The 138,723-nt window shown below is 53.1% G+C and overlaps 3 protein-coding genes across 12 annotated transcripts; 1 reads left to right on the top strand and 2 right to left on the bottom strand.

Moving 5' to 3' along the window:
• The first annotated feature begins 23,528 nt into the window (after positions 1-23,528).
• On the top strand, positions 23,529-113,777 carry LOC100729353 (SPNS lysolipid transporter 2, sphingosine-1-phosphate). Of its 9 annotated transcripts, XM_063251006.1 has the most exons (22): positions 23,529-23,742; positions 28,468-28,533; positions 34,106-34,242; positions 34,785-34,936; positions 35,547-35,613; positions 36,736-36,884; positions 37,539-37,691; positions 40,843-41,032; positions 61,293-61,358; positions 67,431-67,529; positions 67,608-67,779; positions 92,681-92,746; positions 101,743-101,879; positions 105,874-106,025; positions 106,237-106,303; positions 107,585-107,727; positions 107,989-108,141; positions 108,253-108,442; positions 108,793-108,858; positions 110,874-110,972; positions 111,734-111,780; positions 112,227-113,777. In XM_063251006.1, the coding sequence occupies exons 1-22, from the start codon at positions 23,544-23,546 to the stop codon at positions 112,717-112,719; spliced, it is 3,063 nt and encodes a 1,020-aa protein (XP_063107076.1). In that variant the 5' UTR covers positions 23,529-23,543; the 3' UTR covers positions 112,720-113,777. The 9 variants fall into 9 exon arrangements, 7 of the variants coding, with proteins under 7 accessions (XP_063107076.1, XP_023420779.1, XP_063107074.1 ...); XR_010048197.1 differs by lacking the exons at positions 23,529-23,742; positions 28,468-28,533 and adding an exon at positions 111,069-111,232 and having other exon boundaries at positions 33,390-34,242; positions 111,620-111,780; positions 112,227-112,309; XM_063251003.1 differs by lacking the exons at positions 23,529-23,742; positions 28,468-28,533 and adding an exon at positions 111,069-111,232 and having other exon boundaries at positions 33,391-34,242; positions 112,227-112,401.
• Positions 113,645-127,007, bottom strand: Mybbp1a (MYB binding protein 1a). Its single transcript, XM_013152121.3, has 26 exons — positions 126,775-127,007; positions 126,518-126,613; positions 125,538-125,621; positions 125,376-125,450; positions 125,175-125,282; positions 124,327-124,502; positions 124,071-124,238; positions 123,856-123,973; positions 122,778-123,073; positions 122,438-122,548; positions 121,718-121,843; positions 121,375-121,542; positions 121,187-121,286; positions 119,665-119,761; positions 119,389-119,540; positions 119,011-119,097; positions 118,769-118,915; positions 118,521-118,688; positions 118,274-118,434; positions 116,833-117,085; positions 116,629-116,754; positions 116,475-116,543; positions 115,994-116,107; positions 115,728-115,829; positions 114,679-114,827; positions 113,645-114,488 (listed from the first exon to the last, which is right to left on the bottom strand). Exons 1-26 carry the CDS (start codon positions 126,964-126,966, stop codon positions 113,912-113,914), a joined length of 4,020 nt encoding a protein of 1,339 aa, XP_013007575.1. The 5' UTR covers positions 126,967-127,007; the 3' UTR covers positions 113,645-113,911.
• Positions 127,008-128,762: 1,755 nt separating this feature from the next.
• Ggt6 (gamma-glutamyltransferase 6) lies at positions 128,763-131,958 on the bottom strand. Of its 2 annotated transcripts, XM_003469644.4 has the most exons (4): positions 131,599-131,958; positions 130,892-131,094; positions 130,702-130,815; positions 128,763-130,244 (listed from the first exon to the last, which is right to left on the bottom strand). In XM_003469644.4, the coding sequence occupies exons 1-4, from the start codon at positions 131,904-131,906 to the stop codon at positions 129,205-129,207; spliced, it is 1,665 nt and encodes a 554-aa protein (XP_003469692.2). In that variant the 5' UTR covers positions 131,907-131,958; the 3' UTR covers positions 128,763-129,204. The 2 variants fall into 2 exon arrangements, with proteins under 2 accessions (XP_003469692.2, XP_003469693.2); XM_003469645.3 differs by lacking the exon at positions 130,702-130,815.
• Between the last annotated feature and the right edge of the window lie 6,765 nt (positions 131,959-138,723).

The following is a 138,723-nucleotide window of genomic DNA, read 5'->3' as shown; positions in this document are numbered from 1 at the left end:
CACCTCCTAGGTCTGCTAGAAGCGGTCTCACCCCTTCTACTCTGCGCCAGCCGGCAAAGACGTTTCCGGCCAGGGACCTGCCGCTCTGATCACTGCTGGGCTTGTATGAAGTCCGGGGGCATAGAGCTTTGTCCATTGCTTGGGGCCAGACCCTGGGCCTGGGCGCAGGCAGCCTTGGGTGTGGGCAGCAGGAGCGGCCAGGTCTGAGCGGCTCCTCCCCAAGCCTTTGGCTCTGCCCCTGGGCCCCATGGCCACTGCCCCTCGCCTGACTCCTGCTGACTGCCTGCCCTGCGCCCCCTGTCTTTCGCGCTCTCACTTCCCCGAGGATCTGTTGTCTCCTGTAAGCCTCCGCCCTGCCCAGGTCACCCTTAGGAGCTGGTTTACCAGTTTGTCTCAGGCCATGACAGGACTCAGGTTGGAAACAATTCCTGGACAGAGTCAGGGAAGGGGTTGGAGGAGCTGAGTCAGAGAGAGGACACAACCGTGGGCATAATTAACATACAGGCACTTTACCTTGTTAAAGAATCACTTATTTTGCACTGGACATGTTGGTACAGGTCTGTAATTCCAGCATTTGGGAAGCTGAGGCAGGAGGATTGCCTTGAGTTTAAGACCAATCTGTGCTACATAGTGAGAGCTTGTTTCACAAGACAAAGACAAAAAAACAAAAATCATATTTTAAAGCAATCACTATGGTTATCCTGTAAGGTGGCGTACTATGGGAGGCTGAGGCAGGAGGAGTACAAGTCTGAGCCCAGCCTGGGCAATTTAGCAATTTAGAGAACCGCTTTTTTTTTTCCTTTTTAAAGGGCTCGATGTTGTGGCACACCTGTAATCCCACCACTCAGAAGACTGAGGTGGGAGGATTGTCACAAGTTCCAGGCCAGTTTGGGTTACATAGCGAGTTTAAGGCCAGCCTGAAGTATGTAGTGAAACCCTGTCTCAAAACAAACACAAAAACGAACAAAAAACAGCCAAAACAAAACCCAAAAAGAACAACAAATAGCACAGAACTGAAAGCTTGGCTTGTTGTCTCTGATTCACTAAGCAAGCTGTCTCGTTCAGCCTCAGTTTCCCTAGCTGTACCTCTGTGCCCCTCCATGCAGGGTGGAGATTGCTAAAGCCAAATGGAGGAGGAAGGAGAAAAGGAAGAAGGGAAAGAAATGTCTGAGCACTCTAGGGTCACAGAGTCCCTGGAAGGAATTCTCAACTCCTCTCTCTCTCTCTCTCTCTCACTCTCTCTCTTTTGAGATGGGGTCTCACTGTTTATTCTAGGCTGGCCTTGAACTTATTACATAGTCAAAACTGATCTCAAACCCAGCAATCCTCCTGCCTCAGCCTCCTGAGTGCTGGCATTACAGGCATGTATCACTGGTTCACCTGCCTGGTTTCTTCCTAGCTTTTGAGAGCTGATTGATGTAAATCTTTTCAACTGTTTGTATCCCTGCTGACAGTTTGCTCTTGGTGTGAGTATTTATGGTGATGGCCACAAAGCCTCTTTCCCTGTGGGGGGCTGTTAAGCGCTTCACTGTGCACTGCTGCTGCGGCATATATGTCTCGTGGATCGCTGCTGACCCCTCAGCCCTGCCCTACTGTGCAGGGTGCAGGGCCAGGAGAGAGATTTCTGCGTGGAAGTGTGCGGATAAAGGCCACGTGGGTGTGTGGATGAGGAACAAGCTCTTCTGGGATCCTGGGAGTGCTGGGTTGTGTGGCTTGGGACCTGTCCCCTTCACCTCTGCACACAAGTGAGACTGTGGCCTCCGCTTGGACACCCTTTGCCTTCTCTTCCTGTCATGATCTGGCCTCCCAGGAGTCCCCACACGCAGCACAGATGCCTGTCGGGCCCTGCCTCTCTGCAGCCATGGGGCTTTTGTAACTGAACTGTGCAGAGCCTTGGTCCCTTCTCTGGAAGGCAGGAGTGATGACATTTATGTCAACACAGCATGATCCCCGAGGGAGGACACCTCTGTCCCCTCGCACAGCAGGGCTGCACAAAGCGGACACTTGGCAAATGGCAGTTTGTGTGTCCCTCCCACTCCACCCCATGGCGCCCTGCAGATGCCGCTGGTTCACCTGCCAGGATTGTGGTAAATGTACCAGTCTGGCCAGATTAGACTTGTGAAGAAAAAATCTAGATGCGCATTGTTTTTAGAAGGCGCAACTCAAAAAAAGACACGGATGGCTAAAAGTAAGCGGCTGGAAAACACCCACGAGAAAGCTAGTGTTTCTGTACGAATATCCAACAGTACAGTACTTAGCAAATATTCTGCCTTCTTTTTTGGGGGGTGGTGGTATGCTGGGCTGGGACCCAGGGCTTTCCACATGATAAGCAAATGCCCCACTACTGAGTTCTATCCACCGACCCAGCGCAAAGTACTTAGGAGAGAAAAGAATCATGATCACAGGCCTAGCCCACAAAGATGGAAACATTCTCAGTTGTGTTACCTAATAATGTACCTTCAGCACATGCAAAATAAACATCAAATGAAAAGAAGACCTTCAGGGAGCTGAGCATGGTGGTGCACACCTGTAATCCTAGCACTTAGGAGGCTGAGGCAGGAGGACCACTGTGTTCTAGGCTGGCCGTGGCTGCATAGTGAGTTCAAGGCCAATCTGGGCTACATAGTAAGTAAAAAAGTAAGATTTTGTATAATTCCATGGATATGAAATGTCTAGAAGAGAGAAACCTAGCAATACAAAGCAGATCTGTGGTGATAAGGCCCTGGGGAGGATGGGTTGACTGGGTGTAACTGCTAATGGGGAAAAGGTGTTATGTGTTGTTTCGTTTTTTGAGATACCATTACTGATTCACACCTATGTATACCATAGATACAAACACAAGAATCCGTAGGTGATAGTCAATGTTTTGAGGGTTCAATTATGACTTTTTGAGATTATATGGCTCACAAGCAGTAGATTCTCAGAAACCATACTCTGAGTATGGTTTCAGGACTTTGAGCATTGAGTTTTGATCTTTTGGGGGCCAATGAGGTGCTGTCAGCACTTCTTTCCTGGTGCTGGGCAGCTGTGGAATCCCGAGGGGAAGCAGGCACTGCACCATGCTGGGCCCGGAGGTGGATGTGTGCAGTGCGGTTTCTACTGCCATCTGCCGTCTGCCACCTGCCGTGAGCTCATCAGGAATCTTACCAGGAGCTGAGGAACACCTGTGTGGACACATGTGCACATACATTGTGTGTGTATGCATACACATTTACATGCACATGTGTGTGTGTGTGTGTGTGTGTGTGTGTGTGTGTGTGTGTGTGTGTGTTTGCCTGGGATTTTCGAGTCTGTTCTATTCTCTCAAAATGCCCAGCCTTGTGGCTGAGGCTGTCGTGGGAAGAAGCCCTTTTACTTCCTGTGCTCAGGTATGTGACAAGGACCCAAGGCCCATAAGGTTGTGCTTTTGAAGTGTGCCTTAGGCTGGACTAAGGCAGGTGTCTCTGACAGGTGCCCTCTCTGCCTCACTCTCTCCTGGGGACTGAACCTGAGGCCTTTGCAGTGAGCTACAGTCCCAGCCCTTTGTCACGATCTGGCTAAGTTACTAAGTTGCCCAATTGCATGTCTATCATCCTGGCTCAGCCTCCAGAGTGCTGAGATTGCACATGTGCACCGCCATGCCTGGTCAGGCCTCTTCCGTTTAGGGCTGGTGGCCTCAGGACTTGGCTAGGGCTCTGGCCTAACTCATCTGCTTGATCCATTTTGACCATTTTTTGGGTGTAGTAAAATTCATTCTTACTGAAGATGGGGGTTCTGGGCTCTTGGAACCAAAGAGACTCTTCTCTTAGACTCAGGCCCGGGGTATGTTGGCTATGGTGTGTGTGTGCGTGTGTGCGCGTGCACATACCCACATGTTTTCCTGTGAAGGAAGAAAAATGAGTGGAGGGCCGTTATGCTTAATTCCATCTCTTCCCAGCAGTCATAATTAGGCCCCATAGAGTTTTCTCTATGTCAGGGGCCTATACTCCCAAAGTTGTTATATAGATTTAATGTAATTTAGATCAAAATTCCAACAGCATATCTCATAGAACTAGAGAAAAAAAATCAGTCCTGCAGTTCATTTGGAACCAGAAGAGGCCTAGAATGGCAAAAGTAATGTTGGGCACCAAAAGCAAGGTAGAGAGCATCACAAGCCCTGACTTGAAACTATACTACAAAACTACAGTGATAAAAACAGCATGGTACTAGCAAAAAGCATAAAACAAACAAATACCAGACTTGATCAGTGGAACAGATTAGAAGGTGAGGAAACAACTCCAGAGACACTCAGTGAACTCATTTCTGACAAAGGGGCCAAGCATGTTCACTGGAAGCAAGACAGCCTCTTTACTGTGCTGGGAAAACTGGCTTTCCACATGCTGCACATTAAACCTAGACCCACATCTCTTACCACGCACCATTTAAACTAAGATTGAAATGGATCAAAGATCTAAATGTTAAAACAGAAACACTAAATCTTCTGGAAGAGAGAATAGGTAGAACTGTTGAAGACATTGGTGTAGGCAAAGACTTTATGAACCAAACAGATCACATTGGAACTATTACAAAGAATCAACAACTGGGCTTCCATTTTGTTAAAAAGCTTTTGCATAGCAAAAGAAATCACCAACAAAGTAAAAAGAGAACCCACAGAGTGGGAAAAATTTTCTGTGAATTATTCCTCAAAGGACTAATATCTAGATCATATAAAGAACTGAAAAAAAAGATCCCCCCAAATTGAAAGATCCAACCCAAAAATAGGCTTGAATAGACACTTCTCAGATGAAGAAATACAAACAGCAAATAAATATATGAAAAATGCTCAATATGACTGATCACGTGAGAGATGCAAATTAAAACAACACTGAGATTCCATCAGCACTGATGGCTATCATAAAGAAGTCAACCAAGAACAAATACCTGGGGGTGTGGGGAAAAGGGAACCCTACTCCTCTGTTGGTGTGAATGCAGACTGGTGCAACCACTGTGGAAATCAGTGTGGAGACTCCTCAAAACACTAGGGTTGGAGGTCCCATTTGACCCAGCTATTCCCCTTCTTAGCATCTTCCCAGAAGAATTAGAAGCATCACACCACAGCAATGTATGTGCACCCCTGTTACAGCAGCACAGTTTGTAATAGTCAAATCTCGGAAAAACCCAAATGCCCAGCAACTGATGAATGGATAAGAAGAATTTTTATCGTAGTCCTAAGCCTACAGGATGAACTTGAGACATTTGTCCCTAAATGGATGAAGATGAGCCCAGACTCTTCAGTGAAATAAACTGGATGCACACATGTAAATACCACATTGTTTCTCTGGAGGGAGAACCTGAAAGTGTAAATAAGAATCAAAATATGTGATAGAAATTGTGAAATAGGACGAGATTGTTCAAGAGGAAAGAGGAAGTGGGGGTGGAGGGGAAAAGGAAGGAAGGGAAAAGAACAAACAGAAAAGAAGGATAAAATGGGGACAAAGATTTGCAGATCAGGAGGGGAAGAGGGCTGAAGGGAGGAGAGGGGAACTGGAAGAAGAAGAGGCCCCAAGGCATCCCGTACAGGTATGAAAGCCCTGTGATGGATGTGATCATTGCATACATCTCAGTCGTACTAAGGAACTTCATAAAAAAGCTACCTCATAACTAACTTGAAGGTAGTAATAAAAAGAAACCATTAGGGGCCTTCAAGCTCTGGCCTGCGGGCAGCGTGGACAGTGGTCTCTTTTGCTCGACTCTGAGCTAATCATAGTTCTGCTGGTTTGTTTGGGAAAATGCTCCCCCTCCTCTTCCCGCTGCCCCCTGAGCCCTGTGAGGTGAATTCTGAGGGGCAGGACTGCTTACTCCACTGCAGGCCACCGGGCTGCCACGCCCTGGCTGGCACGGGCACCTAGAGCAGACCCAGGGCTCCCCGCTCCAGGAGAGGCCCTCTGAGAGCAGGAGAGGGAGGACGGGCACCTCATCCCCTCCCCCTGCTCCTTCCTTTCACCCTGACTCTGCTGTAAGAAGGCTCCAGGTGAGAGGAGCCTGGACAACGAAGGAACACCCCAGGGACTAATGGGCAGACGGAGGCCCAGAGGCAGCTGCGGGCCCTGGCTCTGCACCTGGAGAGCCCCCAATTCAGGACTGTCCCCCAGAAGGCGCATGCTAATTCCAATTCCTGAGCTCTCTAGTAGTGGTGAGCTGATCCTCTAGACAGTTCAGGCTCACAACAAAAACCAGTTCAGTGACATTTCCCCGTGGTCTTTGGCGACACCTGGTAGCCACGGGTGACCTTCACTTGGACTCTCTGTAAAGGCAGTTCCTCAGGAGCTAAGGGTGACCTCACTTCAGCACTTCTGGCTTCACAGAGGATGAGAGAGCGGTGCTGATCTGTCTGAAAGTTCCTCTTTCTCTTTACTGCAGTTTCTCTTTCTCTTTACTCCTTCTTTTGGTGTGCATGGTGCTGAGAATGGAACCCGGGGCCTCTTGGATGCCAGGCAAGGGCTCTTCTGCTGAGCTGTAACTCAGTTCTCCTTTATTTGTTTATTTTTTTCAGTATTTATTTTTGAGTCAGGGTCTTGCTTTGTGCTGCAGGCTGGCCTCAAACTTACTAGGCCAGCTGGGTCTTGAACTCAAGCGATCCTCCTGCCTCAGCCTTCTGAGTGCTGGGATTATAAGGGTGTGCCACTGAACCCAGCTCAGTGCAAAGTTCTTGAGAATCTGGGTTTCAGGCAGAGGGGGCACTGGTGGCTCTGAACAGCTTCCATGTTTGGGACAGACAAAGCTGCATGTTGGAAACAGTGGAAACTGACTATTTAAGAGGTGTGGGGCTGGGTGGCAGGGTAAATTCTGAGATCTGAAGCCAGAGGAAGGGATTTGCTTTTACTCCACCAGGCTATAAAGCCTTTGGAAAGCCTTCTTCCTGGTCTGGGTGTGGGGCTCAGGGGTACAGAGCTTGGCTGGCGTGTGCCAGGCCCTGGGTTCCATTCCTATCATGGAAGGAAAAAAGAAAAGAAAAGAAAAGAAAAGAAAAGAAAAGAAAAGAAAAGAAAAGAAAAGAGCAAACCCCTTACTATATTATCTCTCCCTCTCTGTCTCTTTCTGTCCCTCTCTGTCTTTGTCTGTCTGTCTCTGTCCCTCTCTGTCTCTCTCTGTTTTTCTCTGTCTCTGTGTCTGTCTGTCTGTCTGTCTGTCTGTCTGTCTCTCTCTCTCTCTTTCTCTGATTCTGAGGATTGAGCCCAGGGTCTTCACACTGAGCTACATTTCTTTTTTTTTTTTATTTAAGGAGAAAAAGAAAAAAAAAAAAACAGAAAAGGGGTACAAGTTATACAGAATTTCAGAAAGAATAAACAGTAGGGAATCACCACTTAATAGATTACATATTGTTATCCTAGAAATAGTTGTTCAACTTACAAAATTAAAGCATATAAAGTGGACTTTGAAACAGTGAGACTGCAAACAGTTTTGTTCAATGATCCAACAAAACTCAGTAATATAGTTATCTATCTTATACACTTAAATATACATGCAGTTATATCCTTTAGAGCACGTTCTTTTACTCTCTTTTGTACAACGACAATTACACATTTTGGGTTTTATTACTCCCTTTTTATTACTTTTTTTTGAAGAGAGCAAAACCAAATGTGACATAACAGAACAGAGTTAGTCAAACCAAAAGGATGGACATAGTACATAATATGAAAACAGAATGCAAGGTGATCAACAATGGTTACCATAATGCCTCTTGCTATCTTAAAAAGAATTGCCTATATCATCAGTTATAATAAAATTGAACAAAACGGTAAAGAATAAAATCAAAACATTGGAGACATTACAAGACTCCAAAAGAAGATAATAGTCAACCAGAATGGGTGTCATAATGAATCTTACTGTCTTCACAGTTGTTGCCTATAGTTTCGAACTTGGTACTATCAAGCAAAGCAGAATAGGGGAAAATCAGTCAAAACAAGATGGTGAGGGCAATACAGGGTTTCAAATCAAGTTAATAGGAAATCAAAGTGGGTTACTATAATGTATCCTGCTATTTTTTATTTTTCCCTTAATTAAAAAGATAAAAATAAAAAAGTAAATAATTAAAAAAGGAGATTGAGATAAAAGAGGGCATAACAACAAAACAGCACAGGTCAAAGCATAACCATTTAAGCAAAATAGTGTTTTACCACAAGATATCCTGACATAAAAGTAGTTACCATAGTGTCTCTTTCCTTGAAATCTTTGGGTATAACTTTGTATACTGTAGCACCAAACATATCAAAACAATGTAAAACCATTCAAGAGAATGACAGCATTACAGGGTATTTAGAACCAGCTATCAGAAAATGAACAATGGTTTTTGTATAATCTCCTTGTCTATAAAAGTTTTTGCTTATATTATCACATATAATAAAATCCAATAAGATACAACCTGTTAAGACTGATGGAGACAGAAGAATAAAAGCTTGATGGGACTTCAAAGCAAGATGATACTAAATCAGCACTAGCTATTATGATGTCTTGTTTTCTCCAAAATAGCTGTTCCTACCATCCAATCTTCTCTGCCTCATTTCTGTTGAGATCTTTTTCTGTCATTTGTTGTCAGTTTGTCTTCTTCATTTTGCTTTCTGCTCCATTCATTGTGGCCTCTCTGCCACTGTTTCTGGAATCTTGGTATTTTTCTTTTTTAGAATATCCTGCAGTATTCTCTGTAGAGTTGAATTGGTGGTTGCAAATTCCCCTAGTTCCTCTTTATCCTGGAAGCATCTTGTTTTTCCATCAATTTCTAGGGACAGTTGTGCAGGATATATCAATCTTGGCTGGAGGTTATTATCTTTCAAAGCTTGAATTATTTCCCCCCACACTCTTCGTGATTTGATGGTTTGTGCCGAGAAATCTGCTGTAATTCTGATGGGTGTTCCCTTGTAAGTGGTCTGTTTCTTGTCTCTGACAGCTTTTAATATTCTGTTCTTGTATTGAATTTCTGGAATTTTGATTATTATATGCCTGGGTGTAGCTCTGTTTGTGTTGTAGGTGGCTGGGGTCCTGTATGCCTCATACATCTGAGTATCTTTACCTTTTGCTAAATTAGGGAAATTCTCTTGGATTATTTCTGTGAATAGCTTTTGTAGTCCATTTGTTTGTGTCTCTACTTCTTTTATGTTCTTTATTCTTGGGTTATAGATCCTCTTATCATCGTCTAGCCTTTGTATTATTGCTGTTTTTTTTGTTATTTTTAAGATGTTTTTCATTTCATGCTCCTACATTACAAATCTGCTCTCCAGTTCAGATAATCTATCCTTAGTTTCTTTCAAGCTGTTATGCCAGCTTTCGATAGAGTTTTTAGTTTCCTGGTAATCTCTTTGAACCTGCTTCACGTATTCTATGTTTTCTCTATTTTCTCCATTAAACAATTCTCCCCATTTTTTTGTTCTTCCAGTCCACCATCTGTTTTTTCTTGGGTGGTGCTTAGCATTTCTCTAACTATTCTACTTATATCTTGCTTTACTTCATTAAATACTTCACTTTTGAACTCGTCTATGAAGCTCTGGAGATATTGCTTTATATCTCTTGGTGCCGTGTTTGCTATTGCGTGTTTTCTGTCCTCATTCTGCTTTGCATTCACCTTTCCTGGATCAGTGTTCTCAGGACTGGGGGCCGAGGACCCTTTCTTGTTGCTCCTTCTTCCCATATTTTTTGTTCCTTCCATACAGGCATATATAGGAGGCCCAGTTTCTTTTTTTGTCGGTTACAGTTTGAATCACACTGGCTAGGTGTTCCCGCCCACTGCAGTGTACTAGGGAGACACAGACCTGGGCAGCCTCTGCTGGGCCCACCCCTCCAGGTCAACCTACCTGAAGGCTTCACTGCTAGGGTGCACCGCCAGGCGCTGGGACCTGGTTTGGGCTAGCTTACTGGGTCTTAGTCAGTGGCTTCACTCTGGCCAGGCACTCCCCACCAGTCCCACTTGAGAGGGGAACATGCGACTAAAGTCACTGCAGCATCCTGTTCCGGCAAGTCTGCCCAGTCCCAGTATGTTCTTTGCTGAAGCCTCCTACTCTACGGAAGGGTCCCCGTTCCGCTCACTCACCGCAGGTCGTTGCAGGACTCCCTGCCAGTCCCACTCTCAACTCCGTTCACCAGTTCCCACTCTCAGAGTTTTCATGAGTCTCTTTCCCTGCTGTGCTGATTCAGATGCAGCAGTGGCAGCAAGAAATTCAATCGCGGCTTCCAGAGGCGCGGGTTCCAGCTTCTGCACTGAGATTTTATCTGTTCCTGTTATAGCACCGGGATTGTGTTTCCAGTTGGTTTCTCTTAGCTTAGTTCGTTCCTGGGTCGGCAGGGTACATCTACCCCTGCTTAGGACTCCTCGCACTGCACCATTCCTGGACTCTAAGTGAGGCATCTCAGAGAGCCTCCATAGCTGCTGCTATCTATCCACCATATTCTCCTGGAAGTCTACATTTCTAGCCCTTTTAATTTTTTATTTTGGGGCAGGGTCCACTACATTGCTCATGCTGGGACTGAAATCGGGGTTCTCTTCTCTCAGCTCCCCAGAGCACGGGGTTTCGGGTGTGTGCCTCCACATCTGCTTTGCTCTGGTCATAAAGCAGGGAAGTGACCTGATGACCATGAACTGAGGAACCAATGTCCAATTGGCTACTGTACTTGTGGCCTGGTGGGAGGGAGATGGGGGAAGCAGAGGGGGCGGTTGGTATCCCAGGACGGTGCTCCAGGAAAGGGATGGTGGTTGCCTGGACCAGGCTGCTATGAGGGACAGGAGAGTTGCAGAGTGTGTTTTAGAGGCAGTCGACAGGGCAGGTGAAGGCTGGATGGGGGAGGGGGGAGAGGCTTTTTACATGAGTGGGTGGCAGTGCACTAACAGGTTTGAAAAGAGGGAGGGAGGAGGAAGCCAGGAGCCAGGAGGTGGCGCCAAGTCCTCAGATGCCTGCAGGACTTCAGCAGATGCCAAGGAGATGGAGGACATACAAGTTTGAGGCTTGGGGGAGGACCAAGCCTGGGGATTCAGATTTGGGATGCCACGGTGTGAGAGAAGGGTGTGTGTGTGTGTTGTGTGTGAGACAGAGAGAGAGAGAGAGAGAGAGAGAGAGAGAGAGAGGGCTTAAGGCCGCTCTAGGGTCTACTTACAACCACAGTGGAGGGTGACAGTCCAGTTCCTCAGACCTGGCAGGAGGAGCTTGTGGGCATGAGGGAACCAGGCGAGGGCTGGGGTGGGGCCAGGGAGAGAGGGCTCCAGGCAGGGTGAAGTCAGCTATGCCCATACTGCTCAGGGTCGAGCCATGAGGAGGGGCAGAGAGACTGGGGCCATTGGTGGGCTGCAAGGAGGGCACTTGGAGTCCCCAACCTGCCAAAGCCCCGAGTGCTGAGCACACACTGGAGAGCAGAGCACTGGGTGAAGACAGGGGGACTGTGATTTGGGGTGAGGTTGAGAAGGCGGCAGAGTGATGCTTGGTGATGAAGCGTGTAAGCTGGGGAACGCTGATAAAGAATGGAGCACAATGCCTTGTGACCCTGCACTTGGGCCGATCTGGTGGGAGAGAGCTCACGGAGGTGAGCGATGGGCAATGAGAGGACACCGCTGCCGAGGCAGGAGGAACTCCAAGAGGTCGCGGCCACCGGGGGCTACACAGAGAGTTCAAGACCTTCACAGTGAGACCCTGTCTCAAAAAGGAAAAACAAACTCATGGAGCAGTGGGAGCTGGGAAGGGGGAGTTGGAAGCGCTCTCCTCCTCTTTTGTGGGTGTGTGCGTGCATGTTTGAGGCAGGACCTCACTACAGAGTCCAGGCTGGCCTTGAACGGCTCTCTATGCAACCCAGGCCTGCTTTAAACGTGCAGTCCCCTGCCTCAGCCCCGCAAGTCCTGGGCTCAGGGGTGGTTCTCCTTTCCCGGGCTCCTCTTTCTCATCTTTCTCTGGTCACTTCTTTGCCTTTTTTCCCTTCCCTTATTTCTCTTTTCTCATCTTCCCTCTGCTCTGGCAGCCTCCCCTCTTCTGACCTCTTTCTGTGTCCTTTGCTTGCCAGATCCTCTTAACTGTGGGCCTTGTATTTCTAGATTCCAGCGGGAAGGGGAAATGTGGAAACTGGAAGGAGAGTCCAGTAGAGAGGAGGGCTGGACTTTGCAGGAACAAATCCTGACCTTCCGGGCGTGGTTACACATGGCGGCCCCGCCGTCCAACCCTGGCCCCCAGGGGTGCCACACTGACAGACGACTACTGGGGTTCCTCTCAGAGCTTTTTCTGATTATTGAAGTTTGAAGTTTTTCTGATTATTGAAGCTATACACGCCACAGTTGATCTTTTTATTATTATTGTATAAGAAATGCAGTATATGCAAATAAGGAAGGGAATCATACAGCAAAAAGGAGCAGAGTTCAAAGTCACACAGGGCGGCAACCTAGCTCCTTTGAGCATCAGTTTCCTCATCTAAAAATAGGTATAATTGTCACACCCAGTTAGCGGTGCTTGGTAGATTGTTAGTGTTTTTATTATTATTATTATTATTGGCAAGTGAAGAAAGGAGAAAGAAAGCCAAAAAAATTGTCTAATCCTATGAGCCTGAGATAAACACTCTTAATTGTTCAGGATAAGCATGCCTTTTAGACAGAACCTTCCACATTTTGGGGGGCTCTCACTATGCAGTTCAGGCTGGCCTTAAACTCACGATACAGCCTAGACTGGCCTTGAACTTGAGGCAACACTCCTGCCTCAGTGTCCCTGGTGCTGAGATTGCAGGCACGCACCGCCATGTCCAGCTGTCCACATTTTTGCTATGTGCATATATCATATAAAGAATGGCAGATTCCTTAACTTGGTGTGCAATATGGTCACAACTCTTATGTTCCTAACTGATGGCTCATGATTGCTCATTTTATTGGCAGGAAACAAAAGTCTGAGAATGTTCTGAAAGAGCCAGAAACCTTTGGAGTTTACACCTGCGATTACGCGCTGTGACCACATGGTGTCGCTATTGAAGCCTGGTACTCAGCAGTCCGCAGGATTGGCCGGTGAATTTACCTGGCGGCAGCGTCCAGGCTTGAGATTCCAAGCTCGTGGTCATCGGTGACCAGCAGCCCTTCTTCCTGCGTACTTTCCACTGCCCGGGAAAGCCCGCTCGCTTCGGGATCACTGGGTTAGAGCCGCTCAGGCATTTGCCTTTTCTGCCGGGGCTGGAAATCCACACGGGGGCCACTGCAGGGTGGACTCGCACCTCACTGCTGGACGAAGGTGACCCTCTTGGGCTCCCGGTGGTCAGCTGTCTGTGGAAGCGTTGCCTTTGCACCCTGCAGCTGGTTTCTTTCTCCTTCTTCCTCATGGGCAAGGTGGCATCGCATGGTGGAGCTTCTTAGCTCCTTCCCAGCTTCTCTTGAACCCCGGGCACTGACATGGAGCTCCATCCTGGCCCAGGGACCCTGAGGGTGCCAGCTGAGGGGTTCCAGGAAAGAACTGTAAGTTTTCCTCATACAGGAACACAGTTCGGGAGGCATCTCCTTCCCTCCCCCATTTTTTTCAGTGCTGGAGATTGAACCCAGGGCCTTTGCAACGAGCTACATCTGCAGCCCTTTTAACATTTTCCCAGAATGCTGTGCTGCCTGTGGCTCTGTGCTGCTGTGACATCTGTAGTTATCAGCACTCTAAGGGAAGACTGCTTGGTGTCACACCCCAGCCGCAGTCCTCCCTTCTTGTGTGTGAGATGATGAATCTCAAGATGCCAAAGGGGGCCAGCCTCTGGGAAGGTCCCTGAGGAGCGTCACCCGCTGGTACTCGTGCCCTTGACGAATCAGAACCAGTCTGTGCGCCCAACAGAATGTGGTGGACACAGACTGGAAGCCTAGATCAGGAAAGGCATCGGTTTCTGCCTAGGCTACCTCCCCGGAGGAGGCCACCCAGCAGGCTGTGAGGACAGGCACCATGAGGACAGGTGTGAGAAGTCCTGTGGAGGGGCAGCGTGAGGAGGTGTGAACAGCCACCATGGGAAAGGAGCCCCCAGACTCATGGCGCTTTTGGGTGACCTGGCCCTCGCTGCAAGCATGATAAAGCCACCACTGCATGACCCTCTGTTTCTCTTCAGGTCCTTGCCCTTGCTCCAGGGAGGAAGGGAGAAGTGGGGCTCTTAACAGAAAATGGGGAAAAATGAGGAACAAAACCCACTGGGTGTAGGGGTGCATGCTGTAACCCCAGCACCAGAGGGGCGGAGGCAGGAGGATTGCTAGGAGGAGTTCAAGACCCTCCTAGGCTACACAAACACGTTCAAGGTCAACCTGTTCTACACAGCAAAACCTTGTTTCAAAAAAGAAGAAAGAAAATAGAAAGCAAATGGGGGAATTAAGTGAAAGTGTGGCAAGTGCAGAGGGTAAGAAGAGGAGCTATCTGACCGGCAGGGTGCTGCTGTGAGATACGGATGGCCTCGTGGGTGTGAGGTGTCTTTATTTATAGGGTTAAGCCAGTCAGGCTGTTAGCCTCTGCTTCTGGGAGTGCAATGAGGTCAACATGCAGATAACGTGAGTAACACTCTCTCTCTTGTTGAGACAGCATCTCCCCGTGCAGTTCAGGCTGGCCTTGAACTCACTATGTAGCCCAGCTCAGACTCATGGCAACCCTCCTGACTCAGCCTCCCAAGTGCTGGAATACAGGACTGCACCACCATGCCTGCCTCCACATTCATGAAGGACACGCTAGGGTACATTTTGTTCTAGCATATGGTACAAGATAAGCATCTGATGATCTTACAATAGTGAGCCATGAAAAAGTGTGTGTTGATTTTACAGTGTTAAGTCATCGTGTTTTGCTGGGTTTTTTGGTGGTGTCCCTCTAATCTGCCCCTCCATGGCTATCGAAAGCACCTCAGTTCCTGACCCACTCAGACCACAGTGATAATCAATGACTCCTGTTGATGAAAGCCATCCATCTGGGGGAATTTGTTGGCAGCAGTAGTTAGGTATGCGAGACGAGCTGAGAGGAGAGAGGGGGGTGCTGCGGATGAGGCTCTTAGCCACCCTGGAGCTGCCGGGCAGGTGCTGCCTTCTCCGCTGCTTGTGTCTTGTAACTCAGGTCCTGGAGCAGCTGCTCGTCTGCCGCGTCCTTTGCAGCTGTGACATCCTCTAAAAAGATTCTGAGGGATTCGTTTGTCCTTTCTTTTCTCTTTGTGATTCTGGGGACCGAGCACTGGGACTTCTCACTGAGCCACATTTCTGGACCTTTTTAAGTTTTTGAGACTGGGTTTTGCTAAGTTGCCAAGTTTCCTATGCTAGACTCAAACCCATTATCGTCCTACCGAAGCCGCTGGGACCTTGGGATTATAGGTGTGCGCCGCCATGCCTGGCTTCCTGAGATATTCTTGAAAAGTGGCTTCCAGATGATTTTCTGTCCTTTGTTTTTGAGACAGGGTCTCACTTCATAGTTCAGGCCAGCTCAGAACTCACTATACAGACTTCCGGGAGAACATGGCGGACAGATAACAGCAACTACCGGAGGCTCTCTGAAAGACTCGGCTCAGAAGCCAGGAATGGTGCGGACTAAGGAGACATAAGCAGGTGGAGATATGCTCTGCTGACTCAGGAACGAACTGGGCTGAGAGAAGCCAACTTGGAATGCAGTCCTGGTGCTAAAACAGGAACAGAAAAGCCTCGGTGTGGAGGCTGGACCCCATGCCATTGTAAGCCGCGATTTGTGTTTCCCGCCGCACGGCGGCTGGCTGCCTCTACAGTGGCTCGGCAAGGAGAGAGACGCGCAGAAGCTCTGAGAACGGCAATCTGCGAACGGCAGGGAGGCGTGCACTGACTTGTGGTGAGGTGAGTGAGAGAAACTGACACTCTACCACAGTTTGACTCCAGCAGAGGACTTTCTGGGCCCGAGTAGTCCTGCGGAAGCAGGGCGCTGTGGCGACTCCAGCCACATATCCCCCTCTCGGGCGGGATTGGTGAAAAGTGCCTGGCCTGCGTGACGCTGCCAGCGGACCTGGTAGGCTGTCCCAACCCAGATCCCAGAGCCTGACGGTGGCCGGGAGGGGAGACGCGTAGGCTGCCTGGTCCGTAACTCCCTGGTGCGCAGCGGTGAGCGGGAACACCTAACTGGCGCAATTCGATCAGGCTGTGGCTGACTGGGAGAGAAGCTGGGCCTCTTATATAAGCTTGCATATATAAGGAACAGAGAAGAAGAGGCAGCATGGGAAAAGGCAGCAACAAGAAAGGCTCCTCGGCCCCCAATTCTGAGAAACAGGCAATAGCAGACACCTTACCAATATACATAAGGCACCATATAGAGAGCCTCATAGACCAATTCAGGAATGAAGTTATCAACGACCTGAAGCTAGAAGTAGGCAGAATAATTAGAGAAATGCTAAGTACCACCCAAGAAAAAACAGGTGGTGGAATGGAAGAACAGAAAAAAAGGGGAGAATTGTTTGATGGAGAAAACAGAGAAAGCATAGAATACATGAAGCAGGTTCAAAGGCACTACCAAGATACTAAGAAGTCTATAGAAGACTGGCATAACAGCTTGAAAGAAACTAAGGACAGACTATCTGAACTGGAGGGCAGACTTGTAATATGGGAGAATGAAATGAAAAACTTCTTAAAAATAACAAAGAAACAAACAGCAATAATACAAAGACAAGAAGATGATAAGAGGATCCATAACTTAAGGATTAAGAACATAAAAGAAGAAGTAGGGACACAAACAAATGAACTACAAAAGCTACTCACAGAAATAATCCAGGAGAATTTTCCTAATTTAGCAAAAGGTAAAGATACTCAGATGTATGAGGCATACAGGACCCCAGCTACCTACAACCCAAACAGAGCAACACCCAGGCATATAATAATAAAAATTCCAGAAATTCAATACAAGAACAGAATATTAAAAGCTGTAAGAGACAAGAAACAGACCACTTACAAGGGAACACCCATCAGAATTACAGCAGATTTCTCTGCACAAACCATCAAATCACGAAGAGCGTGGGTGGAAATAATTCAAGCTTTGAAAGATAATAATCTCCAGCCAAGATTGAGATATCCTGCACAACTGTCCCTGGAAATTGATGGAAAAACAAGGTGCTTCCAGGATAAAGAGGAACTGGGGGAATTTGCAACCACCAATTCAACTCTAAAGAGAGTATTGCAGGATATTCTAAAAAAAGAAAAATACAAAGAATCCAGAAATAATAGCAGAGAGGCCACAACGAATGGAGCAGAGAACAAAATGAAGAAGACAAACTGATAGCTACTGACAGAATAAGAGCTCAACAGAAATGAGGCAGAGAAGATTGGATGATAGGAACAGCTTTTTTGTGGAGAAAATGACATCTTAATAGGTAATACTGATTTAGTATCATCTTGTTTTGAAGTCTCATCTAGCTTTTGTCCTTCTGTCTCCAATGGTCTAAATAGGCTGTATCTTATTGGATTTTATTATGTACGATAGTATAAGCAAAAACCTTTTAAAGACAAGGAGATTATACAGAAACCATTGTTCATTTTCTGTTAGTCGATTCTAAATACTCTGTAATGCTGTCATTCTCTTGAATGGTTTTACATTGTTTTGATATACTTAATGCTACAGTATACGAAGTTGTACTCAAGGATTTCAAAGAAAGAGACAATATGGTAACTACTTTTAGGTTAGGATTATCTGGTGGTGAAACACTATTCTGCTTAAATGGTTATGTTTTGATCTGCGCTGTTTTGTTGTTATGCCCTCTTTTATCTCAATCTCCACTCCATTATTTACTTTTTTATCTTTATCCTTTTAATTAAAGGAAAAAAATAGCAGGATATATTATAGTAACCCACTTTGACTTTTCATTACCTTGATTTAAAGCCCTGTATTACTCTCACCATCTGGTTTTTAACTGATGTTCCCCTATTCTGTTTTGTTGGATAGTATCAGGTTCGAAAGTTTAGGCATCAGCTGTAAAGATAATGAGATTCATTATGACGCCCATTCTTGTTGACTTTTATCTACTTTTGAAGACCTACAATGTCTCCAATGTTTTGGTTTTGTCGGTTTTATTCTTTACTGTTTTGTTCAATTGTATTATAACTAACGATATAGGCAATTCTATTAGAGATAGCGGGAGGCATTATGGTAACCATTGTTGATCACCTTGTATTATGTTTTTACATTATCTATTATGTCCACCCTTTTGACTTGACCGATTCTGTTCTGTTATGTCACATTTGGTTTTACTCTCTTCCAAAAAAGTAATAAGAACTGTGGGAGCAATGAAACCCAAAATGTGTAATAGTCATGGTACAAAAGAGAGGAAAAGAAAGTGCTCCAAACTATATAACTGCATGTATATTTAAGTGTATAAGATAGAAAATGATATCACAGAGTTTTATTGGATCAATGAACAGAACTGTTTGCAGTATCATTGATGGAATGTCCACTTTACAAGCTTTAATTTTGTGACTTGAACAATTATTTCTAAGATGACAAGATGTAATCCATTAACTAGTGATTTCCTACTGTTCATTTTTTTTCTGTAAATCTGTATAACTTGTACCCTTTCCCTGCTTTTTTTTTCTTTTCTCCTTAAATAAAATTAAAAAAAAAAAACAAAAAGGAGAAAAGTAATAAATATCTATCACTTATAAAAAAAAAAAAAAAAAAAAAAAAGAACTCACTATACAGCACAGGCTGAACTGAAACTCAAGGGGATCCCTCTGCCTTAGCCTCCTAAATGCTGAGATTATAGGCATGTACTACCCTGCCTGGCTTCTGTCACTTTTCATGGCATGAAGCAGGAAATTCCTTTGGTGGGGAGGAAGAAAAATAGAGAGAGAGAGAGTGACAGAGGCAGACAAAGAGAGAGACAGAGAGAGAGAGAGACAGAGAGACAGAGACAAAGACAGGGACAGAAAGACAGGCAGGGACAGAAAAGAGACAGAGAGAGAAAGAATAGAATTTGAACTCCAATGGGCGTGCCTCTGGAAGGACTTTATTAAGAATAATGTCAGGAGGACTGGGGTGTAGCTCTGCCATAGTTATCTTCATGGTCACTGAGATGCCATACCTGACGCTGACAATTTAAGAAGATGGAGAGGTGTATTTTGGCTAATGGTTTCTGAAGGTTCAGTCCATGGCTGTTGGGCTCCAGGGCAGAAACAACACGGTAAAGGACAGCTGCTCATCCCATGACAGCTGGAAGCAGAAAGGAGGAGCTGGGAGGGAGATCCATGGGACCACACCCTGAGTGACCCACTCTCCGACCAGCCCCAGCTCCCAGCATCACAACCAGCACTGAATAGTGCAAAGGATAAACCCCTGAGAAAGATGGCGCCCTGCAGTCCCTCACCTTGCACATGCCCCCTGCTGAGAACAGGATGCTTTCAGGGATGCTGTAGACCTAAGCCATCTAACAAGCTCAGGGGAAAGCACATGAAATACCTCAATAGCTTTTTATTTTTTTTTTTAGTACTGGAGATTGAACTCATGACCTCATGCTTTCCAGGCAGGTGCTTATGCCGCTGAGCTAAATCCCCCAGCCCTCAGTTAACTTCTGTATTAGTCAAAGTTCATGAGGGCAAACAGCCAGATGAATGCTGACTGGCCAACTCTCAAGGGTTCCTTTTATTCCTGGGTGTGGTGGTACATGCCAATAATCCTAGTACTTGGGAGGCTGAGGCAGGAAGACTGTCACTAGTTTGAGACCAATTATACAGTGAGAACATGTCTCAAAAAAATGCAGTAAAAATGTAAAACAGAATGTACAGTTGAGCTCTGTCTCTCTCTGTATTGCTGAATATTGATTTAAGGAGCTAGGCAAATGCTCCATTACTGAGCTATACCCTCAGTGCCCAATTTAATAAGCAGCTGGTATTACAAGCATGTGCCACTACGCCTGACCAATTTAACCATTGTTTGTTGTTTTGTGACAGTGTCTTGCTAATACTGGCTGGCCTCGAATTTGTACTGATCCTCCTGCCTCAGCCTCCTGAGTACTGGGATTACAGGTGTGCACCACCACTCATGGCTCTGTGGAACCATTTTTAAGTGTGCCCTTCAGTGGCCTTAAGAGCATTTGCCTTATATACCATCACAGCTACGAATCTAGAACTTTTTCAGTGTCTGACCCTGGAGCTCGGGACCAATTAAACAGCAACCACCTGCTCTCCAAAGTCCCTCACCATCCAGGGCTTGCAGGCACTTTCCTACTTTGAATGCTCTGACTTTGCTTGTTTGGGCTTTATCTAAGTGGCACTGCACAAGATCACCGTCTGGTGATTGACTTGCGTTCCTTAGTGTAGCATCCTTAGAGTTCATTCAGGTTGCAGCATATCTGCTACAGCTGTTTGCAATCAATCGATAACGCTCAATACCTTCAGACCAACCTGTAGCCCATACCTGACTTTCTGTGTTTTTTTTAAGGAAGAGTCTCACCATGTCGCCCTGGGCTGGTCCTGAACTCGTGAGCTCCAGTGACCCTCCTGCCTCAGCCTCAGCCTCAGCCCCCCTAAGCAGCTGGGACTACAGGCAACCAGTACCCCACCAGCTCCCTCCTTTTTGAGACTGAATAATATTCCATTGTAGGAATCTACCACATTTTCTTTATCCATTTGTGTGAGTTGTTTCCACTTTTGGGCATTGTGAGTAATCTGCTATAGACATGGGTGTACTAATTTCCGTTTGGGTCTCCACTTTCCGTTCTTTGATGGGGGATACACCGGCAGTGCCCCTCTGTAGGGGAAGGGCTCTGGGGATCAGACCTAGGACCTCCTGCAGTTAGGCACTGCTCTGCCACCAAGCTACCCCTCCACCCCCAAGCACATCATTCCTGTTTGCAGAAACTGCAGGCTTGGGAGCTCCAGCTGGCTTGGGCGCTGCTCAGGGAGGTGGGGCTGCCCCGTGGCCAGGGGTTGTGGCCTGCAGCCTGCGTGGAGAGCTGCTTCCCTTCTTCCCCTTCTCTCTTCTGGGTGGGGGCTCCAAGGCTGGCCCAGAGCTGTCTTCCCTGCCCTGCTTTCCTTCCTCAGCCCTGGCGTTTCCTGCCACGGTAAACGTCAGCAGTGTGGTTCTCAGCAAGCAGGGCTTCTTGGTCTCAGCCCCCACATGGAAGTCCGAGCCGGCAGCAGCCTTCTCCTTCCCTGGAGTGATTCTTGGAGCGGGCTTGGCCCCTGGTGGGTGCTGGGCACCTGACCTCCTGGAGCCTTCCCACACACCAGCCTGATGCCTAGGTTCGCGTGGGGAAGCTGTTTTTTTGCAGAGACAAGGGCTCACTGAGTCACTGAGATGTCCAGGCTGAGACGACAGGCATGTGTCACTGTTCCCAGTTTGGTGACAGGCATTCAGTTGTTTCCACGTTGTGCCTGCTGTGAAGAGAGTGGCTGTGACCCTTGGTGCACGGGTATCTGCGTCTCTGCTTCAGTTACTTTGTGCAGACTCTTCCAGGCGGAGTCTGGCGTCCTGTGCTACCTCCCCGTGGAACTGTGTAAGGAGACGCCGTCCTGTCTCGCACCGCGGCCGCATCGCTTCCCCTCCCTCCCAGGGGCGCTCCAGGGTGGGTTCTCCACCCCCCTCCCTGTGATTTCCTCCTTCTGTGTCCATCTTCATTACAGCCAGCAGAGTGGGTATGAAGCAGCATCTGACTGTGCTTTGGGCCTGCATTTCTCTAATGTGAGTGAGGCTGAGCATCTTTTCTTGTACTTCTTGGTCATCTTTTTAAAATTTTAAAACAAACAAACAAAAATTTCAAAACAAGATAATAAGGTAGCAGTCAATGCTGTGTATTGTTATCTTTAAATTAGTGACTCAGAATACAAGATATCTGCACTTGATTGTCCAAACTGTATTAGCACAAACCTTTCTTTTCTGTGAACTAAGAGAAATTAGTAGTATAACTACCTTAACTATCTTTTATATATACGTATATATTTTTTATTTTACTTTTCCCTTCCTCTTTTCTCCATTCACTTATTCCAGTTTCTCTTTCCTTTTGAATTTCTTCCCATTTTACATTATTATTGTATATTTTGGATTTTTTTATTGTTGGTATTTGAAATTGAACCCAGGACCTCACACTTGCCAGGCAGGCGCTGTGCCACTAAGCTAAACCCCGGGCTCCTACATTCTGGATTTATTTTTTCTTTATCAGCTCCTTGCACTAGACAGACAATATCATTGGTATTTTTATATCTTTGGAGAAATGATTCAAGTTTGCTGCCCATTTTTAAACTGGGTTATCATTTTGGAGTTTTAACTTTTCACTTAAGATTTCTTTCTTTTTTTTTTGAGACAGGGTCTTGCCGTGTAGTCCAGGCTGGCCTCGAATGTGAAGCGACCTTCCTTCCTCCGCCTCACAAGTGCTGCAATTACGGGGCATTTCACCACACTCGGCACTTAGAAATAATTCCTAACGTATAGAAAACTTGCAACAAGTACAAAGAAATCCATTTAAACTTTACCCAGATTCCTCCATTCTGCCCTGTTTGTTTTCTTGCTCCAAGTATCTATTAATTTTTCTAGAACCACTTGAGCGAGTAAGGTGCATATAACCTGGGCTTTCACTCCTCTACTCTCCTGGTAAGACTATTTACATAGGCGACCGTACATTACTGGCATCAGGAAACTTGACAAGGATGTGGAAGTTGTTCCTCTGTAATCTGCAGTTCACACTCTGGTTTTACCGACTGATGCAGTGACACACACTGGCCCCGGCACAGACCCAGGCCCCGACTGTCACAGCTCTGTCTTCTCCTGTAACCTGAATCAGGCCTGCAGTCTTCCCTGGTCTTTTACAGCTTTGGTTCTTTCTTCCCGTTGGCGCTGAGGATTGAACACAGGGCCTCATGCGTGTTAAGCACAAGTTTTACCGCTGAGCCACATCCCCAGACCTTCTTTTAGATAATATTGTGCTTCTAAAAAAGAAATGTGTTCCTCCGTGGGGATTTGCCTGCTACTTCCTCACGGCTGGATTCGGAGCCTGCACTTCTGCGTGTGTGCTTTGTGTGGAGGTGCAGGCTGCCCGCTGCCCTGCAGGCTGTGCTGTTGTAAGCTCTGTGGAGACGCCTGCTCCTCCTGTGACTTAGCTCCTTGCTGCCTTCTTGTAATTTAAAGAGACACTTGAAGCCATGCTCCTGTCCTGTCCTTTGCCTCCCAAGCCTTAGCAGCACTGCTGAGTCTTGTCCCAGGCTGTCTGTGAGGCTCCCTCCGATGTTCATCCCGAGTGAGAGCCTTAGAGAGGAGCAGCCTTCGCTTCCCTGCTAGCCCAGGGCTGCTTTCCTGGCCGGGGCTCAGCCTTTCCAAGCAGACCAGGTTCAAGTCCCTGGCTCCAAGTGGCTCACACAGTCATTTCCCATCCCAGGAGCCTCCTTCCTCACCGCACCACAGCCTAGATTTAGGCGAGGCAACTGTGGGGAGCCCCTGGGCGCCCTGTCCCCCAGAGCAGTGAAATCTTACGAGGGCTCCGATGGGCTGGCAGGAAGCTGAGATAAGATGCCTAACGGTTAGGGGAGCTGCTTTGAGGCTGGAGGGCGGGAGCCCACAGGAAGTGGCTCTATGTGGAGCTGGTGGTGAGTCCTCATCCGTGCATCCTCATCTGGCTTCAGTCAGGGACAGAGCTGCGGCTGCCTGGCTGGGACGATGTCTGCACGCGGCCCGAACGCTGGGGAAGGAGGGCCACAGGGGGCAGGCAGGCACCCCGAGGCCCAGCTCTCAGGCCAGGGTGCCCCGTCCCCAGCGCACAGGCCCTGGAGTCTGCCCCGCTGGCGAGCTTGCGTGGCAGCGGCTGTACTCTGCTACATCAACCTCTTGAACTACATGAACTGGTTCATCATTGCAGGTGAGGAGGGGCGGGTGCCTGGGGCGGCTCCTAGCGGTCCACTCCGTGGCTGGTGACTGTGTATCAGCGGTGGCCTTCCCTCCCCGTGCTTTCTTCTCTTAGGGCACGTGTCTGGTGTTTGCATCCTTGAAGGTGATTTCCAGTCAGGACTACATGAGGGTGGTTTCCAACCGAGCCCCTAGAAGGGAGCACAGTGAGCGTGGGGACAGGGGCGTAGGGAGCACTGGGAGGTGGTTGAGGACAGCGGAAGGACGGGGTTCTGTAAGCAGAGGCCGCCAGGCTCTGGGTGGAGCTCTTGGGCTGAGCTTGTGGAGGACAGGGTAGCTTGGCCCAGCTCTCCGGTGACAGTGACGCGAATTGGATCTGTTTCTGAGGTAGGAAGCTGTTGGCAAAACTTGCACGTTCGGCTCTGCTTCTTGTAGGCCTCAGGGGCAACCTAGTTCTGTCTTCTGGGACTCTGCAGTCCCTCATTCCAGACGGCCAGGCACTCACTGGCTTTTCTTTTGTCATTCATTCACTGACTCATTCATTCATCCAAGAGACAACCTTCCTCCTTCCTTCCTTTCTTCTTTCCCTCTTTCCTTCCTTCCTTCCTTCCTTCCTTCCTTCCTTCCTTCCTTCCTTCCTTCCTTCCTCCCTCCCTTCCTCCCTTCCTCCTTTCCTCCCTTCCTCCCTCCCTCCCTCTGCGTGCTTTCTTCTCTTAGGGCACATGTCTAGTGTTTGCATCCTTGAAGGTGATTTCCAGTCAGGACTACATGAGGGGCTATTTCCAACCGAGCCCCTAGAAGGGAGCACAGTGAGCGTGGAGACAGGGGCGTAGGGAGCACTGGGAGGCTCTCTCTCTGTCTCTCTCTCTGTCTCTGTCTCTCTCTTCCTTCACACTTCCACTCAAGATGGAGCACTAATTGTCGCAGGAGCCACTGGTTGTAGGTTGTAGGTTGTGCCCCTGGGGACCTGGGAGGAACTCAGCTTCGTGGTTCCTGAGTGCAGCAATGACCATCTCATGGGACAGACTCATGAACAGCGGTCTTGCAAGGCCAATAGATGTGGTCAGATAAAAAAGGCACAGGTCAGGCCAGGGCGTCCCAGGCTGGGGTGATGATCTGGCAGTTATCAGCTCGGCACCCTACAGAGGAGACACGGAAGGGGTGAGACTCTGGTGGCTGCAAACCCCATCAGACCTGGTCTTGATCTTGGAGGACCTTGGTCTTTGAGGAAGGCACATAGACAAGTCTCTCTGCGATGCAATGGAGTAGGGTGCGTGCCTCCTGGTGGGCACTCCTGAGGACAAGTGACTTAGGGTTCCCACAGAAGTCAAAGATGGGGCATTTGGTTTGGACCTTGAAGGTTTAGAAGATTGTAAAGAAGCTGTGTGGTGGCCCATGATTGTAATCCTGGCACTCTGGGTAGCTGAGGCAGAAGCATTGCAAGTTCAAGTCCTGCCTGGGCAACTTATCAAGACCATCTTTCAAAAACTAAAACACTGGGCTGGGGATTTATCTCAGAGGCATAAGCACCTGCCTTGCAAACAGGGTTGTGAGTTCAATCCCCGGTACCGATAAAAATAAATAAATAAATAAAAATTGAAAAAAGAAAAAAAAGAAACTTAAAACACAAGGGCCAGGGATTTATCTCAGCTGCATAAGCACTTGCTTTACAAATGCACAGTCGTGAGTTCAATCCTCGGTACCAAAAAAATAAAATAACAAAAAAGACTAAAACAGAACAAAGAACTAGGCTTGGGAGCTGGGGCTGCAGCCTAGTGGTAAATGTCCCTGGGTTTGATAACCAGTCCCAAAGGTCGGGGTAGGAAGGCATTAGCGGAGAGGGCATTGAGCAAGGGGACGTGACCTGAAGTGCACGCTCTGGTCAGGGATGGCAAGAGGACAGGATGCAGGAAGTCATCCTAAAAAGGATGACCAGGATGACAGTGCCGGTTTCCTGGAGGCAACCTGGGAGCTTGGACTTTCTGTCCCGGACACCAGGAAGCTGGGGAAATTATTTTTTCATTGCTGGGAACTGAACCCAGGGCTTTGAGTATGCTAGGCAAGTGTAGGACATTTTTAATTCTTTTTGGTCTGAGACAGGCTTTTGCTGGGCAGTTCAGGCTGACCTTTAATTCACTTTGTAGTCCGGTCTGGCCTTGCCTCAGCCACCTGAGGGCTGGGATTGTAGGTGTGTGCCACCATGGCTGGCCAGGACAGTTTTTAAAATGAGACTATAATAGTAGTTGAGGCCTGAAGATTTAGCTCAGTGGCATAAGTGCCTGCCTGGCAAGCATGAGGTCGTGAGTTTGATCCCTGGTACCAAAACAAAATCACACCAACCAACCCACCACCCAAACAGTATTTGAGTCCCTGAATGGAGACACAGTGAACTGAAAAGGTCAGTTTACAGATTACTGCAGGGGCCAGGCCAAAACTGAGAGTGAGCGGAGGGCACGAAGGGGTGAGAAGGTACAGGGCCCAGGGGAGCAGCATCACTGAGCCCCGCTTTCTGAGCCAGGGGAGTGGGCTGCCTGTCTCCTTCCTCTGACCTTGGAGCCTGAGGCTGGGCCACCAGATCCTGAGCCCTGCCTGCTGGGGTCCCTTCCTCTTTGGGAACTCCTCAGGCTGTGGTCAATGTAGAAGTGGAGGTGGAGAGTGGCACAGCCACCTGGAGCCCCCGAGGACTGCTGGGGACAGGTGTCCTGTGCAGCAGCTCGCCTTCTCTTGTTGGAAACAACTTGTCTAAGGCCCAGGTGTAGACGCAGGTAGAAGAGGGTGAGCTCACTCCTGGCCTTTAGGCTGGGACGAGCCAGGAGGAGGTAGACAGAGGGCAGCATCTTCCTAAAAGTGGAAGACAGGTGCAACTAGAGAGGACATTTAGCTAGCTGTTTTTCTGTTTTTCTCCTCTCCAATGACTATGTATCCTTCCTGTCTTTAAAAGGGGGGAAACAGACTACTGGTTTGTGCATCTGGAGGTGGCAGCAACTGGGCCCACATCAGTTCACTTACTTTGTGCCCTTGATTTCCAGGTTTTCTTTGCCTGCGGCAGCCCTCACAGCTGGGAACAAGATTTTCTTGGAGTGGGTGTTTCTTGGGGGCTCCTAGGGGTCTGCTCCCCTCCTGCCATGTGGGGTGGAAGAGTGGGCTGCTTCCAGCTGGCCCCAGCTCTCTCATCCCAGCCTTGCAGCTTGGGGCAGCTGGAGGCCGGTTCCTCATCTGTGTAATGGGGACAGCGAAAGTGCCGCCTCTTAGGGTGACAGTTGCACATGTCTGGCTTGGGCCTGGCTCTCAGCCATCTCAGGATCGATGGCAGTGATGCTGATCATTGCTGTGCTTTGTGTCTCGTGCCTGATCCAGGATTCTGACCCCCTGGGCGGCAGAGCCGAGGCACAGCCCTCGTGAATGGGTTAGTGCTGCTTCACGGGAGTGGCTCAGGCCTGGCACAACTGGGTTAGTTCCCAAGAGAACAGGCAGCTACGAGTGAGCCTGGTGCCTTCCCTGAGTCTCTGTTCTGCACATTCTGCTCATCATTCTCAAAGTGCTCCTGCCATGCGATGCCATCTGCCATGAGGCCCTTACTAAGTAGAGCAGGTGCTTGTGCTTTGCCCTGGACTTCCAGAACTGTGAGCTAAATAAACCTTTTCTTTATAAGTTTCGAAGACTTGGGTATTTTGTGATAGCAACACAAAATTGACTAAGACGTTCTTCACAATAATGAAGAGCCACATGGCTCACAGGAGCAGGGACCAGAGATATTCCCCTTTCTCAGATATCACAGAGGGGCCTAGAGTGTGTCAGAGAGCAGAGCCCAGTGTCTGAGGGGTCACTTTCTCTTAGGTGGCACACAGCTGTAATCCCAGCAGTTGGGATGCTGAGGCAGGAAGGGAGCTTTGAGTTCAAGCCCAGTCTGGGCTACACAGTGAGTTTAAGGACAACTGAACTACTTAGTGAGACCGGTCTTGAAAAACAAAAGGAAAGGAAAGAAAAGAAAAAAGGAAAGCAAAGGTCTTGGACTTCTGAGACCCAGCCAGTACACATCCGGAACCCGCTACCCTCAGTAAGGGGACCCAGCACAGACCATCTTTGGAGCTCTGCATGTGCATGCTGTCACCCGTGTGCCCAGCCCTCTGGAAGAGCACGCTTGTGTGTACCTGTGGGCAGACCAGGGTGCATGTGTCTTTGTGTGCACACGTTTGTGTGTGTCTATGTATTTCTGGTGTTCACACGTGAGCAGGGTTGCCACGTTGCACAGTTGGGCTTCTGTTTACACAGAGGTCAATGTGAAAGTGTCACCGTGCAGCACGGGGAGCTGCCAGCCACTCTCACTGCACTGTGGATGGCAGCGATAAGTGTGTGCAAAGGTATGCACGTGTGTGTCTTTTTGTGTACCTCTCAGGGAAGCTCCTGTGTGTGTGTGTTTGTGCCTGTGTCTCTGCAAGTGTGTTTCTCTGGGAATAGCTGCTTGTGCCTATGTATGTGAATCTTCCTGTGTGCAAATGCGTGCTTGCGTGTAACTGTGTGTGTCTATGTGCCTGGAATGCTTGTTACTGTGTGTGCGTGGTGCGCAGGTATCCTCCGTGTACTGCTCCGGGTTTGTAGGCTGTAGAAATGTGTAGGAGAGAGAGGAAGAGAAGAGTGGGCCCTCTTGCCTCACACTGTGGTCTGGTGACCATCTGCGGCCTTGCCCCAAACTCGGAGGAAGCTGCTCATTTCCATAACGATGTCCCCCTGTCCTTAGGAGTGCTGCTGGACATACAGAAGGTCTTTCACATCAGTGACAGCCATGCTGGTTTGCTTCAGACAGGTAAGGAGCAAGCCTCTGTTGCGGAGCCTGAGGCCGAGGCACACACTGGGGTGGGGTCTCTCAGAGTTCTGGTGCCCAGCTCAGCCCCACCGAGCCTCCCACATAGAGGAATGGTGGAGGCCAAGCTTGAAGAAGCACAGTGGGAGAGAGTGAGAGGCGAAGCCCAGGATTTGAGCAGCTCCTGTAGCTCAGAGTTGGGTCTGCAGGGGGAGCACGGGGTCACTGCTGTGGGGCTGCCATTCCCTGCAAGTTTGCGAGCTCACTTACCGAAGTTTGAGGAATCTCTGTCTCTCTCTCCTTCTTTTCGTTTCTTTTTCCTGTCTTTTTGAGATGGCCTCCCTATGCAGTTCAGGCTGGCCTTGAACTCATTTTGTAGCCCAGGATGGCCCAAATTTGCAGCAATCTTTCTGCTTCTGCCTCCCAAGTGCTGAGATTAAAGACATGCACCATCATGCCCAGTGGTTTGAGGAATCTTGATGTGGGTTTTCGTCTTGGTTACTTTTCTCTTGTTGCTGGGACAAAATACGCAACACTCAAAATTAAGGAAGGAACATTTTATTTAGCTTATAGATTTTGGAGGTTTCAGTCCATAATCAGTTGGCTCCAAGGCAGGGTGGCATGGCACGGGGGCAACACTTCAAGGCAGCAGCCAGAGCAAAAGGGAGAGAAGAACAAACCTCCTTTTCTCCCTTCTAGTGTTCACAGGCCACCCTACCCCTCTTCAGAGCGGTGTAGCACTCACAAAATCTCCTTGCCCTCCTTTGCCCAGGATGAGGGTATTTACAAAGTAGGGACCTTGGCTCCCTGCTGAGTCTCTCTGTGAAACTTCTGAACTTCTCAAGCTGACACAATGTATCAGCCATGACAGCTTTCCCTTCCCAAAGCTGAAAATTGTGAGAACTCAGAACCAACAGTCAGGCTGAGAGCCACCTGTGTTTAGAAGGCCTCTGGACCAGGGGAATCTAAGTCCAGCAGCAGGGAGCAGCCACCGGTCCCATTCCAAAGTGGGGACAATAGAGTCATGGAGCACAGGCTAACGTGATGGTGACACCTACCCACATGTATACATATACATGTGTGCACAGAGTCACAATACAGGACACCTGTGGGTCCATCCCCTAACCAGCAGCGTACACTGTGGCCCCATCCCCAAGCAACTCCATCTCTGCTCCTTCTTTTTTTCTGTTTTTGCTTTTTTTTTATTGTCTTGTTGAGACAGGGTCCAAGCTGGCCTTGAACCCACTATGTAGCCCAGGCTGGCCTCGAACTTGAGGCAATCCTCTTGCCTCAACCTCCTGAGTGCTGGGATTACAGGTGTGCACCACCACGCCTGGCAGTTCCTTTTTAAAAGTCTTTTTATTTATTCATTCATTTACTTATTTTTGAGGCAGGTTCTTGCTTTGCATTGCTCTCTCCTCACCACCCTCTATCTCGACACCTTACGACAGGGCTCTCAAACTGGGTGCAGGCCCCTCAAGGGCCATGCAAAGAATTTCAGAGCCAACACGAATACAGTTGTGAGAGACCCACTCCGAATCAGTAAGCCTGTAGGTCTGTTTCCTGAGAACAGGCCCATGCCAGCCCTGGGGTCTCTTTTCTCACAACCTGCTGACTCCATCAGAGGCAGACAGGTGACTCAGCCTGGCCGCACCGCTGTGGCTGCCCACAGAGGAAGGGGAGACACAGCTTCTGCTGAGAGCAGGGCGGAGCTGAGCGCTCAGCAGAGGGGTGCTGGTGGCCTTCCCTCCGGGCCTTATCTCTTCAGCTGTCTCTGTGCATGCGTGACTGTCTGCTATTTATCTACGAAGTAGAACTCAAAAGTGAGATAGCGGTCACAAGGATGGATGTCAGCACATTTATTTCGGTATTAAACATGAAACCAACATTTTTCGCAGCCGGATTTGTCAGATTGGTTTGTCAAAAGAGGGCAGGCTTTACCACTTGGACTCGATAGCAAGGATTCCAGAAGTTGACAAACCTGGATCCATACCTCTGAGGGCTTGGGTGAAAATATTGCCCCTCAGTGCCCACAGGGGATGGGTCCTAGTACCTTTGTGGAAACAAAAGCCCACAGATGCTCAAGTCCCTTATATAAAGGGCGTGATATTTGCACAGAACCTACACATTTTTCTGTAATGTTTAAATCATGTCTAGGTTACTTATAATAGCTGATAAAATGTGAACATTATTCAGTATAAGTTGATACAATGTAAATTGTTATATTTAATTACCTAGGGAATTACGGCCAAGGGAAAAAAATCTGCACATGTTCAGTATAGAGATAGTTTTTCTTCCAATTATTTTTGATCTGCAGTTGGTAGAATGAGAGGATGTGGGGCCCGGCTATAAACAAAAATGCTGGAAATTGCATTCTTTGCAACTACTTAGACTTTCAGTGAGGACTGTTTAAATGTCACTGAAGGCATGTGAAGAAGTGTGTAGCTCTGTAAACTTCTCTGAATCATGTGGGACCACCCTGCAGTGCGGGGATCTTTTCCCACTGCCCGTACTCTCAGGGCTGGCAGGCAGGGCTGCACCAACTCACGTGTTACCAGACCGAGCCCATCCTGGCTCGAAACCCGCAAACCTCTTGATTCAAAAGATGACAGCAGTCGTTTGCCGGTTTTTCTACTTTGCCTGTTTTCCTGCTGAGCTGTTGTTCGCCCTTAATAAATTTAGGAAGTAATTTCTGTGTTTCAACAGATAGTGATACTCATGTTGATAATTGATTCAATGTTTCCCCCTGCTGGTTTTCACTGTGGGGATCAGGACTGTTTCTGCAGGCCGCTGACAAGGAGGTGCCACCGAGGGAGAAGGTGTGTGTGCGTGTTCCTGTGCGTGCATGTGAGTGTGCATGTTACACGGGGGTAAGAGCCGTCTTTGCAGGAGCAGCACAGGTAGCTACGTGGAAAGGGCACTGAGCACAGGCCTGGTGACGGGGCTGGTTTGCAGTGGCCTCAGGTAAGTCTCTTCCCCTTGAGGGCCATTGTGCAGTGACCCTCAGACCCACATTTCTATCTGACCACACAACAGCAGATAGATGGAAGCTGCTGAAGATAGCAAGCTTGGTGGGGCCCGCCAGGGGTGTGGGAGGAGGTGAGGCAGTGCTCAGACCCTCCCACAGCCCATGGGACAGAGAAACTACTGGAGTTAACTAGGAATCTTACAGCTAAGCCAGGACTCTGCTAGCCCAGCATTCTACAAATTCAAGCCTGGCCTGGGTAACTCAGTGAGACCCTGACACAAAATGAAGTGTAGAAGAAGAGTAGGGAGTGTATTTCAGTGCTAACACCCTAGGTTCAATCTCGAATACTGTAAACAAAACAAAACAAAAAAACAAAAACAAACTAGCACTGGCTTGACCTTTAACACATTCCAGGCATTATTCTAAGTGCTTCAAATAGAAACCCATTTAATTTTCATCACAACCCCAAAGGCAGGTATTAGTGGGATAAGGATGCCCATTTTACAGATGATCAAACTGAGGTTCAAGGGTTATGAGGTTATGAGTCTTGCTGAAGCTGGGATTCAAATCCTGGAAGCCTGCAAGTAGAGTCTATTTCCTAACAGTATGATCATTAATTTCTTTCTCCTGTCACAAAAATGGTTTGAGTCTGGAGATTCCAGTGAGGAATACCTGTCTTCCCCTAGAGATTTATGCCTGCATATGACAGTCCACCTGCAGATTTAAGGCAGTTAGGTCCTACAAATGATCCCTGCCTAAAACACCGGGAAAATTGAAAAAAATTGGGAAAATATTTTTATAAACTTTTGGTAAAGTTTTATATATAAATAAGACTTGGAACAATCCTCCCCACCAGAAAAAGGCTGAGAAATTTCTCTACATAATAATGGAAACTTTTTGTATGAAGATATCATTAAAGCTATGGGAGTAGTACTAATAGTAGATACCACTTATTGGGATTGACATGCAGCTATTCAGATATGTTTGACATATTTTATCTGCTCCTCTAATAAACCTTGTGATGGAAATATTATTGTGCAGTTGATGAGGGGGAACAGAGGAGTTAAGGGATTTGCTAAGATCACAAAAGATAAAAAGGGGTGGGCCAGAATTTGAACTCAAATGGTCTAATCCTGAAACTTGATTTTTTGCTATTTATTTTTTACGAGCAGTGTCTTGTTAAATTGCCCAGGTTGGTCTCAGACTCATGGCTTGTGTGACGGTAGGCATGAGCCACCATGTGCAGTCTAGATATTTAAAGATGAATGAATGAATGAATAAATTGATAGGTTGGGGACGTAGTTTAGTGCAGAGGCCCTAGAGTTAAGTCCCAGGACCGTGGATGGGGGAGGGGAACGACTGAGAAATTTTTCCTGAGAGCAAACAGCTCAGTAGAGAAATGGGCAAAGGGTACCGATATAGGACCTGCTGCTCCACCTCACCGCGAGTAAGGACGATGCTGATTAAAAAATCAGCGAGATACCGTTTGTTTTTCATTAGATTTCATTAAAAATAAGATGACTGGTCATATCAATTATCAGGGTGCTGGCATAAAATTCTGTCGTGTGTAAATTGATACAGCCTCCCTGGGGCCCTGTTTTGGCAGTAGCTATTAAAATCTTAAATGCCATTCACACCGAAGATCACCCTCTGTGGAACAGTAGGTTAAGCCATATTAAATTGCTGGCTTTATAGGTCAGAACCGGCCTAATTTCCACAATTGCATATGGCTTAAACCAGCAGCACAGCGGTCCAGGAGGGGGTGGACTGGAACCTGAGCTGGGAAGAATCTGGATGTTCATTGGGCTGAGGAAATGTCAATCATCTCCCTGGAGACTGGAGATTGGGTGCTGGGCGGGACTTCCCAAAGCCCGCGGCCCTGGGACGGAGAGGAGGGTCCCGACTTGACCTTCTCCACCTGTGGCTCCCCGGCCCGGAGGCAGTGACTCATCATGTCCCCTGGGTAGAGGAGCGTTTCTGGGAAGCACGGAAGTCATGTGCGCACGTATCCGTGTGCATGTACCCGGTTTCCCTGTCCTCGCGGACTAGCAAACATTCATAATCCAGTCGCCGACATTAGTAATAGTTTATCTTAAAAAATGGTTTAGACGCGACTGGCAGTGTCTGGGGAATAAGGTGCCTACCTGCAACCACCGAGCCCCTCCCAGCCTGCTGGGATCATTTCCGGTTTGCTGTCAGTGTGTCCTTTCCAAGCTGCCCTCCTCTCCTGGAGCTCTCAGGCCCCAGGCCGGCTCCCTGCCTCCTGTCAGCTGCAGGCACGTGAGTCCATTCCTGTGCTGGGCTCTTGCGCCTCTCCATTCACTTCTCAGCTCCCCTTTGCACAGCCTAGGAGAAGGCATCGACCTCTCCTGGGTTGGGTGATGCTCAGAGAGGCCACAAAGTGAGCCCGGCCAGATGGCGCTGCGCTAGGAGTTGCCTGTTGGTGGAGGATTGTGACATTCACTTTATCTTTATTCCTCATGCTTCCACAAACTGCCAAGATGCCACTTTGTGACATCTAAGCCAGTTCCCTTTCCCGGGTTTTCAGGGCTATTTGCCTGCCCATCATCATGGGGGGATCCAGGTTGCCCCTTGTGTCTCCTCTAGTCTTCATTGGCTGCCTGCTGCTGTCTGCACCTGTGTTTGGCTACCTGGGCGACCGCCACAGCCGTAAGGCCACGCTGAGCTTCGGCATTCTGCTGTGGTCCGGGGCGGGCCTCTCCAGCTCCTTCATCTCCCCACAGGTAGGTGCCCACATCCCGACCGGCACCTGGGCTTCTCCCTGCTCTGTACCCTCATAGCAGATGGGGATGGTTCTGCCCTTTTTCTGGCCCAGGCTGACGCAGAGATTGTACTGCCGAGAAGGTGGGTGCAGCTGGATGCCTGAGTCCCCAGTTCTGCCCATGAAACTTTCCTTACTGGAGGTTTCCTCTCTTGCATGCCCGTGGTTGCCCTTGAGTCCCTCCTGGCTCTGCTGGGAGTGGGCGAGGGCTGGGGTAACAGTTCCTGCCTTGAGGAACTGGCCTAGTCAGACAAGAGGCCTGGGAAAAAGGGCTCCTCTGGGTGTGGAGCAGGCGGTGGCATCATCAGGGGCCAGTCACCTATGCGATTCTGAGAATCTAGGATGGGGGTGGACATCTGGGGTGCAAGTATCTGTAGCCCTGGTCCCCTCCCCTCTCCCAGGAGCCTAAGGGCAGAAATCCTTTTCACGTCTCTGATATATTGAGTTTCTTTCTCCATGGGTGATTCCTGGAATTCACTGTGGTCTTGTGCCTGTTTTGCACAGTACCCGTGGCTCTTCTTCCTGTCCCGGGGAGCTGTGGGTACCGGCACTGCCAGCTACTCCACTATTGCGCCCACGGTCCTGGCTGACCTCTTTGTGAAGGGTCAGCGGACAGTCGTGCTGGCTATCTTCTACATCTTCATTCCTGTCGGAAGGTTGGTGTCTCACTCGGGATCCACGTGTCCAGTAAACTGGGCTGGGGTGGGAGATACTAAGCCAGGAAGTCTAGGATCTGAATCCCAGCACCTCCTCTCCTCCCATGTCATCCTTTACTCAGCTGTCAGTGGGTACAGTAGGGCCCCAGGATGGGGTGTGGTATGGATGACAGCACCCAGGTTAGTGTGCTCCCGCTCCTGGGGGGGTGGTGGTGTGGTGAGGAAAGGCTGTGTGGCCAGCTCCTCCCGGAGCTTGGAGGCCAGGCAGGAAGTGTGTCAGGCTGTGCCCTGCACACCCAGCAGGAAGGACGGAGAGGGGTTTACGGTCAGGCTCCTGAGCTCTCACCCAGGTTTCCTGACCTGGCCTGACCCAAACAGGGCTGAACTTTGGGCATAAGGGGTGGGGCTGTTGGTGGGGTGTGTTTGTCTTCATCTAGGGAGACAGTGGCACTGTGGTGGTCAGAAGCCAGAGGTCAGTGGAGCTGACCAAGGGCAGTGGACATCTGGGCCTCATGGGGACAGTTTTCCTCAGGGAAAGGTCCTGCAGAAAACTGGATCCCTGCCAGGCCCCCTTGCCATGCTGCTGACCTTCCTTGCCTCTCTATGACAGTGGTCTGGGCTATGTACTGGGATCGGCCGTGACCAAGCTGACGGGGAGCTGGCGTTGGGCCCTCCGCGTGAGTCTGGCTTCCTTTCCTTCTCTCTGCTCTCCCCCTGGGCCAGCAGGGACTTTCCAGCATCCAGTGGCCTTAGCCCCTTGGCCCGGTACCCGGCGCCATGGGGGTGTCAGCTGTCTGTAGCTTCGGGCATTTGGGGCCTCAGAGGGCGCACAGCCTCTAGAAGTAGTGACCTTAGGTTCAAATCTCAGCTGTAGAGTTTGTGAGCTGTGTGACCTCAAGTGAGTTGCAACCCCCTGTGGAGTGGGTTTGCCTATCTGTGAGGTGGGGGTGGTAGCCTGGAGATGACTCAGTTGAGGACTGGAAAATTCCTACACCAGCAGGCTCCTTGGGGCTGGAGGGGGCTGTGCGGTGGAGCCAAGACCCTGGGCAGGTACCTGCTAGGCTGCAGCGCCATCAGCTCAGTCTTGGACCGGGGTGTTGGGCCACTAAGGAGAGGAAGGAACTTGGTACAGAGGGGGCTGGTGTTCTGTCCTTGTACAGACCCCTGCTGAGCTGAGGGAGCTGGTGGGTGAGACGCCAGAGGCAGGATCAGGACCCTGAGGTGGGCTGGGCTTCTGGGATGTCATACTGGTTGGCTGTGATGGTGCTCACTTGTAATCCCAGGACTCAGGAGGGTGAGGCAGGAGGATCACTGAGTTTGAGGCCAGCCTGGGACGCTGCCTCAACAACAACAAAAAAGATTACTCTGACTTAGCTTGCCTGAGAGCTTTCTCATGGTCCCAGCTACTCCAAGGCTGTCCCAAGGCAGATAAAGAGATCCCCATTCTTGGAATATGGTTGGGGGGAGCAGCCAGGTGGGATGCTAGGGGAGGCTTGGTGTGGCAGATGGAGGAGGCAGGCTAGTGCTTGGGGCAGTGAGAACACAGTGGCCGGGATTCCCGTCTTCAGCCATCCCCATCCACCAGTCTCAGCAGAGTAGCATCTCTACTGGATGAGGACTCCCCACTCCGCGCAAGGCTGCACCAGCAGGGGTAAAGGTACAAGGAATAGCACTGTGTCCAGCTCTAAACATAAGCAGCACCTAGGACCCAGGGCCTGGGGACAGAGTCCAGACACTGACTGGTCTCCTCGGTCCCTCAGGCCACGGCCACGCATGACCTTGAGCCCTCTCGTCCCCAGATGATGCCCTGCTTGGAGGCCGTGGCCTTGATCCTGCTCATCCTGTTGGTCCCAGACCCACCCCGAGGAGCTGCAGAGAAGCAAGGGGAGGTGGCCGTGCAGGCCCTGAGGAGCAGCTGGTGTGAGGACGTCAGATATCTGGGGAGAAAGTGAGTGTCCCTGCTGCCTGCTACGAGCCCCGGAGAACCCCACTTGCTCCAGCGCCCTTCCCGGAATCCTTCGCTGGGTTTTCCATGTTCACATCCCTCCTCCTTCCCTGGGCTCCCCTGAGCTGCTGAGATGCCTCCTGCCACCTGGGTTCCCATGTGACAGAAGTGATTGGGGCATGTGGTGTGGACCTCCAGCCCTGCCTCTGCCACTGCCCCGAGTGGCCCGAGACTGGGAACCCTGCTTTCCTCTTCCCCCTGGGGGACACTTTACCCATCTTGCCTGCCTCTCTGGACTGATGGGAGGATGCTGGGAGCTCAGTACTCACCTGTCCGAGCTTCCCTGGAGAGCGCTGGCCTCTGTCCCAGGCATGCTGGAGAGCCAGGCAGAAGCAGTCCCTGCAGTCCCCTGCCTCAGAGTCCCTGCAATGTGGTGCATGACAATACCTATCTCTGTTTGTCCCAGAGCCAAGTTTAGGGGACAGGCAGAAACAGCTCAGAGAACATGATTTGGGGTTGGAGCCTCCTGGATGGGGGAGATGTGATTCTTCAAGGTGGGGGAGGCATGGTGAACTGGGCAGGAGGTCTGGGCTGTGGGTGATGTCTCGGGGATGTCAGGGAGGCTGTGGGCTTCAGCCAGTGCTTTCTCTCTTGCAGCTGGAGCTTTGTGTGGTCAACCCTCGGAGTGACAGCTATGGCTTTTGTGACAGGAGCACTGGGCTTCTGGGCCCCCAAGTTTCTGTTTGAGGCCCGTGTGGTACATGGACTGCAGCTGCCCTGCTTCCAGGAACCGTGTGACAGCTGGGACAGGTGGGGAGGCAGTGAGCTCTGGGCACACGTTCTCAGGAGGTGCTGGGGGTCAGACTTTGTCTTTCTGGGCATGTGGTGGTGTGATGACCGCAGGGCTGGGGACTCAGCTGGCAGGCAGGAGGCCTGGGCTCTCACTCTGGCCGGACCCCCGCACTCTGTGACCGACCACAGGCAGTTCTCTCTTCCTCTCTGGGTGAAACTCCAGTGTTTTCTCTGTAGGATCTGTGGTGGGGTCTGGAGCACAGTGCTGGGGAAGGAGGCCTTCACTGGTAGGTGATAGGAGTCTCAGGTATCTGCCCTTTGTCCTTTGGAGGAGCTCCCGATGCCTTCTGAGAGGTCCCGTTTTCAGCCTGCAGACCGTGGCTCCGGCCCAGGACTTTCTTGGATGTGTTTGACTCCGCCTCCCTCCCTGACACCTGGAGAGGGCGTTGTGCAGTTTCCAGGATGCCCAGGGCTTCTCCCTCGCTGTGCCTTTGCTCCAGCTGAGTTCTCTGCCCCTACCTCCTTCACTTCCTTATCCTCGCTTAACTTCCACCCTGGTTCGGGACTCATACCCTGCGTTTCACCCGAAGATCCCTCAGAGGAAGGCTTTCCTGTTATCCCTGTGTTACAAAGGAGCAGATTAAAGATCACAGCAGTCACATGACCTGTCCCTGCTCATGCAGCTGATGAGTGAGGGAGCTACGATTCAAGCCTGTGGCTTCAAAGCTGCTGTTCACAAGCCCTGGGCCCTGTTGCCTCTGGAGACGCCTGCTGATGTTCATTGACCTAAACACTGCCCCACCAGCTGCAGGGGCTTGCTGGCACATAGTAGGTGCTCAGGGAAAGCTTGTGAGTGAATGCATGGAGTGCAAATAAATGTATGAAGTGAGACTGAAATGTGTGATTAGCTCTGCAACTGAATGGTCCTCTCTCTTGAGGCAACAGTGCACTGAGTCCTAGAAACCCTGGAAAAATGGAGAGGAAACAGAACTCAGCTCCACTTCCGGTATCAATGGACTGTGCATTCTTGGTCCAGTCTCTTTGTTTTCTCAGTCTCCCACTCAGCTCCTGCACAGATCAATGTGACGAACTGAAAGGGATGAGTTTAGTTTCTCCTGTCTGATGTACTGATAGTTTAAACCAACAGAAATGTTTTTTTTCCTCATAAGTTTGGAGGTTTTAGTGGAACTGAATCAAGGTGTCAGTGAGGTCACATTCCTGGAAGCTTTGTGGAAGAATTGGTTCCTCATCTCTTCGGATTACTGGTGGCTGCAGGCACTCCATGGCTTGTGGCCACATCACTCCAATCTCTTCCTCCCCGGTCACAAAACCTTTCCCTTTTCTGGCTCAAGTCTCTGCTGCCCTCTAAAGAGCACAGGTGTGATTGCAATCACATCTTTTTCCATAGAAAATCTTTGAGATTAGGACGTCTTGGGATGCCTTCATTCACAGAGTGGCAGAAGGACTTCAAGCTGGAATTCTGCACTGACCTGATACCCCTTTCATGGTTAGGACAGACTCAGGGGATAGGCAAGGCCAAGGCAGGAAGCTGTAGGACACAGGATCTGGGCTTCCAACTCTCAGAACAAAAGTGGCCCAGCAGAAGGGGCTGCATGGGAGGTGGTGAGATTCCCATTCCTGAGGATGTGTGAGTGGAGCTGGGAGAGTTATTTACCAGGGCCGCTGTGTAGGGGAACAATACCGAATGTATAGGCCCTCAAGGGCCCTCTTTCCTCTGAGGGTGTGATCTGGGTAGGCCATGGCAATAGGGGAAAGCAGCTCACAGGGCTTGGTGGCTGGGGCTTGACCTCTGGTCTTGCCTCCTGCTCAGGGGTCATGGGTGGGGGCACTGGCCATGTTGCCCTGAGTCTCACAAAGGTTTGGAGAACCTGCCAAGGCCAGCTCAGACCAGGACTCAAAGGTGACTGACATCACCTGTTCCTCTCCAGTTGGGGTCCTTTGCAATGGCTGAGCTGGAGGCTTGCAGGGCTTGGAAGACTGGGAAGGGTTAGTGAGGACTTTTATGTTGTCAAAATACACACATTTCCTATCTAGTGGGAGGCTCTGTCCCTGCCCGCCATGGGCTTTGTGACCTCAGGCAAGTTCTGGCAGTCTCTGGGCTCTACCCTCTCTTCTTTACACAGAAGGGATGGAATAGGGCATGAATCCATCGGTTGTCAGCCTGTGGGTTGGACATTTCACAGAAGATGCTTAGAGCCAAGGGAGATGTGCTTTTTTGTTTGTTTGCTTGTTTTTTAGGGAGATGGTTTTTGTGGCACTCGGTTTGTTGGTCACACCTTGCACCAATCACATTTTTATGTCCTGGTGGGAAATTTGGAGTAACAGCAGGGCCTCGGCATCCCGACCAGTTCTGGCCTTGCTTGGGGGGGATGTGGCCAGGAGGAGAAGGCTCCAGGTGTGCATGTGGCAGATGAATGGCTTTGGAGAATTCTTGTTGTTTGTGCAGGGCTGGGGGGAGTGGAGCAGGGCAGCCGAGCAGGTCAGCAGGGCCCAGTCCCCTGGGGCCATGAGTGCTGACCTGGAAGTTGTGCATAAGACAGCAGGGAGCCACAGAGAAGCAGGGGAGATCCTGGTTCTCTTTGGTTTCCAAGAGCTCACACTGCTGTGATCTCAGCTGTGCCCATGAGCTGCGAAAGGTGGTGCCATCAGGAGGGGCTATTTGGGAGCAGAAGGACAGGATTCCAGGAGAGACGCACACAAAACCAGACAAGGACTGGGTGTGTCATTAGAGCTCAGTACACAATTGTTCACTGGCTTCTGTTCCTCTTAAAGGAAAAGTTTGGGGCCAGAGTGTGACCCTAGAAATTATTCATATTTCCAAGGGGGGCCATTTTGGAAGGGAAGCGGGTAGAGAATGGTCACTAGAGATGAGGTAGGCTGGGACGTGGAGTACGGGGGTGCAGGGTGGTCACCCCCATGTCCAGTGGCATCTCCAGAGTGGGGCAGGAAAGGGGATGGGGGCAGGGGAGTATGTGGGTCTCTGGTCAGGTTCCTGAGGTTCCAGCAGTGTTGACTGGGGTGAGGTCCAGTTAGGGGACCACAGCCACATAATCTGTGGGTACCGGGTTACACTCCAGGGCTGTGTCCATGACCTGGGATTAGAGACTGGAGGAAGGATTGACCAAGCCCCTCTGCTCTCTCCCATCAGCTTGATTTTTGGGGCCGTGACGGTTGTGACTGGCATTATTGGTGTCATCCTGGGAGCAGAAGCTGCCCGGAGGTACAAGAAAGTCAACCCCCGGGCTGAACCCCTCATCTGTGCTTCCAGCCTGCTGGCCACAGCTCCTTGCCTATACCTGGCTCTTGTCCTGGCCCCGACCACCCTCGTGGCCTCTTATGTAAGTGAGGGCCCCTTTGGAGGTAGGTGGGGGACCCTGTTGATACAGGTGCACACTGTGTCAGGTCTGTGTGTCCAGTATGGTGATCACGCCTTCTGGGGACTTGTTATCCCCATTTAACAGATGAGTAAATGGAGGCTTAACTAGAGCTGTGCATCTAGAAAGGGACAGACCTGGAGTTTGAACCTAAGCTTTTCTGGTAGTATAGTACATCCTCTGAGCTCCTGGTTAAGGCTCTCATTTAAGATAATGGGGTGCATCTTTTCCCAGAACATTTCATGAACCCAGGGTATGGGTGAGGGGAGTGCAGCCCATACTCCAAGGGTGACCACTGCCCTAGCAGCAGGTTTCCCAAACCCCTCTCCCGTCCCATTCCTCCATGCAGCTCACATGCTGAGTGTCCCGGGACATGGGCACTAGGACCTTCCAGCCTTTCCTGGGATCTGATCCCCTCTTCTGTGCACCCTCAAATCCTTCTCTTTCTGTAAGACCCACCTCAGTGGCTATCTCCACAGACCTCTGCACACTGCCCTGAGCTCGGCCTGAGTTTGGACTCCATACAGAACCCACCTGGGTGTGTGAGGCTGCTTCTGGAGAAAGGGCCCAAAAGACAGGGGCCAGATCCTGAGTCTCCGTGTGTGTAGCAGTGTCCCTGGCTCCCCACAATCCCAGCCCTGCCTGTTCCCCGAGATGGGAAGAGGCCATTGCTTCTGGGAAGCTGAGCTGCAGCCAGGCAGGTGGGAACTCCCTGCCTTCCTCCAGTCCCATAGCCTGGGCTCTGCCCCTGAGTGGGGGTCTCCACCTCTGTGGGCTGGGCCAAGGTTCCCAGAGGGTACTGGACTTGGACTGCAAATTGACACTGACTTTATCGCCCTCCCACCAGTTCAGTGGGTCTCCCACCCACGACCAGGTCTCAGTGCTTTGCTGGTCGTGCCTGTGGACTAAAAAGTCTGGCCTCATTTAAATCACAAGTTTGACTAGTTCTTTTTTTTTTTTTGTCTTTTTCCTTTTTATCGGTACCAGGGATCAAACTCAGGACTGCCTGCTTGCAAGGCAGGCGCTTATGCCACTGAGCTAAATCCCCAGCCCCCCGCTCTAGTTCTAATAAAGCTGCCACTCAGGCACCGCAGACCACTGTGGGAAGAGGGTGCATTGCTGTCTGCTCCAGGCTCCTCGTTCCATCCTCCGTGCCTTGTTGCTGAAACCACAAGACTCCCGGTCCAGTGTGATCCTGACCCCTGAGAGCTGGCTAGTTAGGGGAAGCAGCTGGAAGTGGCTGAGCTTTCCCTGGCTCTAGTCGTTTTGCTGACTGCCAGTGCCCTCTATGGCCTGACACTGATTTTGGGGACACTGGTGTGTCCTGGGGCCTCTAGCCCGGCTGTGGAATCCCTGAAGTTCTTCTTAGCTGGGTGCTTTTGCCTCTTGTGGGAAGTCAGGAGGTGCTCCTTCTGATGACCACTGTGTCTCCCTTTACATTTGCCCCTGGGATAGGCTTAGGAAGGGCAGCCATGCCCTCACCCCACCCCTGCAGATCGCCCCTTCTGGCATCCCGCAGTACTATCCCTCCCAGGCCCATGCACCCCAGAGCCCCAAATGTCACGTGACCAATGTTGGGGTGCACAGCAGTGATGGTGTTCCTCATGTGACCCCAGGAGAAAGGTCTGTTTCCTTCCTGAGAACAGTATGTTTTCTGAGGAAGGGGATGACTTGAAGCCCCTCAGTTTGAGGAAGGGCTTCTTTGCTGGGTATGGTGGTACATTCCTATAATCCTAATGTGCTGGGAGGCTGAGGTTCGTGGCCGGCCTGGGAAACTTAGTGATTTAGCGAGGTTCTGTCTCAAAAATAAAAAAATAAATGCCTCCTTCTACTGTGGAGCCTCCTGTGGGTGAGCTGAGACCCCTTCCTCACACCGTCTTCAGCCTCGGCTCCGGCTGAGTATCCCGGAGATAGGAGAGGCCTGTCAGGAGTTGCTTCTGCAGGTGCTGTTACTCAGTTCTCGTGACCAAGGTCATGGGAAGGCTGTTGCTTCTCCCACTTGTCAGATTGGAGAACTGAGTCCCACAGAAAGCAGCAGACAAGCAGTGGGACAGGCAAACTTCTGCCTAGCCCCAAGGACACCCAGTCTGTGTCCTTCACACAGCACTGACACGTGTCACCTGAGTGGGGCATGGCCCACCACATGTGCCACTAACAAATGCCTTTATGTTCACTGACCAGGTGGGTGAGTGACTGGGCCTGTATTTTCTGGCTGGTAGGAGTGTTGGAGGCAGGCAGGGCCATCTCACCAAGAGACTGAGGCCCAGGCAGATGGAGGGCCCATCAAAAGCCGGCCACCCCCACCCGCCAGCTGGGGCACAGACCCCCTGCTGGCCCTACTTCTGCCACTGTCTTTGCTGGCTCTGGGAGGCCGCTGTTTGGCTGTGTTTCGGGGACACAGCTGTCCCCCACCCTGCCGTCTGGCACATCTTCAAATCTAGAGATGACATTGGGTCTTGGCCACCGAAGCCAGCTGGAGAAACTCCTTTCTGGGCCTGCCCCTGTTGGGGTCTGAGATGTAGGAGATGAGGCGGGAGCCCAGGAGGCACCCAGCACCCAGCACCAGGAAGGTGCTGCCTGTGGGTGCCCAGCAGGGCTGAGCCCACAGCCAGCCCTCACCTTGGCTCTGTACCTCTGTGATGCCCTTGGATGTTCTGACTTGAGATCCAGGCTGCGCTTCCTCCCCACCCAGCCGTCATTCACCCGCTCTCTCCTGCCCATCCCTCCACCCTGCCCGGTCCACACCTTGCCTTTCTCCAGGCCTGTCCCGAAGCTACCTTCCAGTCTCTTGCCTTCCTGCCCGCCTGTGGCACCCTGCTCTCCCACAGTCAAGGTGAGCTTTCTGACGCCAAGGACCCGCTTTGCTCAGAAATGTTGCGTGACTCCCTAATGCCTCTGGATTTAGGTCCGACTCTGTCCTGGCAGTTGAACCCCCTGACAACCTGAACTAGCCTGATGACCTGACTGACCTCTCTCTGTGCAGTCCCCCACGCAGGCACCATGCTGGCTTTCTCCTGGACGTGCCCCACATCCCTCCTCCCACTTCCCAAACCCACTCTCTTTGCCGGATGCCTTGATCATTCTGGGCCTTCAAGAGCCTGCTTGACACTGCCTCCCCCTTGCTGACCTGGTCCTCTGCCCCTCCCGACTGCTCTGTGCTGTCACCTCCCTGGGTTATTGGGCTGAGTCCCCTCCCAGCCTGCCTTTCTCAGCACCCAGGCCCCCAGCACCATGTCAGGCACAGCGGGGCGGGCGGAGGTCAGTGATGCTTGTTGAATGAAGTCAGATGACAACTTATTTGAATTCATTTATGCATTCATTATGCACCAGCCACTTACTGAGAGTTGAGTCAGTGGTGTGTCAGTTTTAATGCTGCAGATGTAGCCATGAATTAAATAGTCCAAAATATCTCTGTCCTTAGGGAACGTACTTCCACTTTGGGAGATAGACAAGCGAGATATGTAAGTAAAATTCACAGTATTTCAAAAAAGAAGTGCTTAGGAGAAATGGAGAGTGGGTTAGGGAGACAGGGAATGTGTGAGTGAGGAGGGAGAGGACTGTGGTTTTATAGTATAGCCAGAGAGTACTCATGAGGAGGTGATGGTGGTGATGATGACGACTATCCTTATTACTGGTTTTGAGACAGGGTCTTGATAAATAGTAGTTCAGGATGACCATGGACTTACTATGTAGGCCAGGCTGGCCTTGAACTCACAGTGATCTTCCTGCCTCAGCCTCCTGAGTGCTGGGATTACAGGTGTGCATCACTGTGCCCTGCCTTATCTTTATTGCTGTTATTTTTGTATTGCTGGAGATCAGACACAGGGCCTTGTACATGCTAGGCAATTCTTTACCATTGAACCAGGTCTCCAGCCTCAGAGGAGGCTGGAGGAAGGCATACAAAGGTGAAAGTGTGAGTTACGTGCTGCCTGGGGAAATAGTTTTCTAGGAAACTAGAAAGCCCTGAGTCAGAAGCATCTGGGGGATGTGGGGAACAGTAAGGAGGCTGTGGGGCAAGTGTGCAGAGAAAGAAAAAACGGGAGGTGAGGACAGATGGGGTGACGGTGGCTAGGTCACATGGAGGCTGATGGGCTTTGGGTGGAAGTGGCTTTTCCTGAGGCTGAGGTGGGTTTTGTGCTCAGCAGCTGGCTTTGCCTTCTGTGCCTGCTGGATGACCATGCGTCTGGCCTCTGTCTGTTACTGTAGTGTATTATGATCGACACATGCTTAACCAACCTTGCATTCTTGAGCTATTTCCCCTTGGTCGTGGCGTACAGACATTTTTATATGCGGCTGGATTTGGCTTGGTTAGTGTTTTGTTGAGGGGTTTGTGTCTATAGGGGACAGTGGCGAGATGAGGAGATGTATAGACACAGATATGGATACAGACTTGCATCTGTTTTTCTTGTGGGGTCTTTGGTTTGGAATGAGTGCAATGGCTTCAGAATCAGCTGGCAAGTTCGCCTTCCTTTTCTGGTTTTTGGATGAGTTTGTGGAGGATTTGTGTTAATTCATCTTTAAACATTTGGTAGAATTCGTCCGTGAAGCCATCTGGTTCTGGGCTTTTGTTTGGGGGAAGTTTTCTGGTTATGAACTCAATATTTACTTATTATAGGTCAGTTCACATTTTCTGTCTTTTCTTGAGTCAGTGACAGTGGTTTGCATTTTCTAGAAATTTGTACATTTAATCTGGGTTAATATAATTTCTTGGCACACAATTGTTACCACAATCCTTTTGATTTCTTTAAGGTGAGTAAAATGTCCCTTCTTTCTTTCTTAAGCTTAGTAATTTGATTCGTGTCTTTTTTCTGGGCAGTTTAATTAAATGTTCACCAATTTTACTGATCTTTTCAATGAACCAACTTTCAGTTTCATTGATTTTCCTCTCCCTCCCTCCTCCTCTTTCTCGTTCCTCTTTCTCTCCAGTCCTGGAGATTGAACCCAGGTCCTTAACAGTGAGCTTCGTTCCCAGGCCTTTCTAACTTTTTATTTTGAGGCAGGGTCTTACTAAGTCGCTAATTATCCAAGCTAGGCTTGGATTTTCCATCCTCCTGTGGGAGCCTGGTGATCCCGGAGTGCTGGGATTACAGGATTTGCTGCTGTGCCTGGCTTCTCCATTATTTTCCAAACCACCCTTGCTATCTGCTGAGAGTAGATGGGGTGGGGGCCAGGGAGGAAGCAGGGAGAGAAGTCCGTCGCTGCTGCTGCTGTCACGCGGCCAGGGCTTCAGGCCTGAGACGCAGTGGTAGTGGGGAGCAGTGGGGGAGCAGATCATGAGAACAACAAAAAAATATATACACAAATACAGAGAATGTTTACATTTTAAAAATCTATTGCAGTAAAGACGCGTCGATGCTAACCCTCCTGAAAACACTCTGAACGTGCACATCCCACTTCGTTCCTGCCCCTTCTGAAGCAGTCTTGGGGTCTTCTTGTCTGAGTGTCTGCTGTGGCACTGCCGTGGCTACTTTGGGGTCTTGAACTGATTAAAAATGTTTACTTTTCATGGTAGCTTTGACTTTGGGAAGAGCCAGAAGTCACAGTGCCAGATTAATGAGTAAGATGGATGGGGATACTGTGCTGTGCTTACAGGCCTGCTTTTCCCCTGGATGGCACACAGCATCCCCATATGCTGTGTTTTCATCACACCTTGTAAAGGCAAGACAGAGGGCTTCCAGAGCCACTCGGAAAGTGGCAAGGCAAATGGGACCAATGTGTTCAAAGTGAGGAGGAGAGTTTTGAGAGAAATAAATGCATGGCAATGTGTCTTTTACTGTAACACATTTTAAAAATGTAAATATTCATTGATCATATTGTGTGTGCACATGTGCACGTGTATGTGTGGTACAGGGCTTTATGCTGAGTTATAGCCCCAGGTTTAAAAAAAAATGTTTTTTCATTTAACTTCACTTTTTACCTCATTACCTTGGCTGAGGAAAAGGAGGAATCTCTAGTTATAGAATTGCATGCAGTATTCTGTTGCCTTCAGACAAACTGGGCTGGGCATCTAATTCTCATTGTTGACAATATGGATCAGAGTCAGAAGAGGTTGGCCACTGCTGCTGGGGACAGGGGCTGCTGGGACAAAGACTGGAAGCAGGTGTGGAATTGCTCAAGAGCGTTCGTGTTCAGGGCCCCCATCCAGTTGCAATTGCTCAAGGATCCTCCATGGAGATTGCTGTTGGGTGGTACCAGGTGCTGCTCCATGGAAGTGGGCATGCCACGGCTCTGAGGCTGATCCCCTGGAGGCTGGGCTCTTCCCAGAGAGGACCTGGAGGTCCCTGTCCTTCCAGGTGCGGGGCCTCTCCATAAGGGCACAGTAACACATGGTAAAAGTTGATTCCTTGGCATCTTGTTGGCCTCACAAATAGTCCAGTATAAATTCTTCAAACTTATCAGCAAGCATGAATACTTTTTTTCCAACTTTTCTTTGTGCCCCTCTGGCTGAGACACTGGGCAACTGGTTGTGACATATGTGATTCTTTTTCACCTGAACATATACCTCATGTTTCAGAAATTCCTTTTTTTTTTTTTGAGACAGGATTTCGCTAGTTCAGGCTGGCCTTGAACTCCCTTTGTAACCCAGACTGGCCTCAAACCCTCAGTGATCCTCCTACCTCAGCTTCCTGAGTGCTGGGATTATAGGCATGTGCTAGCAGGCCTGGCAAGAAATTCCTATTTTTTTAAAAAAAGAATCTTTTTGAGACAGGTCTTACTATGTAGTTCAGGCTGACCCTGCACTCACTTTGTAGCCCAGGCTGATCTCAAATTTGCAACCATCCTCTTGCCTCAGCCTCCCGAGTGCTGGGATTACAAGAATGTGCTACCATGCCTGTCTAAGAAATTCCTATTCTTGAAGGATGCACCAGATTTTCTGGTCACTCCCTAGTTGAGTGAACTGGCTGTCACTGGTTTATGGCTTCCATTTCTCTCCACTGGTGTTTCTGGAAATTTCTGTCCCAAGCATACTTTCTCCCTTCTATTCCTGGTTCCTCAGTGGAATGTTTGGTGTAGCCAGAGGACCTGCTGCTAATGGAACCCAGAGGGTTAGGAGGTTCTCAGAGTAGAGAGGTGCTTGCTCTTATGTGCTTCTCAAGGTCTGAAAAAAAATTTTTTTTAGAACAAGGATTTATCTCAGTAGAGTAAGTGCCTGCCTGACAAGTGCAAGGTCATGAGTTCAATCCCAGGTACCCTCCCCCCCAAAAAAGGGTTTTAGGTAGTTTTGCTAAGTTGCCTGGGCTGGACTCCAATTTGTGATTTTCCTGCCTCAGTTTCATAAAGTGCTGGGGTTATAACCTTGTACCATCATGTCTGGATTACAGCTATATTTTGAAGCTAGAATTATGAGAATTTCCTAATAGCTGTGATGTGGGATGTGAGAGAAACAGTCAAAGGTGAGTTCTTGGGTGTTGGCCTGGGCTTCTGGGAGGAGGGGGGGCCATTAATAGATAAGAATGTGAACTGGAGCCCCCATGGGGGAAAGTACCATCTCAGCCTTGTGGGAAGCTGACATCCAAGTGGAGGTGCTGACAGAGATGCAGGAGTCAGGCCCAGCGATCATGGTGCTGGGAATGGCTGCTGCCACCATGATGGATGTCATTAGGTTTTGCAGTGCTAAGGAGGTCAGCATTAGAAAGTGTATCCCAAAAGGAGTTGAGAAATTGACTTTCGTTGAACTTCAAAATAGGAAGAATAGTGTTAACTCTCTTCTCTCCATCTACCCATTTATCCCTTTACTCACCCATCCTTCCATCTGTCCATCCATCCATCCATCCATCCATCCATCCATCCATCCATCTGTCCACCTCTTCTGCCCTATCAGATTGCAGGAAGCAAAGTCCCCTCTGGGCCATCACTGCCGCTGAAGGAGGCTATCTTGGAGCAGAGGCTCTAAGCCTTCCTGGGAGAGGCCTGCAGGGAGTTCAGCACGTATGCTAGTGTGTGCAGGCACCTAAGCGTGAATATGCTCAGGTCCATGAATAAGGGTGTGTACGTGTGTGCTCTTGTGCGTATGCACTGCTGAGGACATGCACACTCATGCTGGATACACACTGTGTGTGAGTGCATGTTCACACTCACTTGTGCATGTCTATACACACGGTGTGTTTAAGCTTCCACATGTGCTGTTCTGTGCGTCTGTGCACGAGTGTGCCCCAATGTATATATCAGGGCATGCAGGGACTTATATGGGATGTGTGCGGCCAAATATAACTTTCTTCCTACTGTTTTGTGACTGTAATTGCCTTGCCTGGAAGGAAGAGTTTTTGGTGGCACAAAGTGTCTGTTCCTGAGTTTCCTGAAATAGAGACCAAATTATGCCCCATGTTTCATGGGCGCAAAGTTTTCTGGCATCTGAAGTCTGGTCAGGGCCTTCCCAGAGAACCCAGGCCCTGTGAGGTGTGGAGGGTTCTCGGCCGAAGAGCTTCTGTCTTTCCAGTCCTGTTGGCAGGGGAAGTGGACTTCCCGGCTGTTAATTAGGATCTAGACACACACGCAGCAGGTCTTGGCCCAACGCCTGTTTCCCTGGCCTTCTTCCCAGAGTTGCTGCCCTTCAAAGGAGAAGGGGCTGTCCTCAGGGGAGGGACCGAGCCCAAGACACGGGCTCCGCGGTCTTGGATCTGGTGGATGAGCACTGGCAGAATCTCCCATCAGGTGGGCTTTGTGTCCAAAGTAGGATAGCTGGCATCAGCACACTGAGGTGTGTGAGTGACCTGAATGCCATTTCCGCTCCTTCATTAGCTGCTGTGTGACCTTGTGAACACTTAGTGTTTTTTTTTTTTTTTTTGGCCACTGGAAATCAAACTCTGGACCTTGTGCTTGCCAGGTATTTGCTGAGCAACGGAGTTAAATCTCTGGCCCCATTTTTCCTTAGCCATGAAATGGGAAGCTACTGCCTGCCTCTTGATTTTGCTGAAAAGATAAGCAAACTTTTGAGCCTGTTCTAGTTAGTATGGTTGAGTAACACGGTCTCGTGGTTCAAAACAGCAAAACTATTTATTTTGTGCACAGATTGTTGGTTTGGGCAAGGCTCTACTTGGGGCAGGAAGGGATAACATCTTTTTCCACTCGATGAGGCCAGGTAGGATGAGGCCTGGATCATCAGGGCCTGGTGGCTGACGCTGGCTGAGAACTTAGGGGGAGCAGTTGGCTGGAACACCTGCCATCGGCTTCCCCATGTGGCCTAGGCTTCCTCACAGCACGGCAGCCGGAGACAGAGCCCCGTGGAGTTGGGTTGCCTTGGATGACCTAACTGAGGTCGATACCCTTCAAAGTGAAGGTTTTGATGCTTTCTGTTCTTCTCTTGAGCTGCAGCTTCCTGCCTGGGTTAGCAGAGGGAGGAAGCAGGTTCCGTGCTTGGAAGGGAGGATGAGCGGTCTGAGGAGCACATGGGCCTGGACGTACTGCAGTCCCTTTGGGAAGGCACAGTCCTCAGGGCTCCTTGTCTGCTCTGCTCTGTGTCCCGGCACACCTGACCCTGCAAGGCAGTGGCTAGCACATGGCTAGCTGGAAGCCCCTGAGGTTTGGGTCTCTGGGTCCATGCTGCTCCACTGGCCTCACAGGTGAGAAGTCTGGGGGCCAAGTGATCACCTTCAAACCCCTGCTTGTTGTCCTAGGCTGAGGGAGTAGACCTGACCATCTCGGGCTCAGAGGCGAGGCCGTGGTGATTTGGCAGGGAAGCAGTTCTCAGCCAGGAGGAACAAAATTGTTCATTCCTGGCAGGGCATGGTGGTACATGTGTGTAATCCCAGAATTCCTGAGGCTGAGGCAGAAGGATGGCTGCGAGTTCAAGGCCAGCTTGGGCTACAAAGTGAGTTCAAGGCCAATCAGAACTACATAGTGAAACCTTGTCTCAAAAAGACAAAAAAAAAAAAAAAAAAAAAAAAGTCAAACATGTCCCATCTACCTCCTGTGTGTCAGCACTGTTCCAGGTGCTAGGGGAACAGCATTGAACAAGGTAAGCAACAATCTACATGGGGTAAAATAAACTGTACAGTCAGTACCTTAGAGTGGGGTGAGTTCCCTGGCTAATAACAGAGCCGGGAAATGGGATGAGAAGGGCAGGAGGGAGAGCGCAAGAGCAGGGCTGGCCTTGCTGTGATGGCGGCACTTTGGTAGGGACCGGAAGGCAGCGAGGAAAGAGTCAAGGGGCTGTGTGGAGTGGGAGCACCCTCCCTGCAGAGGCAGTGCGGTAGCGGGTGAAGGTTGTGTGGGGCCTCTGTACTCTAAGGACTTTGACTTCAGAGGGGAGTGAAACGGGAGACTTTCCAAGCACGTCCAGCCCAGAAGTGAACTGATTTGATTTCTGGTTCATATCAGGTGTCCATCACTGAGTAACAAATCACCCCCAGACCTCAGGGACTGAACACAGCTGTTTATTGTTCCCTTTGACTTGAAGTCAGTTCCTTTGGTCCTTTTGCCTGGGCTCACCTGTGTGGCCACCTTAACCTGCGAGAGCCCCAGAGCTGGCCACTGCCCTGGTGCCTGGCTGTGGCTAGCTCCAGACCTTTCCTACGTGGCCTTCCTTCCTCCCCAGTCCGGAAAGGCTTTCTTCTCCTCGGTCTCAGGGCAGCGTTCTCAGACGGCAAAGTGGGAGCTGCTGAGTCTCACAGGCCCAGCCCACCGATCCAAGCAGCGTTTCTTTTGCCTTCTTTCGCTGACCAGGGCAAAGCGTAAAGGTGGCCCAGGTCCAGTGTGGGAGGGGAGAGCACAAAGATGGGAATATCAAATGGTGTGGTCAAGTGGGCCGTTTGGTGACTGTTGACTGTGGTTTAATGGGACCTGTGTGGCTGCACCCTGAGAACAGAATGAACGGAGGGAAAGGCAGGAACAGGGACACCAACTAGGATGTCTTCCACGAGATGGGCCAGAAGTGGCTGTGCCGTGGTGGCTGTGAGGAAGTGTGGAGAGAGGGTCAGAGTCTGGGTGTGTCCTGGAAGTGGACTCGCCAGGATTTCCTCTTGGGCCGTGGGGTATAAAGAAAGGGAGGGGTTAGGGGTGACTTTAGGGGTTGGGATAGAGTATCGGGCAGCTTGGAGGGTGTGGAGATGCTGTTCACTGAGACAGAGGAGACCAGGGTGGGGCCGAGGTGCTATTTCTTTTTCTGGAGGAGATGGATTTGGAATTTCATTTTGGGTGTTTTAAATTTGGGTTGCCTCTTCAGCGATCCAGCTGGAAACTTCTGGAGGTGGTCGGGTGTGCACAGTCTTTGAGTTCACAGGATAGTTTAGGTGACGGCTTAAACTCGCAAGCCTGCATGAAGCTGCCCAGGAAGTGAGCACAGATATAAGGAGAAGAACTTGGGGGATTAAGCTTGGGGCATTCACATGTGAAGGTGAGGTGCACAGAGCCGCCTTCCTGAGGTCACGGGTTGGGACCAACAATTCATTCTACCACAAGCAACCTTTATGGTTTTGTTTGGAGACACTTAAAGAAAAGCAACAAGAAGATAATAACAGTTGCTGGTATTTTATTTACCAGGATTAACTGCTACTGACGTCTTGGCCTATTTTCTTCTTTGTGTTACTTAGTTAGGTGACGTTATTCATTTATGTATCTTACTATATCCTTGCATGAGTGTTTGGTTGTTAAATCGCAGCTGTACGGTAATATAGTTTTAAAAACACTTACTGAGATACAACTCATACCTACACAATTATCCCAATTATCCACTCAGAGAGTACAATGCAATGATCTTTATATATTTATTGAGCGTGCTGACCATTACCACATCAGTTTTATTCATTGGTTCTTTTTCTGTGGAGGGTTCTTTTTTGCTGTGTTGACTAGGCCGATCTCAGCATCCTGGGCTCAGACTCCTGCCTCACTGGGTACAGGAGGAGCCACCACGCTTGGTGACTCCAGCAATGTCAGGACATCGTCATCTCCCCAGAGAGGAGGTTCACACCACTCATGAGCCCTCAACATTTCTACACAGTCTGTCTCCCCACTTCATCCCTAGCAACCGCTGATCTTTATAGATTTGCCTGTTCTGGGCATTTCACATAAATAGAATCACATGTGTCTAATGAATTCACAGGAACCTACCCAAAGAAACAAAAGCAAATTCGAAAGTATTAAATTCACATTAATATAACACTTGGTAATGAATCCTAGCCATGAAAGAGAACATTGTGACCTTCTCTTCCTTCCTTCCCCAGCCTCTTAATTTTGGTTGTATTTTATTTTTACATTTTCTGGAGTTGTAACATTCACAATCTGTTCTCTGCGTCTAACCCTTACAGTTGTTTGGACAGAAGTCCCATATGTAAACATGCTCATTATTAGCTTGTTTTTACACTTTCTTCACTCCTGAGGTTTTTATTTTTGTTTTTGTGGTATTGGAGATGGAACCCAGGGCCTCTTGCATACTGGGCAAGTGCTCTGCCATCGGTTACATTCAAAGCCCATTGTGTTGTACTGTATTGTATTGTGTTGTGTTGCTTTATGTTGTCCGTACTGGGATTGCAACCCAGCTATATCCCCAGCCCCTCCTGATGCCACCTCTCAGAATGCTGGAATCCTGGTGTGCACCACAGTGCCCAGCTCTTTTTTTTTTTTTTTTTTTTTTACTTCAAGACAGGGTCTCTCTCAGTTGCTCAGGTTAATCTTGAACTTGTGATCCACCTGCCTCAGCCTCCTGAGTACCTGGGATTACAGGCATGGGCCACTACATCCAGCCAATTCTTGTGTTACTATTTTGCTTCAACCAGGTATCTTTTGTGGGTAACTATTTTGAGATGGGCTTTGGCTCTTTACTGGAGCCATACCTGGTTGGGTGTAATGTACTCCAGTCACTCTTTTCCCCCTTCGTGACTTGGCAAACGTTTTGTTTTGTTGTATTTTAGTATCAAATATAGTAAATACCTCAGTTCACAAATGCTTCTGTTCACAAACTCCACATCGGTGGCAAACACAACTGCGGCATCTTCCCCAACACTGGAAAGCAAATTAAGTTTGTGAACCAAGGCACTGCTGTTTATGGAGACTAAAGTTAGACTGATTTTAAAAACCTTGTGATGGGGCCACGGATTTAGCTAAGTGGCATAAGCGCCTGCCTGACAAACAAGGTTGTGAATTTGATCCCCGGTACCCCTCCCAAAAAATCTTAGTGTTGCTTCACCTTTTCCATCTGGATACCTGAAGACTTCATGATTTATTCTTGAAATTCACTAGCTTAGCCTGCATATCAGTCATGTGTTGCTGTGTAACAAATCATCCCAAAGCTTAACATTACTAAAGACTGCACATGCGTGGTCTCACAGTATCTGTGGGTCATGAATCTGGACACAGCTTGTTCAAGTCCTTTGTGTTGAGCGAAGTGTTGGCCTGGGGTCTGTGATCTTCTTTCCTGAATTCTCAAATGGAGCAGGGTCTGCTTCCAAGCTCATGCTTTGGTTGTTGGCAGCACTCAGAGCACTGGTGGAGCCTCAGCTTCCTGTTGCTTGTGCTGGGATTCTGCTCTAGTTCCTCCTCACCATGTGGACTGCGGCATGTATGTTTATGCATCTCTGTGTGTGTGTGTGTGTGTGTGTGCGCATGTGTTAGTGCTGGTAGTGAACCCAGGGCCTCATGCATGGTAGGGAAATACTCTATCCCAACTTGAATCTCTTTTACATGGCAACTTGCTTCATCAAAACTTATCTCAGTCTGAGAAGAAAATAAAGGAGTCTGTAAAGAAGGAAGTGGCAGTCATTTAGGATCTAATCACAGGAGCGGTGCCCTGTTGCCTTGGTTGGAATCAAGTCACTAGGTCCAGCCTATGTCATGGGGAGAGCATTACACAGGTAAGAATATGAGAAACTGGGTCAGGAGCTGCCCAAGAGGAAACATCTCTGTGTCACACATTCCGCATCACGGCGGGGTCTCCTGACTGTGCTCCTCCGTCTTCTGAATCAGTGTGGAGCACTCCCTTGCCCATTTTATCTCTGAGTATTTCCTAGGTGTATTTGGTGGGTTTTTGTTCCTGTTGGATCATGTTCAGGGTTGGGACTAGGGTGATGCAAGCAGGCATTTGGGGAGCAAAATTTAAAGAGGCTGATCCTGCCTGTGCAACCTTGCTGCTTCCCCCTAGTCCCAGCCTGATCTTCCTGTCCCCTCTGTATCACTCATGTGTGTCTAATGTTTTACTCTTTTTCTTTTTTTTTTTTTTTTTTTTTTTTGTTCTTTTGAGACAGTGGCCTTGGGCTCACTTTGTAGCCCAGGCTGGTCTTGAACTTGCAATGATCCTCCTGCCTCAGCCTCCCGAGTGCTGGGATTACAGGAGTGTGCCACCATACCTGACTTAATGTTTTACTCTTTAAGAAAAAAAAATCATTAAAGATCAGCAGGCCAGCATGGTGGTACACACATGTAATCCCAGCACTCAGGAGCTGAGGCAGGAGGGTGCCTTGAGTTTGAGGCCAGCCTGAATTACCTAGATGACCCTGACTCAAAAAATAAAACAAAAAGACCGCCAGTCTATGGGCGTATTTCAACCCTTTTTCTTTATCAGCAATTCTACTTTCTGAGTGTCTCTTTCATGTCTAGAAACTTTGTTACTTCTCTGATGATGTCGCCTGTGGTCTTGCTCCTCCAGCTATTTTCCAGGTCCTGTCTCCCAGTGTGTCCCGTGCTCCTGTTACCCACGAGGGCTTTCTTTATTAGTGTGCTTACGTTTTCTGTGCTGGACGCAGTCACGAAGGATTTCCTTTGCTCCTTATCATCTGTCTTCTAGTCTGGGCTCTGCTTTTCCCCTTCCCTCCCTTCCTTTTACCCGCCCGGTTTTCCTCCCCCTCCTCTCCCTTTTTCTGTCTCTTCCTCCCTTCCTAGCTTCCCTTATCCCTCTCCCTTCCTTCTTTCCTCTGTCCAGCCTTCCCCGCTTCTCTCCTGAACGTCTGCAAAGTTCTCCTGCTCACGGCTTTCCCCTCACCTGGAGTGGGGCTCTGCTCCCACACCCAGCCTGCTTTGCTCTTACCGTCTTGGCTTCTTTCAAGGGGCTGCAATTTGGACCCAGTACTGCATTCCATGGACTTTGCTGTCGCCTGAGGGAATGGCAGGGCTTTGGCAGGCTGTGGGGAATTTCATGAGGAATACCTGGGCTCTGCTTCCTCACCTGGAATTTAGGTAAATGCTGGGTGTCACAGGGTTCATTCCATCTAATCGCTGGGTGCCTCCTCTTCTGGGACAGGGGGAGGGTCGGGGTCATTGTTCACTTTCTCCTGGCTTCACCCCAGCAACCCCCCACCTTTGTCATTGAGGACAGTTACTCGGTTTATTCCTCCCGGCTGGGCAGGTTTTGTTGAGTGGCTTTGGGGAGTGGGACCCGAGAGGAAGGACCATGCTGTGGAACCCTCTGCCTTTTTGCCTGAATACCAGCAGATGATATATATCTCATTAGATTTTATCCTTTACTCTGGTGAAAATTTTTCTCATCCCCTTACTGTTTTTGCTTCTGGAGAGAAGGGAAGTCTGTGATGCAGGTTCTGTCCTGTACCTTTACTCCGGAGGGAGACTTGCATGACTCTGAATTCCCTCCCTGTCCAAGGTGACGGAGTCGCCAGCGCTCAGGGCAGAGCCAGCACAGCTGTCACCAAGGCCTTGACATCCAGGAGGGGACTTCACCCTTCTCAGTCCTCCCCACCTTTCTCTGGAAGACTCTGGAGCAAAGATGTAGGTTAGTGTCCTGGTTTCCACCCCCAGAGGAGTTTGTGAGGTGCTTGATAGGGACCAGCTGGGATGTGTGCGTACCATAGATGCAATCAAGGGTCAGCTGGGGATTTGGATATGGCCATGGGATCTGCTCCCTTGTCCTGGCTGCTCCTCTGACAGCTGAGCTGTGCAAATGCCCAGCTCTGAGAAGCGCTGATGTCACTTTCATTTTTAGGGGGAAGGAGGGTGTTGAGATAGGGTTTCACTATGTAATCCAGGCTGGCCTTGAACTCACTGTGTGGCCCAGACTGAACCGTAACTCTCAACAATCCTCCTGTCTCAGCCTCCTGTGTAGTGGGATTACAGGTGTGCACCCCCACACCTGGCTGTTGTCACTTTGTAGATGTGGCCCTGGTGGGGAGCTTTCAAGGATGTGTGCTCCCTTCTTTCTTGCTTTTTGGGCTGAAGTCATTGGGTCTTCCCAGGGGCTGCTTCCAAGGGCCCCTTTCCCTTCCCGCCATTGCTGTGAGGCCTGACTTCCCTGCCAGGACCCATCAGGGTCTTACGTGGGCAGCCCATCTTCCAAGAGAGCCACAATTCCCAGGGAGGATACTAGAACTTTTCTCCTTCACTGTGTGACTCCCCGCTGCTCGTCTACCAGGCTGATGGGCTGCCGCTGGTCCCTGGAAACAAGCAGTGCCCCTGTGCCCTGATGCCAGGCCCTGCAATTACAGATTGGCAAGCCTAGGGCAAAGCATGCCAGCCAGCATGGCAGCTTGCTGGCTGCCAGTCTGTGCCCTGGGGCCTGTGTCCTGACTGGCTCAGTTGTGCTGGGCAAGGAGTGGATGCCTGATGGGAGGAGGCCTGAGTCTTTGGTTTGCTCTGGTATCATGAGTGCACAGGGGGCATTGGCTTTCTTCCTTCTTGGCAGGGGCTGGAGTCTGTCCTTGTAGCTCAGAGATCAGGTACTGTCCTGGAGGAAGCTGAGCTGGACTAAGGTTGAGGACACTGGCCTTCCAGCCCCTGGACTGACCTTCACCGGCAGGGCTCCATCTCACCTCCTTGCTGCTTCCCCACGCCTGCTTCTGTGTGCAGAGGTCTACAAGCACAGCTGTGTGTGTAGAGCCGCGTGCATCAACACGAGGGCATAGTGTGTTTGTGTAACTTGTCATGCCTTTCATGAGGCCACACCTGGGGGTATGCCAGGCTGTTCTTTGGCAAGTGCACTCCACAAGCCTGGTGCCATCATTTCTTTGATTCATGTCCTGGCCTCAATGCTTTTTTTTTTTTTTTTCCTAAATGATGTCTCACTGTGTGGCCCAGGCTGTCCTCTAACTTGTGGAAATCCTCCTGTCTCAGCCTCCTGATAGCAGGGACTATAGGCGTGCAGTGCAGTGAATGGCATTGCATGTTTGTTTGCATGTCATCCCTGGTACCTACATACGTGTGGACTTGTGTTGTATGGTTTGCATGTGGCTCCCAGGCTACGAGTGTTTGTGTGTATATGCAGGTATGAGCTGAAGCTTGTGTGCATGTGTGAGCCTTTGCACACGTTGCACGTGCATTGTCTGTGCATGCTTTGTGGCTGCATGCGTGTGAGCATGGGTGCGCGTGTGACCGTGTAAACATACGCATGGGTGTATGTGTGTGTGAACCTCCTTGTCCAGGGATGACTCACCCAGGGATTTTCATGGTTGCTGCCCCAGCACAAAGGGGAAGCCCTCTGAGTTTGGAATGGCAGGGGCCGGGGCTCCCAGGCCGTTTTCTTGGGCTCCAGGCCCTGTTGTCCAGCAGGGACTGAGATGGGGCGGGAGAGCCAAGTCTGATTTCCCTTTTGGAAGTCCCCTGTGGGGCTGGCAGAGCCTGGGAAACCGGAGAAGAGGCAAGAGACGGGGAGGCCCACAGCAGTGGATGGGAGGCAGGGGCAGCTCTGAGGGACAGTGAGGATGCGGAATGGGCAGGAGCAGCGATGGCGGGGTGTGAGGGTGAGAGAGGGATGTCCCATCACCCTGCAGCGTCTGGCCTCGGTTCTCCCCGAGTCTTTGGTTTGGGCTTGGGCTACTGTGCCTGCATCCTGGCTGGTCAGCCACCTAGGGAGGCTGGAAGAGGGGAGAGCCCCACACAGGCGCTGTGCCTTGTAGCTGTCCAGGAGGGTCTGGACTTGCAGGGCTGAGGTATCCATGAGAGAGTGGTTTGAAGAGGCATGAACTTCTTCAAACTGGGGGCCTTTTGTTTGTTGGCTTTGTTTTTTTAATTGAGGAAACCAAGTCTGAACCAGTCATGTAAGCCACTGAACTAGGGACCTGATCTGTGAGCTGCCTGAGGGGACTCAACCACCAACTTCAGGGGCTGGGTGTCCATGCCTCAGGAGGCCTGCTAGGCATCTGGATTTCCCCATCACTGTGCAGCTGGGGGAGTCAAGGTCCAGAGGCAGGGAGCTCCCCTGGGTGCCTCTGCAGACAGGTGGATCTGGGGTGTGTCCTCTGCACAGAGACCCTCCCCGAGCCTTGGTGGCTGGGCTGTGGCTGGCGAGTCTCAGTAATTAAGGGATTAGCAGGCTGTCTCTCCCAGTCAGCCCTTCGCCCCTCAAAGCCACAGAGCGGAGCCCAGGATTTGGCAGCGTGGTGTCAGTTTCCAGGTGTGTCTGAGGAAACCTGGCGTCCTCGGGTGGTTCGCCCTGAAAAGCCCCATTGTGGCTGCTTGCCTCCCTCTAATCGGCTTTTTTGGGATCAGGATCCACCCTGCACCAGCTGGAGGAAGGAAAAGGTGTATTTTAGTATGTCCTGTGGGTGTGGTCGGTGTGGGGGAGAGACCAAAAGAGGGGTTACAAAGCCTCTGGCTGTGTGGCTGAGAGTGCTGTGTCTGAACGGGGTGGTGGGATGGGGTGCAGCCAGGCGGCTGGCATGTGGGAAGAAGGGAGGAGAGGCCGGTGGCCCAAGGGGAAGAGGAGAAGGGTGGATGTGAGCGGGCCTGCTTTCATGTGTCCCCGGGAGGCCAGTTGGTAGATTCCTTCAAGCCAGAATGTGGCCTGTGGCCTGGCTGGGCCTCGCCTGAAAACAGCCAGCTAGCAGCTTCCTCATACCTTCTTCTGTGGGTGCCCACCCCATGTCCTGAGCTCCTGTTAGGCCCACTGTGCCCTCAGGCTCTCCCATTTGTGTGCCATGGGCAGGGGCTGCGGCCACATGAAATCTGGTTAGAGTCAGAGAATGTCCAACTCCCTTGATCTCTTCCACCCAGGCCTTACCAGTGCCTGCCGGTACTGCTGCCCGGTGCAGCGTGGAGGGTACATTCCAGCTGAGCCTCTGCTCATGGGGTCTTCTGCCTTGGTGGCCCTGCAGCTCTTCTCAGCCGTCTTGGTCCTGACTGCCCTTCAGGGCTCTGCTCAGGGCCACCTCCTTCCTGCCTGGTTCTCCTGAACCAGTTTCAATGGGCACTGTGGCCCCTGGAGGCCTCTGAACTCTTTGCCAAAGGCCTCCTCATCCTCACTGTGTACAGGCCACAGGGGTGAGGGACTGACTCTCCAGGATGGGCTTGCTGTGTAACCTTGAGCCTGGCTTCCCCGGTCTGTGACATGAGTGTAGTGACAGGTAACTTATCAGGTCACCTGGAAGGCAGAAGAGTGGCCATGCACAGCAGGTGTTTGGCCGGTGGTCCTTCGGTCCTCTCCCCTTGTGCCCACAGGTTTCTGAGCATCAGGCCTTTGAGTGCCTAAGCCTCCTGCCCAGGGTATAGCCCCGTGACTCCAAGAATGACTAATTCCACCCCATCGATAAGCTCTTGGGAGCCCTGAGAAATGAGACTTTCTTCTCTTCTTGCTGCTTCATTAAACTGTTCTTGAGTGAGGGGAAGGAGGATTGTCTTAATCCCTTGGCACGAGGTGGGAGTTTCAGGGAACTGGGTTAGACTGGCCCACAGTTGCCTGTGGTCATCAGAGAACATCAGGGCAAGGCGGGAGTGGGCCCTGGAGAGGGGCCGGGAGCCTTGAATGGCCGGCTGGCTTTGCCTTGGGCCAGCTGGTTACCTCAGACAAGCTTTGGCCTTGGCTAGGTTGTTTCCCTAGGTTGCCGGTTTCCATGCACCATGGCTGTACTAACCCTGTACAGCTCTAGGGCAAGGATGGCCTAGGAGAGGCCATGATGGGGTGCCCAGGCCAGACTGGCTGGCATACACACAGTAGGTGCCTTACTATGCACAGGCTTCAAAAGGTAATGGGTAAGGTGTGAGCACGCTCTGTTCAGTCCTTTGACTTTTCTCTTAAAGAGTATTTCCTCTAACTTAAAAGTACATTGGGAGGGAGTCCTGGTCACCTCCTCTGGGGCCCATGGGTGACCTCATGAGCTGGGTCCCAGGACTGTCCCTTAGGAAGAGTGCACTTCTCAGGACTGGGGCCTGCTGTTCACCTCTGGGTCATGGCCACCGGCCAGGCCCTCAGGGACTGTGTACCCACCCTTGGAACTGTAAGAACTGGAAAACCAGTTCCAGACCATGACCCTCTCAGTCCGTCTTGGCGCTGCCTTCTTTGTGGAGCCTCAGTTTCTCCAGTGAACAGGTGGGGAGAGACACTGTGGGAGCCTCACCTGCTGTCCTTTCTCTGCAGGTGTTCCTGGCTCTGGGGGAGCTGCTTCTGTCTTGCAACTGGGCAGTGGTGGCTGACATCCTGCTGGTAGGTGTGGGGTGTGGTAAGAGCAGGTCCCGGGCCTTCTTGGGCGGTGGGAAGCTGGTTCTCTCCACCCAGGGTTGGCCCTTTGCTGTTGGAGAGGCCATGGGTTAGGGGACCAAGGCCACTCACAGCTGCTAGGACCACATGGCCCCTGACACTCATATCTCCATTGACTGTCACTCCCATTTTGCAGATGAGCAGATAGGAGCTCAGAGAAGGCAGGTACCAGGGCCGTGGTCACACAGTGCCAAGGCTTTGTGCCAACACTAGACCTGTCCTTTGCTCCTTCTTTACCATGCTGCTTCTCAGCAAGCCTGCACTCGGGTGTGCAGATGGGGCACTGGACTTCAGGGCAGTGGCCACTAAGCCCAGCTGTGTCCATCTCAACACATAGCTGGGGCTGTTGTGCCAGGACCTGGCTCAGGCTCTCCTGACCACATGACCACTACATCCAGAGTCCAGCTCGGCCCCTCCCTGAGCCTCACGCTGTCTGACCTCCCTGCCTGCTTCTGGGACCTGTGTGGGGATAGACTTTGAGCAAAGAGAACAGCTCTGGGCTTGATAGCACAAGCTCACCCTGCAAGCCCGGGAGCACCTCGCGTCCTCCTGTGTCCCCCTGGTGGCACCGTCCCACCTGGAACCAGGGTGCCAGGACTACCAGGCACTGGCAGTGCAGGGACTCAGGCCGGGGTCAGGAAACAGATCCGGCTTCAGCTCTGCTTCTGTACTCGATGTGTGACTCTAGGCACATAGCTTTGTGTCTCTGAGCCTCAGTTTCCCACATGGAGGGGATAGTACGACCGCCTCGCAGACTGTCGTGACAGGGAAGTGAGATCGTGGTGAGGATGATGTGAAGTGTTTGCCCATCACCCGGAAGAGGATGCAGCCTAGGATTCTAGAAATTCCCAGGTCCTGGCCCCCAGAGAAACCCTGCGTCCTGAAACCCAATCATGAAAGGCTATGGGAAGGTGTGGTTGTTCAGTCAACAAGGCCTTCTTGAATCCTACTGCTGAGCAGAGGCTTGCACCTTGCCAAAGCTGTGCCCCCTCCCCGTGGCCCAGGTTCAGCCAGCGTGGAGAGGGCTGCCTGGCCTTGGCTCCCAGTGGGAATCAGCTACAGGGCTGGCTGCCTTCTCTGGCCTCTCCCTCCTGACCGTGACTTTGGCTCCAGCCCGGGACTTAGCTACAGCCCTGTCACATAGCCTTGGGTCTCAGTTTCCTGGTCTATAAAAAGGGTAATCACAACCTGCATGGGACCGAGTGCAAGAAAGTATCCTGGGCACAGGGGGTGAACGTCCCCACCCCGATGTAGCTTGGCAGGACAGACAGAGCAGGTATGCCCCCCGCAGCTTCCTGCCCTTGCCCCCCACAGCGTGGAACACATGCCAGCCCCACAGGTATGTGAGGACTGCGTGGTGCACCTCAGTGTCTGTGTCAGAGCAATGATTAACCTGCAGACCCAGGCTCTTTGTAGGACTGAAGTGGGAAGGTGGGGGTGAGGGGTTGGCCAGCTGGAGTCTGACCTGTAGGGGGTTGGTGTCCCAGCTGCTTGCCATTCATTCTTCCCTGGCTTGGAGACCTCAGGGGTAGCCACCAGTGACTTCCTGTCCCTTTCTAGCCTTCCCACCTCCTGGGAGCCTGTGGCTGCCGACCACCTCTCTGTGTTTACTGTGTTTAGGTGTGTGTGTCGGGGGACTGGGTTGGTTCTAGCAGCCCTGGGAGTTCAATGACCTCTGTTACTGATTCCTTGGCAGAGGCGTGGGAGACAGTGGTCTTAGGACCTGTGCAGGCCACAGGCAGGCTGTGAGTGACCTTGTCTGTGCAGTAGAGGGATATGAGTGACAGAATGGAGGAGGCAGAAGACCCTAGGAAGCCAGCCTTTCAAGAGGTGGCCAGAGCTGGGTAAACTGTTACATATCTGCAATCCCAGCTACTCAGGAGGCTGAGGCAGGAGAATGGAACTGTTTTTTTGTTTTGTTTTGTTTTTTTCTTTTCTAGTACTGGGATAGAACCTAGGGCCTTTTACACTCAGCGACATTCCCAGCTGGGTTTATTTTTTCTAAATTTTGAGACAGGATCTTAGTAAATTGCTAAACTAGTCAGGCTGGCCTTGAGCTATTGATCCCCCTGCCTCAGCCTTCCAGAGTGCTGAGATTCCAGACATGCACTACCACACCCCAGGAGGATGGAAAGTTTGACGCTAGTTTGTACAATGTGTACAATGTAGACAGACAATGTCTTAAAAGCAAAAAGCAAACAAAACAAAACAACAACTAACAGGGGCAGGGGGTTGGCTCCATGGTAAAGTGCTTGCCCAGTTTGTGCAAGGCCCTGGGTTTAGTGGCCAGCGTCACAACACCACACATACAAAACAAACCTCACCCAAACCAACCAACTGACCAAACAAACAGAAAGCATAAGAGAGGTGGCCAGAGAGGGAAGAGGGTGGAGGTGTGGACAGAGGTGGCCCAGGCATGTGGGGAGCAGCAAGGGGAAGGGGTCTAGGCAAGGCCACCTGTACCTGCTCTGAGGCTGGAAGTGGGACTCTCTTTGGGCAGGGACCTGGGGGAGCCAGGAGGCCTCAGGGTGTACGTGCAGTGGGTTAGGAATGAACGGGCGGGGAGCTGAGGGCCTGCATATGCAGGCAGAGGGTTCTGGGCTAGAGAGGAAGCTAAGAGAGGGTGAGGGGAAAGCAGGAGTGGAGACTGGGCCACAATCTGCAGGAGGTTTGAAGAGGCAAAGCCAACAGAGCCCAGGCCTGAAGCCTCTGCAGAGATCCTCTGCCTGCACTCCCAGCCTGGTCCTTGACTAGCTCTGGGACCTCTCCGGGCCTGTTTCGTGCCGCTGTACAGCAGATTACAGGGTGGTGGTACCTCTCAGTTACCCTCTTGGCCTGAGGAAGGAAATGCGTTAGGCCTACTCTGCCTGGGGCTGAGGGGCACGTGGCCTTCCAGCCCAGGCTGGTCTGCCTTAGGCCGCTGCTCTCTTTGAGCCTAACCCGCTGAGGGAGAATGCAGACACTCTGAGCAGGGCCTCTGGGTCTGGTGGCTCCCAAACTTCATTCTGCGTAAGAATTGAGTTTGGAGGAGTCCATTACTGTTCCAGGCCCTGTGTCCTCAGACTGATTCAGTGGGCCGAGGGGTGGATGGACCTGCATTTCTGATGGACATCTGCAGGGATCCTGTGCTGTATTCCTCAGAGCACACTGGAGACACTGGCCCAGCCCACTCCAACTCCCCCTCCACCAAGGCTTTGTAAGATTCCCGCCATCCTCTGCCCATATCCTCTTCCCTCTGTGGGGAGCACACTTTCTGATCCCTGGCAGCCCCTGCCTCCTAGGGGCCACAGTCACAGGCAATACCCACCTCGGGCAGCTTCCTTCGGGCTGGCCAGCCTCTGAGGGTCCCACTCAGGGAGGCCTGGATGTTGTCTCTGGAGCCTGCTTCTCCCCAGGTTGACTTTTCTGCTCACCAAACCCACTCACCAGGTTTCCAGCTTCCTCCTAACCCCACCCAGGATGACCCACAGCCTGCTCACCCACTTCCTGGCATGGAGAATAGCGTGGAAATTGTTCATTGCCTCCCTTCCAGCCTGGCCCCCTCCCACCTCCTCAGCACATTTTCCGACCCCAAACTGGGGGCTCCTCCCTCTCCCCAGCCTCAGCGCTGCTTCCTTGCTCAGTGCCACCCTCCAGGTAGCTGTCAGCTCAAGGTCTGTCTCTCTCCCAGGGATTTGTGGGCTCCAGGGCCAAGTGGAGAGTGCAGGAGGCAGCTAGCTGCCAGCGGGGAGTCTGCACCTGGTGGTCACCTATCCAGCTCTCTGCAGAGCTCTGGCCAGCGCTGATTTTGTCCTGAGCTATAAAGGGAACAGGTTTCTTTTTTGTTTTTTAATTTGGGAACAGGTTTCTGAGACGGGTGAGCCTAAAACAGAGGCGGTTTGTCTCGGACTACAGTGAGCCTGGAGTTTTTGGGACTCCAAAAGCCTTTCATTTCTAAAATTACCCCCTGGGCTCTCCAGGTGCAGGTGGGCCCAGCCTTAGCTCCTGGCTGTGTGAAGATAACAAGGGGACCCAGAACAGCCAGCCTGGTGTGGGAGAAGACCTGCCTTCCCATTGCTGGTCTGGCACAGTGGCTGCTCTGGTCCTAGCAGGTTCAGGTTTCCAGGAGGAGAGGAAGGGACGGGTGGCTTGGATCTTATTCTGAGGGTCCAAGCAGCCCCAGCCCCCACAGGAACCTTTTTGGATGGTCTAGGGCCTCACTCTAGGAAGCTTTGCATTCTCCCCAGAACCTCCCGTGAGTAATCACATAATTATGGGGTGAGAGGGAAGTCCTGGGGAAGGTGCAAAGCTGCAGTCTGTTCCTTCTCAGCCTCGGGCAGGTCCTGCCATGGTTGGAGGCCAGCTTCTCTCACCACCTGGACAGGGTGGCTCAGTGCCAGTGACCCTGGGGCTGGCTGGTCACCCACAGGGACCCTGCCACTGGGCCTTACCACTCACAAGGCCCCCTCTCACCAGACCTCTGCATCTGGCCTCTGTGGCTCTGGAATCCAGCGACTGTCCCTTTGGGCTCCTCTTATACACTTTGATCACCACTGTCCCCTGCCTGGAGCACCCTTCGCCCAACTCTCAGCCATGTTCTGAGTCCTTTCCTGCCCACTTGCAGGGAGACTGATGGATTTTTCCGCTTTAGTTTTTTTTCCATTTTCTAAACCTTCTACAACAAACACAAATGTAAACGTCAGCACCTCCTCACGCATCACCACAGAGTGATCAGAAGGCCAGGGATACCGATGGAGGACCCTGGGAAAGTCACTTCCCTGCTCTGCGGAGGTTTTCTTGTCTATAAAACTCAGATAACAATTCTTCTCCCTCATGGGTTAAGCTGATATGTAAAATGCAGAAGGAAGCATTCAATAATCGTTAGGAGTCATCATCATCATCATAGCTGCTCTTATTCTCGGCGTGGCTCAGGTCACGGGCACCGAGGTCTTGAGACAAGGTGGTATGGCAGGCCGTTCCCCTTGGGGGCACAAGCCCCGAGCCTGGCAAGGTTTCTCCTTCGATCCGTCTTCTAGAAGTTTCTACTTGAACATGCTTATTGGAAGACTTTCACTAGTCCCCTCTGTGCCTCATACCTTGTTCTACTGTAGGGACCCCAAAGAAATTAGGGGCACTGCTGCCAAACAGTGCGGGCGATAAGGGGAGGCTAACAGTTCTGGGTGATGTGCGCTCAGCTAGGGGCGTGTGTGGAGACTGTGGTGCTCGGGCGGGCTCTGAACTCTGAAAGGGCTTTGCAGAGGAGGGGACCACAGGGAAGCCCTAGGTGACAAAGCGAGCTGATCAAAGAGGGGAAAGCAGGCGGGGCAGGGGGCCTGGCCGGTTCAGGTGCCCCATGATCCTGCTTTGGAGTTTCATTTCAGCACGGGGTCCACCTGGCGTCTGGGTGCCAGCTGACTCATGTTGAGGGAGGTACTGTTATTATCTCCACTTGAGGATGAAGAAACTAAGGCACGGAAGCACGAAGCCCCGTGCTCATGGGTAGGGTATCCGGGATTGGGAACACAGATCCACTCTAGCGTTATTTGGAGATACTAAGCTACTGGGGCTGGAATCCAGGGCCCCAGAGGAGCTTGGCAAGTGCTACTTCCAGCTGAGAATTCGCTCTCCCCTCCATGGAACTGTGTGGGCCTCCACAGCATGGCTCCCTTTGGTCTCTATGCAATGGGACTTGAAGTTCCTGAGATGATCGAGTTCTCCATGCTCTAAATGCCGGTGCACGTAGGTGCCTTTCAGTCCCTGAGCTGGGGCTGTCATTGCCATGCTTGGTCCCTGCCCAGTTCAAGGTCAGACTGTGAAGTGTGGTGCCCTGAGAAGCACCTTGGCACGCTCATCCCTGGGCAGGGGTCTCAGGGGGACCTGACGTCTGGCCCTGAGGGTCGTTATTTCTCCCCGTCCCAGTTGCCTGGTCAGCCTGTCACAGTCCCAGGCAGGTCCTCAGGAGGTGGGGACAGGGCTGAGTATGAGGGGCATCCACTCTGCCCTCACCGGGGAGCTCCCTGGGGCTCCTGTGTTTTGCAGTCGGTGGTGGCGCCCAGGTGCCGGGGGACAGCAGAGGCGCTTCAGATCACAGTGGGCCACATCCTGGGAGACGCCAGCAGCCCCTATCTCACCGGACTTGTAAGGCTGTCCGAGTGGGGGGTGGGGAGGCCAGGGGATGGCCTGGGGGCTTGGCAGACATGGGTCTCTCCTTGGCAGCTCTCCAGTGCCCTGCGGGCCAGGCGCCCTGACTCCTACCTCCAGCGCTTCCTCAGCCTGCAGCAGAGTTTCCTGTGCTGCGCCTTCGTCATTGTCCTGGGTGGCGGCTGCTTCCTGCTGACCGCACTGTACCTGGAGGGAGACCAGGCCCAGGCCCAGCAGCCTGGCACAGGTAATCCTGCAGCTCACATCTACGTGTATCTAGAGGCAGGGGTACTGGCTGCCTTGAGCCTGAGCCCATGGCCAGCTTATTTATTTCATTCACTGGAAAATATGCATCACACTCAGCTGTATGCCAGGCAGGGCTGTGGATGCCAGGAAGTGACCCAATTAAGTGAAATCTGAACCCTCACAGAGCTGCCACTCTAGTGGGTGGAGACAGACCAAAAAGAAAAAGTGAGAGAATGCACACAGGGGATAATGACCATAGAGACATTTAGCAGGAAAGGGGATAGAGAGGGACTGGCGAGGGTTCCAACGGTGGCCAGAGTGGCCAGGGAGCTCTCACTGCGTAAGTGTACATGGGGCAAAGTCTGGAGGAAGGGAAGGAGAAAGCCAGGCAGTTACCTGGTGGAAGGTGCCGTTGGCAGTGAGAACAGCTGGTGCAAAGGCCCTGAGGTGTGACATACCTGCTGTGTTGGGGACCAACAGAGCCCAGTGTGGCTGGGATAGGGGTAAGAGGAATGGTGCTAAGCATGAGGATAGCTGGACAGGGCAGAACACCGGGTGCTGGGGACTCCTTGTAAGGACCTCATCCTTATAGCAGAGTGAGAAGGGAAGAGCCTCATGGGGTCTGACTGCACTGGGAAGGCACTGCCCTGCTGCTGTGTTGAAAGCAGACAATAGCACGGCGCCGGGGGCCCAGAGGTCATCAGGCACTGGAACTACTCAGTGACAGCACACAGGGGGAGCCCTGAAGGCAGTGAGAGGAGCTGGAATTATTTTGCTAATAGGACCGAGAGAATTTCCTGATAGATGGCACCCAGGCTGTCCCAGAATCCCTTCTGCCTCCTTAGGGGCTTGAAGATAGGAGCTTTTTTTCCTCCCACAGGGGCCCTGGATGGCAAAGATGTGGATAGCGAGGACAGGGAGCACCAAGGCCTGCTTCCCAACGCCAGCCCCTCCGCAGAGGACCCGTGAGGCCCTGCCCTGCAGTGAGGAGGCCCCTGCCCCTGTGTCTCCTGTTGGCTGCACACTGGCAGTGCCTCGGCCCACCTTTAGCTGTGACTCAGGGGCCCTAGCTGACCTGCACCTGCTACTTCTTCGCTCCTACTAGAGAGCCGGCGGGGCCTGAGGGCTGGGATTGAGTTGTCAGTGCCTGCCGAGGGAGGTCAGGGCCTGCACTTGTGTCTGTGCCCCCGGCCTAGGTGTGCACCCTGGCGCCAGTGGCCCCCGTTAAATCATGGTCAGGACAAAGCCCTTGGGATTCAGACCCCAGACAATCCTGTAATTCTAGCCTTAAGGCATCTGTGCAGGAAGGGGCAGGAGAGTGGTAGAAGTGGGCAGCCTGAGGGTGCAGAGTGGCCCCTGCAATGGGGAAACCGAGGAGGCAGCTTGGGTCCATGGGCATCCCAGCCACCACTCTCACCTTGACCTGGCCTCCCCAGTCTGCAAAGCCGTGAGGGCACAGGGTATTTGTGTGAATTCTTCATCTGAATAAAAGGGGGCCTTGGAGGTGGGTTTTCATTCGGCTGCTGGTGTGGGAGTGTGGTTCCGAGTGCCAGAGAACCACTGGAAGGAGCACCCATGCCTACACAGATGCAGGGCAGCTGTGCGCAGGTCGTGAGGGGAGACTCTCAGGACTGTGCACACATACTGGCTGTCCTGTGTTCTGTGCTCCCTCTGCTCCCCCCACATTCTCACCCCCCCCCAGCTCGGTGGGACCCACCCACACTTGCCACAGAGTTCTGAGCAGCTGGGCTCAGCAGGCCCGCCAGAGATCGACAGCTTCCAGGCGAGCAGCCGTGGGGAGGCATGTTCCGTCCACCCAGGAGGCTGAGCTTCTGTCCCCTCCCCTGGAGCTCAGCCAGTGGGTCACTTGCTTATTTTCTGACTGCTACCTCCACTGTGCCAGGCTGTGCTAGCCTCCAGCAGCTGTGGGTAGAGCGGGGGCCTGGACGCCCGTAGAGCCCCTGACCCTCACCAGCAGTCCAATTCCTGCTGCCCAGAGTGTCCTCCTTGCCCCTCTTTGGCTGGGACAGACCAGAGCAAAGCTGGACTGTGCATCTCAGCCCACACTTGCCCCCCAGTCAGCCCTCCCTTGGCAGTGGGCATCACCTGGTTGACCAGCCCTTGATCCATGACCTGACCCTGGAGTTTATGAAACAGGCCACCCTGGAGTTACCAAGAATGCACTGAGGAGGTCAGTTGGCTTTCCCTGAGAGTGTGGCGGTCAGTCTGGGCTGCAGGCAGGATGCCATGGACTCTCCTGGCATTCACTGATGGTGGGATTGGAGCTACCTCTTAGTTCCCTCAGTGCTGCCACTGCTCCAGCTGGATGAGCAGCATGTTTCCCAAAGGTGATTCAGAGGTGGCTTTTCCACCGCAGGCCCGTGTGATTTTCAGGCTGGGTCTAGAGTCACAGAAGCACAGTTCAGTAACTGAATCTCTCACCTAGCAAGCCCGGGTTGGGAGGTGCTGGGCTGTGAGTCTCAGGTCCCAGAACATGGGTAAGGGCTGCCTAGGAGTCAGAATATTCATCCTGTGCCTTCCCTACCCAAGTGCAGTGGCTGGGGAGGAAGATCGGAAAGCTGGGCTTTACCTGTAATCCCAGCTACCTGGGGGCTGAGGCAGGAGGATGGCAAGTTCAAGTTTAGCCTGGGCAATTTAATGAGAGAGATGCTGTGTCAAAATGAAAAGGCCTGAAGATGTGGCTTCATGATGGGGTGCTCCTGGGCTCAATCCCAGTGCTGAAAAAAAGAAAGATAAACCTCATTCCTGTCAGTTCTGCACACAGATATTGGTATCCACGAGTCTCATCATGTTTTCAGGAAGCAAAGTAGACTCCCACCTTGCGCTTGGACACCCTGGGGAAACCCCGGCTTAGGCCGAGTGAGACTTACCTCTGCCCATAAGGGATTGAGTTCCCCAGCAGTCTCCCAGGAAATGGCTTTGGTGTTGGTAAGAGCAGGAGGTGAATGCTGGGCAGAGGAGATGGGATGAAGGTGCAGGATGTGGGGCAGAAGGTATGTCATGAATCACTGAGGGTCACGGTGTGGCCAGAGAGGAGGCTGGGTGTGTCCTTGATGGGGCGAGGGAGGAGAGACCGGCTGGGACTGGAGGGACTGTAGATGCCCGATGATGAGCTGGGGCTTTCTTCTGCAGTGTGGGTAGCTTTTTCAGTTGTGCGTAATGACACTTGGGATTCTGGGCAAGGGATGTAATCATCAGAGTGGTTTGGGGCAGATCTGAAGCTCAGGGATTGGTGGCCCTAGGAGGAGCAGACAAACCTCATCCTGCAGCCAGATCCCGGCTTTGCTCTGCATCCTGTCTCTCTGGGGCCAGTCACCATGGGCTGAGGCCATAAGGGTGAGAGGCCTGGAGAGCTAGACCGCTCAGCTTGGAGAGGGAAAGTCTGGTAAATAGAACACATCTTCTGGCCCTGAAGAGCACTTGCTTGGTAATCCCAGTCATCATACTCTGACTTGTGTGTCGGGAATGTCAGTAGGAGGAAACATGCTGCTCATCCAGGGTGTCCTCAAGCCTGACCCTGCCCAGTTTACATTAACAACTCAGTCCCAGGCGAGATCCTGGCTGGCAGGTGAGCCTGTCCATGTGTGCGCCTGTGAGGTGTTCAGAGGGTCTTGCTGAAAACTTCCACTACGACTTTCTAGCTAAGTCCACACATCTCTATTTTATACCCCAGCCACAAGTTTGTCTGCTTTATTCCCCGAAGACTTTCCCTGTGCCTACGTGAGCTTCTTGTGAGGTCGTTGAACTAATGAAGTCTCTAAAGAGCAGGCAGAATGTCCTGGAGGGTGAGGTTGGAGCCTTTCTTTCTCCTAAAACAATCAGGGGCGAGACTAGCACGAACTCTTCTGGGAATCCATATCAATTTGGGTGGTAAGCAGCAGAACTGGATTGCCTACCAGGGCTTTATGGGACATATCAAGAGCTTACAGAATTGCTGGGTAGCCAGAAGATTCAGGCCCTCTCATCTGGGAGTCTTTGCCAGAACTCCAGGCATCTTTCCCTATTCTTCTGTCATAAACTCAGGATTTAAAGCCCTGGACATGAGAGTCCAGTTGGGTCAGCCTGGATCCTATGCCCATGCCTTGGTTTATAAAACCAGGAAACCAGAATGCTGTTAGGAAGAGGAATGAGTGAATTCTGATCATCAAAGGGAAGCAGTGAGGTGTATGTGGTGGTGCATGCCTGTGATTCCAGCGCTCTGGGAAGCTGAGGCAGGAGAAACGCTTGTCTGGGCCCAGCTTGGGCAATTTAGCAAAACCCTGTCTCAATAAATAAATACTAACTGGCTGGAGATGTAGCTCAGACCAGAGGCCCTGGGTTTAACCCCCAGTACTAGAAAAACAGAACCACACACACATACACACCCATGTGTGAAAAAAATGCATAGTGGCCCACGCCTGTAATCCCAGTACTAAGGCAGGAGGATGGCTGTGAGTTCAAGGCTAGCCTGGGCTACAGAGTGAGCTCAAGCCCAGCCTGAACTGCGCGGTGAGACCCTGTCTTAAAAGACAAAAAAAAAAAAAAAAAAAAAAAAAAAAGCAAAGCCGAGGGTGTAGGTCAGTGGTAGAAAGCTTGCCTAGCATGTGTGACGCCCTGAACCTCATCTCCAGCACAGCAAAAATACATGCAAATAACAATAGCCAAACAAAACCTAAAGCAACAACTAGGGGGGGAAAAGGGGGGCTATACAACCAGAACAAAGATGATGTCCACTGCAATTATTTTGCTTAGCCATTGGCCTTCCCTAGGACACAGTCTCTTATGGGACGGGATGAAGGCAGGGCTCAAAGTCTTTCAAAGAATTATTCATTTCTGATTGTGTCAGTCCATGATCAAATGAGACTGAAGCGTCTATAATTTAAAAAGTGTTGAAATGTCCAAATGACAGAACAGGAACTTCTGTGTTAATGGGGACTCACAGCCATCTGTTGTAAGCAGGAGACAGAAAGGCAGAGATGAGGCAGGCCAGGCTGGGGGATGGGGCTCCCAGTCCTCAGCTTAGCGACCACAGGAGTGGTGAAGAGGGGCTGCTCCCCACCTGTGGGTGGTGAACCTCAGGGAAAGCTACTCAAAGGGGAGGGAAAATGGAAGGGGGAGGATAACGGAGGTGGAGTCGATTAAGAAGAAAATGGCTTTTTCTAGAGGGGCAGGGAAAGAATCTGGCTGGTATTTGAGTCACTCAGAGCAACAAATACACGATGCAAACCAACACATATTTCCTGCACCTGCTAAATGCCATTTACTCATTCAATCAACAAACATTATCTAAGCACCTCCTTTGTACTGAATCGTGAAGATGAATCAGACGGTGTGGGCCCTTGAGGCTTATGATCTGTCTGAAGATGGTGGTGATGGACTCTTGTACAAACACAATCAGCAAAACGAGTTAGATGTGATGGAAGTTAGTCACAACCCAGGGGAGGAAGCGACCGGTTGTTCAAGTGGGTCACAGAAGGCTCGGTGGAGGAAGTCCTGTCTGTGCTGGGTTTTTGGAGGACCCGTTGGAGGAGTGAGAGGCCGCCTAGGCCCCGGGTACTACAGGCAACTAAAAGATAGGGTCGGGGGTTACTCTGTGATGCTCTCCGTGGTCCTGATTCACCACTGAGTTGGCAGGACAGGGTTTTCCTGTTGCAGGAAGGCCAGGCACTGTAGACAAGCAGCCCAGCTCTTGCCCAGGCTCTGGGAGCTTAATGACTGTGAGTTCAGTGTGGTGGAGAGTGATTCTGAGAAATGGGAGGCAGGATCTGAGATTGGAGGTTGTTGCGAGCCAGGAAAGGTTGTGGAGATCATGTTAAGGAGAAGCCATGGAAAGGTTTTGTGCAAGGTAGTGATAGAGGGCGCATGTATGTGATTTAGAAAGTTCCAGCAAGCATTAGGAAGAGAAAAAAAAAAGCATTAGGGAGAAATCTGGAGGGGCCCGATGAACTCTACAAGGTCCAAGTGAGATAGAGAGGGGTCAGTAGGCAAGGCAGGGGGTGGGGGCATTGGGAGAAAAAATATCAGCAGGCTTTAGATGTGAGAGAGTTGAGGGAGAAGAAAGAGTCCCAAATGACAACCAGAGTACTCTGCCTGGGAAACTGTGGCTGATAGTGTTATTTGTCAAGAGATAGTGGGACCAAGTTTGGGGGAAAGACAGTGAATTCTGTTTTGGATGTGCTTAGGTGCTGTGGGATTGCTGGGTGGACATGCAGGAGACTGCATATGGATTACTGCTGAAGACGGGGCCACCTCTAGATGAGGGTAGGGGTCATGAGCACGTGGATAATCCTTGAAAGCTCAGGCACAGGAAAGATGCTGCCAGAGGAGTCCCATGTAGGGGGCTGGGCAGAGGGGCGGTAGACCGAACCCTCAGTGGTTGGCCATGGAAGAGCTGGTAATTCTAGGCCAGTGCTTCTCGGAGTGTTCTGCAGAGCTGAGGGTCCAAGATGCTCAAGTACACATAAACACATGACAGCCTCTCCTTCCTCTGGGAGACTCACGGTCTTTTATGGTAAGGGCTCTGAAAAGTTCCTCGTGCAGGACACTTCTCTGGGCCTCCTTCCCGCTTCTCAAGCACACTTGCTCTCTGAATAGTGTTGCTAATGTCCTTTGGTTCAAACTTAGGTCTGGGTCTAGTGGACTATCAGGATGCCCACTGACCAGCACTGGGTTCAGTTTTCCATTATGCCAATAAGGAAACTGAACCCCGAAGGAGCTGACAGCAATATCGAGAAGGAAAAGAAGTGGCCCTGGATTAGGAGCAGACTCACCTGGGCTTCGTCCAGGCTCCATAGTTTGCTAATCATTTCACCTTGGGTAAATTCTTTTTTCCTGGCCTCACTTTTTAAATTTTCTTTTCTTTTTTTTATCGGTACCGGGGATCAAACTCACGACCGCCTGCTTGCAAGGCAGGTGCTTATGCCGCTGAGCTAAATCCCCAGCCCCTCTTTTCAAATTTTCTTTTTGCAGTACTGACAATTGAACCGAGGGGTTCCTCACTGAGGTACACTCCCAGCGCTTCCTGACCGCCTTCCAAATTTTGTGAGACAGGATCTTGCTAAGTTGCCCAGGCTAGGTTCAAACTTCTGAGTTTCCCAGAGTGCTGGATTACAGGACCACCATGCCCAGCTCTCAGTTTCTTCCCCAGTGAGATGGCAATAAGAGCCCTAAGTTCCATGATACTGCCAGAGGTTCTCAAAAAGTCACTACAATTTGTTCAGCGCCACACAATCAGAGGGAGCTTCTGGTCTTCTCCATCACTTTGTCCTTAGTGGGTATTTATCTCACACAGGGCTGACGAGATAAAATCCTAGCAAGCCCCAGGTGGTAAGAATGACTAACTTGCTTGATGGCAGCTCAGAGGTCCCCCAAATTCAAAGGCTCAGAACTCTCCTGGGACCAACCCAGTAGTGGGAAAGTAAGAATGCTTTCCTGTCCAGTGGAGGGTTAAAACTGTCCTTTGGGAGAGAACTATGGCTGAAAGGAGTGGAAATTTGGGGAGCGGAAAAGCAAGCTTGGGGGCACTCAGACCTTCACAGTTCCACAGCTGGTCAGCCAACAGCCACAGGTCCCCTGTCTCCATCACAGTCCTGAGGATCACTGTGGGGCTAGCACTGGAGCTGCTAGGTCTGCCCATGCCAGTCACCTGTCCTCCTAGGCCACCCGGTGGAACTCAGCCTGTTGGACTTGGCAGGTCTGAGTTCAGCAAGCTGGAAAGAGGCAGCAGGCAGCTTTCAGAATGAAACCTGGTTTCCTAACCCTTCCGGCACAGTCATTCATACCCGACACACTGAAGCATATTTTCAGTCACTTCACAGAATTTAAAATGCACCTCGAAGGCGCCAAGAAACACCAGCTTGAGGATTAACTCTGTTCCCCAGAGTGTGGGGTGCCTCATGCTGTGTCATCATTGCCATGTGCCATGTGCCATGACTCACGGTGGCCACCACCTTCACAAGATGCACCTGCCGGGGATGTGGGGTCTGGAGCAGCCTGTGGCAGGACGAGCACCCCCAACCTTGCAGAAGTCGATCGGAGCCCCGAGCTAGCTCCAGCCCTGCTGCTGGCTGGCTGCATGTTTGTCATGGGTTCATTTTCTGTGCTCTGGGACCTGTGAAAAACAGGGAAAATCACCTGTCCGTGCATCATATAGGGTTTTTATTTCAAAGTCCCAGAGGGATGAATAAGGACTGGGTGAGCATCACAGGACCGCACACCTCAGAGACAGGTTGGAGCAGCAGTGACTGGTGGTCCTGAATACAGGAGCCCCTCCAGCACTTTGCAGAGGAGACAGCCCCTCGCTCCCAGCCTGCAGTAGCACCCATGCATAGACTTCCTCCTATCCACCCTCAGAGCAACGGAGACCCAGAGAGTCAGGGTCTTGTCCAGGGTCGTGGCACGTACCAGCACAGAGCTGGGCTAGGACCTAGGCACCTTTCCTGGAGGCTTTGTGCCCTTCCTAGGGCACAGCTGAAGTGTGCAGAGGTGGGCTCAGGGGAGGAAGACCCTTCTCGGTGTCCTGTTTTGGAGGACCTGAATCCCAGCCATGGCTCTTCCTGCCACTCTGTGGGGGTAGAAGGAGGGTCTCGGTGCACACACAGAAGTGGGCCGGGTAGGTTGGAGTCTGGGGCTGTGTTCCTTGGGGAGGAGAGTAGCACAGCCTTCCAACCCTGAGGGAAGTGGAGGTCCAAGCCCCTCTTCTTAGGCAGCCCTGCCTAGACTGACTGAATCAAGGGGTCAAGAAGCTATTGGAGCCAGAGGCTTTCCAGCAGGTACCCTTGTTTTGAGGCGTAGGCTCCTTCTTTGCAGGTTGTGCAAACACTCCAGGGTCAGACCCTCGGCGGTCTCCCTGTCTCTGCCTGTAGTTGGAACTAGATGGAGGGCATTGAGTAGGTATTCAGGGGTCCCACTTTCCGCACTCCACCCCCAACTCCGTAGCACTCCGCAAACTCCTCCGGCTCTTCGCGGGCTGTGCGTCCGCGCGCTCCATCGTGACTGCGCCCTCACCAGGCGGGTGGGGCTCTGCGGCCAGCACCCCAGTCCCGCAGCACGTGCGGGGCGGGGCTGTGGCCCGAACTTGGAGCTGATTGGGCGCGGGCCCGGTGGGCGGGGCCGGGCCGCAGCTGTCAGAGAGGCGGTGGCGACCGCGGTTAGTTGGGTTGAGCAGTGGCAGCGCCGCAGCCTGGGCCTGAGCGCAGGAGCCGACGGGGCCCAGCCAGGATGGTACAGCGGCAGCCCCGCGGCGCACACACGCACTGAGCGGGCCCGAACTGGGGCCCGCGCCCCCCGGACCCCCCGCGCCCCCCGCCGCCCCGATCCCGGCCGGCATGATGTGCCTGGAATGCGCCTCGGCGGCGGCGGGCGGCGCGGAGGAGGAGGAGGCGGACGCGGAGCGGCGGCGCCGGCGCCGCGGGGCACAGCGCGGGGCCAGCGGTAGCGGTTGCTGTGGGACGCGGGACACGGGTGGCGCTGGAGTCGCGGCAGTCAACGATGAGGTGCAGACGCTGTCGGGTAGCGTGCGGCGGGCCCCCGCTGGACCCTCCAGCATCCCCGGAACCCCAGGCTGCGCAGCCGCTGCCAAGAGCCCCTGCGCACAGCAGCCCAAGCCGGCCAGCCTGGGCCGCGGGCGGGGGGCAGCCGCCGCCATCCTCAGCTTGGGCAATGTGCTCAACTACCTGGACAGGTACACCGTGGCAGGTGAGCAAGTGCCCCACCTAGCCCGAGGACAGGGCTCCTTCTCCCCAGGGACCCCAGGGAGCTTTGGGTCCCAGGCCCCTATATCCAAGTGTCTAAGGGCCGGCCCTCTGCACAAGCACAACAGGGAGAGTGATGCCCCCGTGCTCTAGGGTCCAGCCCAGATCCCCGCCCCCACTCAGGGCCAGGGGTTGGAGGGGTCCCCACCCCGGAGCAGCCGGCTTGTCCTCGCCAGCCCTTGACAGCCCATCCGTTGTCCTCTTCTCCGAGTCCCCTCTGCGTCTCTCTGCGTTCTTGCTACTGCCGCAGGTTCCCGGGCCTCTCCTCTTCCTTTAACCCAGGTTTTCTTTACGTCCATGGCCCGTCAGTTCCTTCCTTCCTTGGCCGCCTCCACCCCCCTGCATGCGTGCTGCGAGTGTGTGCGTCCCTTGCGGGTGTGCGCCGGGGGAAATGGAGTGTGCGCCGGGCAAATCGAGTGTGCGCGCGCGTGGCGGCGCGGATATGTGTGTGTGTGTGTGTGTGTGTGTGTGTGAGAGAGAGAGAGAGAGAGAGAGAGAGAGAGAGAGAGAGAGAGAGCGCTTGCGAGCGCGTGGCTGACAAAGGCCCCGGCCTGAGAGGAGCTGAGGAGGGGCGGGGCGGGTCCGCGGGCGCCTGGGGACCCAGGATGCGGTTTGCAGCTGGTCACAGCTAGCAGCCTGGAGACACCTCCCCCTGCTCTATGTCACTTGGGGCCTGGGGCAGGGCATAGGCCTCTGGGGTTTAAGAGAGGTGGCTTTATTCTCTGTATCTCTGGGAATCAGCCATAAGTATGGGATGAAAGTCCACAGAACAACTGGCCCCTAGTTTCAGATTTGTCACAAATGTGTTTGGTGTATGACCTTGGACCAGTCTCAGGGCCAGTCTCAGCTTGTGTTTAGATCTGATTCCCTGTGTTTGAGCTGATCTGTCTCTGGGCCTCTTGGGACAGTGCGGTTCTGGGATTCCCTTCTGCTGGCTCCCTTCTCTGACTTGTCAGGGTTAAAAGGTGGAGACCTGCCCTAGATGAGCTGCCCCTGTCTGGGAATGATGCAGCCTAGGAAGAAAGGAATCTGGTCAGTCTGGCACAGGTGGAAGCTCCCTACAGCAGGAGAGCAGTTCTGAGTAACTGGCATGCTGGCCAAGAACCTTCCTGAGGGCTGTGGATATAGCTCAGTGGCATAGTGTCTGCCTGGCAAGCGTGAGGTCGTGAGTGTGATTCCCAGTACCAAAAACAAACAAAAAACAAAACCCTGCTTGGGGCTTGGGGTGGAGCGTGGTGGGGAGAGGGAGAGAGGTTTTTTTTTTTCTTCTTTCTTTCTATAGATTATGGAGACAGCTTTGGGATAATTGGGGAAAAAATCGTGATGTAAGGCCCCACCTAGATGCCTCTTTCTAAGCCACAGTCTTCTGCCCTGTTGAATGGAGTTTTGTGTCAAGTGAAAGGAAGAACTCTGGTGGAAGGGCAGAGGCTTCCCTGTTCCCCCATTCCTGCTTGAAAACCCCACGTCTCTTCATCTGTCCACTGGAAAGAGCTGGAAGTAGACAGTGACATCAGTTTCTGGACTGGGCTGTCCCCAAGAGACTCCTACCTTGATCATGGTGGGCAGAAGCATTGTGTGCCCTCCAAGAGGATCAACCCTATGGTGCGTGTGCCGTGCTGCCCAAAACCCAGAAGCTCAGGTGCCACCCTGTGTGTGTGTGGGGGGGAGTCAGAGAACCCTGGGACCTGAAGTCAGGGCAGAGCAGGCTTCTGATGGGAGAGCTAAGGCCCGTGGATGGCCTTTGCCGTGATGTTCCAGAAGCTGGACAATAGGTCAGATATGCCAGTAAATCTGCGTGTGGAGAGGTTTCCACCCCCTCTCACATAAGGAATGAATGTGCTGTTTCTGGCAGCTGGTTTTCCCCCCATCCCACCCCCTCTGACGTTCTTCAGAGAACTGACTTCGCCCAGGGCACTGAGGAGAGGGTGGGATGGAGAGGTCTGGTCCCCCTACCAGAGGTAGGGGGAGACTGTTGGAATGGGGAAACAAGATAGCACATTGCTGGTGAGTTGGTCATGTGGGCAGAGGTAAGGAGTGGTGGCGGGAGGGTGTGGAGCAGTGGGGAGGAAGGCCTGGAAAGCCCTGCGCAAACACTGACTGGACTGTGCATCCCTCCCTGCCCTGGCCCAGGGTGGGAGCTCCTGCGCCTCTCCACCCCCAACACAGCACACACGGATTTCCTCTCCGGATAGGCCTGGCTCCCTCTCTCTTATGGTGAACTTCCCTCCCCTGCCCCCAAGTGCAGTTCTGAGGGGTATTTAAGTCTCTCCATAGTAAGTCTATGGCTGCACACAGCTTGTGCCAGGGCCCAAGCCCACCTGTCGCCTGGTGGCCCAGCTGGGACTGACATAGAGAGGCTGACACTCCAGTGCTCAGTCGCCTTTGATGTTTGTGCCCTCCTGAGCACTGAGAACTGTCTGGCCCAGTGACCCTCATCAAAGGATGTGTGAGTTCTCACCCTTCTTCTTTACATCTGTCTTGTACGGTTTTCTTTTTTCATGATACAGACCAGCCCAGTCTAAAGGGAATATAATACAAGATTTGGAATATTAATTCCAAACTTTTTGGTAGTCCAGTCAGATTTTAAAGAATAAAAGGAAAAAAAGTAAAAGAAATGTGTGCAATTAATGTGGTTTATTTAACCTAATCTATCCACCATATTTCAAAATGAAATCCATCTAAAATTTATTCCTGGCATATTTTGCATTGTTTTTCATACTGTCTTGGAAACCTGGTGCACAGTTTACCTTAGCTAGGGGTCACTGGACAGGAGAGGTCTCGAGTCTTTGCTACCAGAGCTGGAACCCAGGCTCCTCTGCTTGCCAGCTGTGTGACCTTGCAGCCATTGCCCGAGCCTCTGTGGGATAATTTCCCCTGCTCCACCTCACAGGCTGTGCAGAATGAATGAGAGTGGATCCAAAGAAGCACCTGGGATAAGGCCATATGCTCAGGACTCTGCAAATGTCAGCTGGCTTCACCTTTGACCAGAGGCTCAAGCTGTGCCCCAGGCCAGGGTGCCCTTCCTGTTTCCTCCCCCTTGTGCCAGTCCCTTTCAGACTGTCTTTCAGATGGTTCCTGCAGTTGCCTTTGGGAGCCCTTCTCTTCTGCACCAGGACTGGTCTCTGTCCTGGGAACCCCAGTAGCTTCTGCCTCTTCCCTGGCATTCCCAGCACCACCCAGTGATCCAGTTAATTATGACCTTTCCTCCTTCCCATGAGAACCCCCTGAGGGCAGCTGGCCTTGGCCCTAGGTAAGGAGGGTCAGGCTCCCATTCTTTCTCTCAAACCTTGCTTCAGTTCGGTGAAAGAGTGGTAGCCCAGAAACTGCCTCTAAACCCTTCTCTTCTTGGGCATATAGGAGCACTGATGCCTAGAAAACAAAAGCACTTAGCGAGGTCATGTAGCCCACCCCAGTGCAGTAGCTCTCTGGTCCCAGGTTTCTCAGTGGAGGTGGGGCACCCCCTGCTCCTAGCCTGGAAGCTTTGGAGACCTGTGGGATGGGTTAGCAGCCCGCCTGGGCAGACCAAGTTCAGTCCAGTTTAGCCCTGGCAGCTTGAGCTCCCTTAGGGCACAGGGCTTCCTTGGCCCTTGCTGGCCAAGCAGCTACTGACTCTGCATTCCGAGCCCACCTATGGCTGCAGGTCAGAGAAGAGAGGAAGCCCCTCAGGTAGAGTTCTTGAGTCCCCCACCTCTTTCCCAGCTCTTTCTGCTGCTGCAGAGCCTCCTCTGCCTCTGGGCACCCATTCTGCCATCTGTAAAGTAGAAGCAGGGCTGAGGGTGTAGGTGGAAGCATTTGGTTCCTGGAACCAGGCCCAGCAAGGAGCGGGCCTAGGTCCTAATTACGGTTGGTGAATGACTATTTGAGGACTGAGATCCTTCCCCGACTTCTCTGGGGCACCTGTTCCCTTCCTGAGACCTATTTTCTTTCCTTTTGATCCAGCTGGTGACATACAGGGTCCCTGGAGCTGGGCAGGGTGAGGCTGGGAAAGAGAGGCAGAGCCTTGCCCTGGGGGAGTCCTTTGCTGCCAAAGAAGCCGAGATTGGTCTCCATGGCAACCACTCACTAACAGAAGCCCAGAAGGAGAGATGAGCTCAGGGACCCAGCCAGTAGCGCAGGGCCCTGTGGGCTGGGGGCCCTACCCCAGGAGCTGGCTGGGTGCAGATGGAGGGGTTCTGGATCAGGGCTCACTCGCTGTCTTAGTTCATTTTTAATTCTTCCAGTTGAGTCTGCCCAGAGCTGACAGATGGGGAAACTGAGGTGCATGGTCTTTCGTAGGGAGCGCGGTCCCAGTCTTAGTGGCTCTGTGACTTTCTCTGGATAAGGGTAAATTACAGTCCTTGGCCTACAGTGGCCTTGTCCTGGGGCTGCCACGTGTGCACTGGGGGGAAACCTGTGCTGATGTCTGGGGCGAGGTACCCCGAACACCTTGCAGATGGTGTCTACACCCAGTGAGCCCCGAGGTCCTCAGTGCCAGTGGCCTGGTGACTAACTATAGCTGCTTATCCTCTTCTTCCTCAAGGTAACTTCCTGCTGCTTTGGCCAGCAGCTTGGCTGTGCTGTTAATTTGTCACAAGAAATGCCTGCAAACTCACCTGTGTGGGATCCAGGCCTATCCCAGCTGTGATTGGTGCAGCCAAGTGGGTCAGAGACGCCCTCACAGAACTGCCCAGAGGTGGGGAGCACCCAGTGCCTTCCTGACCTCCATAAAAGGAAGTGGCCTAGCTGTGGGGGCTGGTAATCTGGAGGACAAAAGGGAGATAAGAAGAGGGAGGCAAACAGCACCCCAGCCTCACCCCCAGCCTTCTGGGGCTGCGCTTCCTGTTGGGCCCTCAGGGTCTTTTAGACACCTCGCTTTGCCAGATGTTGGCAGCATCTGTGTGGCTCACGCCGAGCTTGACCTTCTCTGATTTCTGAATCCACAATAGATGATTTTGTCCTTTTTTGCTGTGATCAAGTTCTTCCTTCCAAGGGTGCCATGGACTATGCGGTTGTAAGAGCTCCTGCCTGCTGGCCCTTAGCTGTCCTCGAATCTCCTTTCCCAGCTCTGGCTGAATCCTGGAGCTGCAGATGCCAGCCTGTGTTTCCCCTGGTGAGCTAGGCAGCATGGTGCTCTCATTCCAGGACGTCTTCCCAGTCCTCTCGCCAAACTGCCTCACTCTTGGTTCCATCTCCATTTTCTGTCTCTGCCATAGCCCCTGTAGGGTCACCATCTGCCTCCAGGCTCGAGGGTCTGAATGTCTGTGGGCCCAGCTTCCAAATGAAGTTGGCACAACCTTGAGAAGCCAAATTGGGTTGACCCATCCTTGTGACTCTAAAGCATGTCCTTTTGGGTGAAAGGACACTGCTGGTTTGGACACATGAAGGACCAGCCCTCCTCACTGAGGCCAGGCCTCTCTGCTGGTGGCAGGTGCTGCTCTTTTGTTTTGCCCAGGGTGCACAATGAGCCTCAGGGCTTCTCCTCTCCAGGAAGGAAACAAGAGGAAGTCCCTGTCTGCCCAGTCCTGGCCTTGACAATGGGGCCGCCCCACCCCCAAGACGGGCAGAGTGCTTCTGTACATTCAGGAGGGCACGGTGATGGCTTTGTCCTGTCTCCTCAGGCACAGAGCTGGCCCCAGGTCACAAAGCGAGGCCTCATGAAAGCAAATGCTCTTTTCTTGGTCTGGTCATCTCTAGGTGGCTGGGAGGCGGGTGAATGGTCCTGGAGACGTGGCTGAGGGCAGAGCCATTTACATGAAAACAAGACATACTCGAGGGTAATCTGCAAGTCAGAGATTGGAGACTGGGGACTGGGTTCTGATCTCCTACCTTCCTCCAGTCCTCTGCCTAACTGGAGATCTCGCTTGGGTCCCCTGTGGCCCAGCCCTAGCCCTGTGGTGTCTCTGTGCTTCCTTCACTGTCAAGCTCAGATTGCTGAATGGGATTCTGGGAGGCAAGGAGCCTCTGTAAGCTGTGAGAGGCTGTGTCCGGCAGAGGTGGCTTCCTTGGCCAGTGACTGTTTCAAGCACTCACGTGAAGATAGCTAGTGTGGGTGTCCAGGGGCCACTGGCTGGAGCCCATTTCTGGGAAGGTGCTGGGCAGCATGATGATGGGAAACACACCAGGCTTAGGGCACAGGCCAACTCCTGCCTGATTCTTCAGTCTCTGTACCAGCACCTCCCAGTCTGAGTCCTGCTCTCAGTGGGAGCAGGAGTCCTGCAGCAGTAAGTCCAGGCTGTGTGGACTTGTGGACGTGAGCTTCACCATTCTGAGGTCTCTCACTTCTTCCCCACCCCTCTGCTCCTGTGCTCTTGTGTTATCCTGTGTCTATGGCTCCACCAGTCACACCCCTGAGACCATGATAAGACTGTGACCATTTTGTCCCTGGCCCCTGAGGTCTAGCAGAGTGCCTGGGCCCAGCCAGGGCCAGGGAGGCTGAGCTGGAAAGCAGCGCCTATGCAAAGCCCCCAAATTGCTAAGGCTGAGTCTGGTTCCAGGAAAGTTGGCCCCAAATGATAGGCTGGAACCACAGCCCAGAGGCCTGACTGCCGCCCCGCCCATTCTGGGCACACGGCAGTGCTGGGAGGAGGGGCTCTTTGGGCTCTGGGGTGGTGTCTCTAGGGATGATGGGGTCTGCAGACAGGGCTCTGGGGTGGAGAAGGGTGTTTCTGAAGATCTGGTCTATTGTCTTGTTCTCACAGAGATGACCCACAGGCTCCTCTGGCACTCATCACCCAGATATGTGTAGTGGTGTGGGCAGCGGTCAGCACATGTAGGGCAAACCCAGATGAGTTCACAGGTGACCCCGCCAGGCTGTGTTGGGATCCACGGTCACCTATGACCATGACTTGGCGGAAGGGCAGGTGCTGTCACTCAGTGTGTCCCTGCAGGATGTGGCCCTGCCTTGCGCTGTGGACTCAGGCAGGTACAGCAGTGTAGGCTTGGAAGCCTGGGTCCCTGGGCTGTGGGGTGCTAGCAGGGCCAGGCCGTGGTTTCCGGCCTTCACTATCCTAAGCCAGGTCAGCAGAGCCGGCCTCTCGGGCCTCTGTAATTACCGGGGTGGGAGCTGTGGCTGAGTGCTGGAGCAGGGGTGAGACTCAGAGTGAGCCAGCGCTGGGGCCTCTGCAGAAGGACTGGAGTCCCTCTGAGAGGGACTGGAAGGAAGGCACAAGGCCCAGCCCCTTAGTTCCGTAGGCTCCGTATTTTTGAGTGTCTGCCCCCATTTTGGAGAAAGGAAAACTGAGGGGAGAATTCTTTCTTGTCTGAGTTCCCCCTGGTTCCTGCCACGGCCCTCTGATGACAGTTATTGAGCGCCTAGTACACACCAGACACTGGCTGACCACTTTGCATGGACTGACCTACTTAAACCTCAAAGCAACCACGTGAAGCAGGTCTTGAAATTAAGCCATATTACTGAGGAAGAAAGTGGGTCAGAGAGGATAAGTAGTTTGCCTAAGGTCACACAGCAGAGAAGATGGAAAAGCCAGAATTTAAACCCATATGGTCTGGTCCTAGAGCCCATGCTCTTGAGAATTCAGCTAAGCTATCTGCCCCTCTGAGAGAGGCTCTGCCAGGGTAAAGTGGGGTGACAGTAACGTGCTGGAGGGCAGCAGGCCTGGACACCAGGTGGCTGCTCTGACTGCACACTGTCTGGACTTCACACCCAAGGCTGCTTTAGCTGAGGCTGCCGAGGTTAGTGTGGCCTTCCTCTTCGATCCTGTTCTTTCTGAGGATTCTGTGATGCCAGGTTAGATGCGGCTGGAGGAGGGAATTGGCCATCATGGGTCTTGTGTCCGGACTCCACTTCTCTGGGGCTGCTCAGGGACCCATAGGAATGAGGGTGTGTTCTACGAGCATCTGGCTCAGTCAGGGCCAAGGGTATCCTAATGTGGGGTCTCTTGACATTACAGGGACCCCAGATCTGAGATTCTTCAAGGATAGAGGGGTGTTGTAGGGGACCTGACCTTAGTTTTTTTTTTTCTTTTTTCTTTTTCATTTTTATCGGTACCAGGGATAGAACTCATGACCGCCTGCTTGCAAGGCAGGTGCTTATGCCACTGAGCTAAACCCCCAGCCCCTGGGACCTGACCTTGGACCTGGGCCCTAGAAGAGGAGGCAGATCCTGGCAGGTAGACTTGGACATGCCAGGAAGGGGACATAGCAGTAGGCAGAGGTTGGAGACACAGGGGCAAGTCACAGGCGGCTCACATTGGCCAGGTCAGTGGTTTCTGATCACCTGAGCAGAGCAGCGCAGAGCATTTATAGGTTCTTTGGTCTCAAGTTTAGAGAGGGTGATTCCACAGTTCTGGGAGGGGGACAGGAGGCTATCTAATATTTTTCTCGTCTTTTTGAGACAGGGTTTTGCTATACAGTTCAGGCTGGCCTTGAACTCACTTTGTAGCCCAGGCTGGCCTTGAGTTGTGGTGATCCTGCTGTGTGCTAGGGTTACAGGTGTGCGCCACCATGCCTGGCCATCAATCTTTCTTGTCTCCATGTTCTCAGAAAGAAATGGAGGTCCAGGGAGATCCAGGGTCACAGTTAGTGGTATTCCCCTTAGCCTGGCGTGCAGGGCCTCTCTCCCTCTCTTTCTCACTCTCTCTTTCTCTGAGTGTCAGGGGTAGGGAGAGCTGTGGCTGGATTAGACCAGATCATGGGGGCCCCAAGTACTAGAAGTCTGGGGCCTATTGGGCAGCAGTGGGACGCCACACTAAGTGCCACTGGCAGCTGCACTTGGTGATCTGATGTCCTCAAAGCAGCCTGGCACGTGCTAAGCACTCTATCTGCATTGCTGTGTATGTTGTTGTTAGTAGTAGTCGTAGTGGTATTACTGAAACAGACGCATGGGCCAGTGGATCTTGAGGAAGTCATGGCTGATTTCGAAGCACAGCCTGAGATGACAGCCACTGCACCATAGCATTAGCTCCCAGAGACCAGAAACTGCCCTGAGGTTCTAGGGCCCCAGCCCAGGACCTGAGCCCTACTTGGAGATTCCTGAGGATTCCATAGATGGGGACAGGAAGGATGCAGATGAGCCAGCAGAGGCAGGGGCAGTGAGGCAGCCAGGGAAGCGGCAGGTGGCAAAGAGAGATTGTCTGGAGCCTGTTCCTGGAGCTGAGGGAGGCAGGAGGGGTGCGCACCTGACCCGGGCGCCCAGGCTGAGGGTGGCAGTGCTGCTGCTTGGGGCAGGGGGACCAGTGGGAGGCAGGACTGGAGGTCTGGGACGCTGAGGAATGGAGGGTGAATGGGTCTGAGGGATACACCGCTGCTGGCCGAGGGATGAGGCAGGTGAAGACCCAGAGGCTGGGGCAGGGAACTCTTGCAAGTGTTTCCACTGGGAAGAAGGTGTGGGAAGGAGGGCCGGCCGAGAGACAGGTCATGCCGTCCTCACAGCTGGGACGAGCAGCTGTGAGCACAAGTGTGGGCTACTGCATGGGTGCCAGGAGCCAGGAGAGGCCGGAAGCCCAGGCCGGCCAAGCCAGGGGGAACCAGTGCACGATGTTTGCTAGGCTGGACGGGAGCGGCCCCCGGCACCTGGTGTGTGTGTGTATGTGTGAGAAAACTCAGGAGTCCTGTTGCTCCAGAATGTGTCTTTGGAGGAAGCTCCTGCGTCCAGAGCCTTTCTGATGTGGATACGGAGGGGCTCCGGAGTGGGGGGGCTTGCCGTGTGCTGCAGAGGGAGGCTGCCCTGACTTGGGAGCCCTGGGCTGGTGGGCTGAGACCTGGCTTGGCCTGAGCTGTGGGAAGCTATTCCTGGGCGGGAGGCCCGTCCTGTGACCCACCAAACCTCAGCCTCCAGGAAACAGGCTAAAAATAAGGCTGTGGTAATGCAGGGAGGGCCCAAACCAGGCTGGAGTCCAGAGGAAAATGTGAGACGACTGGCCGAGCTGCTGTGACACACGCGTCCCGTGCCCATGGCCAGGGGGATCTTGCCCTGCTGCAGCCATGGCTCCTTCCAGGCCTGGAAGAGGGAGAACAAGGCTTGAAAGGGAACCCAGAGAAGGCCTGAGAGGGCCTTGCTCCCTGGCCTCTGCTTGAACATGGCGGTGGGCCCAAGGCTGTGCTCTAGATGGCCGTGGGCAGGTGGTGGAGAGAACCCAAAGCTTGCTGTGTCCTGGCTCTAGCCTGCCCAGGAGTTCTGGGGACCTTGGATATCTACCTGGCTGTGAGAAATGTTTCTCCTCCTTCTAAGCAGTTCTCTGTGGTGGTGGCGGGGTGTCGGTTCCTGGAGGCAGAGGCAAAGCTTGGCCTTCAGATCACTGAGTGGGAAGGTGACCAGTGGGAAGACTGCCATGTGCCACAAGGAAGAGGCAGGAGTGCTGCCTGGCTATGATGTGGGACATCCCTGTGATGGTCATTTTGATACCCATCACCCCTGCTGTGGTGACCGAATGTCCTCACCCTTTGGGCTGCAGGCAGGGGCCCGTCCTGGGGCCCTGGGGAGTTTTCACTTTCCTCCAGCTCGGCTCCTCCTTTCATCCACTCAGGGCCGAATCTGTGATCCTCCTCAGCCTAGTTCTGCTGAGGACCTGCAATGGCCGCTGGCCTGCTTGTGACCACTTGTCTGCCTGTGCACCCACCCACAGAGAGTGCCTGTGGGCTAGCTGTGTGTGTGTGTGTGGGAGGCAGAGCAAGTCTTGGGGAAGCAAGCTTTGGGGCCACAGACCTGATGTGGATATTGTGAAATATGTGTTCTATCTTCTTCCCCTTTTTTGGCCTTGAACTCCTAAAATGCTTGAATCTTCAAAACCATCAGTATCTTTTGTATGCTACTGAGCCGGCAGGCCTCAGGTGGCGTCAGCCAGGGAGCTGCATACCAGGAACCTGCACAGGATTCAGTCCTGTCTGCTGCCTCCCTGACGGGAGAGGAGCTGAAGGTTAAGCTGATTGCCCTGGGCCAAGGATTCAATCAATTGTGTACATGTAAGGAAGCCTCTATAAAACCCCCAAATGACAGGTCTGGGGAGCTCCAGGGCAATGGACCACTTGGAGACTCCAGGAGGGTGGTCCTCATCCCTGAACTGGGGAACCTCTTTGGGATAAACAGGTGGAGGTCGCTGTGTTTGAGTCCTGTGAGCTGCAAACTAAGCAAAGCCACGGAAGGGTGGTGGTGGGGGTCTGATGTAGTCCTAGGTGGTGAGGAGCACATGTCAGACACCCCTGGGCTTGTGTGGGTGTCCGCAGCGGTGGGAGCAGGCTGGGGGCTGAGTCCACTTTCAGGACCTGATGCTGTCCTAGGTAGATGGTGTGGGGCCAAGCTGGGTTGGAGGATGCCCAGGTGATGTCTTCTCCAGAACCCATTGCTGTTTGTTGTGTGGGGGTCCCTCCTACCCCAATTTGTCCACAGGGGTGTCTGTGTTATAAGAGTATAGTGGGTAGGGGCTGGGGATTTAGCTCAGCGGCATAAGCACCTGCCTTGCAAGCAGGCAGTCGTGAGTTCAATCCCTGGTACCGATAAAAACGAAAAAAACAAAAAAAAACAAACAAACAAACAAAAAAGAGTATAGTGGGTAAAACGGAGTTTGGATTTTTCCTCAGTGTGTTCTCAGACCTGGTTTCCATTCTCACCCCCAAAACCTAATGTGCTAGTCAGGTGTAGTGGCACACACTATTCCCAGAACTCAGAAGGCTGAGGCAGGAGGATTGCCATGAATTTGAGGCTAGTCTGAACTCCATGGCGAGATCCTGCCTAAAAAAACAAAACAAAACAAATCAAAACACCTTAATGTCTGTGTGACAAACTGCATTGTCTTTTTTGTTTTTTGAGATAGGGTCTTGCTACGTAGTTCAGGGTTGGCCTTGAACTCACTAGGAGCTCAGGCTGGCCTGGAACAGGAGGCAGTCCTCCTGTCTCAGCCTCCTAAGTGCTGAATATGAATGCAACCTTTTGTCTTGTGTGAGCCACACCAAGTAGTGAGGAATTGCCTCAGGTTCCCTATGAAATACATAATATAAGCCAGGCATGGTGGCTCATGCTTGTAATCCCAGCTCTTGGGAGGCTGAGGCAGGAAGATTGTTGCAAGTTTGGGACCAGCCTGGGCTACAAAATGAGCTCAAGTCCTGCCCAAACTGCATGGTGAGACCCTGTCTCAAAAAGACAAAAAAAAAAAAAAAAAAAAAATATATATATATATATATATATATAAAATATACTGTATAGAAGTAGCAAAAGTTCCTTCTTCATATTTTACTTATTATTTTATGAAATAACACAAGAAGCCCACATTAATAATTAATGAGGAAACTTGTCTGTCACAGTGCATCTTGTCATCACAGGTGTTGCAAGAGCCCTGGAGCATCTGACACCTGAGGGTTTTGATTGAGGCAGGTGGGAGGTGGGGTTAGCACTTTGCCCTCCCTGCACAACTGCCCCCTGTCACCTGTGCAGCCCTTGCTTGAGCACAATGCAAATGAGTCATGAAAATCGTTAAAAATCATATCACGGTGATAAAGATTATTATTTTATGGGGCCAAATTACTAGCTGTCCAGGGTCTATACAGCCTGGGAGTGCAGAATTGGACACACCTTTATTAGGGCCTTGATTCCTTCCCTCCACCTTCTTCTTCTTTTTTGAGACAAGGTCTCACTCTGTAATTCAGGCTGGCCTTAAACTCACTATGTAGCTCAGGCTTGACTTGAACTCACAGAGATGCTCCTGCCTCAGTCTCCCAAGTGCTGGGATTACAGGTGTGTGCCAACCATGGCCTGCCCCTTGATTCCTTCATATGCAAAATCACAAATACTAATGCATTTAGCAAGGACATAAATGCCATCCATCTAGCCAAGTGTGGTGGCACAGGCCTTTAATCCCAGCACTAGGAAGGCTGAGGTAGGAAGATGACTGTGAATTTGAGGACGGCCTGGGCTACAAAGTGAGTTCAAAACCAGCCTGAACTACAAAGTGAGACCCAGTCTCAAAAAACCAAAGGAAAAGAGAGACATACACAGAAAGAGAGAGAGACAGACACACAGAGAATGACAGCAGACAGCAGGCAGACAGATCATCAGTAAAGGTTCACGGTACCTACAACTTTTATTTTTGTGTGTGTGTGTGTGCCAAGGATTGAACCCAGGACCTTGCACTTGCCTGGCAGGCGCTGATGCTGCTGAGCTGTGTCCCCGGCTTTGGTACCTGCAGCTTGGTTGGAAGCAGTAGCTGGTATCTCTTAGCTCCCGGCCACAGTGGGTCACAGTGGGTCCCAGCGGTCCCGGGAGTTCAGCTGTGTGTCCCAGTTTCCTCCTTTAGATTTACCTGACCTCGGGGCAAGTGCTGACATTAGTAAAGATGGAGAGAGCAAAGCATTAACCAGCTGAGGGTGGCAGGAGGGGAGAAATCACGGAAGGCTTCTTGGAAGAGGAAGGCATCTGAACCAGCCTTGAAGGGGTGGCAGCTAGGGTGGTGCCAGAAGAGGAAAGGAAGTGTGTGGTGGTAGGGATGACGGGGTGTGTGGTGGAGAGGTGGTACCCGAGAACTGAGGCTGGAGTGCTGGGATGGCAGGGCTCGACCTACAGCCTATGGCCGGTGAAGGGCTTGGGCGCTGGGGAGCCACAGCGACAGTTACTAGGAAAGAAGATGTGGGCATCTGAGGCCCTGGCTCAGGAGAGGCAAGGGGCTTTGTGGCTAGGAGATGAGTGTAGACAGCTGCCCACAGGTCCCAGTGGGCCTCTGGACTCCTGAGGCTGGGTTGGGGAAACTGGGGGGTCCCACTTGGTGGCCCTGCCATCCTCAAGCCCAGGACTGGGCTCTGGCTTCCACATCAGAGGCCAAGACCATTGCCCCATCAGCCTTAGTGATTAAGATGCTCCCCCAGCCTCTGCTATGGTAATCAGGGCGACACACTGGGCATTCACAGGGAGAACGCTGGTGTCCTTGGGACCTTAGGCCATTAGGGCACTAGCTGATGCGCACCCTGCAGCCCAGGAAACTGCTCAGCACCCCAGCCTCATTGGGTTTGGAGAGGGACAGTGATATTCCATCTCACCATACCTCGGGGGCTCCCCCAACCACCTGACCAGACTCTCAGACAATGCTCGGAAACCTGCTTTCTTCCCTTTCCCTCTTGTGTGACTCTGCCCGTGGCTTAACTTTCTACACCTCAGTTTCCTCGCCTGTTGAGCGGGATACAGCAGCCTCATTGAGCTGGGTGGCATTAAACAAGAAATTTGACACCTAGCAATGCTGCTGTTGTCCTCATCATCACGAGGAGCACTGGGAGTCCCCCAGCGGCCGCCTGCCGTGTTTCTCCCTCCTTCTTCCCTTGCCGCTTCCCAGTGCAGTTGTAAGGGAGGGGGCCGTGGCCTGTCCTGCTGTTCTCAGAGATAAGCCAAACTGGGGCCTCTGGGGGCTGTGGTGTGCACGGACTCAGGGGCCTGGTTACAGGAGGTGGAAGGGGTCCAGGACCCTGCTGGGCTCCCAGATAGCCCCGGCTCTGTCTGTTGGTAGCTGGGGTGGTCTAGGTATTCCAGTTGCCCCCTTGCCGGGCAGGCTCCAGGGGAGAGCAGAAGCAGCCAGGTCTGGGGACAGGAACTCCCCTTGCCTAAGAAAAGGAGCCCTGGAGCCCGCCTGCTTTTCTGTCTACCCCGGCTCCTAATTCTGCAGACTGGCAGTGCTGGTTGTAAGCTAGAGCGAGTTTGTGTGTGTGTATATGTGTGTGTGTGCAGGTGTGTGCTTGTGCACAGGTGCAGGGAGCCTTGTGAGTGTTGCTATGGGTTGTTCCCACTGTCTCCCCAGCCCAAGGGCCACCCTGTAGCTTTTAGTGGCTGCCCATGGCTCTCTAGGCTGGAGGCTTTGTGGCCTCTGAGGGCAGGGTTGTCCCCATTGCTTCTGACCCAGGATGTGATCCAGTGTTGGGCCACACAGTGACATGATGGGAAGATGGACTGCTGCCCCCAAAATAAGCACAGGAAGCCCTGTCCATCTCAGTTCCTCAGGCCACTGCAGTGGCTGAGGGGTGGGATGCTGTCCCTGCCCCAGTGCGGGTAGGAGAGAAGCTCAGCCTTTATAAAGTGGGCTGGCCCCCTGGGTAGGGCAGGGGTTACAGCACAGCAGGTGGGAAGGACTGGGCTCTACAAGGTGGGAAGGACTGGGCTGTGACTGGGCACAGACTGGGGGGAGTGGAGCGATGGGCACTGAGATGCCAGCCATCACCAGTAAGCACTCTGTGTCTCCCCTGCAGGCGTCCTTCTGGACATCCAGCAGCACTTTGGGGTCAAGGACCGAGGAGCGGGCTTGCTGCAGTCAGGTGAGGGTCACCTCTCCTCTCGGCCGCTTGCTTGGGTGCTGGTTCCTCAGTCCTCCTGTCTTTCCCCCTATGTCTCTCTCCCCAGTCCTCGCTCCTGGAATGAACCAGGGCTTTGCACCATGCCCCCAAATGAGACTTTCCTGAGCCTTCACAAAACATATGCCAGCTGCCCTAAAATGGGCTATGGGAGACAGCAAAGGGCCCCACCCACTGAAGACACCCTGCTTTGGGCCCTGGGACCTCATGGGCACCCAATGATGTGCATTCCTCCTTGAACTTGGTGAAGGGAGCTCCTTCCATCAGTAAGTTGGGTGGTGCCCACAGAGCCTCAGAGACCGTGCTCCCCTTACGCCCCACCCTTCACTCCTCTCATGGCTACCGGTCCTAGGAATCACTCTCAGATGACAAAGTGAGGGCCTGGGACTCAGACCCCCTTTTCCCTGGATCCCAGCCCCAAGTCTCACTGGGCTGCTGTGCACTGAGCAGGGGCCATGTGGGAGGCCGTGGAGCAGGTGGCCCAGCTTGTCAACCTCTCTCTGGAGAGAAGCCATGACCCCTTGTCCCTGCCCCACCACTCTACGGCCTCAGAGCCTGGTGCTTGTGCCTCCCTGGCCTTGGCGCTGGCTGTTGCCAAGCTGGCTGCCCTTGGCACGGACTCTCAGGTCGGGGTGGAGCCTCCAGCCAGTGCCATCCCCCAGGGCCGGGGCAGGAAGTCTGGTCTTGACTTGGCTCCAGCCTTGCTGCTGGACTCCAGCCTGGTGCTGCCTGTCCCTGGGCTTTTGGCCCTGGAGTTCCTCTGGCTATGAGGCCCAGTTCACTGCATGGGAGAAAAGCCGTGGTCTTCATTACAGACTGTGGACCCCTTTCCCTTCCCCAGCTGTCCTGGGAGGGCGGGGTGGAGGAGCCGCTGGGTCCAAGAACTTGCTTGACCTGTTCAGGTGGCATTCCGATATGCACAAGCCTTCTTGAGCTCTGAGAATGCCAGAGCCACTCCTCTGGCCACTTGTCTTTAGATCCCTGGTGGGGTCTTTTTGGCTCAGAGACTGAGGACGTGACAGCTCGAGGGCTCAGTCCAGATGAGTGAGACTTACAAGGGTAGGGCAAGGATGTACGGTCCAGTGTCCCCTGGGTTGCCGGTCTTGCGCTGTCAATATCACCACTGCCCAGTCCATGAGCCTAAACCCCTCCTCCGCCTCTTCCTGGGCCTCCCTGGCTGGGCTAGAGTAAGTCAGCCTGCCTGCATCACCAGTGATCAGTGCATACTGGGAAGGTGGGGTCCTGGCCAGATGGGAGTGTGGGAGGCAGCAGGTTGCCAAGCTGGTGAGGGCAGAGCTGCCCACCTCCCACCCTGTAGGGCCCCTGAATCACTGGAGAGCTGGCCTGGCCTAAGTCTCATTCCCTCTGGCCCAGGCCTTGCCGTTTGATCTAGAGGGGGGCTGTACCCTAAGCCTCCTCCATCCAACCCTCCCAGCACATAGTCAGGGCCACACACATGGAAAGCATGGGCCACTGATCCTCAGGCAGGTGCGAGGGTCAGTACTCCTGTCCCTTCTGCAGTTGTGTTCCAGGATGACTTCTCAGCTTGAGAGAGAAAGGAGTCAGAGTCCATACTTATCCCAGGTGAGCTGGCTAGGAGTGGGAAATTCACCCACGGACATCCCAGGCTCCTCTCTCAGGGACACTACAGGCTCCTTTGCTGGCTCCACTGGTCAGATGGGAGAGAGAGGTTCAGAGAGGCAAGCATCTTGCTTAAGGCCTCACAGTGAAAGAGGATCAGCTTGAGATAGGAACCCAGAAGGGGCCTCTGCTGGGGGGCAGGTGGGGGTTGCATGTTTGGTATCTCTATGTCCCTGGGGGATGTTTCTGGGACATGGTGAGAATCCCCAGAATTTGCAGTCTCATGAGTCCTTTGAGCCCATGATCTTTACCCTACCACCCACCTCTGGCACGGCTGGGGCATCTCTCCCAGTGTCCTGACCCCTTCAGTCATCTCAGCTGAGAAGCCAGTCCAGCTAGACCAGGATGTGACTCAGTGGGCAACGAGGCAAGTCACCTAATTGGCCAGGCCCCCAGGCCCCCGTCTCTTCCCCAGCCGTGATAAGGTCGGATCTGGGTGGAGGGCGCCAGCCGGGTGTTGGTGCTTGCCCAGATCAAAGGGCCAAGGTGAGAGCAGGCTTCCTGCTTATTTGTGGGCACCAGGGGCTGTGGGGCCAGGCGACAGGATGGGGAGCACCTGAGGGCCAGACTTGGGCCTGCCTTGGGACCAGAGCATAATTGGCATGGGAAAGGCACACTTCAGCACCTACCTGGCTTGCCCGAAGGAGCCACAGCTCAGCCTGTGACAGCTCACAGCAAAGCCACAGCTCATGGGTTTGGCCACATTTGGAACCTGCACAGCCCATGTCGAAAGGGTGGGTGGCCACTGAGCCTGGCGCACTGCAGCCCCTGTGCTAGGCTCAGCCCGTCATCAGATACAACACCTCCATCTATCGGAACAGAAAATGGACCATCTGGTCAGCACTCAGGCACTGAGTGGGGATGAGGGTGGGAGGCTGGCAGGTGGAGGGCATAGGGTGTGCATCCAACGATGGCCTGAGGTAGGTGAAGCCTTCCCCGAAGAGGGGAGAGTTGAATGGAGTTTTGAAGAACAAGTTAGAATTCGTTCAGGAGAAAAGGGCTTCTGGTCAGTATGTCAGATTCACTAGTTATGAGGAAACATTTCCCCCTCTCCAAGTTAGAAAAATATGTGAGGCAAACATGTTTAAATTACACAGCAGAGCTCGAAAGCTACAGCAGCAGGGAAATTCCCAGGTGCCAGAAGCAGAGTGCAGTCCTCAGAAACTGGAGTGAGAGTGGGAATCAAGGCCGGATGATGCCGAGGATTCAGGGGTGAAATCTGTCTCAGAAACCTGTTCAGTGTCCTTAATATTAGCACTTTTTCACGGAAAGTTTCAAACATTCATAAAAGTAGAGAGAGGTACTCCCATGTGTTTATTACCTGCCTCATCAGAGTCTCTCCAGCCTGGCCCAAGTTCCAGGCTGAGCGCCCCTGCACTCTGAGGACTGGGCAGAACCTGGCGGGGTCCCAGATTGAAACTCCCCCCAGAGGGCTGGGGATTTAGCTCAGCGGCATAAGCACCTGCCTTGCAAGCCTGTGGTCATGAGTTCGATCCCTGGTACCGGTAAAAAAAAAGAAACTCCCCCTAGAGTCCAGGCACGCTCTCTAGTCCCAGGTGATGCCCAGGCTGGCGGTGGGTTTGTGGTGCTTTGTTGTGTGGCTGGTGGCTCCTTTGTGAACCTGGCTTACGCAGAGAACTCAGCCCTGGACCCTGCTCCTCCTCACAGGCCAGGCCTCCACTCCTTTCCTTGCAGAGACAGGGCATTCCATGGCATCCCAGCAGAAGGGAACCCCAAAATGCTCCGTGGGAAGTTGCATGAGCCAGAGCCCGCATGGATGCCAGGGACAGTTTTCTCTGGAGACAAACACAAATTCAGAATTAACAGAACACATAGAAAATGTATCTTTGTAAAATGCATCTGCTGGTTCCCAGCATGGGCTGAAGAGCCGTGGACCGAGGACTCCGCTCTACTGCGGAGCTTCCTTCCGCCTCAGCCCCATAGAGACTTGTGCTAAGGGACTTCAACATCAGAATGCTTAACTTGCCAAGCTCAAAGGATAAGAATGGTGCATGGGGGGGGGGGGGGAGGAGAACAGGGAGATGTAAAAAAGACCTCAACTCAAAAATTCTGGCAGTGAAAAATGGAACTAGGAAAATAAAAAATAAAATAAGTAGATCCAGCTGAACAGAAAATAAGCAAATTCGCAGGCAGATCTGAGGGCCCTCAAGTAAACTAACCAGGAGCCAGGACCAGGGCAGGGCTGACTGGAGGTGGAGTTAAGGTCTTAGGGCAGCGGGAGCCAGAGAAGGGTTGTTTTTTTTTTTTTTTTTTTTTTGTCTTTTTTGTTTTTACCGGATCGAACTCACGACTGCCTGCTTGCAAGGCAGGCACTTACGCCACTGAGCTAAATCCCCAGACCCTGCCAGAGAAAGTTTTAGAGCAGGGCCAGTGCATGCAAGATGCATGTGCCATGATGTCCTCTCTGTAGTCCAGTGCTGGAGGCTGGAGGCTGCTCAGGGCTGGGGCTTGGCACCAGGAAGTGCCAGGATTGGAGTGGGGGAGTAGGGCAGAGTGGGGATGGAGGAAGAGCCAGCTCAGACTGAAACCAGACAGCGGCTCTGTGCTGGGCTGTCCTTCAGCCTTCCCTCTCCCCTTGGCCAGGTTGGTGACACCCTTACTTCGGGCAGACTTAGGTTTCCTGTGACCGTCCTCCCAGGTGCCTGCTCAGAAGGAGGCCCGAGAACCTTACTCATCCTGAACTGGAGGAGCCTTTGCAGGGCTACAGCTGAGCAGGGTGTCCAGGAAAGTGATCCCCACGCTACCTGAGCATGGTGGGCTTCTGGGCATTGACAGGGCCCTCGGTCCTGGTCCTTCCCATCAGCAGGGCTGGCTGCACTGTCCCCTGGATGGCAGAGCCAGGCCCTGCCTGCCCCATACCTGCCCGAACATCCTCCCTGTCTATAGGAGTGGACAATGGCGAGTCTTCCCTAAATAACAGGTCAGTTGGAGCCTGGACTTCATAAACACAGTCCTGCTTCAGCCCAGCCCAACCCCGAGGCAGGGGCAGAATGCAAGCTCCAAGGTGCAGCGTGGAGCCTAGGGCTTCCCTTGCGCTGACCTGTCCTTCCTGCTCCAGGACCAGGGTCAGACAGGCCCTGTGTGCTGAGGGTGGCAGGCTGGAGGCACTGGGCTGCCCAATCGGGACACAGAGTCCCTGGTGGGGTTGCCTGGGGCTTCTGGCTGCTGCCAGCACCTGAACTCTGGGACCACCACAAGGGTTAGACAACACCTCAGGCTTGTCATCCATCTCCTGTCCTTCTGATGACCTTGAGCCTGCCCCACAGGGGGGAGGGAGTGAGGCTTGGTGCCTTTGTTCCACTGCCACGGTTGGGCTGTTCCAACCCTGCCCACTTTGTCTGTGGCCCCTCCTCTCCATGTCCCCATCCTGGCTCCTTGCCCCACAGCTCCATTGTCCTAGACCTGTGGGCTCAGCACACGTGAGCTGAGCGAGGGCTTCCCCACACCCCAGCCACAGGATGTCCTCGTGCGTGCGAGAACTTCTGGGAAAGCCACCCCTACTAAAATCCAGGCAGAACGACCAGTCTGGCAGAAATCTGTTCTTAGACAACAAAGATCATGGGGTTGGGATGGTGGACAGGGGAAGCTTCTAGCTTGGGCTAGTCTTCACTGCCTGTGGAGCTGGTTGCTCGCTGGCTGGGCCTCGGTGTCCCCATTAGACATGGTCCCATGTGCAGGCCTTTGCTGGAGTTCCTCCTCCTACCAGAAGCTACCCTCCCTCCTTTTTCTGTCTGACTGTGTCTAGGCCCCTTTGCTGGCCTGTGGAAGAGACCCCTGAGGGCCTGGCAGGGTCCTCCCTGCTGCCTGCCCTGAGCAGGGAGTAGAGGATAAGATTGCAAGATGCAATCTATCTCCCTCTCAACCTTGGATTCCTTGTCTCCAAGGAGAAGGCACTGAGGGCCGTACAGGGGTCTAGGTCTCTGCCTGAGCTAGGTCACCTGGAGCACATTCTGCTGCTTCTCAGGCCTCTATTTCCCCAGCTATAAAATAGGTACAGAGTTGGGGGACTCAGTGAGCCTGGGTCATGCTGGACTGGCACAGCATGTGCAAGCAGGAGGCCAGGAGACCTGGGGCAGCGGTGAGGGGTGGTGCTGGAGCTGGACAGCAGGGCTGCCCGTGCCTGGGTCGCTTGTCTCCAATCCTCTTTATGTCCCTAGCATGCTTTTCTGAGTGCTTCCTGTTGTCAGAGAGAGCAGGCCATGGTGCAGCTCTGGGCCTGGGGGCTGTGAGGGTCTGTCTCCCTCCATGGCCTCATCTCCCTCTGTTTCTTCCATGGTCTCCTCACACTGCAGCCGGACCCCCTTCCGTGCTGTCCCAGCATACTGGGGACCTCTTGCTGCCCAGCCTGGCAGTCTGGCGTGATCTAGAGCACAGACGCAGGCCTCAGACAGTCAGCGTTTAAATTCCAGCCAGCTCCACGCTCACTTCATTCAGCCACTGCTGTTCCCCTCGTATGATGAAGATCATAGTGAGAATCATTATTAAGAGATAATCAGTGCATGTGTCAGGGGGATTCTCTGGGCCTTGCCTTTGTAAGTACTTTATAAATGGTAATTGAAGTATAAAGCATTAAACCTCATTAACCATTATATAGTACTGCTTATATGATTCTGGATTTCCATGTTATTAATTGATATGAAGTAGTATGATAAACTCCTGCGCATGCTTCAATGCCCAACTTTGACATTACTATCTCCACAAAACCCTTCTTCACTATCCAGCAGGTTTGGGTGCTCCCTGCTTATCCCCCAGCATTTGAGCATTTTAAGCTGGGCCACCCATGGATGTGCTCGGCCCCCTGCCAGACAGGGAGCAGCATCTCCTCCGCTGCGTCTGTCCACTCCCTGCCTAGCACACACAGGTACACGGAAAGCAGTTGTCCTCTTCCCCCGACACATGTGAGTTCAGATGTGACTGAAGCCCCCTCCTGCCCACATCTCCTCTGCTCTGGGCAGGTCCTGGGAGGCAAGTCCAGCAGGAAAACATTCTTTCTGTTGATGTGAGGCAATAATCTCTGCCTTGGCTAAAGTAAACAAGGGCGCAGCTGCAGCGTGGAGTGGGCCCAGCCGCAGGAAGGCGGTCCGAAGCACCTTCCCCACCTTGGCTCATCCAGTGTCGGTAGCCCAGGGGAGGTGCTATTTTTGCTTCGCATTTGCAGTGCCGGGGCGGGGGTGTTTGAACTCAGGGCCTGAGCTTGCTAGGCAGGCTCTGCACCATGGAGCTCACCTGTGGCCCCAGGGAGCTGCTATTTTTATCTCTGTTTTACAGACGAGGAAGTTGGCATTCTGGAGCTGGCTGATGCCAGCTCAGGAGAGTCAATTGTTAAATTTTCAGGAATTGTGTGAGCTGCTTGTTAGATAGAGCCATTGTGAAACACGAAATTACATAAACTTACAATTAAGTAATTCATATTTAAAGGGCTAATACCTACCTACTCAAAAGTCACTGCTTCTTAATTATTTTACTGTGCGTGGCTATTGCCTGCGTCCCCAAGGTTGATCGCATTATTTTGTCTGAACAGTAGACATCTGTCACTGCAGGAGGGTTTGCACCTCGCAGATCAGCGAACACTCTGCCTGCTTTTCAGAGAACGTTACCAGCCTGCCCCTGAAGCAGGGACAGAGAGGCTGTGCCCTGGGCATGGGTGTCCATCTAGGAAGGTGCAGAGGTAGATTTGTGGCCTGACGGTGGGGCACTGGTGCCCTACCTCTGTGCTGATTCTGCCCAAGTCCCCAGATCATACAGAATTAGGTTAGCAGGTCCCCCCACCCGCCCAGCCCCCTCCCTGTCCTGCTCTCGCCTGGATAGAGAGAAGCAGTCACACGCTCTAACTGCCTCATCTAGGGACCCTGCTTTCAGCCTCCTGTCCTCCCCTGCTCCCCTGCCTCTTTGCCCTTCTCTTTGGCTCATCTCACCCAGGAATTCAGGGTTGTTGGGGAGCAGCCATGCACACACCCGGACCTGGCGGTCAGAGGCCAGCCAGCTCCTTGCCTGTGTCCGGCCGTCTGCCCATCTGCTGTGGGACTGGCTTCCGTGGGAGGAGGGGGCTGCTTTGCTGTGTGACTCAGAGTCTTCCCTGCCCCTCATCCCAGCTGCAACCTCCAAGTCCCCTTTCCTCCCTTCCCACGAAGTCTTCTAAGACTACTGCTTTTCTGCTCTGGAAAGAAAAGCAGTAGTTCTGGAAGAACAGAATCAAGTCATGTCCCTCCTGTCATTAGCATCCTTTAGTGTTTTCCTTCTTTATCACGGAAGCACACTGGGCACAGTGGGCCCTCTTCCATGTCTGCTGCCTCTTCCCTCTCCATCCCTGTGCTCCAGCTACTCTGGCCTCTTGGCTATTCGGGAACCTGCTGAGGATGCTGCTGCCCTCAGGACCTTTGCACTTGCTGTTCTTGCCTCACTGTTTGCTTGGCTTTTTATTTCACTTCTCACAAGTCTTTGTAAAACATCACCTTCTCTGGCCTCCTGTGTTTTTATAAGCTTCAACCCTTGCCCTGTCTCTCTTATACTCAAGTACTGCATATTTCTTATCTCCTCTTTCTGTTCTTTCGCCTTTCTTTGCACCTGTCATTACCTGATGCACTATTTTGCACACTTACAGTCTGGTGTGCTCACTAGAAGGGCCAGGCCTTCAGTCTGTCTCATTTACTGGTGTGCCCCTCACCCTAACACACTGCATGGTACATTGGAAGTGACAGGAAAAAAAAAGACTCGGTGGATGGGCATCTGAGTGAACTGTCAGCTGTCAGGCAAGCCTCTGGCCCTGAGAGCAAGGGAGCCCCTGTGCCCTGGCAGGCAGTGAGACCTGGGGTTTCAGGCCTTGTCCTGCCCTGATTTACTCTGTGACCTTCGGCAGATTCCTTGCCCTCTCTGAGCCTCTTTCCCATGTATAATAAAGAGACTGATGTGCAAAAGTCAGAGGGGCTATGGGCTCAGACCGACAAGGGGTCAGATTCCCATTGGGGTGCTGATTGCCTGTGGGGTATCAGGAAGTACCCCCCTCTCTAAATCTGTTCTCTGTGAAGTGGGCAGTGGGCTGGGCAGCTACAGCAGTGCTGTGCTGTGGTGACCACATAGAGCATATTCGAGGGAGCCCCCAGTATGGACAAGTGGGGCGAGCATGGGGAGGTGAAGCCGTGGGATCACCCTAACCCAGAGGCCTCGGCCTCCTGCCCTGCACTGGCCTGGCTGAGGATGCTTGTCCCTGGCTGCTTCCTCGGTCCCCGGCTGGGCTGAGGTTCCTCAGGCCTGGGCTGTATGCGTCCCCAGCCGACCCTGCAGCTTTCCTCTCCCTGCAGTCTTCATCTGCAGCTTCATGGTGGCGGCCCCCATCTTCGGCTACCTGGGGGACCGCTTCAACAGGAAGGTGATCCTCAGCTGCGGCATCTTCTTCTGGTCGGCAGTCACCTTCTCCAGCTCCTTCATCCCCCAGCAGGTGAGGCCTGCCCACTACCACCTGGGTCCCTGCTCTTCCTGTCCCCATGTCCTGGCCCCCAGGAGGTGGCTCACCTGTGTTTCTCTTAGCTTGGGACCCTGGCAGTGCCCTCCCAGTGCCGGACACTGATGGTGCCCTCGGGTGCTTCTGTAACCGATCCCTACTGGAAGGATCTTCTCCATGCCGCCATTTATTGGGGCCCTACAGCCCTGGGTGGCACCCTCACTCTGTCTTGCCCCCTGACTTGGACAGGTGCAAGTCTGGCCCAGGAGTGAGGACCTTGACTTCTAGTCCTGGCCCTGCACTGTCCTACTGGGTGGACCTCAGTGGGCCCCTAGCCCTCTCTTGTTCACTGGACTCTTTGATGAGTAACTAATGCCCCTGGTCTAAGTCCAGGAGGCGGGCATCAGTTCTACAGAAAAACATTTCTCACATGGCTCTTAAAGCCCTAGCTTTGAATATCACTCATCTCTGTGATTTAGAGAAATGCACCTAGTCTCTCTGAGCCTCAGTCTCCCCATTGTTAAAGTGGGGCTAATGTGTCTCAGCTTGAAGGTTTCTCGTGAGAAACAATTGAACAATGAACGTCCAGACCCTGGAACATGGCAGGTATTGAAGAAATTTTGATTCCTCTTCTTTCTTCCAAAGAGGAATTCTGTTGCTTGAGTGGGTAATGAGCTTCCCATTGCTAGCAGTATTCAATTAGAGGGTGGAGGAAGGAGGCGAACTCAGTCCTGCCGGTCCTTGGGATCCTGGATGGGAAGACTGGGCAGGAGCTCCCAGCCTGGAGCCTTTAAGACTCACGAAGTGTGGAATCCTCCCTGTAGAAAGAGCAGTCACTTGAAACCCATGGGGTCAGCGAAGACTCCCTGGAGTGGATGTGAGCCAGGGAGCAGGACTGGGAAGCGAGCTTTTCAGAGAAGGTGGCACAGGCAGAGGGTGCACCCAAATGTGCAGAATGGCAGAGTGCATGGGAGGAGGAGGAGGAGGAGGAGGCAGTGTCTTGACCAGAAGGGAAGGCAGGGACTGGACTATACAGAGCCTTGAGAGCCAGGTCTTGGGGGCAGTGAGGAGCCCTAACAGAGTCTGAAGAAGGACAAGCATGGATCAGAGTCCTGTTGGTGGAAGGGAGGGCAGGACCAAGGTTGGAGAGGTTTGCAGGTTCATGCAGGAGGACCCGCAGGGCCAGGGCCAGACAGAGTGTGGAGGCTTCAGTAGAAAATGGGAACTTCTAGGGCCTCTTCTTGGCCTCTTCCTGCCCTGGGCCTTGACCCCCACTCCGAGCTGGGGAGAGGCAGAGAGAACAACAGATTGCTCCCAAACATAGTCATCTGTAAAGTCACTGCAAATGCACACGTGTTCCAGGGGGGTTTCTGTGGACCTTGGCAGTGTGATTCTGAATTTGGCCAAGAAAACGCCCATGGACAGCCAAAAACAATGCAGAAAATGACAGAGGAAGGGGATCCACCCTCTTGGGTATTTCATCACAGCCACTGAGCCAGGTGCTGTGGTGCATGCTTGTAATTCCACCACTCTGGGAGGCTGAGCCAGGAGGATTGCAAGTTCAATCCTAGCCTAGGCAATCAGTGTTTTAGTGAGACCCCATCCCAAAATAAAAAAGAGCTGGGGATGGAGCTCCGTGTGAAGACCCTGAGTACTGCAAACAAACAAAACTCAGAAATAAATGATCAAACAAAACCCCCAAACTGAAATGGGATTCTTCTAACTAAAACAGTTGAGGAATCAATGAAGAGATCAATGAAATCACATCTTTGTGTCTCTGGAGCCTGAGTGCAGGATGAAATTACTTCTTAGATCAGTGGTTTGGGAAGAACTGACCATATACATCTACAATCTCAGCCCTTGGGAGGCTGAGGCAGAAAGATCGCTGTGAGTTTGAGGTCAGTTTCGGCTACATAGTGAGTTCAAAGCCAGCCTGAACTACTTAATGAGACTCTGTCTCAATCCTCCCCCCGCACCCCCCCTGCCAGAAAAAAAAGTCTGGTCTGTATTTCAAGCCATACTGTAAAGCAAATTCCAGACAAAACAAGCTCTAAAAATCTGGAACTGTAAGTCAATAAGAAGAAGACAAATAACCCAGTAGAAAAACTGGCAAAGGGTACTTACAGGCTGTTCCAGGAGCAGACACCCCAGTGGCCAATAAACTTAGAACGAGATGGCTCAGCCTCCTGAGTAATCAAGGAAATACAAATTAAAACAACAATGAGACATCACTTCACACCCCTCAGATTGGCAACAATTGGAAAGGCTGACAGTACCAAGTGTGGTTGCAGGTTGCAGCTCTGGGGAATCCAGGCTCCTCCCCAGCGCACAGTGGTGCAGGCAGCTACAGTTCCAGCTGCTCTGGGATGCAGGTGGGAGCACCGCCCGACCTCATCAGTTTGTGATCAGCATGGGCAATACAGTGAGACCCTACCTCAAAACCAAACAGTAAGTCAGGCATGGGGTGCCCATCTGTGACCCCAGCACCACAGGAGGCCAAGGCAGGAGGAAGGTAAATCTGAGCCCAGCCGGCTAGCTTAGTAACTTAGGGAAACCTTGTCTCAAAAAACACAAACACAAGACAGGCAGAAAGAGCTGGAATGTAGCTCGGTGTGAAAGCATTGGGGAAAAAGGAAAAGAGAAAAGGAGAAAGAATACCAGTGACCACCACTGAGCCTGCACAGATAAATGGGCATATTCAAACTGCAGTTCTGGACAGCAGAAAAATGAGCTGGATTTAAAGTGGCCAGATAAATGGGCTGCAAAAGAGAGGAGAATGAGGGGAGCCGTGTGGCAGAATAAAAGGCATGCAGTGGTCCCTTTTAGATTTATTTATTGCAAGCACACAGAGGACACTCAGTCTGTTTATTGGTACCAAGGTGTGCAGCAAGGCAGAGGTGGCTTCACGGCAGGCTCGCAGTCCAGCGGCTCGAGGGGTGAGGCCGGGGCACTCGGGGTCCCCGCTGCCTGCTGGGGTGCTGGGAGGGGTGGGCCTCACTCATCCCAGCCTCTCTAAAATATAACGAATACAAAATAGAAGAGGCTGTTCTATGCTTTGAGGAAAGAAGAGGCCTTCCTAGGCAGATGTTAAGGAAAACTCAACAGGCTTTTGAAACAAAGGAGAGAGAACCTCAGGAAGCTGGAGATGGCGATGCTTGCCCTGAACAAAGTGGAAAGAATGATGACTGGAAACACTGGCGACACAGGATGAAGGGTCAAGCCCAGTGGTGTAGGAAAAGCCAGTACACATCAGTGCAGGGAAAGACAGCAACCCAAGAGAGAAGCAGGCCAAGGCTGTGGTCAGGTGACCCCCAGGAACAGACGCAAGCAAGGAGCTGAGGGAGAGAAAAGGGGCAGGTGCAGGGCCAGCAGCAGCTTGGGGCCAGTAGGCAGTTGGAGAGGGACCTGGGGAGACCCTGCCTGAGGGAGGGCTGGATGTGGGCAGTGCTGGCCGGATGGGTGGCCAGGGCGGGGCAGGGAACGATGACCAGGCTGGGTTCTCAGGCCTTGGGCAGCTGATGGGGAGGGCAGGTCTGCATCAAAGCGGCAGGACCACCAGCAGCTGGCAGGGCCCCACCCTTCCTTGCTTGCTTTGATGTGTGTGTGGGAGGGACGTGAGCCCAGTGGGCTGCCCTGCCCACTCCCCACTCACACTGGGCCCTCAGTGCGCCAGGGTTGGCCCAGTACCCTGCCTAGGGAGAGGCTTGGGGGAGGGGTGACTGGTGGCCAGGACCAGGGAGGAACTCTCCTAGGCGAAGGCACAGCTCACAGGGATGAAGAAGCCTGTCGCCACGGGAAAGGCCAGTCCCAATCAGAACTGCATACACAGGGGCGCACTGAGGCCCCGCTGCCCTGGGGATGTGGTCATACTGAGGCGGGAGCTGGGTGCCAGCCCTTCCCTGGCTGCTGGACCCTGCAGGGCTGGGGCAGAAGGGGGCAAGGCCTGCGGGCTGAGGAGTGCACAGTGTCAGCGCCTTCTGCCCTCCTGCAGTACTTCTGGCTGCTGGTCCTGTCCCGGGGTCTGGTAGGCATCGGCGAGGCCAGCTACTCCACCATCGCGCCCACCATCATCGGCGACCTGTTCACCAAAAACACGCGCACGCTCATGCTGTCTGTCTTCTACTTTGCCATCCCACTGGGCAGGTGAGAGCAGAGATGCCAGGGTTGGGGCAGGATCCGGGCTGGGGCCCCACAGGACTTCAGAGCCTTTCCTTAGCCGCACATGTATGCGGTCAGCCTCGGGGCAGCCTGACCAGCTGACTGAGTGGTGAGACGCACAGCCTGCCTCATACACCAAGCCTTTCCTGCCCTGCCTCGTCTCCGCTCAGCCTGGCGTGTTTTGTCTTCTCTGCAGTGGCCTGGGCTACATCACTGGCTCCAGCGTGAAGCAGGCGGCTGGGGATTGGCACTGGGCCCTTCGGGTAAGGCCTAGTTCCCCTCCCAGGAGGTTATGCTCAGTCCAGCCCTTCCCCGGGGATACTAGAGATGCTAGGGCCCCAGCCTTGGCCTCCAGGGGTTCCCCTCACTAGCCTGGGCTCTGAAGTCTTGACCTGGGTTAATGTACACCGAGCTGTCAGGGGAGGCAGAGTCCTACGGGCTTCAGTCCAAGGCTTGGACCCTCTCTTGGGAGGCTCAGGTTGAGAGGATGAAGCTTTCTCTCTCCGTGTCAGGAAATTCCAGGTCCACGACAGAGTTTCCTGCTTCTAGCCTGGCTCTGTGCTAGGGCAAGGCTGGGACAAGACCTCTGTGTGGGGCCCCTTGGAACCATTTCCTGTCCTGCCAGAGGCTTGGGGGACAGATACCAAGGCCCCAGGATAGTGCAATGGGAGGAAACAGAGATCTCCGTCTCCCAGCAGAGCGGAAGCTTAACACAAAGTGTTTTTTCCTCAAAAGCCGGAAGGAAGCAGCCTCCGTGGAATTTCTTGGTGGGGACCGAGAGGGGTGGCGTGGAGAGGGACCAGCTCAAGGCTCCTGGGCCTGGGGGTGGGGATGGGGACAGGGCTGGTGGAAGGCTGGTATTGGAATCTGGGCTGTCTGAAGGTTCCCTCCCACGTGCAGAGGCTGGGGCCTTGCGGATTCTTTTCGAGCCATGAGGCTGGCCACAGAGAGGATGCAGAGGGACCCCCAGAATCCCCCCCAAACAGAGTCACTTGATTTATGAGCCAGAGGCTTCACGCCTGGCCATTCCCTTCCCAGTGCATCACAGGGGACTCACCTGGGAAACATCCCCAGCCTCGGCGGATGGGGCAGGCTGGTCTCCCCATCAGTCTCTCTTCCTTCCGGATCATGGTTCTGTGTGTCTGTCCATCAACCTGTCTTTTTATTATCCCTCTGCCCACCCGTTTTCCTGTTACCTGCCTGCTGCCTTTCCATGTATCTCCCCCTCTGCTCAGCCACCTCTCTTTCCTCCTGTACCTTGCAGCCATCCATTTCCTCCCTCCTTTCTTGCAGTCTGGAAATCTTCCTTGCACCTTCTTTCCTGTTCTACCCTGGTCTGAAGAGTCCATTTTGAGTCCCTAGGTCCCTCACTGGCCTCACCCCCAGTGGCTGTGCCCATCAGGAGGGCTGGACAGACAATAGCCAGGGGTCCTGGGAAGCCCAGGGAAGCCCAGGGAAGGTGCAGCCTGCCTGACCCTGCCTAGTGCAGCAACGACAAAGCTGACGGGGTCTGTGTCCTGACATCATGCTTCATCCTCTGCCAGGTGTCCCCCGTCTTGGGCATGATCACAGGGACACTCATCCTCATCCTGGTCCCAGCCACTAAGAGAGGCCACGCTGACCAGCTTGGGGGACAGCTCAAGGCTCGGACCTCGTGGCTCCGAGACATGAAGGCCCTGATCCGGAAGTGAGTGCTAGGAGGGGTCTGTTGGGCAGAGGGAGGGTGCCCCAGCAAGAGGGCCTGGGGGCACTTCAGCCCGTGGCTGGCCAGGCCTGTGGCTTGCGGCTGAACCCGCCCCAGAGCCTCTGGGGAGGCACCTCAGCTCCCTGTCAGGTACGTGGGAGGCAGCAGGCTGAGGGAGAAGAACAGCTCCTGATGTGGGCTGTCTGTCGCAGCTGAAGCGGGTCCTCGGCCCAGCTCAGTGTCGCTGCCCTGGCCTCTCCCCAGCCGCAGCTACGTCTTCTCCTCCTTGGCCACGTCGGCTGTGTCCTTCGCCACAGGGGCCCTGGGCATGTGGATCCCACTCTACCTGCACCGAGCTCAAGTTGTGCAGAAGACCGCAGAGACCTGCCACAGCCCCCCCTGCGGGGCCAAGGACAGGTGAGCCTGGCTGTGGGGACAGGGGGATTGGTGAGGGACCCTGGCTAGGGAAATCCCTCTGCTCCAGTTGTTGGCTCCCCCAACCTCCACCAACATCCTCTTTCCCCACAGCCTCATCTTCGGGGCCATCACCTGCTTCACGGGTTTCCTGGGTGTGGTCACAGGTGCGGGCGCTACCCGCTGGTGCCGCCTGCGGACCCAGAGGGCCGACCCACTTGTGTGTGCCGTGGGCATGCTGGGCTCCGCCATCTTCATCTGCCTCATCTTCGTGGCGGCCAAGAGCAGCATCGTGGGCGCCTATGTGAGTGTGGTGGGGGAGGAGGGGGGCGGAGGGAAGGAGGCTGGGAGCTGGGCTGGAAATGAAGTCCCACGTGCTGGGCCCTCTGTCCTCGTGGGGTGTCTCTTGCCTCTTGGCTGCTTGCCGCTGCTCCATCCACCACCTGTTCGGGGCTCTGGGTGCCCTTGGGGACTGTGGACGTGGCTTGAGTTCTCGGTAATCCACTAGCTCCTCATGAGCCTGATTGACAGAAGGAGGGGCCCTTGGGAGGGGTGGGAAGCTTTAGGGGCTCCCTGCCAGCAGCCAGGATGCAGGGGCAGCTGGGGCTGCTGGTGGAGAGAGGCCCCTGATGGCTGCTCTCTTCTCCTGGGCAGATCTGTATCTTTGTTGGGGAGACGCTGCTGTTTTCTAACTGGGCCATCACCGCGGACATCCTCATGGTGAGCCAGGCAGGCTGAGGTGCCCTGTGCTGACCTCACAGGAGCAGCAAGGGAGGGCCAGTGAGGAGGCGGGAGGGAGGGCTGGCAGGAAGGTGGCCCGAGAGGCAGGGAGGTTTTGGGGTCTGCGCCAAGGTTGAGCAGGCAGATGAGGTGAGGTGTGGGGTGGTGCAGGGAGGGGATTGTCTCAAGGCTCAGGTTCGTGCCGGGAGGCTGGCAGTGCCAGGCTGGCACTGAGGTGGTGGTGCCTGCCAGCACCCCTCCCCCTGGGGACCAAGCGTCCATGGGCTCTGCCCTCCTGGCTCAGCCTGGGTGCCAGGCGTGCCTGCCTGGGTGCCTGTGGCTGGGCCAGCCAGACAGAGGCAGTCTTCACAGGGCCAACAATGAGCTGCAGACCAGCCGGCCAGGGACAAAGGGCCATCTGAAGAGTGGACAGGGGCTTGTGTCCCGTGTGATGATTGCAGTCTGGGAGGAGCCAGGAGGGGGCAGTGGACCTAGTAGCTTGTGGCACTCAGTGTGGGGGGAAAGCGGGGATGGGTGTGTTCCTTGTTTCCTCCTTGAGGACCCTCTGGGTCGGGTCAAGAAAGGACTGGACGCAGAGTGCAGAGGACCGGCCGTGGGAGGGGCAGGCCAGGGGAGGAAAAATCCTCAGGGTGTTGAGGGCTGGTGTGAGCACAAGGGACAGCCCCGAGGTCAGAGGCTGCCAGGAACTGGGCCCCTGCTGGTCCCTCTGCCTCAGGAAGTCTGCCTTATCCCAGGCTTCTCCCTGCCAGTCCCTGTCCCGAGCCATGGCCGGCACCTAGGTGGTGTGGTGTGAGTCACCTCTGGGTCTCAGATCAGTGCTGGTAGAGGCAGCATAGGCTGGGTCACCGAGCAACCCTCGGGGATAGGAGCCTGAGTCTGTCTGAATCAAGTGCCCTTGGCAACTGGGCAGCAGGCCCTTCCCTGTCTCGTACCCAGGGGCGGCCCTGACAGCTGCTGGCAGGGGCTGGGTCCCAGGGAAATCATGGCCCAGTTTATTAAGTGTCGTTCGTGGCTAAGTAACTAATTAGCACTGGAAATGAGGCCACGCGCCCTCATCAGATCCAGGTCTCCTCCCAGCTCATCTCTGACAGGGTGCCCTCCGGGGCTGCTGCCTGCACACTGTCCCTGGAGGCTGGCGCCCTAGACAGAGAAAGCGGCTGGAGTTCCGGGGCAGGGGTGCCCAGGACCCGCAGCGGCTGGTGCTGCCTATTCAGCTGCTCTGCCCAGGCCCTCCTGTCTGACTTGGAGTTGTTCAGGGCTTGCTCAGCTTTAAGGGTGGGTAGGAGGTGGGGAGTCTGGGACCCAGGAATTCTTGGCATTTGGTGCTAGGGGCACCCAGCTGTTCAGATGAGGCTCTTCTGGGCAGGGTCCCACCTTATACCAGCTCCTGGTCCCAGGCCAACTTCAACCTTGCTTGGTCCTCATGGAGGGTGAACCAAGAGAGGTATTTAACTTGTGGGAAGGCAAGAGGCCAGACTTGCAGTTCCAGAGCAGCACAGTCCATGTAAGCCTGGGGAATGGGCCTCCCTGGGCCTCAGTGTCCCCTGGCCATGGTACCTGGCTGTTCCCAGGAGCCAAGTGTGGAGCTGATGGCAGCCTGTCTCAGGGGCAGGTGGCCAGGGGCAGCAGTTATTCCTGGCAGTTCAGCCTCCTGAAGGTGCACTAGTCTGTGTCTTTAAGCCTGTGCCTCCACTGCCAGGGCCCTCACCCTATTCTTCCCGACTGGATGTGCAGAGGTCTCTGCTTCTGAGGTGGGGTGGAGGAGAGGTTAGAGGGGTCTGGGCTGGGCATAGTGGTGACTAAAGCTGTGGGTGGGGGCATCACACTTCCTGCAGGAGGGGCAGATGGGAGGTGAGAGGGTGAAAGGGTCCCTGGGGGTGCAGTGAAGGCCTCAGGGCAGGAGCTTGGCTGAGGTTGTGGCGTCTTCAGAAGTGTAACAGCTGCAAGGGTGGGCCTGGCCCTTTGGGCCCCTGACTTCCCTGTCTGTCCTGCAGTGCGTGGTCATCCCCACCCGACGGGCCACTGCTGTGGCCTTGCAGAGCTTCACCTCCCACCTGCTGGGCGACGCAGGGAGCCCCTACCTCATCGGCTTTGTGAGTGGCTGGGGGTGGTGCCTGCTCTGGTTGGCCTGGGGTGGCCTGGGCTTCAGGAGGTGGCCCTGCCCTGATGCTCACCTCCCATTCTCCCAGATCTCAGACCTGATTCGCCAGAGCACCAAGGACTCCCCGCTCTGGGAGTTCCTGAGCCTGGGCTACGCCCTCATGCTCTGCCCCTTCGTCGTGGTCCTGGGTGGCATGTTCTTCCTCGCCACTGCTCTCTTCTTCCTCAGCGACCGTGCCAAGGCTGAGCAGCAGTGAGTGGGCAGGGCGTGGGCTGGCTGCCGTGGCCGGGAAGCAGGGTCTGTGACAGCCCTGCACAGCCCAGCTGTGCTGTGTGGGGTTATGGTGGCCTCCTCTGCACCCTGGTGAGGGTGGATGTCTCTGCTGGGACCAGGGCCCAGCCCACGGTGCCTAAGCCCCAGCTCAGAGCTGTTGTCACAGTGGAGTCCACAGTGGCTGCTGCCGGGGCCCGTTGTATGGGACGTGGTGCTTTCTCTGGAGCTATAGTAAGGGGAGTTTTCAGGGTTGAGACCTTCTCACCTTTTCTTCTCACTTTCTGACTTCTTTCTCCTTTTCTTTTTACTCTTCTTTCTCTTCTCTCCCACCTCTGGGCTCTCCCACCTCCCCCTGGGGCTGACGAGGTCTCTGCCCAACACCTCCGGTCAGCCAGCCCCAGTGATGCGATGTGCCAGAACCGTGCCTGGGCCCGGCCCCCGCTGACGTGCCACCCTGACCCCCGCCTGTCTCTCCCTCAGGGTGAACCAGCTGGTGCTGCCGCGCCCACCTATGAAGGTCTGAGGCGGTAAGTGCAGGCTCAGGGGGGCACAGCAGTTTTAAGGGACAGGGAGACAGACTCCTGGCCAGCTGTCTGTCGCCCTACCCAGACTCCTGAAATGCTGCCCAGACATTCGATGAAGCTATGTGAGGGGGGGTGGCCTCTTCCAGTAAATCAGATGCCTGCTTCCTTGGAAGAGCAGAGGGCCGAGGTCAAGGTTGGGAAGGGCCAGGAACTCCCCGCTCTGCCCAGACTCAATCCTCCCAAATCCTCCTAGAGGTGCGGGGTCCAACTTGTACTGCGATCTCCCTTAGGGCCTGGCCTTGGAGGCCTCAGCTTCCCAGAAGTGCAAGCCCAGCGTTGTGGCCCGAGCCCAGAGCAAGTCTGATTCCCCAGGCAGCAGGGAAGTGAGGGAAGCCTTGGGACAGGCCCTCCAGCGCCCTGACTCTGAAATAAAACCTGTCTCTCCGTAGGTGCCGCTGGGACGAGGAACCCGTGCTCTCACCCAGTCTGGGAAGTGTTCTACAGTACCCCAGACCTGCAGAGCTGTCCCAAAGCTTTCTGTGTGACCAACTAGGGACTCACCCTTCCTGGTCCGGGACTGCTGAGTGGCCTTGCGTGGAAGAAGCCACATCTGTTAACCTGAAAGGCTGTGTGTGCTGGGGCAGGCTGGATGGATTGTCAGCCCGGAGTCTAGGTTGCCGAGCCCCTGGGTTTGGGCTGCAGGACCCCTGGAACCCAGGGAGAAGGCACCTCCAAGTGGGTGTATCCGGAGACCCTCACCTGCCACCAGCTTACATGATCTTGGGCAAGTCCCTGCCCACCCTCCACTGTGGGGCCAGGGAGCTGGACTTTCTCTCACACTGTGCTGGGCAAGGCACCACCTGCAGGTTTGAAGACCCAGCGGATCCTGTACCACACAGGGACGAGATAGCCCAGCCCTCAGGGCTGCAGTTCAGGTTCTGAAGCTCTTGAAAGCGCAGGGACCACTATCCCTTAGCTGGGCTTCTGACTTTGGGGTCACTGGACTTGGGCTGGCACCTGGCTGGAGTGCAGCACTCTTCACTTGGTGCTTCCTGGTCTACTGGTCACCCTGGGGGACACTCTTTGCTGCCTTGGGCTGGCTCTTCATTTAGAAACTTCCCAGGCTGGGACTCCTTCTCTAGAGAGCTGGCATCCCCAGGGGTGAAGGCCCTGGCGACAGCCACACTGCTTGCACCCCCGGTTTGAGATGTTGGGAACCAGCTGCCAGTGTGTGTTTGCAAGGACCCTTGTGGGTCTCAGAGCATCTCTGCTGACTTTGCAGAAGCCCAGAGCCCACTCCCATCTTCAGGTTAGGCTGAGCTTTTTTCAGGGGCCCACGCCCCCAGAATCCATGAGGGTTAATAGCCAGGGCTCTAGCTGCTGGAAGAAGCGGCTGTGCCCTCAGCTTCCTGCTCCAGGGGACGAGCTTGGCAGAGGGAGGATGCCACCCTGGCCACTGCTGCCGTAGCTCCGTGACTCCCTGATCCTGGGCAAGCTTTGGTCATCCCATTCCTATTTACACTCCCACCCGCTGCAGCCACCCACCAGGCTACAGCTGTCACCTGCATACTGGTCCCCTGGAGGAGCTTGTGCTCACCACCCCACAATCCCCACACATCCGCTGCCATCATGGTCGTAGGAAACCCAAGAGCCAGCTGGCCACTGTTCCCTCTGCCCCTTAGTTGCTGGCTGGCTGTGGCTTCAGTGGGCGTGTTAGCTAGTGGAACACCCACCTTACCGAGCTCTGGGGCGCCCTGCGGACCGGACACAGGGGAGGTATCCCCCAAAAGACCAGTCTAGCCTCCATTCTACCCTCGCCTGGGGCCCCAGCAATGTATTCTTGTTGTACAAGAACCAGGTCCAAGTGTTGCCTCCTCTTCCTTCCGGAAGCCAAACTGCTCCTTTATTTTTTAAGAGCTGCTGATTGTGAATCTCAGAATATTAAAGAGAAGCCAAATATATTCCTCTTGTAAATGAAGAAATAAACCTATTTAAATGAGGTCCTGGTGTCTGGGGTGGGACGGGGACAGACCCCTGCTCAGAATAGGAAGCTGCGTCCTGAGGCTGGTTTGTTAAAATCAGGAGGAAGCACAGGAGTCTCCAGGGCTGCTGCACTGGGACAGGGCACCAGCACTCAGGGTGTTCTCAGCTTCTTCCGCAGCGACTTCTTTTTCTTGGCTCCGCTCTGGAACAAGCTGGGGCTCCTGACCACAGACAGCCTGGACCTCTTCCGTGGCAGGGTGGACTGTGGGGACTTGCCTGAGATTCCCTTTTTGGCAAGCACTTTCTGATGCTGCTCTTTGCCTGAGGGCTCTGTGGGGGACACAGGGGTGTCTCCGTTCACCCGTGACAGCCTTTTGCTTTTCTTTTTCAGCTCTGGAGTCTTGGCAGGGGTGCTGGGGCTCAAGGCGGGGGCGCCAGGGGCTGGGCTCTTGGTGGCAGGTGTCCCGTTCACTTGGGGCTGGGCCAGGCCCTTGGCCTTTGCTCTTCTTCTCTTCTTCTTGCCTGTGCTGGGGGGCTGGTTGCCACCAGTGGCTACAGGAGTGGCTCCCTCTGGCTTGGCACCCTCCTCAGGTGCAGCAGCCTCCAATTTGCGTTTCTTACGCTTTTTGGTCTCGGGTAAGAACCCCTTTTTCTTCCGCTTTGTGCTAATGGGGCTCTCAGAGGTACCGGGGACTTCTTTGGTGTCTTTCTTCTCCACCTTGGGGCGCCTAGGAGAAAGTGGGCAGGAAAAGGAAGCATTCAGTGAGGACAGGGGTTACCTTCACCTTGGGTTCCTAGGGACCCAAACTGCCCAGAGCCCCTACACTCAAGCCCGCGCACCACGGCACGCAGAGCCCTGGTGCATGTGGTGCCTTCCCAGTCCCCTTCCAGGTGTGGGCCTTTCTGCCCAGAACCTACTGGACTCCGAGCATCTTCATGGCCTGCCAGTACAGGTCATAGAGGCGGCTGGAGCCGATGGAGTGCTCGCCCTGCTGTAGGCTCTGCCGCAGCCTCTGCTGCTGGCCCTGCAGCACACCCAGGAGCGCGGTCAGGTCCACAGCCAGCTCCTGCAAAAGAAGCAAAGCCTGAAGCTGCAGTGGTGGTAGGAGGTGGGGTCTCTCCAGGGCCCTTGCTTGCTCAGGGCCCTCAGCCACCCCTGCCATCAATCACTAGCCTCTCTTCTGGGAGGAAACCAGACCCCCATCTCCGTTCTTCCCCCTTCCCCAGCGAATGGCTGTTCTGCTTCCTCACCTCCTGCCAGCCCCACTCCTGCTGCAGTTCTGACCGCCCTTTCCTAAGAGTGTCCCTCAGTCCTCTCCGGCTGCCCAAGTCCTTCCCTGCTGGCTGTGACCACGCAGGTGATTTCTGCAACTCACCTCTTCTAGTCTCCTTCCCACTCCAAGGGCAGCTACTCTGCCCCTTCCCTCAGCAATGATCAAGGACCAGCCTCACCCTCCACCTGGGATTTGACCAGGGTTTGTCTGTGCTAAGTCCTCCAAACTGACTTCTGGCCAGGCCTGGGAATCCATGTATGTATTTTCCAGCTGCCTCCTCATCCTCTACCCTGACGTCCTGTGAGCACATCATACCGTACTGGGTGCCACTTGTCACCGCTGCTCCCTATACTTTTGCCCTAGATTTGGACACCTGGACTCCTGTTACCAACCCAGAATCTCCCCACCTTCTCCCAGTGTCTCCTGCCCTCCCTGTCCCTTCTCACTCCATTCTGGCAGGTACAGGCGGGACCCTGGCACCCAAGGCACGCACACTCATCTCACAGAGGTTAAGGGAACCACACAAACACGAGTAGGGTGGGTCAGTCCTCACCCGGCACCTGGACCTTCACCGTTCGGGTCCTGCTTCTCCCCATCCTGGCTCAAAAGCCCTGACTGTTCTGGAATCTGCTGCCCCGACCCCGAGGGGTGCCCGCCCCTTCCCAGGCTCTGGTCTGCCGGCCGTCAGCTAACCTCGTGATGGATGATCCTGAGCAGAGTGTTGAGCAGCTCCAGGGAGGTCAGCTGCTTCTGGTTCTCTGACTTGCTCTGCGCTTCCCCGAGCTCACGCAGGTTCTAGGGAGGAGAGGCCAGGCTGAGGCATGCAGAAGGGATCCCTGCGGGAAGCCCGTTTCCCAGCTTGAGACTAAAGCCCAGAGAAAAGCATGTCCCTGGGGCCACTCACATCCACTCTAGAGAGAGGCTGGGGTTCTAGTGAGTTGGGAAGAAGGAGCTCTTACCTCAGTGACCTTCGCCAGAACCTGGCCAATCAGCGGCTCCCACTCAGGATCCTCAAAACACACCCTCAACTCCCGTGCAGAAAGGGTCTTCTGCAGCAGCAGGCAGGCCTGGGTCTGAGGGGAAAATGCAGTTACTATGCACAGAAGTGCTACAGGCTGAGGCTCAGGGACCGCCAGACCCCTGCTAAGAACATGGCCACTCTAGGAGGCGCATGGGGGCTGCCTGTTGTCCTGGGTTCTGCAATAGCCCTGAAGGCTCTCAGGGGCGCTGGAGGGCGCAGGCCATGGTAGCTCTAGGGGCAAAGCCAGCCCTGTCTCCTCAGACCTTGTACTGGTGGTGGGGAAGGGCCACGGCACCATCATCCTGCCTGTCAGATGACACATCCCACAGCAGGGCATGGATCCTGGGCTTCACACACCCCAGGGAAGGGGATGAAGTAGATAAGCCAGCAGATGCAGGGGCACCTGGGGAAGCCCTTACCTGCTGACGGGCCCGTGATGAGCCGGCCAGGCACTGCAGCAGGACGGGGAGCAGACGCTTACAGATGGTCTGGGAGGGGTGAAAAGAACAGGGGCCATGAGGCAGGGCCTGGATGGGCCAAGGGAGCCAGAGGGCAGGGTGGCGGGATGCTTACCGGGTAACGGGAGAAGAGGCTGAGGAACATGGGAACAGTGAAGGGGCTGTTGCGCTTGGTCAGGAAGGAGCTGAGTGCTGCTGAGTACACTGGGGCCACGAGGTCCAAGTCCAGGCAGTTGGTGGTCTAGGCCAGATGAGGAGGGACAGGATGAGGCCTGGGCCCAGTTCTTCCTGTAGCCCTCAGTGACTGAGCCCCACTCACCTGAGAGTCTGAGTCTTCGGGGACATCACTGGCACCAGTGCCCTGCTGCTGCTGGCCCCCTGGCACGTGCTTCTTGTTAGCACTGCCCTTCAAGACACGCAGCAGGTAGAGGGAGGCATTGAAGTAGTAGAGGGTGACCGAGGAGTCGGCCTGCTGGCCAGCCTGCCGTACCAGCCGCTCCACCTGGCCATGCAGGGCCGATGTGCAGTGGCCCACATCGCGGCAGTAGTGTCGGGAACGGCACAGGTGGTGCCTGTGGGTGAAGAGGGCAGCACTGGGCAGAATGCTCTCTGCCAACCTGGGCCAACCCAAGGAGGGACTCAAGACCCCTGCCACACAGGGAGAATAAGAGACCCTCGGAAGGAGAGGGCCTGGGCCTTGGCCAACGTTTGCCAAGGCCATGAGGCAAAGTGGGAAGTGATTTCCTGGGCCGGCCTCACCCCATGGCCAGGTACCCTGCTCCCCCCATATCTATTTCTTCTGGGACAGTGGCCTCTGGGACCTCTGTAAAATGAGACCGGCTCTGTGTGCTTAGAACCCCACTCAGGTCAGGGGGGCAGTGCACGCCTGTGATGCCAGCACTTGGGGGGTCTGAGGCAGAAGGACTGCTGCCAACTTACGGCCAGCCTGGAATACACAGCAAAACCTTGTCTCAAAAGAACACACAAAAGCAAAGAAACACCAAAATAAAGCCCAAGCCCCCAAACAAACAACAAAAAAAGCTCTTTGTGATCTCGAAGGGCTGGGGACAGAACAGAGATAAGAAGCAGGGCCCTGGAAAACCTGGACAGTGACCGGGTGCTGGCAGAACTACCTGAGCAGGACCTGGGGTCACGTTAAAGGTACCCAACCCCTCTCTGCTGTGCATCTGGTACCCCAGACCACAGGCCTTTGGCTCTCCAGGTCTGGAAGGTCTATACTACAATCTTTCTGTCTTAGACGCCGTAACTGCCTCCCTGCCAGGCGCCCAGCCTCAAGAGCCCTCCCTCAGACTTGCCCAAACCAGACCCTCCCTAACCCATGCTCCCATGCTGTAGCTGAAAATGTTATGAGCCCTGGATGCTAGCAGCCAGCTCCTCTGCTCCAGCTACAGCTGCCTGTGACCAGCTCCTGGTCCTCCATCACGGCCTGCGGCCTCTACTTTTCTACAGCTCCCTGCTGTGCTGCCACTTCTAGGACTGACCAGGTGTCCCTGCCTGCATGCTGTGTCTTCCGCAACCCCACCAAGGCTCTGTGTGTGCTGTGCCGAGATTGCCAGGTGATTGGTCAGATTACTGTCATGACTCGAGGGCAGGGATGGGACTGGGGACCCAAGGATGCCAGCTCTCCGGTACAGCTGGCATGAAGTGACAGGAAACTCCAGGCTGCAGTTTTGGAGCAACTGTGTACAAGCACAGGCTCCAGCCTGGCCTGGGCTCTGTGGTTGCGCCCGCCCACTCACATGAAGATACGGGCTGTCTTGTGCAGCAGGTCCTGCTCCTGCTTGCTGCTGCCGCCGCTGCGCATGCTTCTCTGGATGATGTTCAGCAGTGGCTCCAGCAGCTCCAGGACCAGGGGGCTCTCAGGCTGCCTGGTCACCAGCACCTCAACGAGGTCTAGCACCTGGGGGTAGAAGTGAGGTCAGCCTGCTGGGGAGCAGGAGCAGAGATGGGCTGGGCGGGGCCCCGGCCACAGGACTGCTGGCTCACCCGAATCTGGAAGTCCCGCCGGAGTGTCTTCTCCTTCTGCAGCTTGTTCTTCTCATCCCGCTGGGCCTGGATACGCAGCTTCTGCTCGGCAAAGAGGCTGGAGAGACTCTCGTCCAGGGCCATCATGGCCTCGTCGCTCAGCTCTTCCTCCTCACTGTCCTCGCCACCCTGGGGACGCAGGCCCATCAGTCTGGTCTCTTGCACGCACGCATGCATGCACCCATGCAGCCCTTCTAGTTTCTGCTCACCAGTGCCTTCCCGGCCTGCAGCACTTCCATGAGCTGCTGGCGGAAGCCCGGGTCCACGTGCTCATCACGCTCCTCTTCCTCACTCTCCTCTCCCTCACTGTCTGCTTCACTCTCTGAGTTCTCATCTTTGCTGTCTGAGCTCTCATCCTGTGCGTGGGAGGGACATTGGTCATATTTCCCCGTGGCTACCACTACAGCCCACAGCCACGGCCCTCCCAGCTCTGCTCTTTGCTGGTCAGTACCTCTGCATCCATCAGCTGCTTCTCATCAGAATCATCGGTGACCACCACGGCATCGTCCTCATCCTGGTTTGCTTCAGGGTTCAGCACCTGGGAAGGATTCCAGGCTGCTGACCCATCTGCTGCCCATGCCCCCGACCTTCCTTACACCCTTGGCCAGACCCAGCTATCTTGGTCAAAGGTTGCATCTCAGGGAAGATAATGGAGTGCCAGCTTCCTCAACAGCCCTCAGGGTGCCAGGGACAGGCTGTCCCAGCAGCAGTAAAAGTGGGTTCCTGCTCAGTCTCTCTGTAGAGAGGGCTGAGAGGATGGGGCATCTCCAGTGTAACTGGGTGCTCCAGGAGCCCCATCCCAGAATGTTTCTTTCAAATCCCAACTCACATTCAGGATAAGCTGTAGGGCGCGTGGCGTCAGGTGGGAGCAGATGTGACCAAACACGCTCCGGGCCACCTGGCGCATCAGGTTGCTGGGTTGGGACAGCAGGGACAGCAGGATCTCCACCATCACTTCCACCCATGGCGGCTCCTTGGCATCTGTAAGCAGGAAAGGGCTGAGCTGGGTCAGGGTACTGCTGGTTATACAGGGCGGCCCTGCTCACGGTCCCTTTCCTGCCCAAGGACATGGCCTTCCCACCCTGCCCCAGGGACAACGACCCACTGATGGCCTTGGAGCGGGAGCGGCGGGTCTTCTCCCCCATGCTCTTCTTGATGCAGGTCTGGATGTCCCCTAGGAGGTCACAGCTCTCTGTGGGAGACTGCAGGTAGGGCAGGACATAAATCAGGGGCTGGGCCTTGCTTCTGCCCTTGCTGGGGCAAGGAGCTGGCCAAGGGACACTAGTAGGCACCAAACACACTGGCCGCCAGCCTGCTCTGCCCACTCACTCTCACCAGGCAGAGCAGAAGAGTCAGCCCAGAGTTAATGGCTTTCCCTACTTCCTATGTGTTCTCAGGACCTGAGCCCCCAGCAAGAACGGAACCCGGATGGCCCAGCCTCCTTCAGTTCCACACTTGGCCTGGCATGAGCAGACCTGAACCTGCGTCCCAGGCACCACTGAGGTGTGTAGGGCAGCTCTAGAAAACACCTATAATCTGTAGTAGCTGCAAAGCAGCTTCTCCCCTCCTAATACCCCGGAGTCAGTGTCCGGATCGCTGTGAACACGCAGCTATCTTTCTCTGGGCTGCACCTTTTCTCTAAGGATTTGACACACCCCGAACTGTGGATTCCTCTAAAAGCTAAACTGAGAGATCCCATGGTACAGGGCAATATTCAGATGTCTGAGAGTCCCCAGGGCCCTGATGCTACCGAAGGGTTGATGCCTAGTACTGAAAGCAAAAACCACAGCCCCAGGGCCAGAAGGAAGCACACAAAAGAGGGACCTGTTACTCAGGTCAGTGACACTGAAGCTGCCCTACTAAGAGCCTCAGGCACCTCCAGCAAGAATCTCAGAAAAAAACCAGGGATCTGGGCTTTGGGGAAACACAAGAAGCAAAGCGCTGCTGGTGCCGAGCTTCAAATGCAGTCAAAGCTCCCAGGCCGACAGAACAGAAAGGGAGTGTGGTTTCAGGTCCCATTATTGGAAGGTCTGAGTTACACAAATGTGACAGTTTGACACACAACAGGGCGGGCCAGGAACCTGCACTGAGGATTCACAAAGAGGCAGCCACCACCACTGCCTGCCTCTCAATTTTCAGCTAGGGTCTCACTATACCCCCAGTTGGCCTCAAACTCTTGGCATTCCTGCTTCCATCTCCCAGGTACTGAGTGAAAGCCGACTCCCAAATGACATGCCCCAGGGTACAGAGTGCCTCCTTCCTTGGGAGGCAGTTCTCTTCCCCACTCATCACTTCTGGTCTGCACATTGCATCTGGGAGGTGCTTTGAATCTTGGGAAACCTGCGGTGTGGGGCCAGGTTGCTTTGCTTTATCTCCCTACCTATCAAACATGGCAAGTACCTGCCTGAAAGCTTTGGGCATAAGAGGTGACTCTGGGAGGGAAAGCGTGGGATGCTGGCTGGTGCCCAGAAGTAGACATGGTAATTTTTCCTTGAGTTGTAATTCCAGGATGGACCAGGAAACCCAACTCAATTTTCCCTGACCCCCAAGTGTATCAGTAGGGGACCCACACCCCATCAAGCCCCAGAATCCCAGAATCCTAAATGGTCCCCTCTCTGCCACTATACCTTGAAGAGGTGAAGGCCCACTAGGAGCAGCAGGTGCTGGAAGGCAGCTGCCTTGGGCTCTGAGGAGCGGGCCTCCAGTTCCTTTAGAGTCTCCAGCATGCTGCGGGCGGGGCAGATACTCGTGTTGGCAGGATATCACTGCTGGCCACACCCAAGTGTCCCACCCACCGTGGAAGCCCCTGCCTCACTGGTCCCAGGCCTGGCGCTGCTGTGTTGTGAAGGGTGTGATGATGGCCACGTTGCGACTGTGATTCAACAGCATGTCTGCAAGCTGCACCAGGCGGTAGATCCAGGGGTGCCCACTGTGGGCCTGGCCTGGTACGTGCCTGGACTTGGTGGTGAGGGTCTGTAGTAGGCTGGTGAGGGCGAGACTGGAGTCACAGGACTGCACGGACCAGCACAGCCCCTCTGCCCACCCAGTTCAGGGCTTGATCCCTGGCCTCCACATCTACTAGGTGCTTGCTACTGCTCCCAGCTTAGCACCGAAGGCCACCTCACCATCCTGGATGTCCCCAACTGCCCAGGGCCCACCTGAAGAAGGCGTTGACAAAGAATTCTCGGATGCGGCTGTCCATATCGAGGGAGAACTGCTGCTTGGTCTCTGGGATCTGGCCCGTGGGTTTCTTCGTCTTGAAAAAGGAGTGGAACAAACAAAACCTGGGAGAGACCCAGTGTCATCTCAGCTTGTGCCATTTGTCCTAGCAGGTTATCCTTTGGGGTGGTACCATAGAGGGTGTGCCAGAAGGGAGGAGGGGCTACTGTGTGGGGCATGGTGCCCAGGACGCAAGAGGGCAAGGCCAGAGGACGCTGGGTAACAAGAAGCATGGGCTACTTCTCTGGGAACCACAGCCCTCCTGAAGGCAAGACAGATGTGAGGCTGTGTGGCAGAGGCCACATTAGGCTCCGGAGCCTGCAAACACGGGGCTGCTGGAGCTGGCTCTCATGACCTGGTGGTGGTGGGCAGGCCCAAGCCCTGTTCTGTGTTGGGCAGTGGTGGGAGGCACCAGGCAAGCAGTTTTCCTGCAACCATGGTATGCCCAGGTTGCCCGCAGCATTTGTGGAACATGTCCTTAGACCCCTGGAACCCTGGACATTCGGGTCCCTTCCCTTTGCAGGCCCCTACTTCTCTCTGCACCTATTCTCCACTGATGATTCAACCAAAAGGCCTCTGGCTCCAAGGTGGACCCACGCGAAGACTAGGCCAGGGACCCTTTTCCTTGGTCACTACTGAGGTCTGGGTACATTTCACACCTGGCCACCTGCTCGACCAAGGTCTCCTCTTTCTCCAGCTGCAAGGTGTCCAGAAGACTGACCAGGCGGTGGATGATCCACTTCCGGAGCCGGAATACAGCCCGCTCGGGTCTGTGGAGCAAAGATCAACCCCACAGAAGACATTCAGTGATGATAAACACTGGGAACTGCTTTGCCCCACCTTAACAGGAAACCAAGACGTGTCCTATACATCATTATGGAGAGGCCAGGGCCATCTTTAAGAGTTGAGACTCCTCCCTTCCCTCCTCCTGTGGTTTGCAGCCCCATCACAAGGGGCCAAGGCCCATTCACCTGGGCCCCTACCCCTCTGGTCACTCACGAGTTGAATGAAGCGTCTTGTTCTCTCTTCTGGTTGGCAGTGCTGAAGTCAACCAAGCAGTCTAGGTTCGGCCGGAGAAACATGTCCTGCAGCCAGGCCATGTAGTCTCGGAGGGCCTGGGAACTCAGGAACTTTGTGACACGCCAGAAGGTAGGCATGACAGGGAGACCTTGGTTTGTGATGGACGAGAAGGCCACCATCACAGACAGCTGCCGTGCAGGGTCATCCTGGCAACCCTCCAGGAAGGTGCCCACGTACTCGCTCATCTCTGGGATGAACTTGGACTGACTTGAGAGCTGCAGGAATTGGGCAGAAGGGAGGGTCAGGCACCCGGAGCCACAGCCCTAGCAGCACCTTCCACAGCGGATAAACCTAGGCATATAAGGCCTGGTGGCACACACCTGCAATTCCAGAATCTGGGGACGCTAAGGCAGGAGGATCACAAGTTTGAGCTCTGTCTGGACAACTCAGCAAGACACTAACTCAAACAACAGAAGGGTGGGGTGGCACGGTTTGGTGTGAAATACCACAAAACAAAAAATCCAAGCCTAAGGTCCCTTCCCTTTTACCCAGCTGGGCTGAGCCTTATCTTGCAGTGTCACTGTACCCTGACACTATAGTGCTCCTGCTCAGCAGCCAGGCCTCTATTTGCTCAGTGGAGATGGTGATGGGCTGCTTTCCTGGCCTGTTACAGGGTGGAATTAAGACCCTGGTTTGAGCAGGATGCAAACCGTGGAGTGTCCTCCTGGGACTCAAAACCACCATCCCTCATGTGCTTATCAGGTAGGTGTCAAATCCTGTGCCATGTTTTCCTGTGGCAGCTTGTTTAACTGTTAGGACAACCCTCTGTGGCTGGCCCAGTACACTGTTTTATGAATGAAACGAACTGGTTAAACCAGCAAGTGTTTGCTACGTGCCCAGTATGATGGTGTTCACTGGGACAATGTTCTAAGCACCGTCACCCCAACGAGGGGAGCAGGGAGGTTCAGGAACCAGGTCCTGCTCCACTCTTGTTGGCAGGAAAAGCCAGCTGTATGGCCCATTCAGTCAGTGCCTAACTGCAGCATGGAGCACCCACCTTAGCAGTGACCATGTGCTCCCCGAAGTGACGGGCCAAGTCTCCTCGCATCACCAGCTGCAGCTGTTCCTTGGACAACAGGGGCAGAGCTGCGCCCAGCAGGCGGAAGCACAGAAAGCTGAGGGGTGGGGAGAACCTGGTCAAAGCACCATCCTCTGGATGGAACCTTAGGGAGGCAGTTCCAGGTGACACAAGGGGGCAACTGTCACACGCACCTGGCTGGCCAGGATGCCTTAGTCAGGAGCCCCTGCTCCAGGACTTCCTTCCAGAAACTCGGGAATTTATTCTCCTTAAGAGCCAGGCGGAGCAGGTCCAGGGCCACGTTGGGCAGCTTGTTCTCCTTCTTCGCCGAGGTAGCTGCCAACCTCAGCACATTCACCAGTCTGTGGAGACAGGGGAATCAGGGAACAGGGCCTAGCAGGACGGGGTACAAGGACACCAGGGAGAGGCCACCACCCACTTCTCTCACACCTGGGCATATTCTCATCTGTGAACAGGTCAATAGATCCCATCCAGGACTTGAGCTTTGAGGGCACCTTCCGGTAGGCCAAGAGGAAGAGCTCTAGGTGCCTGGGAGAGCTGAGGATCACACTGAAGTCAGCCCTGAGGATCTTTGGCAGGAGCTCCTCAAACATGGCCTCTGGGACCTAGTAAAGAGACAAGACTGTGGAACTGTGGTTCCCTCCCAGTACCCTCAGTCTACCTCCATGGGGTACGTCCTACTCTGCCTGTCAGGGTTTGGGCACAATCTGTCACATTCCACCTTGCTAGGCCACCAGAACCATCAGTAGGTGTTTATTTAACAACCCCGAGCTTCAAAGAATTTGGGGTTGTTTTGAGACAATCTCACTATGTAGTTTAGGCCTTGAACTCATGGTCATCCTCCTGCCTCAGCTTCCCAGGTGCTAGAAAAGTTGTTTTTCAACAAGCATCTCACTGAGGCTGATCTGCCTGGAAATGCCCTTCTAACTAGTAAGTTTTGATTTCTTAGAGAACAAGCCTATTTCTTTTTTCAGGACAGATTCTCACTCTGTAATTCATGCTGGTCTTGAGCTCTTAGCAATCCTCCTGCCTTGGCTTCCCAAGTGCTGGGATTACAGGTCTGTGCCACCACACATGGCAGATTTCAGATTTAATATGACAAAAGGAATGCAAACTATCTTAACAGCTCTTTTGCCAATTTCACATTTAAGATAGCATTTTAGACACATTAAAATGTTACCAAACTACACCCCTCCCCTCCACCTTTTCAACGCAGTTACTGAAACATTCCCAGCTGTACCTCTGTGGGACTGTCAGTGAAGCACATCAGCTCATACCTCGGAAAGGATGTCCACCAAGGCCTGCAGGGGCTGCCCCTGTAGGTGGTTGTAGTGGTGGCTCAGGACCTGCAGCAGCTTCACCGACTTCATCAGGGCCTTTTGGTCCTGGTACCCACAGAGAACAGAGGTATGAGCAGTGCATGCTGCCCCCGCCTTCTTAAGGTAGTCTATGTGGCCCTTGCCCCCCAGAGCCCTTACCTTCATTAGTCGGCCTGACTGAAACAGTGCCAGCACCCCAAACAGGTTTGCAAACAGCACAGGTCTTATTGTTGCCTAGAAAAAGATGGCAGGCACAGTAAGAAAGGCCCACACACCATCCACCCTCCATTCCTGGAGCTGGTATCCTCGGGCCATGCTCACCTTCTTCGCAGTGTTCAGGTCATATTTCTCCTGCACCTGTTCCAGGATGCTGCACAAGGGGATGTCTTCAAAAGACTGTAGCAGCTGCCAGGACAAGGGGGAAGAAAAAGAGAGGGGTTCAGAGCAATGGCCCAACCCCGTTATCAGACTTTATAAACACCCTCTCTTTTTCCTGGTATTGCAGACTGATCCCAGGGAGTGCTGAGCTACATTCCCAGTCTTGCTATTTTACTTTGAGACAAAGTTTGCTACGTTGCCCTGCTTGGGTTCTAACTTGCAACCATCTTAACCTTCAGAGTAGCCAGCATTACAGGTGTGCATCAGCGTGCCTGGCTTTAACCACCCAGAAAGCCTTGAAAACCCAAAGGACATCTGTAAAACTGCCCACGCATCTCTGGGCAGTGCGGAGGATGGGATACTACTGCTCAAATGGAAGGGAATCCTGTTTCCCTTCCCTGTCTTACTAAGGCTTTAGAATTCATTTCTTATATCCCTTAGAGAGCATGCTCGGATCCCCAGACAATCCACCCTATCTGTAGAGCCTGAGTTACCGCTAGGTGAGTGATGACCAACCTTTTAGAGACCAAATGCCCAAAGTGCAACCCAAAACCCACTTATTTAACGCAAAGTACCAACACTGCCCCTACATGCGTTGTTACCCAAGGCCTGCTGGAGTGATGCTAGGGCAACGTGGCTGGTCTGGCGACAGAGAGGGCTTTCTTAGGGTGCCCGCTGTAGCGTACGTGCCATAGGTTCGCCATCACTGCTCTAGAGCAGCAGCAAAAAGAAAACTCACTCCAATTTCCACAACATCTGCCTAAACTTTGTAGACAGGCCTTGCCCACCAACTTTCTCACACTACTTCCAGGGAAGGGTGCCTCCCATCAGCTCAGGCCGCCCCTCCCTTACAGCCGAGGTTCCCCACCCAGCGCACTACTCTACCTAGCAAGGACGGGGGCCCTGCCGGGAGTCAGTCTCACCTGTGCCAGAGCCATACTGTAGCAGGGCCGCGCGGCTTCTCGCCCCACTCCCAAGCCAGTGATGAGACGCTTCAGGGCATACTTCCTCTCGGATCCCTGCGGAATCAAGAGAATGCCGTGTTAGTAACAAAAGGGGCTGCCCTCGCCTTTTTTGGCATCCAGAGTCGCGACAGCGCGATCTTGTCCCAAGCCCTGGGCCCGCCGCCACTTCTCGGTCGGGACCTCGGCGGCGCCCCGTCCCAGGCCCACCACCGTGCCTCCGGCCTTGCTCGCAGGTACGCCAAGAGCTTCTCCGTGGCCTCCAACCGCGTCTGCTGGTGCGGCTTCGCAATGTCCCAGAAGAAGTCCAAGAACTCGCGGCTGTGCTCCAGCAGGCCATGGCGATCCGCAGACATCGCCCCTCCAGGAGGTGCAGGCTCCGCAACTTTAGGACTCCGAATCTCCGCCATGCTGCACGAGACACGTGGGCTCCACAGGCAACCACTTCCAGGTCAGGCCGCAGCGCACGCGCACTGAGTACGGTCAGCTGGGCGGGGCGGAGCCATTTGAGGCCCCGCCCCATCCTTCCGGTTTCACTAGGAGGAAAACCCCGCTGCTGAGTAGAAACAGACTGCGCACCCCTCCCGGGGCGTTCATAAAGACGCGCCTTGGGAAACAAATCCCGAAGGCCGTAATCTGTCTCGTCCCAGAGCCGCCCCTGAGCTCCCAGCCTAGAGGCTGTCAAGAATAACCAATTCAGCATTGCTGATAACCTTATTGTGTGCCGGGGACTGGGCTGAGCCGGGCGGCGGAACAGAGCATTCCTTGCGCGGACTTTCTAGTGTGGTAAAGGATTGGTGAATAAGTAGCCAAATACACTTGCAAAATCAGAATTATGAGGAAAGCAAATAACTCAGGGGTTAAAGGGACCATTTTAAATTTTGAAAAACGTGAACTCGTCACCTGCTTAAAAACCTTGTAATTTAAAAGAAAATTCAATAAAATTTTGTGACAGTGATTTGATTTGGGTGTTTTTCTTTTTTTATTTTGAGATAGGCTTTCGCTATGTAGTTCGGGCTGGGTTTGAACTCATTTCGTAGCCCAGGCTGGCCTTGAACCCTTGGCAATCTTTCTGCCTCAGCCTCTGGAGTCCTGAGATGATGGGCCTGGGACACCGTGCCCAACCTGCCATACTGATTTGAGGGGGTGGTCACTTTGATGAAGAGATGACAGGTGAGCTGAGAGCCAAGTGACAAGAAGGGTGCAACCTCCCCCTAGAGCAAAGACCTGAGATTAAGAGGGGACAAAAGCCCAGGCTGAACACATAGCAGCGAGGAAGACTCAGAGATAAAGATGGTGAGGCTGGCAGGGGACTCACAGAAGCAAGGCTGAGTGGAATCCCAGACCAGGTCTGAGAGTTTGGGTTTCATGCTGCGTGTGATGAGTGGTAAACCCTCCCTGAGGGTTTCACATCAGAGTTACATTTTTAAAAGATCACCTGGTGGCTGTGTGGGGGGTGTGTCAGGGCTTAGAAGGGTTAGAGTAGGAAGACTGTGTCCAAGACTATAGTGGATGAGAACGGTCAGGCTTGGGCTAATTTGGAGCTCGTCAGCTTTGGTTGTCAGGAAAGAGAAATAGAGAAAGATGCCAAGCTTGAGCCCCAATAACTGGGTAGACTGTGGTACCATCACTGAGCTGGAGAAAAGTTATCTTTGAGGGGGAGATGCAGATGGTAGCATCACCACTGCATCAGAGTGGCCTTTGATGGTGCTGGAAGGGGGGTGCTGCTGTGCCTCTCTAAAGAGACCCCAGCCTGGCATTGTGGTGCACACCTGTAATCCCAGCCACTCGGGAGTTAGGGGAGGAAATGTGAAGTTCAAGGCTGGCCTGCACAATTTAAGCAAGACTTTGTCTTGCTGTAAAAAATAAACAGGGTGTGTAGCTCAGTGCTAGAGCTTTAGCCACCCCCAGTACCACCCTCTTCCCACAATTCTACACACCCAGCTCCAGCCCCTGGGCATCCATACCCGTGGGGTACCTCCTACTCACAGTTACCACATCTGCCCTGCCCTGATGTTAAGAGGTTTACCTTGTGCATGTGGCCCCCAGGAGCAGAAGGACAGGCAGGGAGAAGCTGGAAGTTGCTAAGTCCAGGCTCTGCCTTTCTCTGGGTGTTGGTCACCTGTGCTGCCCGGAGTTGGGGGATGTCCTGACATCAAGGGCCTCAAAGACCTGATGGGCAATTAACCAAAAAGCAGGAATGGCATTTGGCACCCAGGAAACTTGATTTTTATTTGTTCCCTGTTAAGGGAAATTGGCAAAGAATGGCCTAGGAAGGAAGATGGAGATGCTAGCAATAACTGGGTACTGCCTGCTCTGTCCCATAGAGTGTTCCCCACCAGTCCTCTGCAGAGCTGAGCTGAAGTAGCCCCAGGGCCTGCTGCTCTTTATCATCTTCAAGTTCCTTTGCTGATAAAAGAGCCAGAAGTCCCATCAAATGGGGATGCTGTGAGGAATAACTGAGCTGGATGCTAGAATTTCAACCCAGGACCTCAGCCCAGCCTTTGTTCATGCAAAGACATAACTGACCTGGAGAGGCTGGGGCTGGGCCAACCACAAGCACATGGCAGTTGTACACTCTGCATACTCTATGCTGGATCTGCTCAGGATTGAGACAGTTCTGACTGTGCTAGACCCCTGCCTCACCATTAGAAGCCCTGAAAGGGGCAGCACCCAGTGGGGACACTGGAGACCTGGGCATGTTCTGCATGGGCTGCCACTTGGAGTAGAGTCTGTTGGCCACAAATGCTGGGTCTCTCTGTTGGTCCTTGCTGGCCCTGGTGCTGATGTTGGGTCTGAGCTTGGGGCCCTGCCAGATGCCTGAGCAAGGCATGAGTCATGGCTCTGGCCACCTTGGGGGTCCCTGAAGCCACCAGTCCTAACACATCAGTCTCTGGGTCATCCAGGCTGCCATGGAGAATGAGGGGGCAGGCCCAGGAACTAGTTGCAGACCTGGTCACCAGGTTGCTGAGCAGGACACCGGCGCTTGGGGACAGTTGTCCAGAGCCAAAGGAACTGTTGAGCGAGGAGGTGAGAAGGAGCACAGAGCCGCTGCTGTCCACGGTGGCCAGGATACTGCTCACAGGGGCCCCATCAGTTTGTGGGAGCAGTGGGCAGGGGCTGGGGCTGGGTTCCCTGGAGTGTGGGGCTGCCTTTAGCAGTTCCAGGAGCTCTGGGCCAGCTGAAGGTGCAGGCGTGGTGAACAGCATGCCCTCGGGCATGGAAAGCTGCAGTGCTGGCTCCAAGGTGGGTGCAGGCCCAGCTGCAGGTTCTTCCAGCCCCAGGTCTTTGGCCAGCAGACTCAGTAGGGCATCCCCAGCAAGGTCTGGTGTGGGGGCAAGAGCTGCCTTGCGTAGCACAGCTGCCAGTTTTGGGTTGGTGGCTTGGGCCCCGAGGCCCAGGGGTGTCCCATCAGCATGACAAAGCAGTGGACAGGGGCCCTTTGTGCCCTGGGCTGCCAGAGCCCTTGCCAGGGATGCATCCACCACAAAGCCCTTTTGAGCCAGCACTGTTGGACCCTTGAGAAGGTGTGGCCAGGGCAGGTGGCCAAAGCGGGCATGAAGCAAGTGCAGGGCAGGCAGAGCAGTGGGAAGCCCCAGGCCAGGTGCCAGGACCTGGGCTGGTCCTGGGGTCAGGGCAGTTGAGTTTCCTGAGGAGCTGTTATAGAAAAGACCCCAGAATGTGGCACCTGGAGGAGAAAAAGGTCACATCAAGGTCAGGAGCACTGGCTAGGATGGGCCAGCATCACTCAGTAGACCTGGTGAAAGGTCATTGACTAGTGTAAGATTAAATTTTTTTTTTTGAGACAGGGTCTTACTGTATAGTTCATGCTGTCTTTGAACTCACTATGTAGCCCAGCCTGTTATTGAGCTCCACAGTGATCCATCTGCCTCAGCCTCCCAAATGCTAGGATTACAGATGTGCACCACCACTCCTGGATGAGATTAGGGTTATTGAGATAAGGGTTATTGACTGAGCTGGGGATCAGGCCACAGGTGAGATTGCACAGACCTAGGCTCAAAGGCCACACCCTAGCGTTGGGATGAGTATCCCAATCCTGTGTTCTGCTCACCAGCTTGAGATTCAGAGCCACTGAATTCCAAGACCTATGTTAGAGTCAGTGCCCAGGGTCATAGGTTACTGACCTAGTCCCGTGGCGTGAGGATGCACTACAACCAGGCACAAAGCAGCTGCAACTCCGGCATCCACGATGTTGCCCCCAGCAACAAGCAGCTCTTGGCCCAGGTGGGAACAAGGGGCTACAATAAGGATGAGACTGTCACAGGGCCGGGCCTGGGGCCATGAGCCTTAGTCCCTGTCCTCTCCAGAACCCACCTGCAGGGCTGATGATGGCACTGTGGTGGAACTCGCCAGCATGATGGGCATGTCTGCTGACTGGAGGGGCCCCGGAGCCCATGCCTCCTGCCGGGCTGCCCCTGCCTTGGAGCTGTCTCACGGCCAGGGAGCAGCTGACTGCCAGCAGTAGCAGGGCTGCCACCAATCGGGCCCAGGCTCCGGGCAGCCCGCCAACCTTATTCCTGCAAAAATGGGTATTGTGAGCCAGGGCTGGGGGACCCCCAAAAGAGCCTCCAGAGAACCCAGGGAATGTTTCTCCAAAGGGTTTGATTTTGCAAGAGTACACATTCTCCAGGGAGAGAGGCTTCCAGGCAGAGGGCAGGGCAATGGCAAAGACACAAGGCGGAAGAAGCTGGGGACCTGAGGCAGGGTCTGCAGAGGTTGAGAGGCAGGGGCCTCTGGTCAGCAGGAGGCCTGAAGGAGCTTGGCAGGCTGAGAACAGGGCCCAGCTGGTGTAGCCAGGTCTCAGCAGGTGCTGCCAGCACCAGGGCGTGGGGGCTGGCATCCTGGGACACAGCCATGGACACGATAGGGGCTTGCTTCTTACAGATGAGATGTTCATGGGGCAGCTTAGCCCATGGCCTCCTCCATTCATCTAGAAAGTCCCTGGAGCTAAGCCAAACATGGGACTCCAGAGAGAGGGACTTGCCTGAGAAGTGGAATCCCCAGGCCCCTGCCTGACTCACCAAGGGCTGTCTTGGGGCCTCCTGGAGTAGATGACCAGTGGCTCTGAGGTATCTTCCTCGTCTTCCTCCTCCTCTTCCCCTGACTCCATTGTCAGCTCCCAGAGCTCCAGCTTTTGGTAGTGCACAGGCTCTGCTGCGGCTTCCATGACCCACTGTGGCAGGCCAGCCTTCCTCCTGCCAGCCTTCCTGGTTGAGGCCCTGCCCCAGATGGATGGAAGGTGTGGCAGCCTTGGGAAAGAGTAGTGGCAGGATCCAGAACAGGTCTGGCTAGGGTGGGGCCAGGGAGACTGCGTGGGAACCTGTCCCATTAGGACACCAGTGTGTCTGTCTGCCAGGGATCACAGCTCAGAGAGGTCTAGGAGGAGCTAGCCCTGCAGCCACAGGCCTTGGGGGCGGGTCCACTTAGCAGCCCCATCCCCTTGGCCAAGGAGCCCTGATCCTTAGTCTGCTTGTCTAGGACTCTAGGAACTGTGGACTGAAATAAGAGCTACAGTTACTGGGTAGCTGGGGAGGTAGCTCAGTGCGTGACCAGCTTCCTTCATGAGGGCGTTGTTTCCAGATGGGGTCAAAGGTCAGCCCTAGACTGCTCTCAGGTCCCCAGAAAACTTGTAAAAATGACTCAGCATGTCATGTGCTCTTGAGCAGGTGGCGCCACAGACCTTGGCAGGGAGCAGCAGAAGCCGTGACTTCTCTACATTCCTTCCCTCTGCCTCTGGGCGTTCTGTCAAAGGGCTGTTCTGAGGCAAAACAGCACCACTTTTAACAGCCTCACCTTTGGGGCTACCCAAGCCGCCATTATCAGCAGAATTCGTGGTACAAATCGCCAATCAGTGGGGTACTCTGAGGCAAAGATTTGAGCAGTCTATGCTTACGTACAATGAAATGCGTGAACCTTACGGAACAGCAAGAGTGAAAGAAGCCAGGTGAGACAGGGCACACTGTGTGCCTTCGTTTATGCAAAGCACAGACTGGACTGCCCTTAGGTGGCAGGGGTGACTAGGGGAGGAATCCAGGGCTTCTGCAAGCTGACGGTGTCTTTTTTTTTTTTTTTTTTTTTTGCTCACTGTTACCACCTTTGTTTAATAGATTTAATATTAAAATGCATATCACCCAAGACCCGATTTTTATTTTATGGTGAAACTCGCTCTTTGGAGAAGGGATTTCTCTGCTGGACGACTGTCATCTCTACCTACTTGTTCCAAAGCTGTGACCTGCTGACGTTCTCCCCTGCCATTTTCGCCACTGCAGGACTGCTCTATTGCTACCTGGACATGTTGGCCTATCCCAGGGCTCATGAGGGATCAAATCATAGCCGGATTTCTTGAGGTTCCCTGCCACTCTTTATTTTTTATTTTTGACATTTTGATACTTTTTTTTAATGCCAAAGGTTTTATGACACCTTAACTGGAGCAGAGACAGGAACGTGTTACAAATGTGGACAGAGTTGACATGCACAGGACATGGGGATGCGGAGAGTGGGCGGAGAGTGGGCTTCTGTGTTGTTGCTGCTGGCCTGAGAGCACAGGTAGTGCACAGGCCCCACCTCTGGGAGCGGCAGTCTAGGAGTCTATTTTGCCGGGAAGGGTAGCACAGAACCTAAGACTCACCCCTGACCTCCTCTGTTCTCCAAGGGTGCCTGCCTTACTGTACGTCACCACAAGTAAGTTGTTTGTGTCACTGCTGGGGGCCAGATTTATGTTCCAGGCTTCTGCTCCAGAATTCCAGATGTGCCATGTTTTTACAAACTGAGTGTCAGGAGGTATGTACTTCCCTTCTCCCGTGGTGACATCGTCAACGAAGGCCATAGAGGGCGCACTGATGTTTGTCATAATAGGCGCCACTTGCTGCTTGTAAGTTCCAACTGATCTCGTCCAGGAAGCAGGCACAGCTGGCCATGCTGAGCTGGAAGCCAATCTTGGAGATGAGCACATTCTTGTCAGTGGTGCCCAGACAGTTGAATTTCTGAATCAGCTTAGGGTCGAGGTCCATGTGCATGTCCATGACCTCCATGGTGCGGCCTGGACACCTGCTTCCCTGCCTCCTTACAGCCGAGCCAGCTACTGCACTGCTGGATGTGGGGATCCAGAGAGGGCTTGCTGCTAGGCAGGCGCTGTGACCCCAGTCCTCGCTGTTCCATGGCGGTAGACGCAGCCTCGAGTGGCCTCATGGGGTAAACTCTCTCAGCCACTCCCTCATTCTCGGGCTCCCCACTCCCAACCCCCCCCCCCCCAGTCCGAGTCCACAGCTGCCAACTCCTCCCTTTCTCCTCCTTCTCTTCCTCTTCTCCCACGCTGTACCTTTGAATTCAATGATAACTTCTTGTCTATCAAATTTTCACCTTTGATGGAGAACTTTGCTTCTGATGCCTGTTTTGTTTTATTTTATATTTTGAGATGGGGTCTTTTTAAAAAAATTTTTTTGAAGGTAGTAAAATACAACAAAAGAAGACAAAACAAAGCCAGCTGAGGCAATGCAGTGAAATTGGTACAGAACTTCAGAGCAAGGTACCGGGATACAGTAATAGGAACCATTGTATATCTCGTTATCTTCACAACAGTTGTTCATTCAACCAGGTATAGCAAAATCAAGCCAAAAACAAAACATTGTAAAAACCAATCAAAATAGAATATTGAATAGAGCAAAACAATCAGAACAAAGCAAAACAGTGAAAACAATATTTGCCTTCTAAGAGAAGATAGAAGGAAATCCCCTATAATTGCTATATTGCATACTGCCATCCTCCCAAGAGATGCTCAGACCTCTGGCCTCAGGTCAGCACAATCAACCCAACATACAAGCATTAGGTTGCTTTATGTGCCTTAGTTTTTATCAACCCCAGCTGTCCTAGACACCATCCAGTTGCTAACAGGGGGGTCAGGATGGCACCCGCGCGCCCGTAGGTTCATGGGAGACACTGACTTGTTTTCTCCCTGGCGTACCTGTGACTGGCTTCTGCTGCCACTTACCAGGAAGGAGGACTTGTTGCTTTCTTGGTTGGCCTCCCAAGTTCCAGCATGGCTGGTTCTCTGGTGACGCTGACTTGTGCTCTTGAGATAGGGTCTGACTGTGTGGTTTAGGGTTGGCCTTGCACACTCTGTGGAGCTCAGCTTGGCCTTCACTATTCTGTAACCCTCCTGCCTCAGCCTCTCTCCTGAGTGCTGGGATTGTAGGTGTGCACCACAGTGCCTGGCTCCTGGTGTTGGTTGTGTGTGTGTTGATGGTGAAGCTACAGCAGGCTGTGAATTGGTGACCCTGGGTGACCTAGACAGACACTTTTCTGTATGCACATTGTATTTCACTAAAGAAGAATCCTCCAGTACGTTCCACATGAAAACAACCGCTCCGCCCCATGAAGTTGAGACTGTAGTGATGGCTATAGTCCCTCTCAGAGACCAGGGGAAATGGGGGGCAGAGAAATGGAGAGGGATTGGAGGAGGAATGGTCAGGGAGGAACGACAAGCTAGTATAGCTGAGTGTATGGCCCATGCCTATGATCCCAGCTGTTTGGAAGGCTGAGGCAGGAAGATGAAAAGTTTGAGGCCAGACCAGGTAATTTAGACAAATTTTCTCTGAAAATAAAATAAAAAGGGTTGTGGCTCAAGTGGTAGAGTGCTTGCTTAGCAAGTGTGAGGTCCTGGGTGATAGGATTATTTCCAAAAGATGAAAAGTATTTCCAAAAGATGAGAAGCTTAAAACAAAAAGAGGCCTTTATTCTGAGAACATGGGGAGAGATGACCGGCACCCCCCACCGCTGGAGTCTGGCCATCTCTCCAGTGGACAAGTGGCATGGGGGGGGTATGTAAATAGCCTCGGTTTGGGGTGGAACCTAAGGGGGCATCAGGGATGCACGGGTAGCCCATTGGTCCTAGGTTTGGTGCCATAGGTAAGTTCCCAGGGGGGAGAAGATGGAGTCACAGGTAAATTCCTACGGGCGGAGGAGATAGGGGCTTCCTGGTTCTGGTTGAGATTTTCCTGGCTATAGTGTCCTGTCTGGGCCAAAACCCTTTCACTGGGTTTAATCCTTACTCTCTGTAAGGTTTAATCCTTACTCTCTGTACTGCCAGAGAGAAAGACAGACAGACAGACAGACAGACAGACAAACTCCATGTGTGTGCTGTTGGTCAGGAGGGAAACTTAGATAACACCCTCGTACCATGCATTTCCTTCTTTTTCTGTGGCGTGGGGATTGAACCTAGGTCCTCCACACTGAGCCACATCCTCAGCACTGAGATAATCTTGAAACAGAGTCTTGCTACGTCATTAAATTGCCTGGGCTAGGTTTGAATTTGTAGTCCTTTGGCCTCAGTCTCCAAGAGTACTGGGATTATAGGTGTTCACTACTGGAAATGTTTTCACCCTAGAGTATACATGTTTGAGATTGATATGCTTACTCTGATTTAAACATTATAAAATGTATGTATGTATCCCAAATATCATATAGTAACTCATTAACACAATTGTTTTTATTTTTAAAAATTTATTTTAAAGGGAATAAACAAAACAATAGAATGGGACAAAACAGTGAAAATAATATTGGATTTCAAAAACAAGACAGAAAGAAATCCTCCATAGTTGCTGTATTCCATACTGTCATCCTCTAAATAGATGCTCACACTACCAGCTTTAGGCCTGGGAAGTCAATCAAACAATGCAAGCATTAAGTTGTATTTTTTACTTCATTGCTAAGCATCTCAGCCTGTGTTCCTCCAAATCAGCCAGTTGCTTGCAGGGGCAGGGGGAAGGGTTGTGTGGCAGTGGCGGGACTCCTTTTGTCTCCCGACCTGTGTGATACCTGGCTCGTGGATGGGGTTGTCTTTTTTCTCTCCTCCAGTCCATGACTGCCACAATTACAATTCTTTTTTTTTTTTTTTTGGGTGCTGGGGATCAATTACAATTTTTATGTAGAGAATAAATTACATTTAAAACAAACAAACAATAAAAACCACCACAAAAAAAATCCTTTAATTCCATATGCTTTATCAGAGATCCCTGCAGTGAGATCCAATCTGCCAGGTATTGTGGCACATGTTGGAGAGAAAGAACAAGGAACAAAACTGTGGTAAGGTGGGAACACAGTTTGACAATTGTTCATAAGAACCAAAAGGCCACAAGGCAACCAGAGCCTTGGCACTTACTTGATTGAGGAGGGGATTATCAGATGAGTCAAAGGGTGGTGATAATCTTGAACTAATGAGGATCTTGCCCTGGAGCATTTTTAGCCTTCTGGCCTTGGACTTAAACTTAGTGATCTTATTCTTATTCTTAGTAGGTGGGAGAGGATGGCTCACCCTAGTGGGATAATGGAAAATCTCAAAAGGATGACACCAAAAATCCCAAGCTTGCATTCTTCCCTTAGGGAAGTGTGTAAAACCAGCCATTAAGAATTTGTGGTTCCCAACAAAGCTTAGCCACTTTCTTTTCTGTCACAAGCAAGTATAGGAGCCTCTAAGTTTGGTCTGCCTCAGAATCACCACGGAGTGGTCCGTCAGATCGCTGGGCTCCATGCCCAGGGCTGCCAACTCCAGGTCTGGGGAGGGACTAGGACCCTGCTTTCCTAGCACCTAGTGATGTTGAAACTGCACTCTGAGCAGCACCCTCTATAGATACATCCCAGCACCTGCTGTCTCTACTTAGCTGCCTTCCTGTGTCTCCTTTGCCCACTGTGAGTTGATTCTGTTCCCAAACCCCTAAAGAGACTTTTGGTTTTCAAGGTTAGGGGTTTCTTTGACCAATAAAAAATGGACACTCTGGGGCTGGGGATTTAGCTCAGTGGCACAGCGCCTCCTTGGCAAGAGCAAGATCATGAGTCCCATCCCTGGTACCAAAAACAAACAAACAAACACTCCACCAAATGGGGGTAGGGACCTAGGGTTGCCACCTTGTAAGTTTTCCAATGGTGCGGGTGAGACAGGCAATTAGGGGGTGGCAAAGCTGGCTGGGGAAGTAGATGTGACCTGTTAATTATAAGATCTGGGAAAACATACACAGAGGGGTTCCCAAAGCTTGGCCTGTGGAGTGAGAACCTAGGAGCCCTGGACCTGACGTGGCCCAGGTGGGATCCCGGCACCGCCTTCCAAGACCCGTAAATCGAAGCTCTCACCGGTTTCTGTGAGATGTGGATGACATTAAAGGACACAGGCACCAAGCAGAGATTGCTGTCATGGGTTTCCCCCAGTACCCTACCCTGTGTCCCCCGGGGTGTTCTTTCACCCTGCTTTTTCTTCTTTTACTTGGCTCCAGCCTCCTCTGCAGAGCTGGTTTCTCCCTTGCTCTTCACTTTTACTTTTTTGAATAAACTTTGTCACTGTATTTTTTGCCCGCTTCATTCAACTCTTTGCTCATGAGAAGAACCTGGAATCCAGCTCTGGAAGGCAGCTCGAGCACCAGAAAACCTGATGACATTTAATTGGTGAGCCACTTTCAGAAGGACTACCTGACAAGAAGGGCGCCGCGATGACCACTGGTTTTCATTCGTAGAATACTTTGATTTCACTTCCTGTGAGTGTAGGTAGGAGCTTAGACCATCAGAACCAAGAGCAATTCCTCCTAAGAAAAGCCCGCAAGTGCCCTGCAAGGGGAGTGGGAAGCAACAACACTTTTTCTGTTTCCTCCTCTTTCAAAAATTAGTGTGTATGGTAAGCAACAGCTCAGGTTTTCCACGATTCGGAATCCAGACACTGGAAAACAACGAACTGGGGCAGGAAAAAAAGAAAAAAGTAGATTCTCAGGAGTCAGGAAGGACCTGGCAGGAAAATGAAAACCTCCAGAGGAGCTGAAGAGACAGAACACAATGTGGAAAGGGAACGGACAGCCGCCCTCGACCCAAGCTCCTGGCCCATGCCTCCTGGCAAAGGGAGGCTTACTCTATAGTGACCAAGTGAAGGCTGGGGACTCCAGAGGACTCCAGGGAGGAATGTGGCAGTGGAACGAATGGGCTGGCAGGTGCTGTGGACTACAGAGAGCGCGTGGGATTCTGCTCCAGTGAGAGTCCTTCAACAGCCAACAGTTGGGGAGTGACCCTAGTGCAGTCGCCTGCCCATATGTACACCCTTGGAGAGTGCTTGTGGGATGCCTCCCTGGAGAAGAGATGATCATTTGAACCTGGGACTCTGAGCAGTTGCAGGG

Source organism: Cavia porcellus, unplaced genomic scaffold, assembly GCF_034190915.1.
Source record: "Cavia porcellus strain 051 isolate PalLab524CR breed Dunkin Hartley unplaced genomic scaffold, mCavPor4.1 scaffold_6, whole genome shotgun sequence".
Classification (NCBI taxonomy): Eukaryota; Metazoa; Chordata; class Mammalia; order Rodentia; family Caviidae; genus Cavia; species Cavia porcellus.
The sequence above is the reverse complement of the archived record's forward strand: the minus strand, read 5'-3'. Positions and strand labels throughout refer to the sequence as shown.

Excerpts from the sequence above, each read along its gene's own strand:
- LOC100729353 (XM_063251006.1), top strand. The coding sequence starts at position 23,544 with ATGTCTGCACGCGGCCCGAACGCTGGGGAAGGAGGGCCACAGGGGGCA. Across the intron at positions 92,747-101,742 it reads AGCGGGCTTGCTGCAGTCAG|TCTTCATCTGCAGCTTCATG; the intron begins GTGAGGGTCACC and ends CTCTCCCTGCAG. Across the intron at positions 108,142-108,252 it reads CCCTGCGGGGCCAAGGACAG|CCTCATCTTCGGGGCCATCA; the intron begins GTGAGCCTGGCT and ends CTTTCCCCACAG.
- Mybbp1a (XM_013152121.3), bottom strand. The coding sequence starts at position 126,966 with ATGGCGGAGATTCGGAGTCCTAAAGTTGCGGAGCCTGCACCTCCTGGA. Across the intron at positions 123,074-123,855 it reads AGCACATGGTCACTGCTAAG|CTCTCAAGTCAGTCCAAGTT; the intron begins GTGGGTGCTCCA and ends CAATTCCTGCAG. Across the intron at positions 121,543-121,717 it reads TTTGTCAACGCCTTCTTCAG|CCTACTACAGACCCTCACCA; the intron begins GTGGGCCCTGGG and ends CGCCCTCACCAG.
- Ggt6 (XM_003469644.4), bottom strand. The coding sequence starts at position 131,906 with ATGGGACAGGTTCCCACGCAGTCTCCCTGGCCCCACCCTAGCCAGACC. Across the intron at positions 130,816-130,891 it reads TGCCATCATCAGCCCTGCAG|CCCCTTGTTCCCACCTGGGC; the intron begins GTGGGTTCTGGA and ends TCCTTATTGTAG. Across the intron at positions 130,245-130,701 it reads TCCTCACGCCACGGGACTAG|GTGCCACATTCTGGGGTCTT; the intron begins GTCAGTAACCTA and ends TTTCTCCTCCAG.